The sequence below is a fragment of the Pan paniscus genome, chromosome 18 (assembly GCF_029289425.2).
Source record: "Pan paniscus chromosome 18, NHGRI_mPanPan1-v2.0_pri, whole genome shotgun sequence".
Lineage (NCBI taxonomy): Eukaryota > Metazoa > Chordata > Mammalia > Primates > Hominidae > Pan > Pan paniscus.
The window spans coordinates 94,424,545-94,552,132 of NC_073267.2; the positions used below are offsets into that span (position 1 = coordinate 94,424,545).

General features: G+C 44.5%; 1 protein-coding gene across 2 annotated transcripts; it reads left to right on the forward strand.

Moving 5' to 3' along the window:
- Positions 1–25,153: 25,153 nt before the first annotated feature.
- USP10 (ubiquitin specific peptidase 10) lies at positions 25,154–105,258 on the forward strand. 2 transcript variants are annotated; one of them, XM_034940842.3, is made up of 14 exons: positions 25,154–25,318; positions 59,032–59,100; positions 65,830–65,890; positions 70,149–71,189; positions 84,153–84,244; positions 84,800–84,909; positions 85,328–85,383; positions 85,609–85,712; positions 88,426–88,525; positions 89,657–89,834; positions 93,510–93,675; positions 97,835–97,979; positions 100,470–100,535; positions 104,231–105,258. In XM_034940842.3, the coding sequence occupies exons 1-14, from the start codon at positions 25,283–25,285 to the stop codon at positions 104,416–104,418; spliced, it is 2,412 nt and encodes an 803-aa protein (XP_034796733.3). In that variant the 5' UTR covers positions 25,154–25,282; the 3' UTR covers positions 104,419–105,258. The 2 variants fall into 2 exon arrangements, with proteins under 2 accessions (XP_034796733.3, XP_057156116.2); XM_057300133.2 differs by lacking the exon at positions 100,470–100,535 and having other exon boundaries at positions 25,184–25,318.
- Positions 105,259–127,588: the final 22,330 nt, after the last annotated feature.

Here is a 127,588-nt window from a genome sequence, read left to right on the forward strand (position 1 = left end):
CTATCTATCTATCTGTATATAAACACGCACACAATTGATCCTTGAATAATATGGGTATGAACTGCGTGGTCCACTTTTACACAAATTTTCTTTTGTTTCTGTCGCCCCTGAGACAGCAAAACCAACCCCTCCTCTTCCTTCTTCTCCTCAGTCTATGCAACATGAAGGCAACGAAGATGAAGACCTTCATGATGATCCATTTCTACTTAATGAATAATAAATATATTTTCTCTTTCTTTTTTTTAAGAGATAGAGTCAGGCTGGAGTGCAGTGGTGTAATCACAGCTCGCTGTGGCTGCAAACTCCTAGGCTCAAGTGATCCTCCCACCTCAGCCTCCCGAGTACCTGGGACTACAGGCACACACCATCACACCTGGCTAATTTCAACACATTTTTGTAGAGATGGGGTCTCACTATGTTGCCCAGACTGGTCTCAGACTCCTGGACTCAAGCGATCCTCCCACCCTGGCCTTCCAAAGCGTTGGGATTACAGGCATGAGCCACCGTGCCTTATGATTTACTTAATAATCTTTCTTTTCTCTGGGTCACTTTATTGTAAGAATACAGTATATAATACATGTCACATATAAAACGTGTTAATCAACTGTTTATGTTATTGGTTAGACTTCTGGTCAACAGTAGGCTATTAGTAGTCAAGTTTTGGGGGAGCCAAAAGTTATACTAAAATTTTTGACTGTGCAGGGGGTCAGTGCCCCAACCCCTGCATCGTTCAAGAGTTGTCCACGTGCACACGCATGCGCACACACACACACAAACACACAGGCATGCACACACACACGCACACACATGCAAACACAGGCATGCACACACACACACGCATGCACACACGCACACATGCACACACAATTTATTGGTCTGTTTCTCTGGAGAAATCTGACTAGTACAACTTCCACAGAACAGACTCAGGGAACACACAACAGGAACTGGACCGAACCCTAGAAGACAGCAGTGAGGGCAGCTCCTCCCAAGAGGCAGGGCTTCGCCTCACACACCTGCTCACCCACTTTACATGGAGAGAGAAGTGAGTTGAGATTAGAACATATATATACATGTACATATACATATGTACATGCATATGCATACACACAAAATACACACACATATAATACACATACATGCACATGTATGTATGCATACATATATACATACACATGCACATATGCATATACATACACATATGCATGCACATGCACGTATATAAATGCATGCACACATACACATATCCATATCCATACACATATCCATACACATACACATATGCAGGCACATATACATAAATCCATGCACACATACACATATGCATACAGATACACGTAAATATGTACATAGATCCATGGGCAGGGCCAATGGCTTTTCTGCTTGGTCAGAAACCTGGAAGAAAAACAGTGTCTAGGACAGGGAGGACTGGAGAAGAGACATGTGGATGGGCTCACTCACATGGGCCCGGAGTGTGAAGATCTTTGAATCCGTGTTAATGTTCACTGGAGAACATTCACCATGCAAGAAGCACTCAGCGACTAAGTAAGCAGGATGATTTTGCCCATAGATGTCAGCCAGCCTCTGAAATTACCACCCCACTGCTGGTACAGTGGGCACATGAACAGAATAGCCGAGGTAGCAGGGATGGGGGCTGTGCCCGGGCTCAGCAGCACACGCACCACGGCTCACCTAACTGCTCCCACCCCCAACACAGAGCAATGCTGAGCTGCCCATATGGCACCATTCCTCGAGACCCACCTGCCACTCGGTGGCCAGTTGGTTCCACTGGGCCCCTTCTACCCTGTAAGGCTCAGCAGATCATGTTGCCCCGAACTGACACTGTTCCAGGTATAGGTTTGCCCTTGCCCATAGTCTCTGCAGAACCTCTAGCTGATGGCTTTCACAGCGTTTAATTCACTGACGTGGGATCCTGCGTAACAACACCTTGGGCCAAGAGACCCACTTTACAGAAGAGAAGGTATGGCCGGGTGCTGCTGGCTCACACCTACAATCCCAGCACTCCGGGAGGCTGAGGCAGGAGGATCCCTTGAGCCCAGTCTGGGCTGAGTTCAAGACCAGCCTGGGCAACATGGTGAAACCCTGTCTATACAGGAAAAAAAAAAAAAAAAAGCAGCAGCAGAAGAGGAGGAGGAGATAAGAAGGTGATCATATAACCCTGGGATTCCCAGTCCCATCACTCTACCGCCTAGAAGCTGCCAGTGTGATAAGGTGATAGAAAGATCTTTTGAAAGCACAGTAAACGTGGCAGCCTAGAGACATTCCAACTTGTACAACAGATCAAAGCCCCGTCTCTAAACTATCTATCTATATATAAACACACACACAACTGAACTTTAAACAATGTGGTTGTGAACTGTGTGGTCTACTTTTACACGAATTTTCTTTTGTTTCTGAGACTTTGGGGCACCACCTCCTGAAATGTAACATACCCCCTAAATCAACGACCAACATAGCATGTGGTGTTCCTAAAATGGAGAAAGCATTAGTCCAGGAACAAAGGGATGGCCGGAGGTGTGGCCCTGCTGAGTGTGTTCTCGATGACCATGTAGGAGGTGTGCCTCCCACTCCTGCCACCTTCGCTCTGGAGGTCTAAAGATGCAGTTTCTCTGAAGAGTTCATGTTTCCACCAAGAGATGCAGAGAGGTCCCATTCAACTTGAAGCTCTGCTTCCTCCTGGTCAGTTCTGGCTCCTCATGGAAGCAGTCTGCAGGCTGGGATGCAGCAGCAGGAGGCAGCAGGGCTGCTATTACACACAGAACGGGGGGGGCTCTCTCAGACCTCCTCTGCTTAGCTTCCATAGAGATCGCAACAGCAGCAGCCACAGCCTGCAAAAGGCATGATGGCCAGGGGTTCAGACCCTCCAAGGATGAGAATCTGAGTCACCCCCCAGTTCCAGGTTACCCTGCTGGGACCAACAGAGGGCCTGGGTCAGGGTGAGGGGACCCTAGTAGAGGATGGAGAAGAATATCAGCTGTGGCCCCCAGACAGCTGGGTTGGTTCCACGAACTTTCTTTCCTCTAGTAAATTTCCCAGCCGGAATCCTGGAGGGACTGTGTATTTGTTTCCCGGGGCTGCCATAACAAAGCATGACAGACTGGGAAGCTTAAACAACGGAAACCTATTTTCTCATATTTCTGGAGCCTGGATGTGTGAGATCAAGGTCGGCGTGGTTGGTTTCTCTCCTTGGCTTGCAGATGGCCGTCTTCTCCCCGTGTCCTCACGTGGTCTTCCCTCTGTGTGTGTCTGTGTCCTAATCGCCTCTTCTTGTAAGGACACCGGTTGTATTGGATTAGGGCTCATGTGACCTCATTCTCATTTAATCACCTCCTTAAAGACCCTATGTTCAAATGCAGGCACGTTTCTGAGGTCCTGGGAGTTAGAACTTCATTTGAAATGTGCAGGGAACAAAAAATTCAGCTCATAACAAGCTGTTTCCATGTAGGTTGAACTTAGTGTATTAAACAAGTTATCTAACAGTGCAAGGGGTGGACAGTACAGAACCCAGGGGCATCGTCCCTGCCCCCACCCTTCAAGACTGCAGTGCATGGCCAGGCACGGTGGCTTATGCCTGTAATCCTGGCACTTTGGGAGGCTGAAGTGGGCGGATCATTTAGGTCAGAAGTTCGAGACCAGCCTGGCCAACATGGTGAAACCCCGTCTCTACTAAAAATACAAAAATTAGCCGGGCATGGCGGCTCATGCCTGTAGTCCGAGCAACTCGGGAGGCTGAGGCACAAGCATCGCTTGAACCCAGGAGGCAGAGGTTGCAGTGAACCGAGATTGCGCCACTGCACTCCGGCCTGGGCAACAGAGCGAGATTGGCTCCAGGAAAAAACAAAAAACAAAAAGACTGCAGTGCTCATTCTCCCAGCTGCCGGGAACATTGCCCCTGACAGTTTGTGGCTGAGTCTCTCACTGGGCATTTCCCTTGGCCAAAGGAACTGCCTTACCCAGGGATGCCCTCCTCCCAGGGAAAGCTCCCATGCCATGTCTGGCCAACACGGGAGTTCAGAGCTCAGCCTCCTTTCTCCAATATGTGACACCTCTGAGGGCCATCCCAGGTTCAGGGCTGTCCATAAAACCTCAGTTTACCTTCTCCCTCTGCTCAATCCTGTTCCCCGCAGCCCTGGCAGGTGTTGATTCTCAGAGCACATTCCCCAACAAATTCCCTGCGTGCAATCTCATAGTCTGTTTTTGGGAGATACAATTGCTATGGGTCTGAAAGTTTGTGTCCTCCCCCAAATTCCTAGGTTGAAATCCTAACCCCCGAGGTGATGGTGTAAAGAGGTGGAGCCTTTGCCAGGTGATTAGGGCATGAGACTGGAGCCCTCATCATGGGATTAGTGCCCTTATAAGAAAGGCCTGAGGGCCGGGCACAGTGGCTCAAGCCTGTAATCCCAGCACTTTGGGAGGCCGAGGTGGGAGGATGGCTTGAGCCCAGGAGTTTGAGACCAACTTGGGCAATATAGCAAGACCCCATTTCTAAAAAAAAAAATTAATTAAAAAATTTTTTTAATTAGTTGGGTGTGGCTGGGTGCGGTAGCTCACGCCTGTAATCCCAGCACTTTGGGAGGCCGAGGCAGGCAGATCACCTGAGGTCAGGAGTTTGAGACCAGCCTGGCCAACATGGTGAAACCCCATCTCTACTAAAAATACAAAAATTAGCCAGGTATGGTGGCAGGTGCCTATAATCCCAGCTACTCAGGAGCCTGAGGCAGGAGGATCACTTGAACCTGGGAGGCAGAGGTTGCAGTGAGCTTTCGCCACTGCACTCCAGCCTGGGCAACAAGAGGGAAATTCTGACTCAAAAAAAAAAAAAAGAAAAAAATTAGTTGGGTGTGGTGGCACATGCCCGCAGTCCCAGTAGTCCCAGCTACTCGGGAGCCAGAGACTGGAGGATTGCTTGAGTCTGGGAGGCCAGGGCTGCAGTGAGCCGTGTGTGTGCCCCTGCACTCCAGCCTGGGCAACAGAGCAAGACTTTCTCACTTTCTCTCTCTTTCTCTCTCTCTCTCTCTCTCTGTATATATATGCCTGAGAGAGACCCCTTAACCTCCCACCATGTGAGGACATAGAAAGATGGAGCCATCTATAAACCAGAAAGCCCTCACCTGAATTTCCTGGAGCCTTGATCTTGGACTTCCAGCCTCCAGAGCTGTCAGTAATAAATTTCTGTTGTTTATAAGCTACTCAGCTTATGGCGTTTTGTTGCAGACACCAGTCTAGGGCAAATCCTTGTGCACTGAAGTCACTAGGGTCAAATTCTCACTATTGGCTGTGCACAAAAGCCAGCACACACGCATAAACCGAGACTCATGTGCAGGGCTTTATCCCAACTTTAGCCATCACCAGGCGGGAAAAGGAAAATCCCAGGCTGTTACCAGGGAAAGGCAAATGAAACCACAATAAGAGACCACGTCACAGGGACTAGGAGGGCTAGAACCAAAGATAGATAATAGGAAGTGTTGGTGAGGATGTGGAGAAATTGGAACCCGTCTGCTCTGTTCATCAGAATGTAATGGGAACAGTGGTGCGGCTGCTGGAGGGGAGACAGTCTCGCAGCTCCTCAAAAAGGCCAACAATGCGTTACCCTACCACCCAGTTATTCCATTCCTAGGGATATGCTCAAGGGAAATGAAAATGCATGTCCACAAAAAAACTGTACACAAATGTTCATAACAGCATTATTCACAGTAGACAAAAGTGGGAGAAAACAAAATGTCCATCAATTTGATGAATAGACAACAAAAATATGGTCTCTCCATACAATAAAATATTATTGCATCATGAGAAGGAAGGAAGTTCTGATACACGCTACAAACCAGGAACCTTGGAAGTATCATACTAAGCGAAAGAAGCCAGACACAAAAGAACACATATTGTGTGACTCCAGTTGTATGAAATGTCCAGAACAGGTAAATCCATAGAGACAGAAAGTAGATTTGTGGCTGCCAGGGGCTGGGAGATGGAAGAATGGGGAGTGACTGTTAATGGGTGCAGAGTTTTATGGGGAGATGATGAAAATGTTTTGGAATTAGATAGTACTGATGGTTGAACAACGCTGTGAATATACTAAAAGCTACTGAATATATACTCTAAAAGGCTGAGCATGCAGTCTTTATGGTATGCGAATTATAACTCAATAAATTTGGAAGCTCAGAGAATGTGCAGGACATTGTTTTGCTGACAGAGCATCATTTTCTCCAACATCTTGAGGCAGGATTCACACTTTTACTGGTGGAATTTCATTTACTCTGTGGACCCAAGCTCAGGCAATCAAAGCACTAAATCCTCCTAGCAGGAAAAATGGTCTAGACCTGGACATAACTCAGGTCAGTCCAAATGAGCCTTTGTTTTGGGTCATCTGTTTGTATAGTTGGTGAAAGAAATGCTGTTTCCGCTGGGGATGCCACAAAAAGGATGTTGTTAGACTGCTTCTAGCACTATCTAATCACCATGCGAGAAGAGTTGGCCTAAGAATGGAGCTAACCCAAAAGAAAGCAAGGATGTAAGAAGGAGAAAGTAACACGGAGTCCCATTGACATCATTTGAACCCTGGATCCAGCCATGCCTGAAACCCTACACTTTTAGGTCCAACAGATGATAACATTTTTTTCCTTACCCTAGAGATGCACTTCTGTCATTTGCAACCAAAAGTCCAATCTAGACTATTTCATTTAAATGTTTTTGAAGCATATTGTCAGACTCCCAGAACAGTTAAACCAACTCATACTTCCACCAGAGCATGCATGTCCCCACAGGTGAAGCAGACATTGAGTCCTGTAGCTCTATTATAGGTTCCAAACAGACTTCCACAAAGGGTCCTCCATCTCAGAATCCTCAATTTGTTTTGTTTTGTTTTGAGATAGGGTCACCTCTGTCACCCAGGCTGGAGTGCAGTGGCACGATCATAGCTCACTACTACCTCAAGCTCCTAGGCTCAAGTGATCCTCCTACCTCAGGCTCCTCAGTAGCTGAGCCCACAGGCATGAATTGCCACACCTGGCAATTTTTGTACTTTTTGCGGAAGTGGAGTCTCACCATGTTGCCCATGGCTGGTCTCAATCCTCAATTTTAGAACTGGACAAGAGTGCAAGGAATCATGTATATGATGGTTAATTTCACTTGTCAACTTGACTGAATCAAGGTGCCGAAATGTCTGGACACAGCTTCCTCTGGTGTGTCTGTGAGGGCATTTCTGGACAAGAGGAACACCTGAGTCAGTGGACTCTGGAAAGCAGACTGTCCTCCTAATTTGGGTGGACCTCATCCAATCAGTGGGAGGCCTAAATAGAACAAAAGGGAGAATTCTCTCTCCCCACCTGTCTTTGAGGTGGGACATTGGTCTTCTCTCGCACTTGGACTGTAACTTACATCATCTGCTCTCCTGGTTTTCGAGCCTTTAGACTGGAACAGGAACTACACCACCTGATTTCCTGGCTCTCCAGCTTGCAGAGGGCAGGTCCTGGAACTTCTCAGCCTCTGTAATCATGTGAGCCAATTCCTTACAGTCAATCTCTCTCTCTCTTTTTTTTTTTTTTTTTGAGACAGAGTCTTGCTCTGTCGCCCAGACTGGCGTACAGTGGTACCGTCACATCGGCTCAGTACAGCCTCATCCTTGTGATGTCAAGTGATCCTCCCACCTCAGCCTTCCGAGTAGCTGGGACTATAGGCGTGCACCACCACACCTGGCTAATTTTTAAACATTTTTTTTTTGTAAAGATGGAGGACTCACTGTGTTGCCTAGGCTGGTCTCAAACTCCTGGGCTCAAGCAATCCTCCTTTCCTTGGTCTCCCAATGTGCTGGGATTATAGGCATGAGCCCCCGCCTTTCTATACATTTATCTCCTAATTGTTCTGTTTCTCTGGAGAACCCTGACTAATATAATGTGATAACTTGAACACAGAGAAGACCTTGTGCATAAAGATGTTCGTTAATATTTATAAGAGCAAACAATTTGAAATAATTTATATGCATGAAACTTGTACAGAACAGAATATGGTACAATTGCTTAAAATAATGTTTATGAGGGCTTTTTCATTTTAATCAAATGGAAAAATTATTGCACTTGTGCCATAGAAAGGCCAGAATACAAAAATCAGATATCCTGTAATAATAATAATAATAACACTTTCATTTCCTGAGCAGGAACAAAGTGCCAGACACTGCCTTGGGTATATTATGTGCATCATTGAACTAAATGACATTCTCACCATTACATTCAAAATATCAAGAAAAAAGATTTGGAACTTATATGTTATACCAAAATGCCAACAGTGTTTGTCTTTTAAAATAAATCGGTTTTTTTTTTCCCTTCTTTCCACCTTGTTTTACCCTCTTTACCACACTGAGTGTGTATTGCTTCTATATTTGGACAGAATTAAAACAAACTGAATTTTTTAAAGTAAGATGGAGCCTCAGTCCCATGCCTCAACCCTTCCTCCAATTTGTACAAGATCATGGTACTCATGGTAGCAGCCGATGACAGGTGGTAGGATGCCCCTCCCCTTTTCCGAGGAGGCTGTCATCCCTAGAATCTTCCCATGAAGTTAAATTTAAAATTATTGTATAACTAATGTATCAGTAGTGCTACCAGCAGCAACATGATCTTATATGCAAATCAGTTTTATTTAATCACAGCACAAGCCCAGCATAGTAATTACCTATCAAGTGGTAATTACACTTTTATTATTTTTTTAAACTTTCATTAAAAGAAAGCATTTTAAATGGGAAAGAAACAATCCATGTCACAAGCCAGTTAGTCAAAAAATGTTTGTCTGTTTGGAGGTCCCAGAATGAACATCGTAATATCCACCCCTGATTAAACACTTACCATGTAGCAGGCATCTCGAAAAGCACTTCGCATTTCATATCTCAATATGTATTCCTCACTACCGTGCTGGGAGGTGCGTCTTGTTATCACAAAATTACTGATAAAGAAACAGAGACTCAGAGAAATTTCAATAGCTTGTCAAGCTTAATAGAATTTAAGGCGAGGAGCATTTAACACAGAAGCCAGGGGAGGTTGGCAGCAGTGACTCATGCCTGCAATCACAGCACCTTGGGAGGCTGAGGCAGGAGGATCGCTTGAGCCCAGGAGTTCAACACCAGCCTGGGCAACATAATGACACCTCATATCCAATAAATAAATAAAAATAAATAAATAAATAAATAAAATATTAGCTGGTTGTGGTGGCATATGCCTGTAGTCTCAGCTATGGGGAGGAGGCTGAGGTGGGAGGATTGCTTGACCCCAGGAGGTTAAGGCTGCAGTGAGCCACGATCACACCACTGCACTCCAGCCAGGGGGACACAAGAGACCCTGTCTCAAAATTATAGATAGATAGATAGATAGATAGATAGATAGATAGATAGATAGATAGATAGATAATCAATCTGACTTTGTGATGAAGCGATGCAATATAGGATGTATAAAAGGGAAGAATGATCTGATAGTCATCTGTGGGGTGCCTCAGAGGCTCTTTGACTTGCGTATTTAAAGTTCCTAAAGGAAGCCAGGGGATTTTACCCACTGTGCTGCTCTGCCAGGAGGGGTGTGGACTTCACCTCCCTGCTATGCTTTCCACAAAGGCACGCAGATGGAAATGAAGGAGGAGAGAAAGGCATGCCCGCAGTGCCCACAGAAGAGCAGTCCTTCCCCTGGCTGGGGGTCATTTGCGTGTCTCTCTGTCTCCTGTCAGGCTGAGAGCAGTGAGAGATGAGGTTCTCCGTGGAGTTAGGCACTCCTCCTAGACTGCCCCTTTCTACCCAATCCAACAAATCAGAAATATACCATTGGGATAACATTTCCTGTCTCTCACCATTCATATCATTTGGCAGATTCCGTGACCTTAATATCTTTCCATGCCTTCTCCTGTTACTGGTCTCCACTGCAGCATCCTGTTCTGGATGGCTTCATTGGGAAGTCTATGCATTTTCTCTAGCTTCAGGCATAGCTGTATCCAGGAGTTCACAAAGTATCTCCAGCCTGGATTCAGGGTTTCAGGTACAGGCTCTTAACTAGCTACGAACTTTCCCATCTTTTTGTGCTTCTCTAACCTCACCATCTTCCCACCCTTAGTTCCGTCTGGTTTACATCCCAACGGATGTAAACAGAGAGCTCTTTCTAAAATGAAAATCTGATCACCATTCCTGTGCCAAAGCTGTCAGTGGAAAGATGGCAGTTGAACTTTCTGCCTTGGCATGATCTGCCATCAGCCTAGCTCCTCAATCTCACTATCCTCCATTTCCCCCATGTGCCATATAAAGAAAATTTATACCAAACTTGGGATACTGGATGCCCTTTGGATGTCATACCAAATTATTGCATTGTCTTCAAGTCAGCCCAGCGGTCATCTGACTCTCAAAGGCAGAGCTTCTCAAACTTGAGTGTACGTCAGGACCCCTGGAGGATACGCTAAACCCGGAGTGCTGGCCTGCTCCTGGTGTATCCGATTCAGTGGGCCTGAAGTCAGCCCCAGTATTTACCTTTCTCAAAGCTCTTGGGGGCTAATGCTGCCCGTCCAGGGACCACACTTTAAGAACCACAGCTCTGAGATCTTCTGGGGCAAGGGTTAGAAAGCTTCCTGAAAAGGGTCAGATGGTCAAGATTTTAGACTATGAGGGCAAGACGGTTTCTGTTGCAGTGACTCAACTCTGCTATGGTAGTGAAAAAGCAGCTATGGGCAATATATAAACAGATGGGTATGCCTGTGTTCTAACCTGATTTATAATAACAGGTAGAGGGCCAGATTTGGCCCACAGGCCATAGTACTTTGCTGCTCTAGAGAAATGTAATTTTTTTTTTTTTTTTTTTGAGACAGAGTCTTGCTCTGTTGCCTAGTCTGGAGTACAGTGGCGCGATCTCGGCTCACTGCAACCCCTGCCTCCTGGGTTCAAACGACTTTCCTGCCTCAGCCTCCCTAGTAGCTGAGATTACAGGGGCCCACTACCACGCCCGGCTAATTTTTGTATTCTTAGTAGAGGTGGGGTTTTGCCATATTGGCCAGGCTGGTCTCAAACTCCTAACCTCAGGTGATCTGCCCACTTTGGCCTCCCAAAGTGCTGGGATCACAGGCATGAGGCATCATGCCCAGCCAAGAAATGTAATTTTTTAAACTTACTATTTACTTTTAGGGCCTAGACTCTGCAAAGTTAGATGTTAGCTCATAGAATATTTTTTGTTCCATACAGATGGAAAGTATTTCCATCTGAAAGAAAAGATAATTTCCAATGTTGTCATTTTATTGCCTTGTAGGGCGTTAACCTTCTTGTGTTATACTTCACAATTTTATTCCAGCATTCTTTCTTTCATTAACTGTACAGACCACCTCTGACTTACAAGAGTTTGACTTAACAAATTTTTGAATTTACGATAGATTTATTGGGGCATTAAATTCATTTTTGACTTAAGATATTTTCAACTTACCATTGGCTTTTTGGAACATAACCTTATTGTAAGTCAAGGAGCATCTGTGTATACTTCAGTCTCTTGTATCTTCCTTTGGACCAACTTGACTGCCCTGGTGGGGCTCTCATTAATGAGGTAAGTGAATCTCTGTCATGTGTTCACTATATATTGGCATGAAATTTTTTTGTTTTGAGTCAGGGTCTCACTCTGTTGCCCAGGCTGGAGTGCGATGGTGTGATCATGGCTCATTGTAGCCTCAACCTTCCAGGCTCAAGGGATCCTCCTACCTCTGCCGCCCCAGTAGCTGGGACCACAGGTGCATACCACCATACCCGGCTAACTTTTAAATTTTTTGTAGATAAAAGGTTTTGCTATGTTGCTCAGTCTGGTCTTGAACTCCTGGGCTCAAGCAATTCTCCTACCTCGGCTTCTCAAAATGCTGGGATTACAGGCGTGAGCCACAGTGACCTGGCTGCAACCACCATTTATTATCTGTCACAATATTGTGGGTTGGCTAGGCTCAGCTGGGCAGTTCTTTTCTCTGGAGACAGCTGGGGTTGCCATCATCTGGGGTCGTGACCAGGCTGAGCACCTTAGTTCTCCTCTACATGGCCTCTCCATGCAGCTGAGGGCTGGGTTCCACGAGGGAATATCCTGAGCACACAAGACAAAGGCCCAGCCCTGGAGTTGACACAGCATCACCTCCACTGCACGCTATTGGTCAAAGCAAGTCACAGGGCTGGCTCAGCTTCTAGGGGACAGAAAATAGACTCCACCTCTCAATGCCAAGAGTGTCAGAGAACAGGCAGCCACTTCTAATCTCTCAGAGACAGATCAGGGCTGTTAAACTCAGGAAGAAATCTTCAAGGTGACCTTGAGTGGATTGGGATCATAATCCCAAAAGACACAATCCAGAATGCCATAATCCCAAATGTTGAAATCCCAGAAGATCAAAATCTTGAAAATATCATTCTGAAAAAAATCATAAAACATTAGGCCAGGCGCGGTGGCTCCTGACTGTAATCCCAGCACTTTGGGAGGCCGAGGTTGGCAGATCACCTGAAGTCAGGAGTTCGAGACCAGCCTGACCAATATGATGAAACCCCGTCTCTACTAAAAATACAAAAAACTAGGCTGGGCATGGTGGCAGGTGCCTGTAATTTCAGCTACTAGGGAGGCTGAGGTGGGAAAATAACTTGAACCCGGGAGGCAGAGGTTGCAGTGTGGCAAGATTGCACCACTGCACTTCAGCCTGGGTGACAGAGAGAGACTCTGTCTACAAAAAAAAAAAAAAAAAAAAAAAAAAAAAAAAATTGTAGGATATCACACTTAGTAGGATGTTGCTAGAATCCAGGAAAGATTCAAGGTGTCTCTCACTAGCTGGGTAATCTCTTCAATCTGGAAAACCTAGTTTGTCATGGGGTGGGAAAAGGGAATCTCTACTCAGGAGAAAACATAAAGATGGTTTTTGAGGGCATGAAGCCCATTCGCCTCCTTGTCCAGAGACTTTAGCTACCATTCAAATGTTCTTTGGGGCCTCAGCTCATGATTAATTAATCAAGTATTGGTTGAGCTCTCGTCACATGTCAGGGATCATGCCTTGTGTTGAGGCTTACAATGGAAAGCAAGAACTACAAGAGCAAGATCATGATCGTTAGAGCAGAACCAGGAAACCCTGTGGCTTTGACTCACCAGCATGCAATGGGACCAAAAAAAAAAAAAAAATTCATCTCCTGTCCAATTTCATCAGCATTAAGTGGCCTCCTTTCTGAAGAGGGACAGCTGTTGGAAAACCCTTGTGTGGTAAGATGTAAAATGCTCACCATCCACCAAGTCATTGCTTATTTACTTACTTAATATAATAAAATCGGGGAAAGATCTGTTAAGAAATAAACACTTCACGGCAGTGCTGTCAATGATGGTGAGATGCTGGAAACAAGCTACCTGTCTAACAGTATGTGCTGAGAGCAAGCGTGTGTATATGTGCATTGATATGGTTTAGCTGTGTCCCCACCCAAATCTCATCTTGAATTGTAGCTCCCATAATCCGCATGTGTCGTGGGAGGGATGCAGTGGGAGGTGATTGAATCATGGGGGTGGGTTTTTCCTGTGCTGTTCTCATCATAGTGAATAAGTTTCCCGAGATCTGATGGTTTTATAAGGGGCAGTTCCCCTGCACATGCTCTCTTGCCTGCCACCATGTAAGATGTGCCTTTGCTTCTCCTTCACCTTCCGCCATGCTTATGAGGCCTCCCTAGCCATGTGGAACTGTGAGTCCATTAAACCTGTTTTTTTTTCTTCCTTCCTTCCTTTCTTTTTTTTGAGACGGCATCTCACTCTGTTGCCAAGGCTGGAGTGCAGTGGCACGATCTTGGCTTACTGCAACCTCTGCCTCCCGGGTTCAAGCGATTCTCCTGCCTCAGTCTCCCGAGTAGCTGGGATTACAGGTGTGTGCCACCATGATGCCTGGCTAATTTTTGTGTTTTTAGTAGAGACAGAGTTTCGCCATTTTGGCCAGGCTGGTCTCGAACTCCTGACCTCAGGTGATCCTCCCACCTCAGCCTCCCAAAGTGCTGGGATTAGAGGCATGAGCCATCACACCCAGTCTAAACCTCTTTTTCTTAATAAAGTACCCAGTCTTAGGTATTTCTTCATAGCAGTATGAAAATGGACTAAAACATGCATACAGAATCTGAATACGTCCACATTTATATACATACTGTGTACATTCTTAGTTGACCGGTGGAGATTCTAGTAACATCCTACTAAGTGCAATATCCTACTGTTTCACCCTTATCCCTCTCTTCACACGGCAGCCAGAGAGATCTTGTTCAAACCTACGTCTGCTCCTGTCCCTCCTCGTTCCTTAGTTTACAGGCTAATCCATGTTCCCCCCATGTGCCTTCCCTCCCTCCTAGGGCAGGTTGCTGAGCTGAGTTTGATGTTGGTGTTTAATGATAAACAGGTTTCAGATAACACGTCTGCACAGAGGGAGCCATAATTCAGGGCTCAGACGGACCACCTGAAGTCTGATTCAGCTCTGGAGGAAAAATTGTCTGTGCTGGTTTTATGGCATGACGTAGAGACAGAGCCAAACAGGAAAGAAGGCACGTGACAATGGAGACAGATGGAAGCAGTGACTCGACAACACAGGAATTTTGTTCAACTTACCCTCATATCTTTGGCATCTAATATTTCCATACAGTAGGAGCTCACCACACTTTTTAATTTTTATTTATGTATTTTTATGAGATGGCCTCTCGCCCCGTTACCCAGGCTGGAGTGTAGTGGCGTGATCTCAGCTCACTGCAACCTCCACCTCCTGGGTTCAAGTGATTCTCATGCCTCAGCCTCCTGAGTAGCTGGGATTACAGGCATGCACCACTATACCCAGCTAATTTTTTGTATTTTTAGTAGAGACAGGGTTTCACCATGTTGGTCAGGCTGGTCTTGAACTCCTGATCTCAAGTGATCTGCCCACTTCAGCCTCCCAAAGTGCTGGGATTACAGGCATGGGTCCCCGCTCCTGGCCCATTCACCACGCTTTTGTCAAATAAATAAATACACGAGAAAATGAATGAGTGATGCATATAAAGGGTTTAATCTGAGTGCTTGACACACGGTGCTCAGTAAATGGTTCACAATATTATGTGACCAGACCACTGCCCAATTCTCCAGCGCCATCTCTGCCAAGACTCCCTCACTCTCCCAGGAAACTCAGCTGCGAATCCACCCTGGCACCTTGGAGGTGCTGGGTGAACTATCCCGGTTTTTCCTGGATCACCCTTCTCTCAATTCCTCCTGGATCACCCTTCTCTCCATTCCTCTATGCCACACCCTTTGAAGGGACCCTTGGTATCAGCTTCCTGGGGTAGCTTTGCTGATGCTTCTCCATGTACCTCAGTTTACCCTACCATAGCTGATGCACACCGTCTCATTTAATCCTGACAATGACCTGTGTGAAAGGCATCATTACCCCCATATTACAAATGAAGTAAAAGGTTTCCAGGAGCAGCCTTGCCCACAGCTTCCTGCCGCTAAGCGGGAGAGCTGGGAACTGAGCTTGGACCCTCGGACTCCACAGTCTATTTTGTAGATTCCCATCATATTCATGTTAACAACAAGCTTTAAAAAATCAAACAATCAGTGTTTGTGCTAGAATGCTGGAGTCACAGATTATTTTTTTCTTCAAAATTGTATAATTCTGTTAAAATAATCAATCTTGCCTTTAGAGTAGAAAAATATACTTTTTTTGTAGGCTAAAGAAGATTGAAAGAATGCTTTTGTTCTCTGGGTGGTCTGGCAAAGAAGAAAAAACCTACATCACATGAAAATTGATGAAACATAAGAAATTCTTGGATGAGTGAGAAAAGGAAGGGTTTGTAAGGGTGACTGGATCAAGAAAAATGAAGGAGCATTAAATAATAATGTCACCACTTCAACTCATTGATAATAAGAACACATTGCAGCTAACGTATCATTTCACATGACTGAAGTTGCCGCCACCTTCATCATCTCTGTTGATCTCAGGGTCTACTCAACGAAGCATGCAGGACAAACAGGGCTTTCTTCCTTATGTAGGAACCAAGTTACAGAAAATTAGTGATTTCTCCAAGGTCTTAGAGTGACTTGGCGGGGCTGAATTAAGACTGGAACCCAGGCCAGGCATAGTGACTCATGCCTGTAATCCCAGCACTTTGGGAGGCCTAGGTAGGTGGATCACTTGAGCCCAGGAGTTCAAGACCAGCGGCGCAACATAGGGAGACCCTGTCTCCACAAAAAGTAAACAAAATTAACTGGGTGTGGTTCTGTGTACCTGTAGTCTCAGTTGCTCTGGAGGTTGAGGCACGAGAATTGCTTGAGCCCAGGAGGCGGAGATTGCAGTGAGCTGAGATGGTGCCACTGCACTCCAGCCTGGGTGACAGAGTGAGACCCTATCTAAAAAAACAAAAAAGGAAGAATGGAATCTAGATCAATAAAGTGTCTTTTATTTTTTTCTTATTCCCTTTCTTTAGCAGTTATTTCTCCTGGCCAAAGTCTTTGAAGATGGTGGTGCCTAAATTTGGCCCACTGTCTGGGGAGGGGCAGAGACACGGGAAATGGGTATAATGTTTAAGTGAGGAACTGCATTATATAGATCCTCACTTAAGAAGAGACGTCAGCTATGTGAGTTCTGCCACCAAAAATAAAAGAGTAAAAGAATTAGAAGAAAAAAAAAGCGGGTATTCTAGTCCATTCAACATGCTATCAACGAGCAAAGAGATCCGAGTGAGGCTCAGATGAGAGGCAGGGCTCTGTGCTCCCTCCACGGGTCCTCCCTCCCTCCTAGGGCAGATTGCTGAGCTGACTTTGATGTTGGTGTTTAACGATAAACAGATTTCAGATAACACGGCCCGCAGAGCAAGCTGTAATTCAGGGCTCCAATGGACCACCTGAAATTTGATCCAGCTTTGGAGGAAAAATTGTCTGTGTTGGTTTTATTACATGACAGAGACAGAGCCAAACAGAAAAGAAGGCAGGTGATGACTGAGGCAGAGACTGGAGCCATGACGCTACCAGCTGAGGATCACCAAGGGTGGCCCGCTGCACCAGAAGCTGGGAGACGGGCCTGCAGCACCGTCCTCCCTGGAGCCTCCAGAGGGAGCATGGCCCTGCCAACACCTGGGTTTTGGACTGTGACCTCCAGAGCTGTGAGAATACATTTGTGTTGCTTTAAGCCTTCCAGTTTGTGGTTGTTACAGCAGCCACAGGAAACAGTGACTAGGTTGGTTCTTTTCTGGGACATACGGGACTTCTCTTATGTGCAGTTGTGTCCCAAGGACTCCTGATGACCTTGCTGAAACTTTTAGAAAACTGCCCTACAGGCCGGGCGCGGTGGCTCACGCCTGTAATCCCAGCACTTTGGGAGGCCAAGGTGGGTGGATCACGAGGTCAGGAGATCGAGACCATCCTGGCTAACACGGCGAAACCCCGTCTCTACTAAAAATGCAAAAAATTAGCCAGGCATGGTGGCGGGCACCTGTAGTCCCAGCTACTTGGGAGGCTGAGCCAGGAGAATGGCGCGAACCTGGGAGGCGGAGCTTGCAGTGAGCAGAGAGTGCCACTGCACTCCAGCCTGGGCGACAGAGAGAGACTCCGCCTCAAAAAAAAAAAAGAAAAGAAAAAGAAAAAAAAGAAGAAAACTGCCCTACAGTGAAACCCTCTTCCTCCCAGCCCTCTGCCTTCCTGCTCTCCTCTGCAGGGGCCAGCCCCACACTCTGCTGGCCAATCTCCCATCTCTGCCCACCCTTCCTCTTTCCCTCCTAGGCCTTTTCCTTCTCCACCTCTTGGTCCCTGTTTCTCAGAGGACCGGGACTAACAAAGACATCCATATATCAGGTTCAACAGCTACCAAGATTTTGCAACGTTTGCTTCGTCACTTCCTTTTTCCTTCCTGTTTTGTCCTCTGATACTTTAAAGCAAATCCCATACCTCACGTCATTTCATTCTCTACATATTTCAGAGCCCACTTCTTAAAACCAGGAGTATTTTCTTATATAAACCACAATGTCATGACCATACCTAACACATGTATTGGTAAATAGTTTCTTGGTATTTTCCAGGCCTCATCTACATTCTCTAAATTGTCTCAAAAATGTCTTTTCATAGTACTTGATTTGACTCAGTTTTGAACTCTGCATTTGGCAAATCTTTTTTATCCCAATCTGCCCCACTTATAAGTGACATGATGTTAGGCAAGTCACTTGACTTTTTTCCATTTCCCCCACCTTAAAACGGGGAAATCAATAGTATCTGCCTTACTGGGTTTTCCAAGAATTAAATCAGGTCATTCCTTTCTTCATTCATTCAACAAATGTTTTGTAAGCAGCTGCCCAAAATGCCTGGAACTGTTCTAGGTCCTGCAAAAATATCAGAACACAAGACCAAGTACCTGGCTTCATGGAGCTTATATTTTTTATTTTATTATTATTATTATAATTATTATTATTATTTTGAGACAGTTGCTCTGTTACCCATACTGGAGTGGAGTGGTATGATCTCGGCTCACTGCAACCTTCACCCCCCAGGTTCAAGCAATCCTCCTGCCTCAGCCTCCTGAGTAGCTGGGATTACAGGTATCTGCCACCATGTTCAGTGGATTTTTGTATTTTTTAGTAGAGATGGACGGTGTTTTGCCATGTTAGCCAGGCCAGTCTCGAACTCCTGGGCTTAAGTGAGCCACCTGCCTTAGCCTCCCAAAGTACTGGGATTACAGGCATGAGCCACTGCGCCAGGCCTGATTCTAGTGGAAGAAAAAGACAATAAACACACAAAATAAATATGCCATAGAATGTCAGCTAGTTTCCCCAAATGTGAGCTACAAGTTTCCCCAAATTCTGATTTTTGTTTGAAAGAAAGTTTGTGAGTGCTGTGGGAAAATAACCCGGATAGCAGGAGGGCACAGGGTGGGGCACCCATTATGGGCAAAGGAGTGAGGAGGGTCCTTTAGGCAGAGATGACCACTAACAGAAACCTGAGTGAATGAAGGGTTGAGCCTCCCTGGGGAAAGAAAGTTCCAGGCAGACAGAGGGCAGATTTAAAGTGGGCGCTTGCTGACATGGGAGAGCTGGAGTTCTCAAACTTCTTGGTCGCTGATCTCTTTACATTCTTAAAAATTATTGTTGGCTGACCTCCTGTTGGCAAAGCTAAGAATTAAATGAGAAAAAAAAAAAAAAGAGCCAGTGCGGTGGCTCACGCCTGTAATTCCAGCACTTTGGGAGGCCGAGGTGGGAGGATCACGAGGTCAGGAGTTCGAGACCAGCCTGACCAACATGGTGAAACCCTATCTCTACTAAAAATACAAAAACTAGCCGGGCATGGTGGCTCATGCACCTGTAATCCCAGCTATTCAGGAGGCCGAGGCAGGAGAATCGCTTGAATACAGGAGACAGAGGTTGTATCTGTTGTGGTTTACCATATTAGAAGTAAAAACTAAAACATTACAAAATAATAACAATTTATTTAAAATATAATACTTTCATTAAATGTTAACATAAATAACATCATTTTAGTGAAAAACAACTATACTCCAAAACAAAACATTTTGGTGAGAGGAGTGGCATTATTTTGTATTTTTACAAATTTTTAAAAAGTCTGGGCCAGGAGCAGTGGCTCACACCTGTAATCCCAGCACTGTGGGAGACTGAGGAGAAAGGATTGCTTGAGCTCAGGAGTTTGAGACCAGCCTGGGATTACAAGCATTAGCCATTGTGTCTGGCCCCACTGTCCTATCTTGTACTTTGAATGGATCTTTTACTCATGTGCAATTTTATAACATCAGTCATTTGGAAAACATTGATTCACTGAGTTATGCAGATCTTCCAAATGTTGACGCATTCTATTCTATCTTTTTTTTAAATTACAGACATAAAGATGGCAACAATAGACACTAGGGACTACTAGAGGGGGAAGGGAGGGAGTGGGGAAAGGGGTGAACAACTAACAGTTGGGTACTATGCTCAGTACCTGGGTGGCGAGATCATTCCTACCCCAAATCTCAGCATCATGCAATATACCCAGGTAACAAACCTGCACGTGTACCTCCTGAATCTAAAAGTTGAAAAAAAGTTACATTTATTACTATCACCACCAGTCTTATCAGAAAAGTCTTTAAGAATTGGGTAGCTGTCCATCTCACAATGGTGGATGTGTCTCCAAATTCTAATTTTTGTTTGAAAGAAAGCTTGAATTTTATAACTGGCAATAAATGCTGTCAAATGCACTGAGCCCTTCCTGTGCAAACCTCACTTTCCCTTCTAAGAACTCTGGGAGTAATAATGACAATTTTCACCATTTATTAAGCCCTTGCTGTATGCCGGACATTTTGCTAAGCAATTTGCCTCTGTTATCTTATTCTCCTTTTCACGATATCCCTGGGAGGTATTATTTCTCCCATTTTGCAGATGAGGAAACTGAGGTCCAGAGACACAAGTTACTTGCTTAAGGCCACACAGTTAGTGGCACTCCTATATACTTTCAGAGTTCCAGAAAAGAACTCTTGGGAAACACCTACTCATCAAGATCTAGCTCAAATGTTACCTCCTTGGGGAAGCCTTATGCCCAAACTGGACAATGAGAAAACTCACTTACCATTTGTTGAATGGTAGTTTAAAAGCACCAGGCACCGGGCATGGTGGCTCATGCCTGTAATCTCAGCATTTTGGGAGGCCGAGGCGGGTGGATCACCTGAGGTCAGGAGTTTGAGACCAGCCTGGCCAACAGAGTGAAACGCTGTTTCTACTAAAAATACAAAAATTAGCTGGGCATGGTGGTGCATGCCTGTAATCTCAGCTACTTGGGAGGCTGAGGCAGGAGAATCGTTTGAACCCTGGAGGCGGAGGTTGCAGCGAGCTGAGATCATGCCACTGTACTCCAGCCTGGGCGACAGAGTGAAATTCCGTCTCAAAAAAATAAAAAAATAAATAAATAAATAAAAATTAAAAAATAAAAGCACCAGGCAGCACGCTCCATGTGCTAGCTCCATTACTTCATCTCCTCCTAGCAACAGGCTTATAGAACAGGTGGTGTTGCTTCCCCTGTCATAGTTTCCTATTGTTGCTGGAACAAATCACAAAATTTACCGGCTTAAATCAACACAAGTTTTTTGTTTTAAAGTTCTGTAGCTCAGAAGACTCATGGGGCTAAATCAAGGTGTAAGCAAGGCTATGTTCCTTCTGGCAGCACTAGCAGAAAATGTTTACCCTTTTCCAGCTCCTAGAGGCCACCCACATTCCTTGGCTCGTGGCACCAGCAGCACAGCATTTTCAAATCTCTCCCTCTCTCTTTCTGCTTCTATTTTCACATCTCCTTGTGACCTGACTCTCTTGCCCCTCCTTCTTTCCCTCATAAGGACCCTTGTGATTACATGGGACCCACCAGTCATGTCATAATTAGGTTATTTCCCAGGATAATCCATCTCAAAGCCCTTAACATTACCACATCTGCAATGTTCCTTTTACCATGTAAAGTAATATATTCACAGGTTCTGAGGTTGGGGCATGGACATCTTTGAGGGGAGGGGCATTATTCTGCCCATCACACCACCTTCTACAAAAGATTCACAGAAAATGTAGGTAACTTGCCCAGGTTCACACAGCTAGTGAGTGGGGGATTCCAGATTTGAACTTGGGCCTGTCTTGACTCCAGGCCTAGGCCACTGTCCCGACTTATGGGAGATACCAGGTGTATTAGTCTGTTGTCATGCTGCTAATAAAGACATACATACCCAAGCTAGGTAATTTATAAAGCAAAGAGGTTTAATTGACTCACAGTTCCACATGGCAAGGGAGGCCTCACAATCATGGCAGAAGGCAAATGAGGAGCAAAGTCACGCTTAACATGGCGGCAGGCAAGAGAGCTTGTGCAGGGGAACTTTCATTTGTAAAACCATTAGAGGCTGGGCGTGATGGCTCACGCCTGTATTCCCAGCACTTTGGGAGGCTGACGTGGGCAGATCACTTGAGGTCAGGAGTTCAAGACCAGCCTGGCCATCATGGTGAAACCCCATCTCTACTAAAAATACAAAAATTAGCCGGGCGTGGTGTCACATGCCTGTAGTCCCAGCTACTCCAGAAGCTGAGGCAGGAGAATCACTTGAACCCAGGAGGCGGAGGTTACGGTGAGCTGAGATCCTGCCACTGCATTCCAGCCTGGGCGACAGAGCAAGACTGTCTCAAAAACAAAAACAAAAACAAAAACAAAAAAACAACCAAACAAACCAAAAAAACCACACACACACACACACAAACATTAGATCTTGTGAGACTTATTCACTACCATGAGAACAGTATGGGGAAAACCATGCCAATGATTCAATTATCACCATGTGGCCCCACTCTTGACACATGGGGATTATTACAATCCAAGATGAGATTTGGGTGGGGACACAGCCAAAGTATATCACCAGGGTCTGCTAAACACTGAAGGCCATAGTGCTTGTTCATATCTTCCTTTTAACATCTATTTACTTGTACTGAAGATATGTGTTAATATCTATGTGAATTATTTGAAAATGAAGACTGGGATCTTTTTTATTTTTTATTTATTTATTTATTTATTTTTGAGACAAACTCTCACTTTTGTCCCCCAGGCTGGAGTGAGATGGTGTGATCTCAGCTCACTGCAACCTCCGCCTCCCGGGTTCAAGCAATTTTCCTGCCTAGGCCCCCCAGGTAGCTGGGATTACAGGTGCCTGCCACCATGCCCAGCTAATTTTTGTATTTTTAGTAGAGACAGGGTTTCACCATGTTGGCCTGGCTAGTCTCGAACTCTTGACCTCAGGTGATACACCCGCCTCAGCCTCCCAAAGTGCTGGGATTACAGGCGTCAGCCACTGTGCCTGGCCTGGGATCTTTTGTTTATCACTTTTATTTGTTGTTCAAGCAACTGTATGATAAAAATCAGACAAACAACTATATATATATATATATATATTTTATTTTTATTTTTATTTTTATTTTTTTTTTGAGACAGAGTTTCACTCTTGTTGTCCAGGCTGGAGTGCAATGGTGCCATCTTGGCTCACTGCAACCTCTGCCTCCCAGGTTCAAGCGATTCTTCTGCCTCAGCCTCCTGAGTAGCTGGGATTACAGGCGCCTGCCACCACGCCCGACTAATTTTTGTATTTTTAGTAGAGACGGGGTTTCACCATGTTGATCAGGCTGGTCTTGAACTCCCGACCTCGGGTGATCCACCCACCTCAGCCTTCCAAAGTGCTGAGATTACAGGTGTGAGCCACCGCACCGAGCCAGAGAGACAACCATAAATCACTAGTGAGTTTTCACGTCCCCCAGTTTCTATCCAAGTGCAGATATCGCTTTTCCATGGTTAAAATTATAGCACAGACACTATATTGTATTGTTTTCCCCAATTTTTGTTATAAAAATTTTCAAACATAGAGAAAAGCTGAAATATATAGCACTACTTAGAGCCAACAATAGTAAACATTTTGCCATATTTGCTGTCTCTCCCTGAATGTTTATGTGTGTACATGATTTTATCTTTTGTTGAACCATTAAACAATAGTTTACAGGCATTATGGCCTTCAATCCTCAACTCTTCAGAATGCATCTCCTCACAATAAGGACATTCTCTCAATGAGCACAGTATAATTATTACACTATAAAATTACCAATAATTCACGAAGATCACCCATATCCAATCCATATTCAAATGTCTCCAATTGTCAACAAATAGTAAAACCAGCTTAAAAGACATATCAGGATCCAAGCAAGATGACACATTGTATTTGGTTATGTGTTTCTAGCTCTTCTATTTTGGAACAACCCCTCCCTACCACTTATATTTTTCTTTTCTTTTCTTTCTTTCTTTCTTTCTTTTTTTTTTTTTTTTTGAGACAGAGACTCGCTCTGTCGCCCAGGCTGGAGTGCAGTGGCGCGATCTCGGCTCACTGCAACCTCCGTCTCCGGGGTTCAAGTGATCCTCCCACCTCAGCCTCCTGAGTAGCTGGGACGCCTGGTGTGCCACACTACATCCCACCAATTTTTGTATTTTTAGTAGAGTTGGGGTTTCATCATATTAGCCAGGCTGGTCTCCAACTCCTGACTTGAAGTGATCCGCCCGCCTCGGCCTCCCAATGTGTGGGATTCCGGGCGTGAGCCGCTGCGCCTGGCCCACTTATATTTTTCATGGCATCCCATTTATGAAGAGACAAGGCTCCCTATTTCATGTAACGTGGGAATGGATCTTCCTGTTAATCTCCTCTGCTCAGTGTAGGGTCTAGCAAGAGCAGACTCTCTGTAGGTGTTTGTTGAATAAATGAAACCAATAGTAATGGTTATTAATAACAATCCCAGTGGCCAATTTTTATTGACTATTCTCTTGGCCAGTGTGCTCACGTTAATCTAATTTGAACCTCACAGAAATCTTACGCGTTATGACATATTTGTCTTATTCACAGGTGAGGAAACCAAGGCTTAGGGAAGGAAAGTCGCTTGTCTGAAATTACAGCTAGAAAAGGGGCCAAAACCCAAGGGTGGACCCACTGGCTGGAAAACAGTGCAGTTAGGCAGGGGCCCCTGTTTCTTAATAGTGAATGAACCAACGACCCCCAAGGCTGGTTTGCCCGTGCACACGCACACACGTGTGCAACACGTAGCACTTGCTGAGTGTTTGCTACTTGCCAGGCTTCATGTCAAGCACTTTACGCGTGCTTTTATGCCCTACGTTTTGTTTTTGTCTGTTTTGCTTTTTTCCCCTAATGTCTAGCCAAAGGCGTGGCCCAGGCGCCCAGGCAGGACTTGGGGAGTGAATGAAGAGTGAACAAATGAATGAATGCGCGGCAACGGGATCTTCATAAACCAGACCCTCCTCGGGGATCTAATGCGAACACTCCCGAGGCCCGGGCCCAGGTACGCTGAGGGCTGCTCGTGGGCCCCAGGCCGACCTCAGCCCGCGGCTCCCGGGCTCCGGGGGCCCAGGTGGCCCCCAGTAGGTGAGGAGCCGGGCCCGCCGGCGCCTTGGCGTTGCCACCTGTACCTGCCTGCCCTCTCCCCTTCCGGATCCACAGCCAGGCCTCGGCGGGCTCCTGGTGTGCAGCCGCCCGGCCGCTTCCGCCCGAGGGTCGCGGGGCTCAGAGTCCGGCAGGCTCCAGGCGGGGCAGGGGATGTCCGCGGCCCGGCAGGCGCACGCCCACCTGTCGGCCGCGCAGGCGCATCAGCGGGCCGGCCTCCCCGCGCCCCGCGGCGCGCGGCCAGTGCGCAGGCGCGGCGGCCGATGCGAGTGTGTATGTGCGGGCGAGAAGATGGCGGCGGCGGGGGAAGCAGCGTGAGCAGCCGGAGGATCGCAGAGTCCCAATGAAACGGGCAGCCATGGCCCTCCACAGCCCGCAGGTAGCCGCCGGTCTGCGCCTTCGGCCGGAAGGGGCCCGAGCCCGGGGCGGGCGGACGCCGCGGCGGGCGGGCGTCCGCGCCCTGCCCGGAGCGAGCGTGTGGGAGTGGGGGAGGGCGCCGGGACACGCTGCCCGGGCCTAGGCCGGAGCCACCCGCCGCCTCCGCGCCCGCCGCGCCTTCTTCCCCTGAGCCACCCGGACCCCCTAGTCCCGGGGAGGTCGAGGGGCGGGGGCTCCGGGCCCCGCTTGGGGAGGGCGTGGAGGGCGCCGAAGGGGTTAACCTCCCTGGGGCTGGACCGCGGGGCGAGCCCGGGGTGTGGAGTGGGGCCCTCCCCGCCGCGCCGGCCGGGGGAGGCGGCCCGGGGGCTCCGGGAGTCCCCTGGAGCGGCAGGGGCCCCAGAGCAGCTCAGGTTGCTGCCTCTGCCTGGAGCGGGCCTCAGAGATTTGGGGGTGCCCTGTTGCCCCTTTGCCCCAAGAGCTTCCTTTCTCAGCTTGATTGATGATGCGGGGGTTGCCGATTTTCTGTTTTTTAGATAGAAGTCGCAGAGTAGCGGCCTTGGGCTGCTGTTGCAAAGAAAACTCGAAATAAGTCGCAAGGACCGTACTTTCACTTGCATTTGAGTGACATCCCTTGCAGGAATCCATCCCAGCCAGGCTGACAACTAACGCACCCTGCCTGAACAGTAGCTAAAGCTTAGGGGCCCTTTACAATAATCCCGTGGTGGAAAGAAAGAGCTCTTTTTGGGAGATGTGCGTGTAGAGTTAAGCTCTTATTCCCCTCTCCCACCCCTTCTCTCACACCTTTTCCCCCCTCCGCCATTATAATTATTCTGGACAAAAATCGGCATGATGTATTATTTGTCAGCCTTGCTTTAGACTGCTAATTTGTTGACATCTGGTCCCTATAAATTGTTGCACACTTTTAAACCATCTCATTGTGTATTTGTATTAAATATGGGGAAATGAAACAAAGTAGCCATTCGGGAAACTGATTGCGAGTAAAATCATAACCCTTCATAAGCAATTGGGTTTTGTTGCCCTTCTGCAGATGAAGTCAATCTGACTAGACCTCTTTTGAAACATGATTTTCGGAACTATTGTAATGAATGCGTGTTGTGGAATCTAAAATGCGAAAACTTTTTAAAAAATTAGATCTTACGACAAGCTTCAATTTTGTTAAATTAGCTGTAGTTTAGTTTGCATCAGAATTTCCCCCTTTAACGTTTTGTTCCCTTATACATTTACTTTTGTAAGTAGTGTAGGTCTTTGCGCCAAAAAAGGGATCAGTAGTTGAATAATTTTTACAAATGTATAGCACAAAGATTTTAAGAGATTTGGTGTATTTAGCTTTGTTTAGACCTTTCTATTAAAAAAAAGATTTGATATTTGCTTTTTTCTCAACTTAAATCCTAATTAACTAGCTTATTAGAATTGGTATGAACAAGTATAAGGCTCATAATGAATTAATGTGTAATATTCCTTGTGATTTTGACATGAAGAAAGCATCTTTAGGCTTAGCTCACTTCCTTTATTTAATAAGCATCAATCACAATTCAAGGTTGATTGAAATGTTAATTAATGGGGATGGATAATATGTAAACTTAATTGTAATTTCGTTTGCATTCATTGTCCCAGTATTTACGTTTTATACAACAGTCTAAAGCGTTATACACATCTTTAGAAAATTGGAGTAGCAAAAGTTGGCGGAACGTAAATGTTAGCAACACTTTGGGTTTATTCTTTTAAAGTATGATTTAAATGCTTTTAAGTTTTAGCATGGAGAAAGTAGCAAAGGAAATAGTTTGATTTCTCATAATTTTCTTCTTCTTCTTTTTTTTTTTTTTTTTTTTGAGTTGAAATTTGGCTCTTGTTGCCCAGGCTGGAGTGCTGTGGTTATTAACCTATAAACTTTTTTATTTATTTTGAGATGGAGTTTTGCTCTTTTTTTTTTTTTTTTTTTTGAGACGGAAGTCTTGCTCTGTCGCCCAGGCTGGAGTGCAGTGGCATGATCTTGGACCACTGCAACCTCTGCCTCCCAGGTTCAAGCGATTCTCCTGCCTCAGCCTCCCAAGTAGCTGGGATTACAGGCGCCCACCACCATGCCTGGCTAATTTTTTGTATTTTTATTAAAGACGGGTTTCACCATGTTGATCAGGCTGGTCTCAAACTCCTGACCTCAGGTGATCCACCCGCCTCGGCCTCTCAGAGTGCTGGGATTATAGGCGTGAGCCACTACTGCGTCTGGCCGTTTTCTCATAATTTTCATTTTAAAAGAATAGTAATGGAAACAAGTAATGGAATCATGTATGACAGGATTTAGTTACTGGTTCCTGCTTCAGTCATTCTGAGCGTTTTAATAAATTTGTTTTATTTGGTTGGCTACTGTCCTAAGAGTCTTGCAGCCTTAATGGCCATTCATTCATTCAGCAAATACTGATTGTTTATCAGATATTAAGCGCCATGATATGTATATTACTTGTTTATGTTGGGAATAACAACTGCAAATTGAAGGTCTTATCTTAAAATTGACTTGTTAAAGTTAAATTTGTCACTGAGAATAATGGGAGGTGGAAAACGTTACAGTTTAAAAATGTTTACAGGCCAGCGCGGTGGCTCGTGCCTGTAATCCCAGCACTTTGGGAGGCTCAGGTGGGTGGATCACTTGAGGTCCGGAGTTCGAGATCAGCCTGACCAATATAGTGAGTCCCTGTCTCTACTAAAAATTCAAAAATTAGCCGAGTGTGGTGAAGCTCGCCTGTAGTCCCAGCTACTTGGGAGGCTGAGGCAGGAGAATCGCTTGAACCCGGGAGGCGGAGGTTGCAGTGAGCCAAGATCATGCCACTGCACTCCAGCCTGGGTGACAGAGCAAGACTCCCGTCTCAAAAAAAAAAAAAAAAAAAACACGAAACTCCATCTCAAAATAAATAAAAAAGTTTATAGGTTAATAACCCTATTTCCAAATATTAGAAAGTGTTGGTTGATCCCTGTTACCTGTATTGAAGTGTAATAGTGAAGAATTTGGAAACATTTTGAGACCGGTAACTCAACATTTTAGCAAAGACAAATAAATGAACTTTAACAGTTGAAGTGTAGGTCTAAGTGAATATCCTTGTCACTGAGGGGACCGGTTAAATTATTTGGGGTAATTAATTTGAAGCTATTAGTTTTGCCTTACACCGAAAAAATATTTGTGATTATTGATGTCATTTATAGTGAAATCTCCACAATAATGCTTCCTACACCCAATTTGAATGTCATGCAGTTGGCTTCTGTCCTTGTCTCTGCATAGACTCACCCCAGTCTCTTTTTTACCTTGTAATAGCAGATCCTCCACATTTTACATGATGGAAAGTCTTGGATTCCCCCTCTAGCATATGGCTGAATGTTACTGTATTGCTAAATATCTGTTTCTAGCCAACAGCTGGATTAGTGTTAATTCTTGAAAGAAATACATTTTTATTAGAATCTCAAGTAATGAGCAGCTGAAGTAAATACAATTGTTTGAAATGTTGAAGGGGCATTTGGAGATAACAGTTTTCCTTTGCATAGTGACAGCAAGCTATTTAAGCATGTCCTAAGAGTAGATGTTTTAAGTTTGTGAGCCAGTGGTCGCCTTAGTGGTTTGTACAGATAGCCTGAGCAGCCGCCCCGTACTAGGACCTCACCTTCATGCTCTTGAGCCCATTTCATTGAGAGCACAGCGCACTGAAATTCCAGTGAATACTAAGCAGGCCTACCACATTCTAAATTCCTCACTAAAGCAAAAGTTAGGACATGTATTCCAGTGTTCTGTTACGTGGAACTGATAGGATTTAAGCAGTGATTCACATAGGAAAACTTAAAGGAGAAAAGGATTACAAAGCTTAATGATTGCTGTTTAATGCCAAGCCTAAGCGGCACGTTGCATTGTGCTGTGCTCAGAATATAACATTCAAGTAATTGAGAAAAGTGGTATCATCTCCAATTGAATTAGTTACATCAGGGTTTTTGTTTCGGTTTTTTGTTTGTTTGTTTGTTTTTAAAGATATAATTTCAGACATGTAGGTACTTCCTGTTAATGGTTCCTGGTATTCAGGTGGCACATTAAACGTGGTTGCTGAGGACACTTATTGCTGGTACTATACCAAAATATGAAACGTAGTGGGAAGAGCTTGCTTTTGAATTTGTAATTAGGCTGTTACTTTTCTATTTACTGCCACACATGCAAGAATCACCATCGCACAAAACAGATAAATCTGTTTGCAATGGAATTTGCTGGCCTTGGGCCATTGGATTACTGTCATTTGTCACTTTAGTGCCACTTCAGCAGTGTAGATGTTCATTTCCAGAGACTTATATGTGCTTGGACTGCAGTTTTCCTGTTTATTGAAGTGTTCTCCCAAAAGGTCTTTCTTTGACCATTTCTGTCAATACAGGCTGGATGAAGAATTAGTGTAGGAAAATAAAGGTAGCCCATGGGGTATGTGTATAGTATTTGTTTCAAGGATCAGAAAATGTAGAATTTATCATAAACCTCGATGTAGAATCTTCAGATCCTAGATTTTTTTCTGAACTGGCTATTTTCTGGCTATTTGAAAGCTCCTGGGCCATGATCCCATTTTCATCAGATGACTTGAGAACCCAGAAACTCTACCAGCACTGCCATTCTGTCCCGTCTTGAAACATCATGCCCTGGTTGCCCTCTCCTGGAATAGGGCTGGTAAGGTGTTGAGATAGAAATGTGGTTTGGGGCTGTTACAGCCTGAATTCCTCGACTTTCCCTTTTGGGCTCACACGAGAATTGTTAGGAGAATGTGCATGTGGAGTGCGGGCCCAGCACCTGCTACCGTCTGCGCTGTAATGGTGGCTGCTCCTAAGAGTCCTCAGTCTCCTCCCTGTTGGGCTTGTGTCTACAGCCTTATCGGTTGTCATTCTTCGGATCCATTCTCAGTTTATTTTTCTGGTATTAGCTGGAGGGACATCTCCTTAAGCCTGTACTCTATGGCTCAGGAGTCTCAAAACCAGTCCATTTTGAAGTGAGAGTATCCCTAATAAAAAGGTGAGTGTCCCCACTCCTGTGCTTTGTTTTTTTTTTTTTTTTTTTTTGAGACGGAGTCTCACTCTGTCACCCAGGCTGGAGTGCAGTGGCGGTATCTTGTCTCACTGCAACTTCTGCCTCCCGGGTTCAAGTGATTCTCCTGCCTCAGCCTCCTGAGTAGCTGGGAATACAGGCACCCGCCACCATGCCCAGCTAATTGTTTATATTTTTAGTAGAGACTGGGTTTCACCGTGTTAGCCAGGATGGTCTCGATCTCCTGACCTCATGATCCGCCCACCTCGGCCTCCCAAAGTGCTGGGATTATAGGCGTGAGCCACCACACCCAGCCACTCCTGTGCCTTTTGAACCTGATTTTTACATCTAGCTGACTCCTCCCTCCGTCCCTTTCTCTCTTTCTTGCTGATCTGATGGTGCTAGATTTTTGTTTTCCCATTTGTCTTTGTTTTATGAAGATGTGCTCCTTTCCATTTGTGTATGTTGAGTACAGACATATCATGCCCTTGCTTGCTTTTTTTTTTTTTTTTTTTGAGACAGTCTTGCTCTGTTGCCCAGGCTGGAATGCAGTGGTGCGATCTTGGTTCACTGCAGCCTCTACCTCCCAGATTCAAGCGATTCTCCTGCCTCAGTCTCTCAAGTAGCTGGGATTACAGTTGCCTGCTACCACGCCCAGCTAATTTTTTTGTATTTTTAGTAGAAACGGGGTTTCACCATGTTAGTCAGGCTGGTCTCAAACTCCTCACCTCAGGTGATCCAGCTGCCTCAGCCTCCCAAAGTGCTGGGATTACAGGCATAAGCCACTGCAACTGGCCCAATTTTTGTATTTTTAGTAGACACGGGTTTCACCATGTTTCAGGCTGGTCTCAAACTCCTCACCTCAGGTGATCCAGCTGCCTCAGCCTCCCAAAGTGCTGGGATTACAGGCATAAGCCACTGCAACTGGCCCAATTTTTGTATTTTTAGTAGACACGGGTTTCACCATGTTAGGCTGGTCTTGATCTCCTAACCTCAGGTGATCCACCTGCCTTGGCCTCTCAGAATGCTGGGATTACAGGTGTGAGCCACCACGTCTGGCTAATTTTTTTGTATTTTTAGTAGAGATGGGGTTTCACCATGGTGGTCAGGCGGATGTGGAACTCCTGACCTTAGGTGATCCACCTACCTTGGCCTCCCAAAGTGCTGGGATTACAGGCATGAGCCACTGCCCCCAGCATCCCTACTCATTCTTTGAAAAAAACAATTTGTTGTGTTTTGTAGAGACAGGGATTTGCTGTGTTTCCCAGGCTGGTCTTGAACTCCTGGCCTCAAGGGATCCCTTCTGCCTCAGCTTCCTAAAGTACTGGGATTACAGGTGTGAGCCACCGCGTCTAGCCTCCCTATTCATTTTGCAAGTATCAGTCTTTTTACTTTTGATAGGACATGTTGAAGTTTTGGTTAAAAATAGAAGAGGATTTGAAAATGAAGTTCAATTCTAGAGGTTTTCGAGATTCCTGCCCAATATAAAAAACTTCTGATACATTAAAACAATTTTTTTATATTTCATTTTTTAGAGCAGTTTTAGGTTCACAGCAAAATTGAGAGAAAAGTACAAAGAGTTCCTATATACCCCTTCTCTTGATATTTTAAGTAATAATTTCCCTTACATGGCTGCAAAGACTATATATATATATTTATATGTATTTATTTGTATATATATTTATATTTATATATATTTATATTTATATATATTTTTATATATATATTTTTTGAGACGAAGTCTTCTTCTGTCACCCAGGCTGGAGTGCAGTGGCGCGATCTTGGCTCACTGCTAGCTCCGCCTCCCGGGTTCACGCCATTCTCCTGCCTCAGCCTCCCGAGTAGCTGGGACTACAGGCGCGCGCCACCATGCCCAGCTAATTTTTTGTATTTTTAGTAGAGACGGGGTTTCACGGTGTTAGCCAGGATGATCTCCATCTCCTGACCTCGGGATCTGCCCACCTTGGCCTCCCAGATTGCTGGGATTACAGGCGTGAGCCACCGTGCCGGGCCAAGACTATATATATATTTATTCAAGACCTGAAGTAGAATTTCTGGGTAGATCTGATCATTGGAGAAGGAGGAACATATTTATTACGAGATACTAAGCATTGTAGTAGTCATCATTTGAAGCCTATACACTCTATAAACTGCATAGTTTAGAAAGTGCCTTAGCTTGTTTGAGCCTTTACAGCAACTCTGTCCTGTATTATTATAACCATTTTACAGATGAGTAAGATAAGACCCAGAGAGGTTGTGGCTTGAGGTCAAATGGCTGCTGGCCATCAGGACCTTTTAAAAGCAGGTGTTTTGACTTCTGAATCCTTTGCTTTTTCTACTTTGCCAGACTGGTTTTCTGGAAGAGACTGATGAAGGCATAATCTTTCACACTGTGACTTCCCCTTAGTAGTTCCTCCATAAACATTTACAGAATGAATGAATGAAATGTGCGTTTAAAAACTTTAATGTTACTAATTACAAAATTTGTTACTATAATATGTTACTATTCACTAAAGTTTGTGTGGGGTACATTTTAATAAAGTCGTTTATTTTATTTTCTAATATAAAGACATGCTATTTTTAAGACACAAAAACAGCACAGACATATTTAAAGTGAAAAGTAGAAGTCATTCCCTTCCTCTCTGATCCTTAATCGTCAGTTTGGTGTGTGTCTTCTATGCTTTTTTCCACTGGAGTATTTTGTTGTTGTTCCGTTGTTTCATAATATGGTCTGTTGTATCTAGTCACTGAACTTTATTGAGCAAACCTTGTTTTCAAAATTACTGAAAACATCCACTGAAGTCTGTTTTCTTAGGTTTACCTAATTTTGCCAGGGAATGAAGCAGATATTCTGGAGATTAAAGTGGCTTATCAGGATCCAGTGTGCAGGGGATTGTGGAAGTGCTGTCACAACTTATAACATGTTGTCCAAACAATTTTTTTTTTCTTAAGAAATATTTTGGGCCAGGTGCAGTGAGTGACTCACGCCTGTAATCCCAGCACTTTGGGAGGCTGAGGCAGGCAAATCACTCAAGCTCAGGAGTTTGGGACCAGCCTGGGCAACATAGCAAAACTCTTTCTCTACAAAAATACAAAAATTCGTTGGGCATGGTGGTGCTCTCCTGTAGTCCCAGCTACTTGGGAGGTTGAGATGGGAGGATCGCTTGAACCTGGGAGGTGGAGATTGTAGTGAGTCGAGATTGCGCCACTGCACTTCAGCTTGGGTGACAGAGCGAGACTCTTACGTCAAAAAAGAAAAGATAAGAAATATTTTGAAGACTTCCACCCCCTTAGTAGTAGTCATGCTGTCCGGTATTCATATTGTAAAAAGAGGTCTGGCTGGGCGTGGTGGCTCACGTGTGTAATCTCAGCACTTTGGGAGGCCGAGGTGGGTGGATCACCTGAGGTCAGGAGTTTGAGACCATCCTGGCCAACATGGTAAAACCCCATCTCTGCTAAAAATACAAAAATTAGCCTAGTGTGGTGGCAGGCACCTTTAATCCCAGCTGCTCGGAGGGCTGAGGCAGGAGAATAGCTTGAACCCGTGGGGGCAGAGGTTGCTGTGAGCCAAGATCACGCCACTTCACTCCAGCCTGGACGAAAGAGTGAAACTCCATCTCAAAAAACAAAAAAGGAGGTCTGATTCACATTCAGATTCTTGTCCATCCATTGCCTTTGCACTAGATTTATGAGAGGACAAACTTTTTATTAGTTGGAGATTGGTAAGTCACCTGCCCTAGGGAATAATGAGAAACTGGGTAATTAACCTGAATTTTTCTCCATCTTCTTCAAAATCATGTTTTTGTCTTCTGTCACTTTGTTTCATCAGAGTACTGCAATGGCAAAAAACAAAGCACTTCCCAACTCAGGTCCCACTCCTGAGAGATAACCACATTTAACTACTTCTGACTTGTAATAAAATGCAAAAAATCAGGGCTTCCAAGTGTGGTTTGCTATTTTGTTTAGAATTAATTTGCAGAATACTAGACACTTTTTTCAGAACCACATATGAAGGACTTTATATCTTTTGTGATTGTTCACAGATTTTGGTGGCCGGACGTTAGGAGTATAGAGCTGAAGAGAGAATTCCTGTGCTTTAGAGGTTCGCTGGGTAGTGAGGGAGAGAAGCAGGCTAATGGCTGGGTGCATCCAGTTTTAGGGTGGTAATTCCTGTAACACAAGTGTGAACAACATAGTCATGAACATTCATTCATTCGTTTGTTCATTCATTCAGCAAATAGTTACGGAGTGGCTGCTGTGTACCAGGCACTGAGGAGGGAGTGATGAGCGAAAACAGGCATTGTTTCTCTCGCGGAGGAGTTTATGGGTCCATTGACGAAGACAGCTTGCTAATCAGATAATCACAGTTACGTACATGTCACTCCAAACTGAGAGATGTTTCCCAAAGGAAGGGAACACAGTCTGAAGTCAGAGAACGGTTCCCGTGGAAGTGACGCGTTTACAGCATGAGACAGTGGGGACAGCATGTGTGGTGGACCTTTGGCTGGAGGGAATTTGGAGCACTTTGGAGAACTCAGTAAGGACTTGTGTGTCTTGGGCACAGAGCTGGAGGGGAGGGACAGACGCACCATCCAACCTTGCAGCCTTTGTTAGATGTCACTGTCTTTATTCTGAGAAAAGTGTGGAAGAAGAGGTGGTACAACATTTGACCATGGCACCTCATAATCACATTGCCTTTTGGGATCATACTCTGCCCAGTGAAGAATAGACTCACGGGGTCGCAGTGGTCATAAGGAGATCATTTAGGGCAGGGTCCTTGGACTTTCGACTCGGAGGGTCCCGTGGAGGTGGAGAGAAGTTGCGTGACTCAGGAGTTAGGTATAAAGTGTTTCAAAAAAGGAGGAGAGTGGGACTGAATGTTGGGCAGAGCTGGGAAGACGTCTCTTCTAGAACGGCGACATTTGAGCTGGAGTTTTCCAGGCAGAGAAGCACACGGACAAGGGCGTGTGGAGGAGACTGTGCAGAGGAACTGTCTCAAAGCCTGCAGCCTGTTTGGGAAACAGATAAATTTGTGGCTGAAATGGTGTGTAGGGTGAAGTGGTTAGCCGGGAGTCTGGAGAGGAGAGATAAAGAATTTGATAATCCAAGCTCAGGACTGAGTTAAGTTGGTAGCAACACTCTGTGTTAAGGTTGCTGGTTGAGGCCGGGTGCGAGGCTCACGCCTGTAATCCCAGCACTTTGGGAGACCGAAGTAGACGGATCACTTGAGGTAAGGAGTTTGAGACCAGTCTGGCCAACATGCTGAAACCCCATCTCTACTAAAAATACAAAAATTAGCCGGGCATGGTGGCGCATGTCTGTAATCCCAGCTACTTGAGAGGCTTAGGCAGGAGAATCGCTTGAACCCGGGAGGCAGAGGTTGCAGTGAGCCAGACTGTGCCACTGCACTCTAGCCTGGGCAACAGAGCAAGACTCCATCTCGGGAAAAAAAAAAAAAAGATTGCTGGGTTGAGTTGATTGTGCAGGGGTCTTACTTAGATGCTTCGAAAGTTGTCAGGGATTTGATTCTTTAGGCTCTCCTCCATAGCTGGGACTCTACTCTCTGCTCATTTTGGCATCTTAAGCCTCATAACTTTGAGGGGAAAGAAGTAGGGCATTTCTTTTGGGGACTTCTGAGACAGATTAATGTGAGGCAGGTAGCCCTTCAGTGTCCTCAGTGATAATTGGATAGAGTAGTTAGGGAAGGTCATTTAGGGACATATTCCCTTTATTTTGAGGGGGAGGCACCTTTAAAAACAAGCATCTGTCCCTTGATTATATTCGTAGAAAATATTAAGAAAAACTTAGGTGACTTGTTACCTTATTTTAAATGTTTCCTGTAATACTTTTGGTAGTAAACTTTAGAAATTTGGAATCATTGGATTTAACAGCGTTTTTAGGTTTGTGATCCTCGAGTGCCCTCTTCTAATACCAGAATCACCTGGCACCCTGGGTGCCACCAAGAGACACTGAGTAAGGATCCCTGTGAGCAGGTCCCCAGGCCGTCTCAGCCAGGCTCAGGCTGCAGATCGTCTGCATGGGTTTGTGTACAGCTTTTTTTGTTTTAACTTGTTGAGCACTTTCCCATGAATAGCAATAATGAAATTGTATTTTGGACAAAGTGTTACATCTCCAGTCTAGGTTAGGTGTGAACAACAACAAAAATATGAATTGTGCCCCTCACTCTGAGTGTGATCCTCACTTATTTTAGCGCCGAGTGGAATTGTGGAACAGTTGTGAGCAGATGAGAAACCTGACATTTTGCCACTTTGAAGAGCTGTCATGTCGTGTCTTCAGAACGAGATTTCAGTTTGGTTTGGCATTCATGAAGTCCATGATTATGCCTTTTAAACAAGCATCTACCCAACACTTGCTCTGTGCCAGGGCCCGTGTTGGGATTTATACGTTGCAAAAAACATGTTTTTAAAAATGTAAGTACACATGTGTTCCCCAGAACCTGAAGAGCTGCTCTGGCTGTTGCTCTGCACCCCACATCTTGAAATAGGACCCTTGTGGACAGCATGGGATCAGCACACTCCCCCACAGCTCAGTGTAACTGTGAGCATCTGATGTCCCAGAGAACTGGAACTTTATAATTCATCCTGAAGCCTGGTTGTCAACATCTCTGAGGATGTGTGCGTAGCATTAAGCCAATTTACCATCGGGAATTCCTGCTCTCTTTTGCTGCTGTTGCTCATGGATTCGTCAGGTGAGGAAATTCTAGTCTCTAGTTTTTCCCAAACTGGTGCTGAAATAATTACGCTTGGTTCTCTGTTGCTTCTTACCTCTTTGCTCTTCTTTGCCACAACAATGTATTCTAAGTTAGGTGCCAGCAGCAGAAACTTTTCTTCCATCTATAACTAGAGTTTTAGGTGTGAGAAAGGGCTAGCTTTTTTTTTTTTTTTTTTTTTTTTTTGTCTGAGGTGGAGTCTTGTTCTGTCACCCAGGCAGTGGCAAGATCTCAGCTCACTGCAACCTCTGCCTCCGGGGCTCCAGTGATTCTCTGGCCTCAGCCTCCTGAGTAGCTGGGATTACAGGTGCGTGCCACCATGGCTGGCTGATCTTTGTATTTTTAGCAGAGACGGGGTTTCAGCATTTTGGCCAGGCTGGTCTTGAACTCTTGACCTCAAGTGATCCGCCTGCCTCAGCCTCCCAATGTACTGGGATTACAGGCGTTTGCCACCGCGCCCGGTGGCTTTTGCTTTTTAAGGTGGACAGAAACACCTTGCAGCTGTGCTTCGTTGTCCTTGCTGCTTTTGGGTGGAAACATAGACTTAAGTTAGCATATTCATCAGTTGATCTCTTTTCTGTGAGAAGGGAAAGAAATCGCAGTATTTTGTGTGTATGGCAGGCTTTGAGGGACCTTATACTTTGATTCTGTAGATGCCCTGTCCTTCCTCAGGAGGCAGTCAGCTGTGTACAGAGGCCCGTGTGGTCCTGTCCTGAGAGTAGCGGAAGGACGACGTGGCTCTGCCTGGGGAGACTGTGCCTTATGCAGAGGCCAACACCACATGGATGAGCAGGAAGCAGCCGCCGGCCTGGCTGCTCTTTCGGGTCAGGAAGGCTTTCTTGAGTCTGCTGTGGTCTGGCTGCCCCAGTGTCTCCACTGCCTAGCACAGTGGGCACTCAGGTGTTTGTCTGTTGGATCGGTTAATTGGCAGGGACCAGTTGAAGCAAACAGAGAACAGCTGGTTGTCATTCACTGTTTTCAGGACTGCTTATGGTTGTTTTTGGTGTTTCTATAATAGTTCTAGGCATGAAGTTCAGGACCACAGCATGCAAGACCCCGAGGGGCAGATTTGCCGTCTATAGAAATAGTAATGAGAGCTGATGAAGAAGAGGTGGCTGCTTCCCACAGTATCACCTTGATTGTCATTTCTGCACTTAGAATGCATGAGTGACCCCTAAGCTGCTCTTCAGGTTCTTCAGTGCTCTCTTTACCTCTGTTGTGTAGTTTCTTGAATCCAGATGACTGACCCGCACGTCACATATAAGTTATTTGGTTTTATTCCTTGGTCTCTTTCTCAGGAGGTGTAGTCTGGAGATGATAGGACACTTAGCAATGCAGAGAGAATGCCTTCACCAGAGTTACCACAAGTGCTTGGCTGTTGGGGCTCCGTGTACTAAAGCTCTTCCAGGACTGTTAGTGGGCATGCCAGTGATCTATCTTCGCAGGCCTGCTTACAGCAAATGCAGCTGTCCCCCAAATGCAAGAACCATGGAGCAGCCAGCCTTTCCAGTACAGGGCCCAATTATGTGTCACCAGTGAACATGGAAAGAGCTTTTTGGTTGGTTTGCCACAGTTAGTTGCCACAGTTAGTTTATCTTTCCCCCACCTTTGTGACCTTAGATATCTCAGCCAAAGCCACCATTCACCCACTAGTTATTTATTGAACTCAGTTATGTGCCAGGCATTGTTGGTACAGAAATGGAGGGGAACGCATTGTCTGTCCCCGAGACCCTCTGTCTGTAGACAGGCTCGCCCCCTTTGTCCCTGTGGTTTGCTCCCCTACTTTCAGTGAGTCTCTTTGCCTGGGCCATCTTCTTAGGCCCACTTTACCCACCTTTAAAATTGCGCCCTCCTTCATACTTGTCACCCTGTCTCCTTGCTCCCTCTCCAGAGCACTTCACACCTAATACCCTACATACCCGCTATCCTGACATGTGTATCTGGTTCACTCTCGTCCTCCCCCAATGTAAGCTCCTTGAGGCCCCATTGTAAGCTCCTTGAGGGCAGGGGTTTTTGTTTGCTTTGTTCACTGCTGGGGCCCCTAGTCCTAGAATGTGGTGAGTGCTCAGTAAATATTTATTAACAAACACATTCATGAAAGACATACCACAGTGGACATATTCAGAAGCCCACAGTCAGGTGTGGGAAAGAAGCTAGGGAATCAACTGTTAGGATCCAGAATTAGAGAGACCATCACAGGAGAGTCCCCGGGGACACCTTGGCTCATGTTTGTGAGGAAAATATTTCACAAAGATGAGCCTTTGGAACTGAGTTCTATAGTTTGCAGAGTCAGCCAGGCCAGCAGGGTCCCAAGAGAAGGGCGCCCAAAGCAGAAAGACCTGGCGTGTGCCGTGTCCCTGAAGTGCATTTGGGACGTGGAGAGTTGTCGGGGCTGCAGCACTGGGGGTTGGCTGGGAAGATGGATGGGTGCGTCTTGTAGGCTCTGCTAGAGCCTTTTAGCCTGAAAAGTTCTGGGAGACTAGAAAGGCTTTTCCTGGGCACCAGAATAGTAAGGTTCAGTTGAGAGACAGCTCTGTGGTGGCCACATGCAGTTTGGAGGGTGAGGGGTGAGCACAGAGGCGGAGGTAGATTGTTGCAGAGACCCAGTTGAGAAGCGTGGAGGGCTTGAACAGTGCCTAGAGGAGGGGCAGGCCTTAGGGTGGTGGGAGGTGGTTGGTTGGCGGGAGCCAGCTCGTTGTGGTGTGTTCATGGTATAGTAGTTTCTTCCTTAAAATGTGGAATGATACTTGTTTAGTAAAATGTTTTTCCCACTTCTTCCTCTTTTTTAAAGATGGGGTCTGGCTTTGGCATCCAGGCTGGAGTGAATGGCACAATCGTAGCTCACTCCCTGCACCATCTAACTCCTAGGCTCAGGCCATCCTCCCTCCTTAGCCTCCCAAAATGCTGGGGCTACAGACGTGCGCCACCATGCATGGCTTTGCATTTCTTATATTGTTGAATGTTTTTCCATTAAATATTTTCCTTTGCGATTGTTGTTTTTTTTTTTAGATCTCAAGAGCCTTAACTTAATCTTCAGCATTGTTTTTTAAGGACTGCAGCGTATTCACAAGTTATAGTTTATGCATACTAAAAATGGTAATGTTTGGCAGGTTTTTTTGGTCCAATTTTTAGTTGTTAGTTGTGAATTTATCTTATTTCCTAGAGCAAATTAAGCACATTATTGTAAACTGGAAGATGAACGTCCTTAATTCATTGATTATTTTTGGGGTGAAGGGAGAGAGATATTTTGCTAAGGGATATTAAGAAGATACTTAGTGGATATTTAAAACATGAATTTTTAAAAATTTTAAAAGTAATATCAAAAACAAGTTCTACATATGAAATGTTTGAAAAATATTTAAAAAGGTCTGTTTATTATTATTATTATTATTATTATTATTATTATTATTTTTTGAGATGGAGTCTTGCTCTGTCGCCCAGGCTGGAGTGCAGTTCGCAGTCTCGGCTCACTGCAACCTCTGCCTCTCGTGCTAAAGCGATTCTCCTGCTTCAGCCTCCTGAGTAGCTGGGACTACAGGCATGCACCACCATGCCTAGCTACTTTTTATATTTTTTAGTAGAGATGGGGTTTCACCATATTGGCCGGTCTGGTCTCGACCTCCTGACCTCAAGTGATCTTCCCGCCTAGGCCTCCCAAAGTGCTTGAATTACAGGCGTGAGGCACCACTCCCGGCCCATTTATAAAATATCAATAAGCTGACTTATGTTTGGTGAAGGCCAACTATTTCAGCTATTGCTGTAGATATCCAGGAAGATAACCAAAGCATCCTTACCTTTGTGTATAATGGATAGCTAAGGCATAAGAAACAACTGGGCACGTTACAAGATGTGTAATTAAGTGCTGAATTATGTGGTGCATGTGGCAGGTTCTTTTGTAGTAATTCAGAGAATGAAGATGGGTAATGAGCTAGTCTTGAGAAGGAATAGGATCTCCGCCTCCCAAAGTGCTGGGATTATAGGCACGAGCCAGTGAGTCCACCTGGGTGACCTTACTACTTTATATGAATCCTCCGGTCACTGCTGCCCAACTAGCCTTTTATCTCCCTTTTTGCTTACCCCATTTATGTGTTAGGGTGCCCTCCCTTTTTTTAAAAAAAACAAACAAGTAGAGCTCAGCTTTCTAACTGGCTTACACCATAAACTAGAGATTTAGTGGCTCATGTAACTAGAAATTCCAGAGGCAGGTCAGGCTTCAAAGTTGGTTTAATTCAGCCGTTTAGTTACAGTTTTGAGGACCTGGCTTCTTTTCATTTTTTCACTTTTCATTTCTTCATCTTTTCATTCTGCCTGTCAGTATTATCCCAGGGCTAGTTTCCCCCACGATGGCGGAATGGCCACAGCAGTTTCAGGCTTCACATTTGGGCACAGCCTCCGTCACACCAGCCTGACCAAGAGAGTGAGTGTGCATCCCCGAATTTTAGGCAGTGTCCTGAGCTTCGTGCCCTTTGGGTCGTCCCTCAACCAGAGCACTGTGGCGAGGAGGGTGGTATGCCAAGCAGGGCTCCCATCTGGCCTGGGGGTGGGGGTGTGTTGACTTCTGAACTGGGTGACCACTGTCCCACAGGGTAAGAAGGGGAGCTGGCCAGTTCGCTACTGTCCCACATGAGCGTAATGTCTCTCCCCCCTCTCCTTTTCCAGATATGCCAGTTCCTCCTGGACTCCTCAGACTGGAAGATTGTCCTTTCTCCTTGGCAAATCATCTGTACTATCTGATTGCATCTTACAGTCTTCTTTAAATATTATTGTTCCTTAACTGTTAATGTGTCTGTGCCTTGAGGTCAGCCTCAGGTTCCAATCCTGTTCCATTTTGTTTGTGGAATCTCAGGCAAGGTTGGTTTCTCTGAACTTTTAAAGTTTTTTCATCTTCATTCAGCAAATCTTTATTAGATTCTCAGTATTGTGCTTCAGTGGACGAAATACAGACTGACACAAGGAGATAACAGTTCATTCACAGAGACATAGGTAAATGAGAATTACTATGAAATATGAACAGTGCTTTGGCAGAAATAGGGTTTAGAAACACTTCCTGAGGAGGTGATGCCTGCGTTGAGCTTTGAAGGACAAGTAGGACTTCTTCAGAGCATGGGGGAAGAGGGAACTGCCTGCACAAAGGCTGATCAGCAGAATAATGAATAAATGCAGAGTTACTGGGATCTTAGGTGCACGACCTTCGGCAAGGTTGGTAGGCAAAGACGCCCATTACACCAAGTTGTAGAGTGAAGATTCTACCTTTATATACACCTTACAATTACATGGGGAGTGACCGCATGTCCTGGTCTAAACTTATCCCAGCATAATTCATCATAATGATCCTTTCACTCTGAGATATGCCTCTAATTTGGATGATAAATGGTTACGCAACTTAAAATAGAAGTCCAGAGCCATAGGGACAGTCAACTGTGATAGCAGTGTGCTTGCTTCATAGTAGAGCCTTGGGATTACATGAGATAGAACATAGCAGTGCTTCTCAAACTTAAAAGTCTGTTGAGAATCAGCTGCGGGTCTTGTGAATGTGCACATTTAGATTCAGTACACTTGGGGTGGGCCCTGTGCGCTGTCTGAGCTCCTAGGTCATTCCTAGGCTGCTGGCCTGGTGACCTCACTTTGAGTAGCAGGTAGTATTGGGCTTCGGGAGCTTCAGAGGGTCTGTGAAGTTCTGAAATCATAGGCAGAAATGTGTGTACATGCATTCTTTAGGGGGTGGGCCTAATTCCCTTACATCAGTTTCTCAGGAGGTCTGCTGCCACCCAAAAAAGATTAGGAATCCTCCCTTTTAGAAATTTTGTGCAGATTAAATGAAATATGTTGATTAAATGCCTTTAACATTGTCTAGAGCATAATGGACATTCAGTATACACTAGCTGTATGTCCTCCTTCCCTGACCCCAGTTCTTTGAAGGCAGGACACATTGCGTAGACATTTTAAACTGCTTTTTAATGTCCTTTTTATGTCATTGGTGCTCAATAAGTGTCGATTTAGCTTGGTGACAAGCTGTTTGGTGACTGTGAGCCATTCTGTCAGCATTTGTTAGTCTCTTAGGTGCCAAGCATTTTACTAGGTAGATAGGAGGAGGCCACTACCTATGTTATTGCAGATACCCAGGCATAGGTGGAGTCATCAGGGCCTGTGCTGGATAGTAACTGTAGAACTGAAGAGGAGATGCATCACTTCTTAGTAATCTTCCTGAGTTATGTGTGTTCAGGAAAGTGCTTCTACTGCCTTTGATTCATTGAGGTCCCAGTCTCTGGTTCTCAGGTGTATGTGATTTCAGTACGGATTAATTTACTGTAATGCTTAATTTAATTCATTCAGTTGCTATTCTTGCCAAATGCAGTTTTTCTGAACATTTTGATATTTTGTTGAGATGGTCCCAGAAATTTGGGATTCGTGATCACGTTAGGGTATTTGTGATGGAAAGGGTATATAATTTATGGTATTTTCAAAGTTCCTTACCTAAGAGATTGGAAGAACAGTGATGAGAGAGAGATTGGAAGATTACTTGTCTTATAGAGTTGTAGATGCTTCAGAGAACTTGACTACATTGCGAAGGGAAAATCTTGGATTGGAAGGTTATTTTTGAGAAAGTGGAGTGTTGGTAGTGAAAGTTAGATTTTAGTGAATTAAAAGCAAATGAGAGATGAGTTTAATTACAAAAGAAATGTCTTTTGTTCAGAAGACATTTCTGAAGAGTTGCTTGTGAGTTAATTTATTTTATTGAGACAGGATTGTACTCTGTGACCCAAGATAGAGTGCAGTGGTGCAATCATGGCTCACTGCAGCCTCAAAGTTATTGGCTCAAGGGATCCTCCCACCTCAGCCTCCTGAGGAGCTGGTACTGCAAGTGTGGGCCACTGTGTTTGGCAGGAGTTTAATTTTTCTGTCATATTACTTCTAATTTAGTTGCATTATAGTTTTTCTTCTGGCCGGGTGCGGTGGCTCACGCCTGTAATCCCAGCACTTTGGGAGGCCAAGGCTGGTGGATCACCTGTCAGGAGTTCAAGACCATCCTGGCCAACATGGTGAAACCCTGTCTCTACTGAAAATACAAAAATTAGCCCAGGCATCGTGACACATGCCTGTAATACCAGCTACTCGGAGGCTGAGGCAGGAGAATTGCTTGAACCCAGGAGTCGGAGGTTGCAGTGAACTGAGATCGCGCCACTGCACTCCAGGTTGGGCAACAGAGCGAGACTGTCTGACAAAAAAACAAAAAAAAAGTTTTTCTTCTTTTAGTTTTGTTGTTGTTGTTGTTGTTGAGAAGGAGTCTTTCTCTGTCACCCAGGCTGGAGTGCAGTGGTGCAATCTCAGCTCACTGCAACCTCCACCTCCTGGGTTCAAACGATTCTCCTGCCTTAGCCTCCCGAGTAGCTGAGATTACAGGCGCCCGCCACCGCACCCAGCTAATTTTTGTATTTTAGTAGAGACAGGGTTTCACTATGTAGGTCAAGCTGGTCTCGAACTCCTGACCTCAAATGATCCCCCCGTCTCGGCCTCCCAAAGTGCTGGGATTACAGGCATGAGCCACCGCGCCCGGCCAGTTTAGTTGTTGTTGTTGTTTTTGCCTTTATTAACTTGTTAATGATCAGTAAACCCTTAAAAGCACTAAAAGAGTTCCCATTTTAAAGACATCTGGATGTTGTTCATCAGCTTTATATAGTGAGTAATTATCTCAAATTATTTTATAATTTCTTTTTTAACTGGGAGGCATAACTGAGTGGAGAAGTAGCTCCCCTCATCCTCCTGTTTTCTGCTTAGTTTCTCCCACCTCCTCAGTTGCCTGTAGTGATGGAGCTTTTTCTTGGATCACGGGAATGCCCCTACACAGTGATTCTAAACTCCAACTGTAAGTCAGAATCACACAGGAAGTGTTTAAAATGCTAAATGAGGCCTGGACTCCACCCTAGACCACTGAAGCCAGAATTGTTGCAGGTGTGGCCTGAGGATGCTCTGATTCTAAGGTGTGGCCAGGTTCGAGGACTGTTGTCTTAGGCCTTTGTCCAATATGGTTTATGCTGCTCCCCTGCTAGGTGAGTACCACCACGGATTGGTTACCTGCTTTTATGTGGAAAATAGAATATAGGAAGCCGATTGGGTGGAAAACATCTCTTCTAGTGTATGTGGGTCCCATAAGGGGGACTTTGAAGTCTGGAGTTAACAGTTTTCTAATAAAAGATTTCAGACCATATCCAGGAACTTAAATACATAATTAAAGAGTGGAATGCAAATTATTAGGATTTTTGCTGGTAAAGCAAGCTATAGTTGCATAATTTAAATCTTTGGAGGGCATGTTTGGACAGATCATTAGGTGAAGGTTAAATTGAGACAGCAAACAGTGGATTCCTTCCTTAGCTAGTATACCTCTTTTTGCATTCTTTTATTTTCAACAGATAGTAATTTTGCAGCTTTTTACTTCTTCAACCAAACCTTCTAAGTAACTTTGCTTTCCATTAACAACAAAGCCGCTCATTAAGGTGGAAGTTCTGTGCTTGATCTTAACACCGGAAGGAGAGGAGTCTATTTACCAGCTAATGTAAGTACTTCTCATTAGACAGTCCTAGATTTTCTAGGAGATTTGAAGAGTCTGCTGACAGTGGCCAGCAAATCAGAGGAAAATCATTTCTGTAGCTAGGTTTTTTCATGGATGTCCTTTAAAAGGAAGCTCTGCTGTAGCGATGTGCGTTCCTTCCTGGCAGGTGGCCTTCAGTAGCTGGCCTTTTGTTGGTCCGGTTCCAGCATATTTTATTAAGTGAAAAATCCTGTAGAACAGATGGCACTTACAAGTGTCTGCCCATGTAGCACTCTGTTTAATGAAATACTATAGTTTTGCTTCATTGTTTTTGGTAGTAATTGTCTTTGTGTGGAGTTTGAGTACATGGTCCGAGAAGCTCGGCAGTAATAAAGGTTGAGCCAGGCAAGAATCATCTGAAGTGACTGAGTAATGATGGGACAGAGGCTTCAGAGTGGTGCACAGTTAAATTGAAAACAGATGCAGAATAAAAAGATGATGCACAATTTTTTTTTTTTTTTTTTTTGAGATGGAGCCTCGCTGTGTTGCCCAGGCTGGAGTGCAGTGGTGCGATCTTGCCTCACTGCAAGCTCCACCTCCTGGGTTCACGCCATTCTCCTGCCTCAGCCTCCTGAGTAGTTAGGACTACAGGTGCCCGCCACCACACCCAGCTAATTTTTTGTATTTTTTAATAGAGATGGGGTTTCACCGTATTAGTGGGTATGGTCTTGATCTCCTGACCTCATGATCTGCCCACCTCGACGTCCCAAAGTGCTGGGATTACAGGCCTGGGCCACCGCGCCCGGCCAATGATGCACAATTTTTTTTTTTTTTTGGGAAGGAGTCTCGCTCTTTTGCCCAGGCTGGAGTGCAATGGCGCGATCTCAGCTCACGGCAACCTCCGCCTGCCGTATTCAAGCTATTTTCCTGCCTCAGCCTCTCGAGTAGCCGGGAGTACAGGTGCCCGCCACCATGCCTGACTAATTTTTGTATTTTTAGTAAAGACTAATTTTTGTATTTTTAGTAAAGACTAATTTTTGTCACCACTGGCCAGGCTGGTCTTGAACTCCTGACCTCAGATGATCCACCTGCCTGGGCCTCCCAAAGTGCTGGGATTACAGGTGTGAGCCACCATGCCTGGCAATGATGCACAATTTTTAAGATGATGTTGTGTAGCACTGGGAGGTCTTTGGACCAAGGAATGTGAAACTAAAAATCCCAAAGTGTGGATGCCTACAAATAGAGTGTACTGAGGAATTCTTCTTCCGTAGATGAGAGATTAACAAATAGAGTGTACTGAGGAATTCTTCTTCTGTAAATGAAAGATTACAACTGTGGCCATTGGTCTTCAAGAGCTTTGATTATGGTACTGCTTCATCTGCTTTACATAGATTGTGCATAACAATTTTTAAAAAGTCAACCTTATTGAAGTATAATTTAATACAATAAATGTGCCCATTTTAAGTTTGCAGTTCGAGGTTTTTTGTCTTTGTTTTTCAGACAAGGTCTTGCTCTGTCTCCCAGGCTGGAGTGCAGTGGTGTGATCATAGCTCACTGCAGCCTTGACCTCCTGGGTTCAAGCCATCCTCCTGCCTCAGCCCTCCCAAGTAACTGGGACTACAGGCATGTGCCACCAAGTCTGGCTTTGTTTTGTTTTGTTTTGTTTTAGAGATTGAGTCTTGCTCTGTTGCCAGGCTGGAGTGCAGTGGCGTGATCACAGCTCACTGCAACCTCCGCCTCCCGGGTTCAAGCAATTCTCCTGCCTCAGCCTCTCGAGTAGCTGGGACTACAGGCACACGCCGCCACACCTGGCTAATTTTTTGTGTTTTCGTAGAGACAGGGTTTCACCATGTTGCCCAGGCTGATCTTGAACTCCTCTCAAGTGATCCTCTCACCTTGGCCTCCCAAAGTGCTGGAATTACAGGCTGGGAGCCATCACGCCCAGCCCAGTGTGAGTTTTGACAGATGTATACACCAAAGTAGTAACTACTACCACACTCCAGATATAGAACATTTCCATTGCTCAGAGAGTTTCTTCATGCCCCTTTGCCATGAATCCCCACCTTGTCCAGGCAGCTAGTGGTCTGCTTCTGTCACTATAGGCTAAGAAAGTTTGCCTTTTCTAGAATTACATTGGCGCAGAATTACACAAACTGTACTCTTTTGTTTGGTTACCTTCACCTGACCCAACTATTTAGATTTAGCCATTTTGAGTGTTGAGTTCCAGCCTTTTCAGTACTGGGTAGTATTCCTTTGTGGATGTCCCACAGTTTGCTTGTCTCTTTCCTCTTGATAGACATTTTTGTTGTTCCCACTGTTTGAATCTGCTGTTCACATTCATGTACAAGTGTCTGTGTGGACATAGGTTTTCATTTCTTGTGCGTAAAATGTGGTAAGCGTATATTCTATTCTGTAAGAAACTGCAAGGCTTTTTCAAAGCGGCCATGCCGTTTTCTATCTGCACCAGCAGTGTATGAGAATGCTTCTTCTCTGTCCTCACCAACATTTGATATTGTCAGTCTTCTTTTTTTGAGACAGAGTCTCACTCTGTCTTCCAGGCTGGAGTGCAGTGGTGTGATCTTGGCTCACTGAAACCTTCACCTCCCAGGTTTAAGCAGTTCTCCTGCCTTAGCCTCCCGAGTAGCTGGGATTACGGGCAGACTCCCCCACGCCCAGCTAATTTTTGTATTTTTAGTAGAGATGGAGTTTCACCATGTTGGCCAGTCTCGAACTCCCTAACCTCAAGTGATTCGTCCGCCTCGGCCTCCCAAAGTGCTGGGATTACAGGTGTGAGCCACTGCGTCCGGCTCAGTCGTCTTAATTTTATAGTACATCAATTTAAAAGATAATTTTTTGTCCCTAGGAACATGAGTTCCTGTCATTGACAGCAAAGTGAAACTGAGTACAAATAGGTGGTTCTTAGTGAAATGTGCCCAGAAAGACAGTTTGAGCAGAAAGGAGGGACCAAGAAATACAGGATGCATGCCTGCTTCACACTGGAAACCGGTGGTCTTATTTGAGGGTCAAAGATGGGGGGTGGGGAATAAAGTCGATTTTAAAAGGATTGACCGGCTCCGATACCTTCTGATCACATCCCAGGTTTTTTTTTTTTTTTGGCCTTTTTTCCCCCTTATACACTTAAGATTTTGAAAAGTGGTTTCTCTTTAGCTTGGGAAATGGATCACATGGTAATTGTTAATGATTTTTCTTTAGGTCAAAATAGGTGTTCCTTTAAAGTGTTCTGTGAAGCTTAATTCACTTACGTTGAATAAGTCTTATATTTTAAAATAGAAGTTTAAGTGTTATACTTTAAAAATAAGTGTTATTTCTTGATTATATTTATTTGAAGATTATATTTGAGAATGAAAGGTGTACTCCTAGGTGGAATATCTCTGGTGATAATAAAAACATGAGAATAAAAACCATTCAGAGTGATCAAGTTAAGACTGTCAGCCCACTGACGCCTGGGAAGTCACAATGATTGCTATGTAGTTTGGAGAAATTATTCCTTATCCTTAGATAAGCTTTTTATTTGTGTGGGTTTTTTCATCTTCCTCTTCCTGAATTCATTTGTTCAACAAAGCTAGTTTGAGCACCTACTCTATGCCAAGTCTACTGCATTAACTTCTGGCTAGACAAAGATGGATCTAACTCGATTCTTGTACTTTAAAGAAATCAGCTTTATGGAGGTACAACGTATGTGCGGTTAATTTCACCCATTTAAAGTGTATATTTCCATGAATTTTAACAGATGTATACATTTGTGTAATCACCTCCACAATCAAGACACCAGTTCTGTCATTCCCCAGAATGACGTTGAGCCCCCTTGCAGCCTCTTCTTTTGTTCGTCCTTGGCCCCAGCAAAGATAGAACTGCTTCTGTTACAGTTTCTTTTTTATTGGTTTCATCTTCCATTTCTTTTTTTCTTAAGGTCAGCACCAAGGTGATTGTAATGAATATGAAAGTAGGTGGAATCTTGAACTTCTGCTAGGGCTATCCCAGATAAAGTTGACTGAATTTACTCCCTAATTTATCTGCTCTGTTTCATACAATAGCAATTTTACACAGCAAGTTATTCAATAATGAGGGCTATCTATATTACCTTGCTATTTAGTACTAGTTAAGAGCAAAGCGAGTTAAAATTTAACGGCCATTTTGTAATACAGTTCTAATATAGACACAGGACTGGAAAGTTGGTAAAAGTGGGTTTCTGTTAAGTGAATCATGTTTTCTAATTTGGAGATTCAATCTGAATTCAATCTAAAATTTCTGAAGGAAATTTTAGCTCGGAATCTCCATGAAAGCACTTAATATACAGCCAACCTGTTAAAAACCATACTTTGAAAGGTAAAATGATTACTTTTTGATAGCACTTTAATAGTAGAAATAGAATATACAAACAGGGAAGTAGACACTCAATTGCAGTACTTTGACATTTGAGTTTCAAGGAGAGAGGCTGCCTGTGAGAGTGACTTTGTGATAGTTTGTCTACTTTGTTCCCTTCTCAGGACCTCTTTGCCCCAAGAAAGTAAAGCAAAATTTTGCTATAGCCCTATTAGTGAGGGAACAAAACTTCTCTTCCTCCTTCTTCCTTTGTCTGCTTCTGCCATTTGTAACACTTAGTGCAGCTTGCAGTTGGCTTGCACTGTAATAAAACTGTAAATGTTACCATGCCCTGACCCCTGTGTGTGTTGTGTTCAAAGTTTTACTCTCGTAGTCTCGCATAGTTGAGTGTGGATTGTTGATGCTCAGTGCATGTTGTTAAATTGGCGAACTTCCTGCGGTGCATTCACTAGTTGATGATAGTGTCATCTCCAGATGTCCTCAGAACCACCCACACCACCTTCTGAAGTTGAAAGCACACAATGATTGTTCAGTAGATATCAGCTAGCACCCATAACTTACTGGGCTTTGATTCATAAAGCCTAGTAAAGAAATTAAAATTTTTATTTTGATATAAGTACTGACCTTTTTAAAAACTTTATTGAGATATAATTCACATGCTGTGGAGTTTGTGTATTTGAATAAATATGCATTTCAGTGGTTTTTAGCGTATTCACAGAGTTTTGCAGCTAACACCGTAGTCCATTTTAGAACATTTCATCATCCCCAAAAGAAAGCTCATGTTCATTAGCAGTCACCGCCTCCCGCTCCCCCATTCTCCTCTCCTCCCAGCCCTTGGCAACCGTGATCTTTCTGTGTCTGGTAATTTGCCTATTCTTGGCATTTCGTATGAATGGAAGAAACAATTTATGGCTCTTTGTGTGTGGCTTTAACTTAGTATAATGTTTTCAAAGTCATCCTGTTGTAGCATGCATTAGTCTGATGACATTTTCTTTTTCTTTTTCTCTTTCTTTTCTTTTTTCTTTTTTGAGACAGAGTTTTGCTCTTGTTACCCGGGCTGGAGTGCAGATGGCACGATTTCCGCTCACTGCAACCTCTGCCTGCTGGGTTCAAGCAATTCTCCTGCCTCAGCCTCCTGAGGAGCTGAGATTAGAGTCGCCTGCCACCATGCCCGGCTAATTTTTTTGCGTGTTTTTAGTAGAGACAGGGTTTCACCATGTTGGCAGTCTGTTCTCTGACTCCTGACCTCAGGTGATCCACCCGCCTCGGCCCCCCAGAGTGCTGGGATTACAGGTGTGAGCCACCGTGCCCGGCCTGTCTGACGACATTTTCAAACCCGTGTTTCTTAATCCTTTTTAGATCCAAGAGATCGTTTTGGAGATGGGAAGAATTTTAGAAGTTGTCTGGTCCAACATACCTTCATTTTGTAGATGAGATTAAGGCTTTAATCACGCCAAACAGTCTATTGCTCTTTTCATGTTTCCCCAGATTCAGCTTATTTGGATCAGGAGAAGAGGGAGAATACTTTATACTTCTCAGCTTCTTGTGTATTTGACTGTGACCTGGTTATACCATTTGCCACTGTGAGGCTTAGCTGTGCATCTGTGAATGGGAGATTGTTCTTAGAGATTGGTCATAGTTGTCCACCTGCCTCGGAAACTGCAGGTACAAATGCAGCAGCAAAGTATTTACATTCTTCCTTCAGGGCCGATCTCCTATTTCTATCAGTCCTTTTGAAGGCAGAGAATGTTAATTTGGAACAACCTGCATATTTATTCAAATTCCCGGAGAGATGAAACTTTCAGAATGCTGTGCTGCAGCGCCCCCTAGTGCCGCGCTGTACTGATAGTCCCCAGTGTCTCCTGAAGCCGAAAGTGGTGTTTCCCGCAGTTCCGGCGGGAGAGCTGTAGCCAGCAGGTTGTGCAAGTGAACATTAGACATCTTTTCTCCTTCTCGCCTTCCTTGGGCTGAGATGGAGGAATGTGTCCTTATTTCTGAGGGCAAGGTCTTTGTTTTTCCTTTAGCAGGAACACTGGTTTTCCCACTTCGTCTAAACCTTTGCCCAGGGTTTCTAAACTCAGGCCCCCTGAGGGCCGTGGTGGCCTCCACACACCTCCAGAAGGTAAACTGAGCCAGCTTAGCCAACAGGCTGTGCTTCAGGGAGGAAGGTGTGTTTTGTTCCCATCCCTGCTGTGGTGTGGGCTTGCCCCCCTTTTCTCGAAGTGTTTCTTGTATATTTTTTTTCCACATCCTCTTGAGAAAGGATCAGAAAGTAAAGATGTGAACAGTGAGAGTTTTGAAAGCCCGGGATGGAGGCCGGATGGGATATGAGGGGAAGTGGTGGAGGGGAATAAATAGCTGCTCTAGTTCACAGTCTTACTTCCCCTAAAAAGGGGAAGAAATGCCTAAAGCCCTTGTAGTTTGCTCCCCCGAATCGCAGGCATTTCTGTGCCGTCCTGCCCCTGGGCATTTCCTATGCAACCACAGGACGCGGGAAAGGAGCGTTTGTTACTGCTTTCTGATACCTCCTTTTGACCCCAGTGTTCTGACTCTGGCAGAGTTGCTGAAACCTTAGGGGGCTTCCCAGTCTTTCCTGATGGTATTTGGTGTAGCTGTGGGAAGGGCAGAGTTAGCCGCAGCAGTGTCACAGTTTCTGTAGTGTGGCATGGCTGACAGGGCCTCCAGGTACCTGCTTTTATTTTAGTTTTATGACAGCCACCAATATGTCCTAGGCTCTGCACTTTCTTTGAAATTACAAGAAACGATGAACTTACTCCTGCTTTTTAGTCTCCCGTGTGAACTGAATTGTTCTGTATTTTATCTTGCTCTGTTATGGGCAAAACTAATTCATGTCATCAGTGGCATTTGCCTCTTCACTAGGTTGTAAATCCTGTGAAGTCAGACACAGAGTTATTTTCATCTTTATTTTACCCAAACACCTACAATTTTCCCCCCTCATGTGACAGCCTTTGAAATAAGTTAATCTTCCAGAGGAGAGAAAACACTAAACAGTCAAACATAAGGAGAGGGTAAAGGTTTTCCTCATAACCTCACAATTTTCAGTGTTAGCTTTAAGAAAACAAACAAACAAAAAAACCTCTTTATTTGCAAATAGTTTCAAACTTGAAAAGTTGCGGAAAGAACAATAGTACAAAGAATCCCCAGATGGTCCTTTACCCAGATCCACCTGTTGTTAAGATTAAATCCATTTGCTTAATCATTTGTGTGTGCTGGAGTTCTCTGTCTGCAAATACACACTCATACAGATACACATACAGACACACAGACATGGGCCAACAAATGCAAATATACAGACATACAATCTTTTTCCAAACCCTTTGAGATTTCAGGGAAGATTACATACACTCTAGCCACTTAATCCTAAATTCTGGAATGTGTATTTCCTAAGAATAGGCATATTCTCTTAAATAACCACAGTAATACGTTACCACTTTCACAAATTTACATTGATGCAGTACTTTTTTCTAACCTGTCCATATTCTAATTTTGGGAGTTGACCATATAATGTCCTTTCTAGAATTTTCCCTTCCAGCACAGGATCCAGTCTAGGGTCAGGAAATGTATTTAGTTATCATGTCTATAGCTTTTTGTAGTCTGGAAGTTTCCCACAGCCTTTCAGGATATTGACTTTTTTTGAACAGCAGTTTCTCCTCCCCTCTTTTGATAACATTCCTCATTTTACCAAACACCTAAAATAACTTTTGATTGGAAGTTAGGAAGGCTTTTGGAGAAGGAGATGGTGAAACCAGAACATTTTAATAGCAGTTGGCTGTCCTGAATTTCTGTGATAAACTTTTTGGTGTCACAAACATGCCTTGCTTCAACATTTAGTCAGATATCATTTTAGTTAAATAATTGTCACTCACTGGTATTTGCTATAAATATATTGAATAAATTGAATAAATAATTGAATAATTGAATAAATAATTGAAATATATTGAATAAATATTTGGCCTTTTTTTACTTTTTTTTTTTTATCGCTGTGGCCCAGGCTGGAGTGCAGTGGCGCGATCTCGGCTCACTGCAACCTCTGCCTCCCCGGTTCAAGCGATTCCCCTGCCTCAGCCTCCCGAGTAGCTGGGACTACAAGCATGTGCCACCACGCCCGGCTAATTTTTGTATTTTTAATAGAGACGGGGTTTCACCGTGTTAGCCAGGATGGTCTCAATCTCCTGACCTCGTGATCCGCCTGCCTCGGCCTCCCAAAGTGCTGGGATTACAGGTGTGAGCCACCGTGCCCGGCCTCCTTTTGTAGTTTTATCAAAATTATAATTTATGTCCGTCCACTCACTGGTATTTGCTATTGAAGAAGTATTTGGCCATTTTCCCTTTTGTAGTTTTATCAGCATATCAAAAAATTACCTTTTTTCCTTCCAATAAAGTTGTCATATTCTGTTTTATAAGCAGCACCTCTTCTTTTTTCTTTTTTTTGAGACGGAGTCTTCCTCTGTCATTCAGGCTGGAGTGTAGTGGCACCATCTTGGCTCACTGCAGCCTCCGCCTTCCAGGTTCACGTAATTCTTCTGCATCAGCCTCCCAAGTAGCTGGGATTACAGGCACCCACCACCATGCCTGGCTAATTTTTGTATTTTTAGTGGAGGTGGATTTCACCATTTTGGCTGGGCTGGTCTTGAACTCCTGAAGTCAAGTGATCTGCTCGCCTCGGCTTCTGGAAGTGACGAGATTACAAGCGTGAGCCACCGTGTCTGGCCAAGCAACACTTTGTCTTTTGGAATAGTGTTGATAATAAATGCTTCTTCATTGTAGTGCTTTGAATGATGCATATGATTTTGTTAAATACAAAAAATGATGTCTTAACCTTCACATTTGTATGGATTATTTTATTACATCATTCATAATCCATGTTTGAATGGTTACCATGCCAGCTTACTTTGCCAAGAAAGAAATATTTATCGTTTTTCAAAATGTGCATTGCAATTCTAAGAAATTCCATTTTATTCTTAGGATTCCCCTAGTTTGTGATATCGATGACTTGTCTTTTACTGACATTTGATGGTTAACTCCCCAAATAGAGGATTCCTTTATATGTGGTTGTTGGGTTGTATCAGAATTCCTGCTTGAGTATAAGTTATATTTGTATTGACACATAGGAAAAAGATACATGTAGTTTATCTGCCATGAGCATATGGGGAATACTCATTGTATGGGAGATGGAAATTCTAATCAAGTTCCCCGGGAGGCTGAGTGCCTTGCAGAGATGCTCTTAAACCCTTGGCACTGACTTCTTAGCCCGTTCCTTTATTTCAGTTACAAAATCGAAAGGACCGGTTTTAAATATTGCTGAAGTGTAACTGCTCACTTTTAAAAGCTCATGCATTTAAGGATTAAAATGTGATTCACGTGTATTTTGATGGAGTTGTTTATTGAGCTATGTGAGCCAGTGTTAAGGAAATTAAGTTGGAGTTCAAAACAGCCGTGGCTAGTGATTTGTCAAGTGTTAAATGATAGTTCAGTGTTGCATAGCTGGTAATCAGCAGTTACTTACTGTGTATTTTTTTGCGTGACATGTTTTCATCAAGTCCTAAGCTGTTGTCAGTGAGATCTTGAAACTAACATGCTTATGAAATTATGTCTGTGCAAAATGGGTGCATTTGAAGAGTTGTAAGGTGATTTCTGTTGTGTTTACTTTTTATGATTAATGTTTTGAAGAAAGTATGTAGTCCCCTCCCAAGAAAACCCTCCAAAAAACGTGCTAGGAAATCCCCTCCACTCCTGTCTGCGTCCACTCAGCGTCCACTCAGTGCTACTGTCCCAAAGGTGAAGGGCCACATTTTTTCTTGTTGATCTTTCCAGTGTCTCTTTATGCAGACACAAATATCTATATTATTAACAAACACAAATATGTTATTATATAGCAACACAGATACTCTATTTTCCTACCTTTTTTACACCGAGAGTGCTTTCTTCTTTTAATAGTATTTTGAAGATCTCTCGCTGTCTGTACCTAAAGTTCTTCCTCATTTTCCCCTAGTTAATTTTGTAATTTGATTGAAGGTACATATCTGTGGAGAAATTATTGACATGAAGTTATAATAAAAACGCTTAAAATCTATAACGTTTTCTCAGATACTTTAAAAATAATTAAGTAAAACTAATAAATTTGAAAATAATAGGAGAAAAAAAATTCAGTGAACCGTTTCTGAGCGTTCCAGCTCATGACTTGAGGGTGTTTGCCGCTGACTCATGCTGAAGCCACTTGGTGTCTGCGTTTGAAACAGGAAGTGTGTGTTAGTGGCTTGGAATCTTGTTTTCTCCTCCTCTCCTCCTCTGCTGCCAAGATTTTTATCAAATCATTTGGATTTGTAGTGTTCTTACTGGATTGACTAGCTCTGAAAACTTTAGGCTGTATGTGAACTGAAATAAGAAAGTGTGCTTAGAAGTATGATTTAAATAAACATGTTTATTTTCCATTGTCTAGGAAGAAAACCTTCCTAAAGAAAATACCTGATAATCCTGCAGAACATTCTGGTTTCTTATCCTTAGGTATCTTCCCCACATTCTGAAGTCAAAGGCCTTTCTTGTTAGTCATAAGATAAAATGGATAACTTTTAATATATAGCATTTCTACCTTTTTTTTTTTTTTTGATACGGAATCTCTCTCTGTCAGCAGGCTGGAGTGCAGTGGCTCAGTCTCGACTTGCTGCAACCTCCACCTCCCGGGTTCAAGCGATTCTCCTGCATCAGCCTCCTGAGTAGCTGGGACTACAGGTGCATGCCACCATGCCCGGCTAATTTTTTGTATTTTTAGTAGAGACGGGGTTTCACCGTGTTAGCCAGGATGGTCTCGATCTCCTGACCTCATGATCCGCCCACCTCGGCCTCCCAAAGTGCTGGGATTACAGGTGTGAGCCACCGCTCCCGGCCTCTACTTTTTTTTTTTTTTTAACTGCTCGTTGCAGAGCAGGGCTATACCCCATAGGCAATGTGCACAGAGTACCCACGTTTCTACTATTGATATTAAACAAAACAGCATGATTTTAGTTTATTTGTTCTTAATATTTGCATTAAACTTCACAGCTGCCGTGCGTTTCTTGTATTTTACTTCTTTATCATTCTTGTATTTCTCGAATTCATTTTCTGGAATTCTTAAGCAGTTTCCTTTCCTCCCCCCAAGAAAAAGGTGTATGTGACAGAAAGTGTTCTTTCTCTTTTGCACTTGAAAAGTAATTTATAGAATTCTATGAAAAAATACTCTGGCATTCTAGGAACAAAATCCGTTTTTCTCGAAACTTTCAAAATGTTGCCCCATTGCCTTCCATAGCTTTGTTTATTTTGCTATTAAGACGTTCTGTTGAGTTTTTTAATTTAGTGATTTAAAATTAGTAATTAATTTCCGCGAACACTTTCATGATCTCTGATAGCTCTTTTTTTGTGTGTGATAGTCTGTGCTAATTTTTTCTGCTTCCTTTTAGCCTATAGAATTTTCCCTTCCATTGCTTTGAGGGTTTCTTAGTGAAATTCATATCATCTTTTCCCAGTGTTGGTGATGAGAGGAAGGTGTAACCTTCTATATTCTTCACTGAAAAGTGACGGTATTTCAGAAGATCATTTCTGAACCATTTTGAGGCTCTGTTTATTTTCACTGTTACCGTCAATACATAATTTCTTTGTTGACTTTTGCAAGTATGTGTAAATATTATATGAAAACTTTTTTGTTCTTAATGTATATTTATAGTTTTGGTAGATGTTGTCAAAGAGCTCTCCAGAAACGTTTTCCCTGTGCATTCTTACCAGTAGGGTATTATATTTAGTGGCCATTTATTCACATTTACAATAATAATGAGTATTATTCATTTATGTAATATTTAGTTACTGGTTATTTTTGAATCACTTGGCTTGTAAATTTCCCTGGAAGCTACTAGACTGTTTAGTTCCATTAGAACAGAGGAACCACACTCTGCTTACCATTTTTATACCCAGTACTGATCATACGTGGGCATTTGTAGGTTCTAAATAATTATTGATTAAATGAATGAATCATTGCTTCTCCGTTGTGGAAATCACTGATTCTTCTCAATGACTTCTTCTTCTTTTTTTTTTTTTTTCTTTTTGAGATGGAGTCTGGCTCTGTCGCCCAGGCTGGGGTGCGGTGGCGCAATCTGAGCTCACTGCAACCTCCGCCTCCCGGGTTCAAGCAATTCTCCTGGCTCAGCCTCCCGAGCAGCCGGGACTACAGGTACACGCCACCACGCCTGGCTAATTTTTGTATTTTTAGTAAAGATGGGGGTTTCACCATGTTGGCCAGGCTGGTCTCGAATTCCTGACCTTAAGTGATTCGCCCATGTCAGCCTCCCAGAGTGCTGGGATTATACGCGTGAGCTACTGCGCCAGGCCTCAATGACTTGTTTCTTGAAGCTCCATGGAGAATATGAACTGGTAGGCACTTGCCAGACTCACATCCATGCAGTTTAACCACTTCGTTTTCCAGAAAATCACATTCTGAATTGTGTGAAATCAGGCTTGCAACAAGGGCTGTGTCTGTCTGATAATATGTGTATCTATGTATCCTATGGAAACGCATTTTTAAACTAAAAAGTTATATAGATGTTTTTAAAGATCATTAATCAGGATCATTAACATTTTCCTTTTTTGGATTTCCTTGTCTTCCCATTTGAACCACGTTTTCTGCTTTTCTTTAGTATGTTTGGCAGAGAAAGCGGAAATGGAGGTAGTGGCATGAGTCAGCAGAAAGGTAAATGGAACAACTGGCAGTATTTGTGAACCAATAAAAATCTCCTGCAAGCAGGACTCGACAAGTTTGGCATACAAAATTGATTTGTTTCAAAATAAGCTTTATCAGTTTCATAGTATTCTTTGACAATTTGTAGGAAAGGTTCGATAGTATTTCTTTTATATAAACAACCTAGAACTCTTGAGTTGCAGATCCTCTGTTTAATTGAGAAAGGATCTTGGGGGTTATGGCCCAAATGTTGCATTGGATTGTTAAAATATGTAGCATTTTTTCTGAAAGTACATAATTTGTATATTTTATGTGATCAGTGACTCTCTTATTTTTTTCAGTATATTTTTGGAGATTTTAGCCCTGATGAATTCAATCAATTCTTTGTGACTCCTCGATCTTCAGTTGAGGTAAGACAAAACTGTGTTTTAGTGAGTACGTGGGTAGATACAATTAATAGTTATGTTTCTATTTTAATTTGTTTTTTTAAATAAAGAATTCCAATGTAGAGAAAAGTATGGAGACTAATATGAGAAATGCCTCAACCCACGAACTAGATTTGACTGACATTTGATTTGACATTTTGCCGTATTTACTTTATTAGGCTTTGAAAAGCAAATAAAACATTACAGATGCAATTGAAGCCTCCTTTGGACCTCTCTCCCATCTCTCCCCAGAAGTAACTACTCTGCTGAAATTGGGAAATATTGGTCCTGACTGGTTTTCACCTTTTATCATATACGTGTATATCACCATAGTCAATCGTAGTGTTTTATGTGCTTTAAAGTGTCACGTAAATGGTATACTATATTCATTTTGTCGTTTATTTTAAGCTAATGTTGTGTTCTTTAGGCTGAGAAATTTGTCCTTGTTCTTTGATTTCCAGTGCTCAGTACCAGTGACTGAACACACTGCAATTTACTTACATATTTTCCTGTCGAGGGCCATTTAGGTCTCTAGTTCAGCCGTTAAAAATATTGCACTCAATGTATTTTATCATGTCTCCTCGTGCCCCTCTGTGGGCTCCTCCGGGACAGACCTGGGAATGGAATTACTGGGTTCTGTGGACTGAGCCCCTTTAGTTTCACTAGAGACTGCTCGTTTGCTATCTAGGATTTTAACAGTCTTCATTCCCATCAGCAGTGCATGGGAGTTTTCTTGCTCGTATTAAAAAAAAAACCTTGCTAACTGTTGGTGTTGGCATATTTAAAATTTTTGTGAATCTGATGTGTAGTAAATGGACTCTCATTGTTTTAATTTACATCTCCCCAATTACAAACATCTGGGTACTATTTCATTCTCTTCACATGTCTGCTGGCAATACGGATGTCCTCTGCTGTGAATTACTTGGTTTATATCCCTTGTCCATATTTTTAAATCAAGTAGCTTGTCTTTTTCTTACTGATTTTAGGATTAATCTTTGGTTTTACAGGCATCTGTTCCTAGCATGAGGGCTTTAAGCTTCACATGTTAGGTGAACCCTTTTTGGGGTTGGATTTTTTTGTTGTTGTTGTTGGATAAGAGGAGTACACTTTTAACTTTAATGTCAACTGAATCGATTTTTTTTTCCTTATAGTTTGTGGATTTTTAGTTTTAAAAATATCTTTAGGAAATTCTTCCCATCCTTTAGATAACGAAGACATTTGTCTTGTTTTCTTCTAAAAGTTTTCAGATTTTGTTTTCACGCTTCAGTGTGTAATAAGCTGAAATTGAGGCACTGAATTTTGTATATGTGTGAGGTGGCATCGAACTCCCTGCCCCTGTGGCCCTGGCAGGTGCCTCCTCACCATTCATTGGGAACTCAGCCCTTAGCTGTCCTGTCAGCCCCGTTGGGCAGCGCATCTCCCCTGGTTCCGAGTGTGCTATTCTGTGGGCCTATTGCTTATCTCTCTATAAGCACCACACGTTTTATTTTATTTTTTTATTTCTATTTTTTCTTTTCTTTTCTTTTTTTCGAGACAGGGTCTCACTCTGCCCAGGCTGGAGTGCAGAGTGCAATCACAATTCACTGCAACTTTGACCCCCCGCCCCGCCTCAGGGGGGGTTCTCACGCTTCAGCCCCTGAATAGCTGGGATTACAGGTGTGTGCTGCCAGGCCTGGGTAATTTGTGTGTGTGTGTGTGTGTGTGTGTGTGTGTGTGTGTGTGTGTGTGTGTTTAAGGGGATTTTGTATTTTTTCCCACATCACACCGATGTAACCATACGTTTTAGTTGCTACAGGTTTTCTCAAGTGTGTACACATGTGGATGGGTGGGTCCCTGTTTGCAAGTGAGTAGACAAAAACTTGAGTTTTCATGTGATAGGAAAGTGAAAAGTGCACCGTATTTCAAGTCTGAAGGCCTGGAGTCACTTCAGTTCTGCCACTTCCACAGGCTCGCAGGGTTTGGGCACGTTGTTTCCTTTTGGGCCTCCCATTTCTTTTCTCTCTCTTGTTTTTTAAATTGAAAAAATGCAGAATGCTTATTCACGTCACAGAAATGTTGGGAAATCAGCTAATGTGTGGTCCGATAACTAGTGAGTAACAGATGTTAGTAGAAATGGATGAAAAGGGTACAGATGGTAAGTTATGCCAAACCTTTTATTCACAGAAGACGTGACTGTGTCTCATGAAAATGAGCTCGAGCTTCAGAACTCGTAGTGTGTCTGGGCTTATTTGAGCTTTTCTGTTTTTCTTATTTTTGAGCATACGGTGAAGTTTGGAAGGGGTATAAAAAGAGTTTATCAAAATCACAGTAACCTGCAAAAGGGAAAATGCAGGGTAATTAACATAATTGGATGGAGTTGTTTTCCCCAATCTTCAGGAATCTGAATTATAATAGCACATGATTACACAGGAACTCACTTTCATGGGGCGGCATGTGGTTGGGCCTGTGGGTGTGTGAGTGGCGAGGGCGTGTCACTTGGACCTGTGGGTGTGTGAGTGGCGAGGGGAAGGCGTGTCACTTCCACAGTACAGTTTGGCCTTTTATCTCTCAGGTAACATAATTGCCGCTCAAACGTGCAGTGTTTCTACCATGTGGCTGTGGCATGAGTTACAATCTAGTCGAGTTTTTCATATGCTTTTTCTCGGTTGTTAGAAGCTTGATAAAACATTGTTTTCTCTACTTGGGGCCATGAATTGAAAAACCAAAATTAAGAAATGTGGGATGTTAAGATGAAAGAGCATTCTGCCTTCCTGCAGAAGCGCCTCCTGCCAGCAGAGGGTTGCTTTGTCTTTTAGTTTGCTTGCTTGGCAGCTTGCCACTGGCAAGATAAGGTGGCTAGTAATTTAGTGGCATAAGGAGAAACGAATTCAGGTGAAAGGTAGCTGGCATCTTTCTAGAGTTGTGCTCCAGTGATTTAAAAATGATTTTCTCCAGTGGAAAAAATGCAGTCACCTTATTTAATAAGCATGTTTAAACCTCAGTCGTAATCCTGTTATTTATGTTTAGAAAGAAAGAGGAAATGCTCACCATTCTTTACAGTTTCCAGAATCTCAGCTTTGGAAGTAGCAGACATCTCAACCATGACTGAGTCAATAAGCCCCCGATGACATAGTGTTGGCAGTGGGCAGTGTGTGTGGTGTGGGTGTGTGTGGGTACTCATGGAGAGTAGAGAGTAGAGACAGTTCTTAATTTGGTGTGTTTTCTTTTTTGAGAGGGAGTCTCGCTCTGTCGCCCAGGCTGGACTGCAGTGGCGCGATCTCGGCTCACTGCAAGCTCCGCCCCCGGGTTCACACCATTCTCCTGCCTCAGCCTCCCGAGCAGCTGGGACTACAGGCGTCCGCCCCCTCGTCCGGCTAATTTTTTGTAGTTTTAGTAGAGGCGGGGTTTCACTGGGTTAGCCAGGATGGTCTCGATCTCCTGACCTCGTGGTCTGCCCGCCTCGGCTTCCCAAAGTGCTGGGATTACAGGCGTGAGCCACCACGCCCGGCCTAATTTGGTATCTTAATGGGATTTTAAAGGAGGGCTTTGTGGTTCAGGAGAGTCTTTGAGACGGAAAGCAGAACACACAGGTAGCCCAGAGGGAGACTTCAGAACATGACCTTCCTATAGCCACGGGCCCAGGTATCCTTTTCACAAGGCCGCAGCACTGTTTTCAGACTGTGCGTTTAGCATAACTATTAATAGATGACAGTTTTTTCCCTTGCTCACTTTGCATTTGTCTAGGGAATTTTATGTCTTTGATTTTTGAACTTTGTATTCTTCCAAATAGTTAAATAGTTAATGAGTGAACTTTGAACCATCCTGGCACTTTTATTCTGTTGTGTATTTAGATATCCAGTTACCACAGACTAAGTGCATCTGATGTGTGAGGGAGGTTTGCTGAATGAAAGGTGCTGTGTGCCTGTGGAGTAAAACACACACATTTCCACAGTGCCACAACCCATCTGGCATTCCTGCAGGTGCGCTCTTTTATCAGCTTAGCAAATCAAAGTAAGTGTGTTGAGCATGCTTACCAAAGGTGGCAGTGTCATCTGGGAGTTTGATGGTGGTCGTCTCACCAGATCCCTGCTGTGCCTCTTACTGGCAGTGTCACCTGCTGGCACTGTCACCTGGCTTCCTCATCTGAAGCTGGCAGTGTCGCCTGGCTTCCTCTTCTGTCAGAGGGCCACAGTAACAGGACCTCCTCCCCAGAGTTGTTGAGGAGGAGCAGGATGTGTGCCTGGCACACCCTGAGTGCCCAGTCAGTGCCACCTGGTGTCACTGGTCCAGCCTCTCCAGCCTCTCCACCCTCAGTCAGCGCCACCTGGCATTACTGGCCCCGCCTTTCCACTTGGCTTGTCCTCAGCGTCATCTGTGTATTTTTCCCGATTGCTGGGGTTTTCTTCTGCATGTTGTGGGAGTGGCTGGGAGTTGAGTGAGTGTTCACACCCCGTGGTTGAATGTTGAGGAAGGGGACAGCCGGAAGATGGTGAGCAGGGTTCTAACAGCTCTCTGCCTTGTACTGGCTTTTGAAGTGGATGGGTGAAGAGATCCCTTCTCCGAATTGTGCGTCTTCCCAGCCTGCTGCACTCTCTCGGGTCTGGAGGTTTCCTTCAGCATTCTGTCTTCCCCGAGCAGAACAGAATACTGGGAAGTGTGAAGAGAATATTGATATAATAGTGATGAAACTGTTTTGACTCAGAAAAAGATGATTTCTTGATGTTACAATAAATTTTGTGTAAAAATAGAGTGATTCAAAACACTTTTCATGCCTCAAAATAACACAGCTTTCTGTCACCAGGGGGCATCCTAGTGTCATTAACAGAAAAAGAGGGCATTCTATGTATCAGTTTCTAAACTGTCTTCTGTGACCACAGAGGGTTTTGAACGAGATGGAGGCTTCCTGAGACACACATGGCCGCTGTGTCCACTGCCCTTATAGACCCACCTCTCTGCTCCAGGTGCCTGCCAGCATCAATGCTGGTGTGTGGAATGGTCTTTGCCTTGCGGGTGCCAAGGCTAGTGTAGCCCGTCTCAGCATACAGAATGCTTTCTTCTGGGTGTCAACGTGATGAGTACTAGGTTGCCCCCTGGTGGTGGAGATAAGTGCAGCTGTCAACTCCTGAAGGTGTTGGCTTCTTTTGAATTGCCCTGTGTTTTCCTGTTTGTCATAATTCTCTGGGAAGAGAACTTACTGCGTTACTAGCAGAGAGAAGCTTTTACTGCTGTGATTATTGAATTGGTGTGCTGAGATCTCACTGGAGAACTCAGCTGAGGAAGCCAATCAAGCAGCAGCTCTCATACAGTATTGGGCATGAGACTTACCTGGGAGCCTCTGAACTTTGGCCCTAGGGCCATTCCTGCACTGGCCATTGTACTGCAGTGAACAGACTTTGGGAAGTGCTGCACCAGAATGTCTTTTTGTTCTTTTGTTCTGCCCTCAGGTAGCAGTTTGTCTCTCTGCTTGCCTTACCCCTTTTCTTCCTAAACCTTTTTTTTTTTTTTTTTGAGACAGAGTCTTGTGCTGTTGCCCAGGCTGGAGTGCAGTGGCACTATCTCGGCTCACTGCAAGCTCCGCCTCCCGGGTTCACGCCATTCTCCTGCCTCAGCCTCCTGAGTAGCTGGGACTACAGGCACCCACGCCCATGCCCGGCTAATTTTTTGTATTTTTTAGTAGAGACAGGGTTTGTTTTTGTTTTGTTTTGTTTTGTTTTTTGAGACAAAGTCTTGCTCTATTGCCCAGGCTGGAGTGCAGTGGCGCGATCTCGGCTCACTGCAACCTCCATCCCCCAGGTTCAAACGATTCTCCTGCCTTAGCCTCCCAAGTAGCTGGGATTACAGGTGCCTGCCACCACGCCCAGCTGATTTTTTGTATTTTTAGTAGAGATGGGGTTTCACCATGTTGGCCAGACTGGTCTAGAACTCCTGACCTCAAGTGATTCACCCACCTCAGCCTCCCTAATTGCTGGGATTACAGGCATGAGCCACCATGCCCGGCCCCTTCCTAAACTTTCTTACACCCAATGTGTCCATTGGAAGCATTTCCAACTCTTAAATAAATGTTATGGAATAGCTAGGAAGAAGAAAAATTTAAGTTATTTTTGAGATAACCTTTCAGCTTTTTACAAAGAGGTCAGACAGTTCCCATTCTGCTTTCTGTCTGCCAAACAAGGAATGTGACTTCTAGCTGTTAATGTAGTTAATTAAGGCACTGTGTTAAAAAGGGAGCCGCAGTCACCAGGCTTTTTGTTTATAGTGTGCTTTCCTCTGCTCTCCGACCATGGACCTGGTCCCAGCCTCTACTGGCTGTGTTGCAATGTAGTGATCGTGAATAAGAGGTGCAGTCAGGAAGAGTCATCTTTGCTAGTGCACAAACAAAAGTGTCTGTGGTCTGGATGGTCAGTCACTGACATCCTGTGGAAAGAAGGATGTATCATAAGCATTTTATTGTAGCCGATTTACATGTCCATTGGAGTTCATTTTTATTCCTTTTGGCTTCATTTTCGGATCTGTTTAATAGTGATAAATATTTGAAAGCATTTCTATTGTGTTTTTTTCGTTAAATGAAGATGATTTAGATTGCACTGACTCTTCATGTATGTTATTCTGCTAGAAGTAACGGTATGCAAAGTTGTATGGATTAAGAGTTTTAATGAATTGTTGCCTTAATTAAATGGTAAGTGTTGGTTTTAACATTTTGTTGAATTAAAATTTGTTTTCTGATTCCTTGTGCAGCTTCCTCCATACAGTGGAACAGTTCTGTGTGGCACACAGGCTGTGGATAAACTACCCGATGGTAAGCTAGTTCTCTCCTTATTTCCCTGAAGGGAATTTGGCCATACGTTCTGGGTGGGCAGGCTACCTGTAAACATTGTTTCCCATTTGAATAAACATTTCTTTGCAGCTTGAAGTTTTTGCTGTAAACTGCAATGTATTTAATCGCTGAATCACTTTGACTAGTGAATTGGTTTTAAAGCGTATCCTGTGCTTCGGAGTGCCAGCCATGTAATACTTAGTTTAGGAAATGGTTGTTGAGTTCTTTTTTTCCTAACAGCTCTGAGTGCAACAGGTATGTTACTGTTCATCAGCACATGCTGGAGTTGAAGCGAACTTTGGGTCTTGTTGCTAAGCAGCCTGCTGGCTCCAGCGCCAGCTAGCTTCTGAGCCTGTGTTCTTTGTAAACTAAGGGGCAGCTGGCATCTATTGTTCTTGCAGTTCACATTCATGTCCTGGTCTGTCGCTGACTCTTGGGAACTCAGGTCACCTCTTCACCTCCTGGTCTGTTACTTTTTTGGGTCTCCATCACAGCCACTAAGCTGATTGCCAGAGATGGTGCTTATGGAGATGCAGTGATTTTGTATTGCTTAAGTACCCAGCGTTGGAATACCAACAAGGTTGTTTAATTATTGATTGCAGGCTGCCCTTGCACAATTCAAACTTGTCTAGATCATTTTTCAATCTGAATCACTGTAAAGGCCCTTACTGGCCTCCAGGAAACTGCTGCCAAACTTTTTCTTTGAGAGTTAGAGGTTTGGATTCCCTGTTCAGTTAGCATGGTCAGACTTATGAAAGGGGTTTTAATTACAATTTAGCCTTCAATAGAAACCTTGAAAAGACTAACCAAACGTTTTATCTCCAGTAACATCAGGGAGTGATTGTATCTAAAATTTTAGATTTATAAGAAATGGGAGACCATAAGGGAAAGAGCAGATCTAACAATAGCTTAGGACAAGTAATAAAATGAATGAAGCTTGAGGGACCGGGAAGCCGGGCTGCTCAGCCTCCTGAGCCACCTTTTAATTGGCTGCTGTCAACCTCTCAGGCTTCTGAGTCAGTGGGACTTCCTCTGTCACTGTGTGCTTTGCACGTAGTGAGCATGCTGCTCATGTTGAACCAGTGCTTACAAATGCACCATGATTTTCCCATGCGCATCACTTCTTTGAGTTCACCCTCCTCCCTGTGCATTGGGCACCACCAGCTCCCCCAGCCTCTGGAGTTCTGCTTCCCCCTCCCTCCTTCCAGCCTGCCTGCCCTTTTCAGTGACTGCTTCTTGGCCCTTTTTCTCCATTCTTTACTCTCTTCCCTCTAAGTCCTGCCTTTTTTCTGCCAAAAACACGACTGGAATCTTGCCACCAGTTTGCACAGTTAGTGACAGGCCTGCTTTTCTCTGCAGCCTTTCTGGGTATCTTGTGTTTCCATGACATTAGTTTCTCTTCCAGGGCCTGTTCGACTGTACAGAGCCTGTGGGCACTGTCATGGACCTGCCTCCCTTTCCAGCCTGCTCAGCTGCTGATGGCAGGATCCATTTCTCTATGTCTGTCACTGCCCCTGTAGTATCTGGAATGTTGTAAGCCCTCAGTACATTTGTTGGATGAATGGTTTAGGATGCTTTATTCTGCTCCCTCCCACCACCTCCAGCTGCAGCAAGCCCTTTGCAGAGGCACCTCATCGTGGCTTCCCTTTTACATCTCGGCCTTTTCTATTTTTGTGTTTTTTAAATTTTTTTATATTTTAATTTTTGTAGGTACATAGTAGGTGTATATATGTATGGGGTACATGAGATATTTTCATACAGGCATACAACAAGTAATAATCGCATCAAGGTGAATGGTTGTCCTTCACCTCAAGCACTGCCTGTTTTAGATGTTCCTAAAGCTTGAGATACCACTCCTTCACCCTGCCCTTAGCAATTCAGTGATCCATCAAGTTCCACTGACCTCTCTAGTTTCTGATAGAAGTTGATCACTGTTTCCTCCATCCAGAAGAATCCTTTTTCTAAAGCTAGTCACAGCCTTCTCTCCCTTCCCTCCATGTTTTCATTCTCAGTTGTTTGTATTTGTCTCCCTAATAAATGTGAACTCTCTGAGCAGGGCCCTTGTGTTACTAATCTCTGTATATTTCCCTCCCTCGCCCCCTGCCTTGTAGTCCAGGCCTCTCTACTGCATGTACTGCAGTGAGCAGCCTTGGAGAAATGCTGTGTTAGGATTCATGGTTTTATGAGCCTCTGCCTGCATTACCTGAGTATCGAGTTTCCATCTTCCTAATGTATTGATTGGGTTGTTGAAGCCAAGCGTGCAGGCCGTCCTGCACTTCGTCTGCCTGGCAGATTGGGCTCTGAGCTCTCTGCCATGCGGTGCAAGGCACGTGCGTCCATTGTGAGTGTTCCTCCATAAGAAGAGGAACTGTGCTGGCTAGGAATCTGCCTTCTAGTGAGATGATCAAACATGGTATTGAGTAAATGTTTGATACTAACTATAACATACTGAAATGGTTCTGTTCACGTTACATCACATTCTAGAATGTTTTATGTTCTGATAAGATTGAGAATTGAGATGTGGACAGCACATCTGTGTCTTAGAAATAATCAGTCTTGCATAAGCTGAATGACACAACACGTTCTAGTTTCGAATGTGATTTCACAGCCTTCAAAGGGCAGGCTCCACATGGAGCCTTCTGCCCCAGGCACACCCGTTTCAATCCGGGGAGCCTTGACGGCCCCAGAACATCAGGGAATAGGGGATGTCTGGAACCAAAATGAACAGCCAGCCCCTACATATGATAATAAATTCATTTCCCCTTGATAATTCTTTTCAAAGTAAGGAAACAAAAAATAAATAGTAGCCAAAGGAATTAGATGGTCGTGACTTTATGCATAAACTTGCTGTTAGGTGTAATCGTCATCAGTGTTCTTTTCTAGGAACTTTCTGTTGTTGGGGCAGGATTGTGCTGCCACCACCCCTCACCCTCCACAGTGGGGGGGCTGTGATTCTAAAGCATACGAAGATTCGGGAGGCTGTGAAGCTCCAGCCTCCTGCACACTCACTTGCACGTAACTGGCCCCTCTCAGCGTCTGTATTTTTTCTTCTACAAAAAGACTTCTAGGGGTCCTTTCAAGGTAAAATATATTCATTTCTCCACAGTAGAACACCGTTCTTTGGGTATTAGTTTCTTTTCTTGAGATAGATGCCTTGAAAAAAAAAATTGGCCCCTTAATGCTAGCCTGGAAGAAATCTTCATGCATTAAAGATGAAATATAAGGCATGTGTCCTTCCCTTAACTTCAAAATGTGTAACTTTTTATCAAATATAAGGTGACATTGATGCTTGATTTCTGTTGAAAGACACAACTGATTCTAAAACTTAACCTGATTTCAGAGATGTAAACTATAAAAATACATCTGTCTTAGCATGAATGAATTATGTGGATTGTGGTTAACTGGGAAGGAAGTATTGAAGGCTTCCCAAGAGATATTTAAAAGTTCACAATTCCAACTTTTTCTTTTGGTATTTTTGGAAGGCTTTACCACCCATGGAGTTAATCCAGTGTGAATTTATTTAGAGGACGTTTGCATGTGTTCATGTCAGGGCCATTTTTCAGACTTAATTGAAGGTTACCAGCGGAGGAGACCAAGAGATAGAGAATTCAGAAGAGTGCTCTGAAGTGCGCTTTTATATATAGGATTCTTTGTTGTTGTTGTTGTTGTTGTTGTTGAATCTTTTTTTGACATCTTTTTTTTTGTTGTTTTTAAATTTATGCTTTCTTATTTCTCCTATCCAGTATGTATAGGATTCTTTGCGTAGTTCATGTTTTTGGAATTAATCAAATGACGTTAACTAGAGAAGCTGATTTAACCATGTTTTAAGTCCCTAAGTTAGTTGTCATGATCTTTTAAAATTTAAGTTGTCCAAAATACATATTCCTTTATCTCAGGCATAAGGCAGCTATAAGAAAGTCAGATTCCATTGGGGGGTATTTTTAAACTGGCAAAATATTACTTGCTTTTTATTACAAATTTATTTTAATTTCTACCTTCTGAAAGCCTTCCTTAGCTAGAAAGATAAGTACAGGCTTCTGCTTTTCATGTCCCCAAATTAAATAATAATTTTATAGTTGTTTCATTTTCCGCAAATTGTTCAGCGTAAGTAAAGGATGTAATAGATTTGTTGATTAGGAAGAGAATTTAAGGTTTTTATTTTCAAAGAGAAAGTGAGTAATTACTGGTACTTAGAGTTTGTAGAACTGTGTTCTTAACTAATAGTTTTCTTTCTAAACAGGACAAGAATATCAGAGAATTGAGTTTGGTGTCGGTGAAGTCATTGGACCCAGTGACACTTCGCCGAGAACCCCCAGCTACAGTATTTCAAGCACACTGAACCCTCAGGCCCCTGAATTTATTCTCGGTTGTACAGCTTCCAAAATAACCCCTGATGGTATCACTAAAGAAGCAAGCTATGGCTCCATCGACTGCCAGTACCCAGGCTCTGCCCTCGCTTTGGATGGAAGTTCTAATGTGGAGGCGGAAGTTTTGGAAAATGATGGTGTCTCAGGTGGTCTTGGACAAAGGGAGCGTAAAAAGAAGAAAAAGCGGCCACCTGGATATTACAGCTATTTGAAAGATGGTGGCGATGATAGTATCTCCACAGAAGCCCTGGTCAATGGCCATGCCAATTCAGCAGTCCCGAACAGTGTCAGTGCAGAGGATGCAGAATTTATGGGTGACATGCCCCCGTCAGTTACGCCCAGGACTTGTAACAGCCCCCAGAACTCCACGGACTCTGTCAGTGACATTGTGCCTGACAGTCCTTTCCCCGGAGCACTCGGCAGTGACACCAGGACTGCAGGGCAGCCGGAGGGGGGCCCCGGGGCTGATTTTGGTCAGTCCTGCTTCCCTGCAGAGGCTGGCAGAGACACCCTGTCAAGGACAGCTGGGGCTCAGCCCTGCGTTGGTACCGATACTACTGAAAACCTTGGAGTTGCTAATGGTCAAATACTTGAATCCTCGGGTGAGGGCACAGCTACCAACGGGGTGGAGTTGCACACCACGGAAAGCATAGACTTGGACCCAACCAAACCCGAGAGTGCATCACCTCCTGCTGACGGCACGGGCTCTGCATCAGGCATCCTTCCTGTCAGCCAGCCCAAGTCCTGGGCCAGTCTCTTTCACGATTCTAAGCCCTCTTCCTCCTCGCCGGTGGCCTATGTGGAAACTAAGTATTCCCCTCCCGCCATATCTCCCCTGGTTTCTGAAAAGCAGGTTGAAGTCAAAGAAGGGCTTGTTCCGGTTTCAGAGGATCCTGTAGCCATAAAGATTGCAGGTATAGTTGAAAAGATACAGATCTAGAGTGAAGATGGGAGCAGACCTCACCAACTGGGCTTATAGACTGTGGTGGTACCCATAACAATGGCAGATTACCTGTGTGTTAATAGCGATGTCTGAAGAATGCCTATGTCTTAAATGTTCTCTAAAAGTAAGACAATATAGAAACAAATGGGAGGAGAGGGTTGTCGTAACTTTATGTTAAGTGAAAGATCCATGTCTGTTAGCAGTTCTTTTCTGTTGACAAGTTACATTTCCATTTCTTGCCTTTTGTTCAAGTAATTCTGCTCCATGGTGTGAATGTATAATGGACTTTTTCTGTGATATACCTTTGGTATGATAATCCTGATTTGTACTCACTGTGTGCTCCTTTTTTTATTTCTTAAGATACAAGAAATCATTTTGTGAAATAACATGTTTTTTTTTTTTTGGATTGAGTAAATGGATTTTATTCAGAATTTTGATACACCAAGGTCAGCTCTTGAAAGGAAGAGAAAAATGTTAAGGGTTCAGCCCAAAGTTAATGTTTTATTTTAGAGTGCTAAGGCTCCAAAGTAGAAACAATTCACAATAAAAATAGAAAGCTGCATAATTCACAGATTGTTTTGAAAAAGTTACAGTAGGAAGTCAGAAATGCAGCAGGGTATGAAAGAGGTATGTGTCCTCACATAGCCACGTGTTGCTTAACGGTGGATATGTGTTCCGGGATGTGCGTGTTAACATCAGAGAGTACTACACAAATACAGGTGGTAGGGCCTTAGGCTGGTGGTGCAGCCTCTTACTCCCGGGCTGCAAACCTGTCCAGCGTGTTACTACTGAATACTGTAGGCAGTTGTAACACAGTGCTAAGTATTTGTGTGCCTGAACACATTTAGACATAGAAAAAATATAGTACAGATATGGTATAAAGGATGAAAAGTGCTTCACCTGTATAGAGCACTCACCATGAATGGAGCTTGCAAGACTGGAGTGGCTCTGGATGGGTCAGTGATGAGTGCTGAGTGAATGTGAAGGCCCAGGACAGTACTGAGCAAAGCCGAGTTTTATAAACAGTCAACACTTAGGCTGTACTACGTTGATTTACAAATTTTTCCTCAATAAGAAATTAACCTTAACTTACTGTAACTTTTTTACGTTTTATTTTACTTTTAAATTAAAAATTCTAAACTTTTTGACTCTTTCGTAAGAACACTTAGCTTAAAACACACACTACAGCTATACAAAAATATTTTCTTCCTTTACTTTCCTATAAGCTCTTTTATATTAAAAATTGTTTTTAACTTTTTAAACGTAAAAACTAAGACACAAACATTAGCCTGGGCCTGCATAGGGTCAGGAGCATCACGACGCCACTAGGCAGCAGGACATTTCAGTTCCACTAGAATCTTGTGGGACCATCATATGTGTGGCTCATTGTTGACCGAAATGTTACGCCGCGCGTGACTGTACATACCTAAGAAGCAGAAGCTGTGTCGTCAGGTTGGATTCCACCAAGCCTGGTGACCAGATCTTCAGATTCTCACCCTAGTAGCCAAGTTAAAATCAGCTGTTTGGTTTAGGCTTTCTGTAATACTTTCTGATGTCACCTTTTGGAACACCTGACACCCTTCATTACCAGGATGTAGCAGCAAGCTGCCAAATGCACACCCTTCTATGGATGGTCAGAATTGTGTAAAAAATAAAACACATTCTTTGGGTGGCAATAGGATGATAGCAAGCAATGTATATGTATTTTTAAGAGTATTTTATTCCTTATACAAAATACGTTATCTCAGGTACTCTTGTTGTTCTGAAGTTCTCTTAAATGAGGAAATGATAGGCCAGACATCGTTATTTTGGGCTTCATATATATTTTTTAAAGCCAGGTGATTTTTTTTTTTTTTTTTTTTTTTTTTGAGATGCAGTCTCATTCTGTTGCTCAGGCTGTAGTGCAGGAGGCACGATCTTGGCTCACTACAACCTCCGCCTCCTGGGTTCAAGTGATTCTCCTGCCTCGGCCTCCCAAGTAGCTGGGATTACAGGCACATGCCACAACGTCTGGCTATCTTTTTTTGTATTTTTAGTTGAAATGGGGTTTCACCATGCTGGCCAGGCTGGCCTCAAACTCCTGACCTCAAGTGATCTGCTCGCTTCAGCCTCCCAAAGTGTTGGGATTCCAGGCGTGGGCCACCGCACTCAGGCCAGGCGATTTCTTGAACACAGCTTTCAGAATGTATTTATTGCAAGGACTGATACTGTAGATGAATGACAAGGTCAGGAGATCGAGACCATCCTGGCTAACACGGTGAAACCCTGTCTCTACTAAAAAAAACCTAAAAATTAGCCAGGCGTGGTGGCGGGCGCCTGTAGTCCCAGCTACTCAGGAGGCTGAGGCAGGAGAATGGCGTGAACCTGGGAGGCGGAGCTTGCAGTGAGCCGAGATGGCGCCAGTGCACTCCAGCCTGGGCGACAGAGCGAGACTCCATCTCAAAAAAAAAAAAAAAAAAAGATAGATTGTGTAAGCCTTTATATAGATTACTAAGTTAAAAGTTTATTTTTAACCTATAATGAGAAATGCACGGTGGGGTGCTGTTAAAAATGTGCATTCTAAGTTCGAAGTCATGAGAATTTTATTTTAGTTTCTTTATTTTTGAGACGGGGTCTCACTCTGTCGCCCAGGCTGGAATGCAGTGGCGCAATCTCGGCTCACTGCAACCTTCTCCTCCTGGGTTCAGGCAGTTCTCCTGCCTCAGCCTCCCTAGTAGCTGGGACTACAGGTGCCTGGCACCATGCCCAGCTAATTTTTGTATTTTTAGTAGAGACCGAGTTTCACCATGTTGGCCAGGCTGGTCTTGAACTCCTGACCTCAAGTGATCCTCCTGCCTCAGCCTCTCAAAGTGCTGAGATTACAGGCGTGAGCCACTGCGCCCAGCTGAGAATATTATAGTTTCGTTTCTAAAATTGCTCCACAAAGGAAAACCTCCCATCCTAGGGAGATTTTCTCTATCTTTATTTAAAATAAGCAAGAAAAGCTTCATTTAAAATGTTTTAGAACATTCTACTTAGTCATATGACTTTAAATATAGTTTGATAAATAGTTTGTTATGTTCTGTATATGTTAAAGTCTAATTGAAGTAGCTTTGTCAAACACTGAAAGTAAGGGCCTCTTAATGACTGGTAGTAGAGGAAAGCCTTGCCACACACAGTCCACGTAATTATTTTTGTGTGGACATAGTGTAAACCCCTACCAAACAGATTATTTTTTTAATCCTATTTGGTTAGGTCAGTTATGAAGATGTTTTAATTTTCTGAGCAAAAGTGTAGTTTCTTTAAAAATATATAATTCTTTTCAGCCTGTTTGTTGAGGCTTCGATAGACAGAACGTAGTTGTTGACAGTTTCAGGAGTCTCGTGAGATAGTACAGCAATACAGTCACATTGAATAACCCTTGGGATCATATAGGGCTTAGGGAGAATGGCATTGTTTGAAATTTTTTTTGTTGTTTTATTCTCCTACTTAGGGATTTACTTTATAAAAGTGGTAAAATATACTCAGTTTGTTACAAGTCAGATCCACTACCACAAATTCCCTTTAGTGGGCACACTTTTAAGTGTAGGCCCACTTATTTTAAGCAGCGTTTAACTGAGTGAAAGTCTAGTTTCATTAAAAGATCTGTTGATGTGGGTTATAATAGAGTTTGACTTGCATTAGTATCTAACTGTTTCTACTGAGACAGTGGTATTTGTGTTATTAACTTTTGGGAAAGAGGGAGTAGGGAATGATTTAGACATTAAATGTATTCCTTTCTGCCAGGCATGATAGTGTGGAGATTGAGGCTTGAGGCTCGATCACTTGAGCCTGGCAGTTCGAGGCCAGCCTGGGCAACATACTGAGACCCCATCTTAAAAAAAAAAAAAAAAAAATTATACACACACAAAATGCTTAGAATAATTTGTGTATTTTTTATCTCAAGTTTGTTTCAAATACATTTCTGGACTATTTCCCCTATTGTTAAGTCTGCTTAATAAATGCCAACTAGTTTTTATGCCATCAGAAGTGAAATTAAGAAGGCAGATGGACTAAAAGAATCACGTATAAGGGATTTTGAAGTGAAATACATTAAACTCTTGATTACTCTTAAACTATCCACTTTAACGGGTTCTACTTGGACCTTCTTGGTGGCAAGGCCATCTCCTCGGTGTAGGTTATGTGTCAACATTTTGTTCCATTGGCTGTTTTTCATGTGTAAACTGTTATTTGAAAGGAGAAGGACACGCCAGGGGAGAGCGTGTGAACTGAACACTCAGTGACTTCCTTTGGCCCCAAGGGAAGGATGAATCTAAACACAAAAGCCCTGTCTTGCCGAGGCTTGGAGAGGGATCTGTGTTTCAGTGACTGGTCTGAGAGGAGATGGTTGCCATTTTTCAGTAGGAGTCAACAAAAGGAAACTTAATACAGCCCGGCACAGTGGCTCACGCCTGTAATCCCAGCACTTTCGGAGGTTGAGGTGGGCCAATCACTTGAGGCCAGGAGTTCAAGTCCAGCCTGGCCAACATAGGGAAATCCCATCTTTACTAAAAATAAAAAAATTAGATGGGCGTGGTGGCTCATGGCTGTAATCCTAGCTACTGAGGAGGCTGTGTCAGGAGAATAGCTTGAACCGGGGAGGTGGAGGTTCAGTGAGCCCAGATCGTGCCACTGCACTCCAGCCTGGGCCACAGAGTGAGACTGTCTCAAAAAAAAAAAAAAAACCCAAAACTTAATAGCTTGTGTTTGAAAGTAGTTGCAAAACGCTACACCCTTGTTAAGAGTGAGTATGGCAGACACGTGGGGAGCGCCTTTGCTGCTGCTTCCCTCATTAGCACAGATACTTTGGAGTTGACGAACATGTGACGTTTGAAATTGAACGTATGCTTTCAGTGAACATTGTACTTTTCCTGGGTCTTTACTAAGGAACATTCCTCATATACTAGACGAAATTGTATCAGATGCTTTCACATCACAAATAGAGCCATTTTGTATTTGATGTTTTGCTTTCAAAATTATGCAACAGTATATTTTGTTTTAACAGAATATAAATAATGCTGGGTAAGAAGAGTGGCCAACTGCCCGATAAGTTAAAATTCCAGTGAGAGAGAACTAGGAAAACTGAGCTCTTGAACAGCTCTGAAAACATTGCGTTGAGGTATCTAGCAATGTCATTTATTATGAATTGTTAGTCAAAACCTGTTTATATGATTTTTCACAGTGGTTTTATACCTAAAAGGCATTGGATCAAGAAACAAAGTTATTACAATTTGGGTCTTCTCTAATGAATTACCCTGTCTGTGTTTATTTAAGTGTAAATGAACATACAGTTATGTGCTGCTTTAATGATGTTTCAGTCAACAACAGACCGCATGTACGACAGTGGTCCCATAAGATTATAATGGAGCTAAACAATTTCTAGTGAGCAGTGAGTTGTGTTACAGTTGCCTACGGTATTCAGTACACAACATGCTGTACGTGTTTGTAGCTTAGGAGCAATAGGCTCTAGCATATGGCCCAGGTGTGTAGTTGGCTATACCATCTAGGCATGTGATCCCACAATGACAAAATTGCCTAATGCCACATTTCTCAGAACATATCCCCATCATTAAGCATGGCTGTGTATCCTAAAACTGATCTTTATTTTGGCAGTTTATAAATCATGCATATATTTCCCCCCCCTCCTTGGGGGAAATGGTTTCTCAGATATTTTGCACTTCCTCTTCAAACTCTGAAGTACACAGGCAGTGGTCATGCGGCGTGATCTAAGTTAAAAAGGCATGGCACCCGTTTACTGGGATCCACCCTTGTGGATTGAGAGTTTAGTCCACATCTGATTCGATGTTTGTAGCCTCACATTTATTATACATCTTTCCACTTCAGAAACATAAGTTGATCTATAGTCAATGGGTAGTGGTACATTTTGGTCACTTTGCTGTCCTCCACCTGGTTAGATAACCAAGATAGTGTGTGTTCTTCCAAATTGATGGTAATGAGGAAAAGAAAAGCACTTGGAGAATGTTCTGGACAGTTAGAAAGATGACAGAAAAGCAGGTCAACAACACCAGAATGTCAATTACAGGCCAGTTATTGAGCCCTAAGAATCAGAGTTCTGTACCTTGCATTTTCAGGGATTTTCAATGTTAATATGACCCCTAAGTCCTAATTTTAGGAAAACAGAATTTGATGTGTAAAATATGTGTAAGAATAATCATAGCTTATGATGACATGAAAGTTTACGATGCTGGTATTGCCTTTGAGTTGATAAACGATTTCATTGGGCTGATTTGTGGCAGCCCTTGTGAGCTACCATCTACCATGTATGTCTTAAAATTTGAAAAAAGGCTATTAAGCAACTCCATTTTTCTATATGTCAGCAGATTTCATAAGAGTGAAATTTCAGTTCAGCCTTTTAATGTGAGTTATTACAAAAGTGAACTACAGGTTTCGATTTTGTGTCTTTTATGAGTCATTCTGGCATTTTGTGCTTTTTCACACACATTGTTCTAGGCAGCCCCACCAACTCCTGTGACAAAGATGGACTGGGGGAGGCCACCTTCCTAAAGTTGCTGTCTGAACAGTTAAGTAGTAAATTATAGCAACCATGATGAATTGAAAAGGCTTCTGGGGAAAGTTTGTTATTAGAGCCAACTTCTATTGTATGCCCTAAAAGAAGGTAAAATAGATACACCAATGGCAATGACTTTGGAATGCAGGTCAAGTTTCAACCTAGAAATTCCCTGCCCTCTATCCTTGGTGGCCCGCCTTCCTCATTTTTATTCTTTTAGCCTCCATAATTAGAGTGCGTATTGGACTTTAGGCTAGGAATAACATTGTAAATGAAAATGTTGATGTTGAAAGAGGAATTTAAATAGAGCGAAGAGTGATATTAGAAATTTGGAAGTGATATTAGTTCTGGCTTGTCCGTAAGACCTGACTTTTGAATGATAACAATAGGATTCATTCACTTGAACATAATTCGGTCTGGTCTTAGGAGGAATTAGAACTGCTTTTGCACCCCTGTTTTTTTCACTGCGAGGGAGAAGAGGAGCTCACGAACTTCATAAAGCGTTAGTGTCTCCTCCAGTTGATGGTTATCGAGATGAGTCAGGATGGAAGGCGTAGTGTACGTGTGACATGTTACAAAACTGGACCTTAAATGTTTCTTGAGTGTTTGGATCTTAAGAGAAAATCTTTGACAATAAGTATTTAATCTTCATTTGTTACAATCATTCCTCTTAAAATGGAGCTTTATTTTTTAAAAACGTATTTTTTTTCTCTTAAGAAACAGGGTCTTGCTCATTCATTCAGGCTGGAGTGCTGTGGCATGATCATAGCTCACTGCAGCCTTGATCTCTCAGGTGCAGGTGGTCTTCCTGCCCCAGCTTCCTGAGTAGTTGGGACTATAGGCAGCCACCACCATGTACAGCTAATTTTTTTATTTTTCATAGCAACAGAGTCTCACTGTGTGGCCCAGGCTGATCTTGGAACTCCAGGACTCAAGTGATCTTCCTGCCACAGCCTCCCAAAGTGTTGCCTGCAATAGAACTTTATTAATACATCTTTAATATGTTTAAAACTTGTCAAGATTTTAAGGAAGTTGGGCATCCTCTTGGGATGCTGAAAGTTGTTGGTTTTCTCAAACTCTCACATAAATTCATTTGCTTTTCCCTTCTCCTTCCACCTCTATTAGCTCTTTATTTTCTAGGGGGGATTCTGATGTCTGTATTGAGCTGGCCGTCATGCCGGGAGTGGTCTGCTTATGTATTTATATGCGTGCTCATCTTTGCTATAGCTGAGCGTGGTGCAGCTCCTTACCTGTTCCAGGTGCGGAGTGATCTGCCGCACAGTGAATGAAGTGGCAGAGCCAGGGTGCGAACCCCCGTCTTCCTGGTTTGTGTGCCTGGGCCCTTGCCCTTTACTGTGCGTCTTCTCAGGAGCTGTCATTTAGACTTTCTGGACCAGGAGCTAAATGACGTTTAAAGTCTCTTGAGTCATTTCTAACAAATATGAATGGAGTCATTTGCCGTAACCAACAACTTTAATCTCCAGATGTTTAATTGATCCTGTATTACTGTCTAATGAGAACTTACTGTATACCACGCACTGTCTAGTTGGAGTAATGATTGGCCTTGCCTTCAGGGTAGTCTGAGGCATAAGATCAGAGAGGAACAGATGGCAGCTGTTTGTAGAGAGAAGTGATCATTGGCAGAGGGGTGTTGAGGGGAGAAAGCAAGGAGGGGAGGCCTCATGCAGCTAGTAGGGATGCCAGTAACAGGCTGAGGACACAGAAGGCCACCAAGTCCTGTTACCTTAGATGGGGCGGACTTTGTTGAGCAGTTGAAGTGTGAGAGTCTTGTCTTTAAGGAGCCTCCTGTCCAGAGAAGGAGGCACACAGCACTAATATCAGGTAGGTAGTGATGAGGTCAGCTACTGTGGAGACAGTGTGGAGAATCTTGAGTGCCTTCTGTCGGTCTTACTCTGAGATTAGGATTTAGGATCATTATAAGAGACTAATAACAGAATGATATGGTATTTTAGTTTATGAAAGACTTGCCACTAGATAAAATTTTTCTATAGTAACAGAATAATCATTAAGAAAAATCTAGGTTGTTCAGTGTCTCTTCTGTATTTTCGAAGTCTGAAAAGGTTTATTCTGCGTTTAATGACGTCGTACCAGAATGGCCTTTCAAAGACTGTCAAAGGCCTGAAGGAAAGCTGGTGGAGTACATTTCCTAGTACACGTCCCAAGGGCCCGTTTGTTCTGCTGTTGCAGAGGTTGTGCTCGTTCGCTTTTGTAGGTTCCTTGCAGTTATTGAACAAACCACTGGGTGGTGCTAAAAGACTTGATTTTAATACTGTGGAAGAAAAACAGTGAAACTGCTTTTTAACCTGCCTGCGCCTCAAAATAAGCAAACTGGAAGCTGGTATCGATTTAAGGGAATGGCTGATGTAGAAACTAAAGGTTTCTGTCTGACTAGTTCACGCTGTCTCACAAATAAATGCTGAGAAAAAAGTCGGTTTATAGTTGATTTATGTATCCTCTGATTGCATAGAGATTGAATGGTCAAGCCTCCAGGCCATGCAGATTATTCTGGGCCCCTAACTCAGTGAAGAACATGAAAGGAGGCCAGGCACAGTGGCTCACACCTGTAATCCCAGCACTTTGGGAGTCCAAGGCAGGCGGATTGCTTGAGGCCAGGAGTTCGAGACCAGCCTGGCCAATGTGGCAAAACCCTGTCTCTAGACTTTGTCTCAAAAAAAAAAAAAAGGAGCTGTGTTTTCAGACAGAGCTTAGTGCAGCCAGTTCTTGATGGCTGTGCACTGCTTTCCTTTTAAGAGTGGAGTTAGCCTTGTCATAAAGCATGTTTTTGAGTCTGTTCGAACGGGTCAACAACGAAGGGAATTCAGGCAGATCTTGTATGCCTGGCCCTGGTGGCTGCTTTCATTTCCTTCCAGTATCAGTGCTAAACAGGAATGAACATCTTCAAGCCCTGTCTCACCCACCTCTGGCATCTTCGCCCTAACTCTGCCCTAGAAGACCTTTCCTTCCGTATCGTCAAGAAAACTGAAGTTGCTGTTTCACTCCTTCTCCCACCCAGAAACTTTGCTGCATCTTCCTGGATCCCTGGCTCCTTGCACCCATGATCCTGTCTCCTTCCTCAGCCCGGCTTCTGGCTGAGCAGCCTGCACTTGCTGTCTTCACTCCTACACGCTGCCCCCACTCCTACACGCTGCCCCTGCGTGCTTCTCACTTCTCTACCCTTCCAGCCCTGCACTCTGGGGACCTGTGCATATGTTTGTGTGATTATCAATCTGTTGAACCTGGGAGGTCGAGGCTGCAGTGAGCCATAATCATGCCACTGCACTCCAGCCTGGGTAATAGAGCAAGATCCTGTCTCTAAAATAATAATTATGATTGGGTATGGTGGCACACATCTGTAGTCCCAGCTACTCGGGAGGCTGTGGCACAAGAATTGCTTGAGACCCAGAGGCGGAGGTTGGAGTGAGCTAGGATGATGCCACTGCATTCCAGCCTGGGCGGCAGAGTGAGACTGTCTCAAAAAAAAAAAAAAATCAGTCACTTGCTGGTCTTTTAATATACATATACTATTTACTGGTGTCATCTGGGTATCTTTTACTAACATCTCTAAAACTGAGCTCATTACCACACTAAACAAAAAATAACCTGCTCATCTGTTGTATTCCTCCTCTAGTTGGATAGCACTGCTGCCCGAGTCAGTGAGAACCTTCTAGTATCTCTGTTCTTCCTCAGCTTCCATTTGGTGGCTTCAACCCCTGACCTTCCCAGAGTTTCTGCAGCCCTTGGATTGGGCTAAGCATCCTTCCCCCACCCCCCACCCCCCCATCCCCCAACACCCCTTCAGCTTAGCCTATACAGTGTGTGTTTGGAGCCAGGGACATCACAGTTCATCCCTTCACTGGTCTGCGAGCTTGCCTAGGGCAGGACCACCTCGCATTCATCTCTGTGCCTTCCTTACCCGGTGCCTAGACAGGGCTCAGCAGGGGTTTACCCGCCTTCAGCGAAAGGCAGCGTGTTATTTAACAAAGGTTTCAGCCACACGCCATGGCTCATGCCTGTAATCCAAGCACTTTGGGAGGCCAAGGCAGGTGGATCACTTGAACTCAGGAGTTCAAGACCAGCCTGGCCAACATGGTGAAATCCTGTCTCTCCTAAAAATACAAAAATTAGCCGGGCGTGGTGGTGCACATCTGTAATCCCAGCTACATGGGAGGCTGAGGCAGGAAAATCACTTGAACCCAGGACACAGAGGTTGTAGTGAGCCAAGATCGCACCACTGCACTCCAGCCTGGGTGACAGAGCAAGACTTGTCTCAAAAAAACAAAGGTTTCTATGTTAGAAAGATAGCAGGTTTTGAGTCTTAAGGTTAGGTTTTAAAAAAAAAAGTCATTTGATATAAAAATACTGTGGCAAAGACTTGTTGGAATCATGCTGGAGTTTTTATTTGAGACACTATGCCTTTACGTCATTGATGGTTATTTGAAAATGCACCTTTTTAACACTGCAATGACATTAGTTGCTGTTCTGTGGCACACACTAGAAATGATAGACTGTTGTGATGATATGATTTAAAGACAAATGTAAAAATCCACTGTCAATAGACTTTAAGCCTGTGGGGAAAAGTAAGTATCTGAAACCTTGGAATAAAACGGATTTTTAAGTGAAGCCCCTTATATATTGAGGAAAGGGCTCAACCTCTTGAGTCAGGTAGAGCCAGGTTCACAGGTCATTTCAGCTGTTATGTGACCTCAGTTTTCTCATCTGTAAAATGGGGTTGGTAACTATCTCTGACAGTAGGGTTATGATAATTATGAATAATATACACAAAGCTTCTAGCACAGTGTCCCTCGCATGACAGGTGCTGTCTCTGCTGGGTGTCATCACATGCAGGCTTGGGGTTCAGTTCGTAACTGATCCATTATTCATTTATTTCCAGGCCCAGTTCTGTATTCCATATTAAGAGAGAGAGGAGCTTTGCAAACTTAGTCTAATTGAACAGATTCCACAGAATCTGTAATGTTTTACTTCCTACAGAAGAAGAGCTATGCAGAAATTATTCCCTACGCTTCTTCAGTTAGAAGGAAGAGGACATTTATTCATAGAAAGGAGGGAATGAGAGGGGGGTGTGTGTGTGTGTGTGTGTTTTGAATTTTGTAAATTAATTTCTTCATTTGATTAGTGCCGAAGTCTGGGATCTGCCAGTACAATGTAGTTTAGAAAAGAAAAGCTTATTTTTGAGCGATGCCTTAGATGGATGCTACTATCAAATGTATGTATGCCATTTTGGTTTTTCTTTCCTATATACAATTTGTTCATTTATTATACTTTATTTTTAAATGAATTTTTGATTTTTGTTGGTACATAGTAGGTGTATCTATCTGTGGGTTATCTGATTAGTATACAATTTAAAAGTAAAGGAGACAGTGTGGATTGGCTGCAGATTATGGAGTTGAGGCCCTGCCTATGCTACCTGGCTGCTGTGTGATCACAGGTAAGTTAGTCAGTCTTTGGGAGCCTCATTTTCCTTATTGGTGAAAGGGTCAAAGTGGTGGTACTCCTAGATTACTAAGGATTCAGTCCAGCCAATTAACATTTGTAAATTGTAAAGAACGTGCTAAGTGTAGAAGGGTTTATAAATTGTAGCCATCGCCATTAGAAGATTCATAGTGGGACAGAGGGAGACCTTGTCTTGTTTTCAAGCATTTCTGATGGTTAATTCTATAAAGATGGCATTCACAGCTGTTTTAATACAGAAAAAGAGTGATGTCCACTCAGGGTGAACCTGAGGCTGAGCAGCGTGTTTGTAAATGGAATAAGGGAATTACAGTGTATAAAACAGTTGCTAAATTGGATTTCTAGTGGACAGTTTAATTCGTAGGAGACCGCTGTCTCTGAAAGGAGTATTTTTACTCACTGAACAGCCATTGAACGCACACAGTGATGTGTAGGGTCAGCATTAGATGCTGGGGATGCAGAGAGGAACGAGATGTGGGTTCTGCAAGATATCTTTCTATCTAGTGTCTGAGGCGCCTTGCTGCTGATGAGACACACCTGGCTAATGGTGTTTAAGGAAGAAAGGCTGTATCTCTCAAATCTATTCTCTAATAATGATACTGTGTTAACATTTTTTTGTTTCTCATTAAAATAGGTAGTTCTTGTGTTCCCTAATTCTGTTCCCCCAGGAAGATTAAATGTTGCTATTTGAGGGAAAAGATTAGTTTCAAAAATGTTCTAATTAAATAATGTACTTGATGTTGAACTGAATGAAGCCTTAACAGTATGCATTTTCTTTGGCTGTGTGTTTTACTGAAGGGATTTTAAATGCTGTCCCAGAGTAGAGCGTATGAGATGATTTGAATGTTCTTCACTGGATGTCATTAATTTCTGAAATATGCTTCTTCACTCTTTCAGAGTTGCTGGAGAATGTAACCCTAATCCATAAACCAGTGTCGTTGCAACCTCGTGGGCTGATCAATAAAGGGAACTGGTGCTACATTAATGCTGTATCCTTCCTGGACGCCGTCCGCAAGGCCAGCTTGTTGCAGCTGTCCCTCCTTTGGGTGCATGTGACTTAGTTCAGCTTCCATGGGCCATCTAGCCCTCCATTTGAATCCCTAAGTCTGGTTTATTACTTGGTCTGCCTACCTTGCTTATAAACAGGGTTATTCCTGACCCCAGTCCGTCTCCCTCTGAAAGAGAGGATATGTTGGCACGTGAATGAGGGCTGCAGACAAGCTGACTCTCATTAGAATGGTCACAAATAATAGGGCAGAGCAACCACTTACAACTGGAACTTTGGTTTTAACTGATTGAACTGTCTTGGTTAGGTCAAGTTCTTGAATACAAACGACTGACTGCTTCGTAGATCCTTATATGGACATCACAGGACACTTACCCTAGTAACTATTTGGTTTATTCCTTTTCGTGGTGACATATCTAAGTAGTTCAACGTCCTTAGCTTCCTTGTGTTTTTATAAACATTCTTGTGCTTCGTATGCCTTTAGGAAATGTGGTGTGTCTGTTCATTTCCTTTACGCTTCCTTACTGCCACTACGTAGACACTGCAGGCATTGGTTGCTTGCCCGCCGATGTACCACCTGATGAAGTTCATTCCTCTGTATTCCAAAGTGCAAAGGCCTTGTACGTCAACACCCATGATAGACAGCTTGTAAGTAAGGTGGTGAAAGATGTGTTAAGTGATGGGGTTTTTCCCGTCTGATAATTAGAATTGAAATAGTTTAGTAAAGCTCTTGATTTCCTGCAAATGAGTCCTATAATTCTGTCTTTTTAAAAAAATAGACTGTTGGCGATTTTATATGGAAGTTAACTAGAAATGGAATTGGAGCATTGATGATCTGTGTTCTTTAGATTCAGTAGAAAATATTTTAGCGTTTACCAGCATATATCACTTGAAATAGACCAAAAATGCATATAGAAAAGACTTGAGTTCACTAGCTGTTACAGCATTGGTTACCTAAAATGTACTATACTCGTATAGCTGATATTCTACTTAGCCATCAAAGCTCTTTAGTAAAAATATACATTGTTTAAAACTGCACTATTTAACATTTTTTCCCCATGTTTAGTGTTCGGCTAATGAATGAGTTCACTAATATGCCAGTACCTCCAAAACCCCGACAAGGTTAGTAAAAATGAGTTTTGTTGATGCTATTACATATTGGGAGTTATGGAGACAGGTGACTTAAATTTGGTAAATTCAGTCTTGTTGGGAAGATAATGTCTTTACACCTATGCCAGTCTCAACATTCAGCCAGGTGGGAGGTGGGGGAGTTTTGATGATGTTGCTTTTTTCATCATTTATGAGTTCATTGTAGTTAGGAAAACCTGTGTCCTCTTTCCATTGCAGCTCTTGGAGATAAAATCATGAGGGATATTCGCCCTGGAGCTGCCTTTGAGCCCACATATATTTACAGACTCCTGACAGTTAACAAGTCAAGCCTGTCTGAAAAGGTTTGAGACTTCTCTGTTGTCACTAGTATCAAGTGTTGCCTTTTGTTCCAGTGTTTGTGTGGTAACTGTTGCTTATTGATATTTGCCCTCTGTCTATAGCGCTATAAGTAGATGTAGGTTTATAAGAGTCCATTGCTTGGATGATATGGTGCACCAAGCACTGCTCTCAGTACTTTACATATATTAACTTAGTTGACTCTGAATAAAGTATGATTATGTTCTCCTTGTTACGGTTAAGAGAAGTGAAGCCACTGTCTGAGGTCATGTAGCTAATGTACATGGCAGAACCCAGCTTTCAAGTCAGTTCTCTTAACCACTGCACTATATGCCACTGGGGTAGAATGGAGTGCACTGGGCCTGGAATGATGGCAGTATTCAGAAGAGCTTATGTCTTCAACATACTTACAGGCTTTAGTAGCTATTTGATGTACTTGATTCCTTTACCTAAATTTTTTTAAATCACATACTTTGTTACTAAAGGCATGAGACCAAGGGGCCAGGGAGCCCTTATAAAAGGCCCTGGGGCTGTTGAGAGTGACTTGGGCCGCCCTTAGCACCGTTAACTGGAGCATTTCTTTCCTCCCAGATTGAGTTTGTGATGAATCAGTACAAGCAGTTGAAATGATGCTTAGGGAAATGTATTCAGAGAGAAAAATAGTTGAGAAAATGCCATTTAAGTCAAGTTTACTTGAAGCTTCATTGCTTTGAAGAAGAGCGAATGTCAAGGGCATCGTAGCAGGATACCACCAGGGGTAGCATAGGGTCTTAAGCTTTTTAAATGCTTATAATGCAGCTTTTGGTATTGGCTTGGAATTTGCACTTCCCAAGTAATGGGAACATGGTGTTAGGGATGCAGAAATGGAATGAAGTGCGCCCTCTGCTCTCAGTGAGGGAATGAGTTAATGAATAGTCAACAAGAGAAGCACAAAGATACAGAGATGCCTTAGAACCCAGAGGGGCCCACCTAGCACAGGTGGAGGCAAAATAAAGTGGGTGCTCAGGAACCCCTCTTGGATCGTGCACAGAGATAATGCTATGAACAAAAGCATCTTCTAAAGGTTACATTAATAGGGGATGTGTTGGGCTCCCCAGGACCACCCTGAGGTTGGGTGATTCACTGGAAGAACTCAGAAAATGCAGAAGCTGGTATACCCGTGGCTATGGTTGATGACAGCAAAAGCATGCGGAGCAGAGTCAGGAAGGGAAAGGACAGGTGAGGCAGGGCCTAAAGGAAACTTCCAGACTCCTCTCCCAGTGGGGCCACAAGGCTACACGTAACTACTCCAGCACCAGACTGTGACCACACGTGAAATGCCGCCAACCAGGGAAGGTCATTACAGACTCCGTGTCCAGAGTTTTTACTGAGGGCTGGTCCCATAGGTACCATCTGCCTGGCTTGAACCAAAAGTCCAAACTCCCAAAACAGAAGCAAAGTGTTCAGCAGAAAGCACATTGCTTGCACAAACGGTTTAGGCAGAATCCCGTATCAGTTATTGGACTGATGGGAACCTTTCTGAAATCCAAATTCCCAGACACCAGCCAAGGGGCAACCTTGCAAGCAGGCCTTTCCAAGGAGAGCCACCCAGGCCTGCTATGAAGAGTCTTGAGCACACTTTGGCTGTGCCAGTTTTTGCCCTTTTTTGCACACCTGCAGAGCATGCACTCACGTGAACAGCTGCTGTCCACGTCTACTATTTGGAGAGGGCAAGTAAACTTTGCAGTTTACCTGGATGCTTCAAACAGAACAATTTGCAGGGCCTTGGAATAGGCAGTTGTGCTGTGAAGAATGAAATATGAACTGATGATAAGTAACAGAATCAAACACTCGTGATGTGGGATTATTAAACTCTTGGGTGACTCGTCTGTGAATGATTTTGCTGATGTATGTGTAACACAGCTAACGCTCTAAATCAGTGGAGTTTTTCCACATGTAGTTTGAGTTCTTTCCCATGTAGTTGTCCATCATCAAAGACAGACAGAAGCAGACATAGGGCTGCTTAGCTCATTGCTCGAGTGGTAACCCTTGCAGTTGAACAGTGAACTGGCCCTAGACATCTAGTTCTTCGTCTTCTATTTTGTTTACCCAAGACAGAAACTTTTTTTTAAATAACTTTTTTGTGATAAAGGTAATGTGGCCAGGTGTGGTGGCTCATGCCTGTAATCCCAGCACTTTGGGAAGCCAAGGCAGGCAGGTCACCTGAGGTCAGGAGTTTGAGACCAGCCTGGCCGACATGGTGAAACCCCGTCTCTACTAAAAATACAAGGATTAGCCAGGCATGGTGGCACACGCCTGTAGTCCCAGCTACTCGGGAGACTGAGGCAGGAGAATCGCTTGAACCTGGGAGCTGGAGGTTGCACTGAGCCGAGATTGCGCCACTGCACTCCAGCCTGGGTGACGGAGTGAGACTTTGTCTCAAAAAAAAAAAAAAGTATATTTATTGAAGAAAATTTCAAAAATACAGAAAATATAAATAATAAAAATCCCCATTAGTCCACCCATTTAGAGATATGTGTTTAATTTGTTTCTCCTTTTCCTCCTAGTCTTGGGATTTCAGCTATGCAAGGGAAACCCATGTCATCATGTCATTGTTTGGAAATACTTTACATCTTCCATTTCAGAGGAGGCATGGTTGGACTTTGCAAGTACTGTATGTCCTGCAGGCCTTTGACAGTGATCAGTTCACAGTAACGTGATTATATTTGACCTTTTCAGGGTCGACAAGAAGATGCTGAGGAATACTTAGGCTTCATTCTAAATGGACTTCATGAGGAAATGTTGAACCTAAAGAAGCTTCTCTCACCAAGTAGTGAAAGTAGGTTATGGTCCACTTGCCACAGAGTTGTGCAAGAGTTCGCTGTAAACAGGTGTTGCATACTCATATGTTACGTTGCTTCTCTTCCCCTCAGTCGTTTTCCTTTCAAATAGCATGTATTCCCTACGGATAACTTACACCATTGAGAAGGTTATATTTAGGTAAATTACAGTTTATCCCGAACCTCTGCCATTTTCCTTTAACTTTTAATTAGGAAAATGATCAAGCATATAAAAAAGCTAAAAGAATCGTTTGATGAATACCTTTATAATTGCCGAGTGTACAGTTTTAAACATATTTTCTGATGCTATACACACACTGTATATATATATATATGTCTTATCTATCCATCCATACATACATACATATGCATACATTTTCCCTGAATGATTCAAAGTTAAGTTGTAGCTAACAGTTTAGTTCATCTCAGGTGCTAAAGCATCCCCTGCGGATCCGCTCCTGCGTAACCACAGTCCCTTATCTAACTGAGTAAACCAACTGTAATGACATGGTAATACCGACTTTGCAGAGCATCTTCAAATTTCGCCAGTTGTCCCAGGGATGTCATTTCTAGTGTTTACGTAAACAAGGATCCAGTGGTGGTGCACCTGTTGTGATTGGTTGCCATGGATCCAGTGGCGTTGTGCCTGTTCCGATTGGTTGCCGTGGATCAAGTGGCGTTGTGATGGGTTGCGGTGGATCCAGTGGCATTGCACCTGTTGCGATTGGTTGCCGTGGATCCAGTGACATTGCACCTGTTGTGATTGGTTGCCGTGGATGCAGTGACGTTGCGCCTGTTGTGATTGGTTGCCGTGGATCCAGTGATGTTGCGCCTGTTGCGATTGGTTGCCGTGGATCCAGTGACGTTGTGCCTGTTGCGATTGGTTGCCGTGGATCCAGTGACGTTGTGCCTGTTGCGATTGGTTGCCGTGGATCCAGTGACGCTGTGCTTGTTGCGATTGGTTGCCGTGGATTCAGTGACGTTGCTCCTGTTGCGATTGGTTGCCGTGGCTCTTAATGTAGACCACACCCTGATTTCATTTTTAAAACTGCAATCGACAGATCTGTGCCTTTTTATTTTCTGCTGTTCTTGTCGTAAATAGTAGTGTAAGCAGATGCTCTCCTTTTCAGAACTTACGATTTCCAATGGCCCCAAAAACCACTCGGTCAATGAAGAAGAGCAGGAAGAACAAGGTGAAGGAAGCGAGGATGAATGGGAACAAGTGGGCCCCCGGAACAAGACTTCCGTCACCCGCCAGGCGGATTTTGTTCAGACTCCAATCACCGGCATTTTTGGTGGACACATCAGGTTTGTGCTTTTCTAGAATAACTTAATATTTGCCTTTTCTAGGGTTTTGCCATGTTGGTGAAGGGGGAAGGTGTGAGGCTTGTATTGAGACTTCTTGGACGTAATGGTTTGCATCTTGCTCCCCTGCCTGCTCTTCTCTTGCACTTCCTGATGCCTCCCTTGTCAGCCCCCGTGGCTTATTCTCTCCCTGCTGGCACATGTCTGCAGGGGACAAGGAGCTCCTCACTTCTACTCTGTCAAGTTCAGCTGCTCACTGCTAGGGAGTAAGAGAAAAGCCAGCTAATTGGCCATACGCGGTGGTTCATGCCTGTAATCCCAGGACTTTGGGAGGCCAAGGCGGGTGGATCACCTGAGGTCAGAAGTTCGAGACCAGCTTGATCAACATGGTGAAACCCCGTCTCTACTAAAAATACGAAAATCATCCAGGTGTGGTGACAGGTACCTGTAATCCCAGCTATTCCGGAGGCTGAGGCAGGAGAATCGCTTGAACCCAGGAGGCAGAGGTTGCAGTGGCCCAGATAGCGCCATTGCACTCCAGCATGGGTGACAGAGTGAGACTCTGTCTCAAGAAAAAAAAAAGAAAAAGATACAGGAGAATGTCATCATGACTTAGGGGTAGGCAAAGGTTTCATAAGATAGGTCATAAACAATAACCATAAGAGAGAGAGAGAGAAAACAAAAATATATATATATATATATTATATATATATTAGACTTCATCTGCATTTAAAACTTGCAACATAAAACCACCTCCGGGAGGCAGAGGTTGCAGTGAGCCAAGATTACACCACTGCACTCCAGCCTGGGTGACAAAGCGAGACTGTCTTCAAAAAAAAAAACCAGCTAATCAAACCATGTGTTTTGGTAAGAGAAGACAGTGTATCTGGAGGAATTTTATTTATGTTAATAAATTGTGTATATTTAAAGTATACACAAGATGTTATGAAATAGAGATAGTAAAATAGTTGCTACAGTGACACAGATAAACATATTCCCCATCACAGTCACCCTTGTGTGTGTGTGTGTGCACATGGCAAGAGCAGCTGCAGTTTTACTCATTTCGCAAAAGTCCCAAATACAGTGCACTATGAGTAGCTCTTGTCCGATGTTCCACATCAGATCTCTAGACCTGTTCGCCTGTGTGGCTGCCCTTGGTGTCCTTCGGCCGACATCTCCCATTCCCACTCCCCACCCCAGGAACCACTCTTTTCCCTATCTCTGTAGTTTCGTCTTTTTTTTTTTTATAAAGATTCCATGTATAAGTGAGACCATGCAATATTTTTCTTTCTGTGTCTGACTTATTTAACTTAGTATAATGTTCCCCAGGTTCATTCCTGTTGTGGCAAATGGCAGGGTCTTTATTACAGCTGAATAGTGTTCCCTTGTCTATATATACACACCACAGTTTCTTTATCCATTGGCCCATCCACAGGCAGTTGTTTCCCTGTCTTGGCTGTTGTGAACTGATTGGAAGCAGGTGAGCTAGAAAGTGAAGAGAGTGTGAAGGGAGGTCTTTTTTACACAGACAGACCCGTGACTGGGCTGGAGGCCCTGGGCACCTGGCTGTGTGCCAGTTCCCTTAAGCAGCTTTTTGCTCATTCACAAAGTCCTTTGGAAAGGTTTTTCTTTATTTACCTGAGAGCTTTTCAGTACCACTGTGATGTGGAATTCAGCAAAACTTGTACCATCTCCAAGAAGGTTTACCCATCGAAAGTACTGAAGAGGCCTCATTGGAGCCTAATTTCCTTTCTGAGGCCTTGCGGCATAACCCCCAGGCTGGTATTTCAGTGACACTCTTAGTCCGTTGTTGTCCCAAATGCTGCGTACCTGAAAGAAAGAGCACCCCTTTTGAGGCATCAAGACTTGATTCAGTCTCAGTTCTGAGACTGAATCAACAACTTTCAACAGGTGAATAATAAGAACCTCAGAAACCTGCGCTGACGCCCTCAGAAGCTGGTTTCCCGTCCTCTGTGGAAGTGGATTTAGAAGCCAGTTGAGCAGTCATGTGACCTTGAACAAGTCATTTCTGTGTTCTGCACTGTGAGCTCTATTCCACTGGCCCCTTTCTATTCTGGTGCTCTGTGGAGTGTCCACGGCAGCTGGGTGGTCAGTTGTCACCTGGGAAACAGCCAGCCCCGACCACTGTCTGTGGTTCCTTGGGACACGTCGTGTTGGGAGGGAGACGCTGGGGTCCAGGTTGGCGCGCAGCAGCGAGGGAAGGCTGTGCCCTTTGCTCCTTCAGCCCAGCAGCCTGGTTTAGGATTGTGAGAACACTCCCTCGGGATGGGAGAGAAAGATGAAGGGACAGCTCAAATGGAGGCGTCGGGAACATGGTTTTTGTGCAGAGGCCAGGTATCAGAATTTCAAGGCCACAGAGGGTCAGCATACTCAAAGATCCCAAATTTATCTAAGGGTAACCAGTGGAAAATACCAGCGTCCATTTGGAGGACTTGCTGGCTCAGATTGAACGACTCTGTCACGGCTGCTAGCCACATCCTCTGAGGGGTCTCTGTGTTGAAATTGGTTGTTGATGTTTCTTTTTGAAAAACGGTAAAGCAAAGATAGGGAATTCTTACAACGTAGAAACTTCTTTTCAGCCACTGTTAAGCATGATTCTTTATTCACACCAATTGAAAGATTTACTTCTAAAACTCAGCCTCTTCAGATGTTTCTCGGTTTCCCCAGGAAGACTTCCCCGCCTTTCTTCCCCGGTGCCACCTTTGCTAAAACACAGGACCACTGAATCAAGAGGGCTTCTTGATTCTCCACCAGCTCTCATGAGCGGTTTCCCCACTACTGTATCCCTCTCCAGAACCAGGGGAACTGTTGTCACTGAAGTCTTCAAACTGTAAAGGAGCATGGAGATGCGTAATTAAACCCTGGACAGAAAAGCTTTTAGCGAGCTCTTCACCGCGTCTGTTCTGGAAAGCCTGAGTACCTGTCCACACCCATTTTATTCCATTTAGAAACTAGGTCACTGAGACTGCAGAAATAGAAGCCCTTGTTGAACCCCTGGAATGTTCCCTTGCTGAGGCTAAATGAGAGATGGGCCGAACACACAATTTTTACTCAGAAAAACTTAGAAAAAGAAAAAAAAAATGAAATGAAAAACCAGCTAAGAAAACAAGGTCAAATTGGCACCCTTCTTGGAAGGGTGGCAGCCTTTTTTCCTGGAATGTTAACTTGTTTTTTATTCTACACACCCTACTCCCCTTCTTCTTTTTGTAAGACATTTTTATAGGAGGAAAATGCCATTAAAAATCCTCTATTTACCTTGGGATTTCCTCTATTTTATTAGAACAGGCTATGATACTTGGAGAAAATGGAAAGCAGCAGCGTTTTGAGGCCATGGCAGGGTGGCTGCCTTTATGAACCGGTGCAGTAAATAAGAGTGTGGAGAGGAGGTGAAAGAATTTGGAAAATGAAATATGTTTTCTTCCAGAGCACTGGCGTTGGGAACATTTATCAACTGGTAGATTTAGTTGTTAGAAATACTAAGGAGGTGCTATTCAGCAGAATTATTTTTAAATTCAGTATATTTTTGGCTTTTCTCTGTGGTCTTTTGAAAGTGATATTGAATAATCTTATTTTCAGTGTTTATTCCCTTGGTTAATCTTAAGGGAAAGTGGCAAGGAGTGGTCTCTTAATTTTTTTGTTTTTGCTTTCAATTCTTAGGTCTGTGGTTTACCAGCAGAGTTCAAAAGAATCTGCCACTTTGCAGCCATTTTTCACGTTGCAGTTGGATATCCAGTCAGACAAGATACGCACAGTCCAGGATGCACTGGAGAGCTTGGTGGCAAGAGAATCTGTCCAAGGTTATACCACAAAAACCAAACAAGAGGTATGTTCACACTTGATTTTGAACCTTTCTACTAAGGTGCTCTGGTTTGGTGGAAAGAACACAAAATTAGGAATGAGGGGAAATGGGTTTGAGTTATGCCTCTTAAATCAGTTGCTTAACCATTTTGTACTGAAAGTTTTTATGGTTTTACAACGAAATGGTTGAAACGTGATCCCAAGGGCCTCTTTTAGCTCTAAATCATATTACACAAGGTAATGATCTCCTTTTGGATTGTTTATCTTGAGCTACATTTAATTTTCTGGCCATCTAATGATGATATCACAACATCAATACTACCTCTGACAGAGGCCAAATAGCTTATTTATGTTCATGATACCGTAGGGTACAACTGTCATTAGATTAGTTAGGATGTCAGAGAGATTCCAGACACATCTGTTTTGCATTTGATTGTAGATCTTCCAGGTCATTGTAAATATAATATAGTCATTGTTCTGATGCTTGTTACTCTTTGATTTGATCTGGAAAAGGTAAGATTCTTGAGTCTTTCAGTCTTCATGAATTTAAGAGTATCACATTATAGCTTGGTGGAGTCCTTGTCAACTCAGTTGGGCGAGACGGATAGCATTCTGCCCTGTGAGAGCTTATTAGTTCCTGGCTGTCCAGATGTGCCAGCTTATGGCTATTTTGTACTCGGCAGCAGAGAGTGTCTTCTCTGTTATATATCTTAGGTTGTGGCAGTGAATTCATAAAAATGCACTGGGGAGATGAATGCAGGCTGATAATTATGGACAGTCCATAGCATTCCTGCAAAGCGATATTTGAATAATGGGCAGTGGATGGCAGCTACAAGGTAAAATAAGGTGCCCCAACGTAGAAGACCTGTCATCACATTGCATGACTGGGATGGATCTATCCTTGGCTTATCTCGTGTGCTCTGAGTCAAAAAGAGCAAAGTAGGACATAGGGACCCTTAGCACCTTGGGGGTGTCCTGCTGTGGACTGGTTCACCCAGGCTCTGGGGGGATCAGTAGAAGTTATGCCTAATCTTCTACCGTATTTGCAGACTTGCATCTCATGGGTGATTTTGTTTAAAAAATAGAAGCAGTAGGAGCCAGAGGCAGAAACTTGGTAGTTGACTTCAGTGAATGAGCTAAGAAGAGTCTGGCGGTGGACCTCGTGGAAGAGAGAGAGGGAAAAAGTGGTATTTGTGTTGGGGAGGTTGGTTGGGTGGTTCAGTTGTGCATTGGCTGTGGGTGACTGTCGGCTTGGCTCACTTCTGTGGCAGCTGCAACTCCAGAGATAGCTCCCTGGCCCTGGCTGCTGGTGCCCTCTGCTTATGCTGTTTCTTGAGCCAGCTATGGGAGTCTTTGGCCACCCATGCTGTTGGGGAGGTGGTCAGCCTTTCCATGGGCTGCCTAGGGAAGACCCTTTGTGATGTGTCTGTTTTTCTCTTTTGCTTCTGCTGCAATTACAGTTTGACTTTGCTGGGGTGGGCTGGTAGGGGTGGCGGTGTGGGGGCAGGGATTGAGGCGCAGGCAGTTGTCAGCCTGTTGTTAGACAGTAGTGAAGAAAGAATGGTTTATCCTAAATAGCAGGTTTGGATGAAGGCTTCCAGAAAGAAGGCAGGCCAGGTGTGGTGGCTCACGCCCATAGTCCCAGCACTTTGGGAGGCTGAGGCAGGAGGATTGCCTGAGCCCAACAGTTGGAGGCTGCAGTGAGCTATGATCACGCCACTGCACTCCAGCCTGTGCGATAGTGAAACCGTGTCTCTAAAACATAAGAAGAAATAAAAATAAAGGAAAGCTGGCATTTTGGTGGACTCCGGAAGATAAAAAGGATGCTGCCAGCTGTTATGGGTGCGCGGTTGTGGTGGTGTGTTACCAGATGAGGCCACGACCACTTTCAACAGCAGATGTTTCAGGAAGGTTTGGGACAGCTTGTATGGAAGTATCTATAAGGAGCAAATTACATGTTTTCTTGAATGTGTTTTTTTTAAGTTTTTAAAATGCCACCTTTAACTTTATTATGTTTTAGATCAGAAGTGTTTTTATGTGGGAACATGTGAAGGTTTTGGGGAAAATAGGATTATATGAAATATTTGCTATATAGAAAATGTCTGCCTTTGTTGAGTGATTAGAAATTAAGCCTCAGTTGGCTGGGCTAGGTGGCTCACACCTGTAATCCCAGCACTTTGGGAGGCCAAGGCGGGTGGATCACGAGGTCAGGAGATCGAGACCATCCTGGCTAACACGGTGAAACCCCGTCTCTACTAAAAATACAAAAAGTTAGCCGGGCATGGTGGCAGGCGCCTGTAATCCCAGCTACTCAGGAGGCTGAGGCAGGAGAATGGCATGAACCTGGGAGGCGGAGCTTGCAGTGAGCCGAGATAGCGCCACTGCAGTCCGGCCTGGGCGACAGAGCGAGACTCCGTCCCAAAAAAAAAAAAAAAAAATTCTCCAGTGGCTCATGCCTGTAATCCCAGCATTTTCGGAGGCTGAGGCAGGCGGATCACAAAGTCAAGAGATCGAGACCATCCTGGCCAACATGTTGAAACCCCATCTCTACTAAAAATACAAAAATTAACTGGGCACGGTGGTGTGCACATGTAGTCCCAGCCTCTCAGGAGGCGGAATCACTTGAACCCGGGAGGTGGAGGTTGCAGTGAGCTGAGATCGCACCACTGCACTCCAGCCTCGATGACAGAGCGAGACTGTCTCAAAAAAAAAAAAAAAGTATTATCCAAATGAATACGGGAAGCATCAAAGACTTTGTAAGTACAGAGAATGATAAAGGGATTGTTATTTGTAAAGATGCATCTTAGTAACAAAAAACCTGGCTTTATTTAAAAGCAGCGTTCATCAGACCTGTGAAAGTACTTCAGGAACAGATTACATTGATAAAACTCATGATTAGAATAAATAGCTTTAAAGGTTATTTAAAACATCTAATTGGCCTAGAATCCCAGCACTGTGGGAGACTGAGGCGAGCAGGTTGCTTAAGTCTAGGAGTTCAAGACCAGCTGGGCTCATGGCTGTAGTCCCAGCTGCTTGGGAGGCTGAGGTGGGAGAATCACCTGAGCCCAGGAAGTCAAGGCTGCAGTGAGTCCTCATCATGCCACTGCACTCCAGCATGGGCAACCAGAGTGAGATCCTGTCTTAAAAAAACAAACAAAAAAACCCATCTAATCATACTGGTATCAGTTTTATCAATACTATCAGAGTTATTTTTAAATGGGTCAATACTGGGCCTAGCGTGGTGGCTCACGCCTGTAATCTCAGCACTTTGGGAGGCTGAGGCAGGTGGATCACCTGAGGTCAGGAGTCCGAGACCAGCCTGGCCAACATGGTGAAACCCCTTCTTTACTAAAAATACAAAATTAGCCAGATGTGGTGGTGGGAGCCTGTAATCCCAGCTACTCAGGAGGCTGAGGCAGGAGAATCGTTTGAACCTGGGTGACGGATGATGCATTGAGCGCAGATCGTACCACTGTACTCCAGCCTGGGCGACAGAGTGAGAACTCCCTCCCCCCAAAAAAGGCGGGGGAGTCAGTACATAAATAAGGTGGTACTAAGTTAGCTTTTTAATTTTTATGCTAATTTGTCAGTAATGCCACAGAGTAAAGTTCTTAACTTTGAGTTTACGACTGGACTTCAGGGACCCAAGAGGCTCTCTGCAGTTGTGCTTATAGGAATGTATGCATTTTTCTTCTTCTTTTTTCTTTTTTTCTGAGACAAGGTCTCGCCGTGTTGCCCAGGCTGGGGTACAGTGGCGCGAACTTAGCTCACTGCAACGTCTACCTCCTGGGTTCAAGCGATTCTCTTGCCTCTGCCACCCAAGTAGCTGGGGTTACAGGCGCCCACCACCACGCCTGGCTAATTTTGTATTTTTAGTAGAGACGGGATTTCACCATGTTGGCCAGGTTGGTCTCAAACTCTTGACCTCAGGTGATCCGCCTGTCTCAGCCTCCCAAAGTGCTGGGATTAATGGGCATGAGCCACTGCATCTGGGTATGTGCATTTTCTTAAGAGGAGCATTGGTAGATCTCAGAGCTTCTGTGGGGCAGGAAAAGCCATGAAGTCCTGCCACAGGACTCTTGGGCCTCACCTCTCAGAGGACGTCTTTGAGCGGAAGGTGGATGTGGTGTCAGCTGTTGCAAGTAAGACAGGGACGGTGTGTCCTGGTGTGCTTTGTGTCTTAGGTTGAGATAAGTCGAAGAGTGACTCTGGAAAAACTCCCTCCTGTCCTCGTGCTGCACCTGAAACGATTCGTTTATGAGAAGACTGGTGGGTGCCAGAAGCTTATCAAAAATATTGAATATCCTGTGGACTTGGAAATTAGTAAAGGTAATGCATACATAAGGTCGGGAGTGTTCGTGGTGACACACTCCTGCACATCAGAAGCTCAACCCTGTAGCATTTCTTTATGGTGTCAAGAGTGAGGACATTCTCTTGCTGGACATGGACTTGTTTTAAGTTTCTTGACTTGTAATAGACCTTAATACTAAAATTCTCATGAAAATGGCCTGTTGAAAGTAGAGGCAAAAATAACTAAACTCTATAATCTTACTAGATTAGAAAAATAGCAGCTTTTGTCTATCAAAAAGAACATCACTTTTCTGTGAATATTTCAGGGATGAATGGTGCAGTTTGCCTTCCACCGAGTATTAACAGCTATGTTGACTAGCCCAGTTAAGTGGTTTTTAGTGAAGTAAGAATGATTTCTCATAGGCAGTGAGAGTCCCTTCTAACCTCTAGTTGTGGTGGCGCACAAATAAGACATGTGGCACTTACCAGCCTCAAGTCTCTGTCAGGTCACGGGCTCGGCACTTTTTGAAAGCAATTTTAAAGAGCCCCAGGTTAAAGGCATCTTGCTAAAAGCACAGCTTCAAGAAGACTTTTCTTGAAAGCTTTAGAATTTGTGAAAACGTATAGTACAACACTGAGGCTTGATTGGGACTGTGATTAGCTGGAGAGGATTCTCAGAGTATCGAGGTGTTTGGGAAGCAGAAAAGAGGACACTGGGCCTCACTCCTGGGTCTTGTAGAGGAACAAACCTGAACCGAGAGTCCTCTTCTCTCCGTCCCCTGGCACAGCAACCCCACCTCACACCTCCTTCCATATAGATGACCCAGGAACTGTGGGCGTGGCTGGCTTCTAGCCGGCTCCCTGTCTACCCTAGGGGCGCCCTATACCTTCCCGTGAAGACTCAGACACTGTCTCTCCCAGGCCTGCACACAAGAGCTGTGCTTTCTGCTGACGGGCTTGGCTGCTGTGCCGGGTTTAGTGTCCGTTGCTCCTCTCACATTTCTAGCTGCTTTATCACTCATCAGCCGATTGCTTTTTAATCCCATTTGAGGACCAGCAAGAGGAAGAAAGATGCCAGTGAGAATCATGTAACAGATCCTCCTCCCCATTTTATTCTATCCATCGGGAAACCTAGAATGCCGGCTAAGTCAAAGAAGGCATCCTCGGCCTCTGCTCCTGCATCTTCACTCGCCTCCAGATCAGCTGTCTGAGCTGACTTGGATGTTTTGCTACAGTGATTTTATTTTTATATCTTTTCTTGCTTGCTGTATTTTTATATCAGCTGCCACCTCCAATACATTATCAAAATATGACATAAATGGGGGCTGGGCGCAGTGGCTCACACCTGTAATCCCAGCACTTTGGGAGGCCGAGGCAGGCAGATCACCTGAGGTCAAGGAGTTCGAGACCAGCCTGACCAACGTGGTGAAACCCCAACTCTTCTAAAAACACAAAAATTAGCCTAGCATGGTGGTGGGTGCCTGTAATCCTAGCTACTTGGGAGGCTGAGGCAGGAGAATCGCTTGAACCTGGGAAGCAGAAGTTGCTGAGATCATGCCACTGCACTCCAGCCTGGGCAACAGAGCAAGACTCCATCTCAAAAAAATAAATCAATAACATAAATAGGGGACAAGAGGACCTCACTTAGGTCATTGGGTAAGAAGTACAGATGGCTGCCCCGAACAGCACACCTTCGACGGACTCTTGTGTCGATGTAAGTGGTACTTCTGCGCACAGTAAGAGCGGGGAGTTCCCGCCTCGTAGCAGCTGGTAGACTGGTTCCTATTTGGAGAAATCATGTTACTGTTCTGTAACTGAAGTTTTGTTTTGTTTTTTTTTGTTTGTTTGTTTTTTCTTCGAGACAGAGTCTTGCTCTGTCACCCAGGCTGGAGTGCAGTGGCGCGATCTTGGCTCGCTGCAACCTCCGCCTCCCGGGTTCAAGTGATTCTCCTGCCTCAGCCCTCCCGAGTAGCTGAGACTACAGCCGTGTGCCACCACGCCCGGGTAATTTTTTGTATTTTTAATAGAGACGTGGTTTCACTGTATTAGCCAGGATGGTCTCGATCTGCTGACCTCGTGATCGCCTGTCTCAGCCTCCCAAAGTGCTGGGATTACAGGCGTGAGCCACCGTGCCTGGCCTGTAATTGAAGTTTTATGATCTGACGCATATGTAAAATTTTAATTCTTGCCTTGGATTTTTCACAACTGTTTTTGTTTTTAAGTCAGCAGCTTTTTTCTTTTCCATTTTGTAGAGCACCTGTTTTTAAGGGGCCTCCCACGGGAGCATCACAGCCTCGGCCGTTGCTCCTGTTTCTTTAGTGAGCTGGCTGCACATTTTGTGTCCTATTACGTCACATGGCTCATTTCCTTCATGAGTCAATTTTTGTGCAACTGAAGGGATAGAGTGTTGTTTTGTTCCTGGTCTGACAGGCAGTTTACTTGCTGGGAGAATGTTGTTAGCCATTTTTTGCTGCTGTTACCCTGAACCTTTCTAAAAGTGCTTCAAGCCATTGATATTTTGTTTTCCAGAACTGCTTTCTCCAGGGGTTAAAAATAAGAATTTTAAATGCCACAGAACCTATCGGCTCTTTGCAGGTGAGTAAATTTGTACGACATTACTTCTTCATTAAAACACTGATGAAGGGGTTTACAGCTGGGCACAGATTTGCTGCAACTTAGCATAGCGACCAGATGCTGTACTCAGGTATCCCTGTGGCCTTGTGAGTCGGGGAGTCACGTGAGAGTTTTACCTGAAACTCTGCGTAGATGACGGATTATCATCTTGGCCCTGAGGACAGATAACAGAAGACCTTGCTCAAAGGGAACATTTCTGTCTTTGAGTCAGAGGAGGGAGTTTCAGGCTCCCAGGCTGGCTGTTTGAGAATATGACCTCTCCCGGCTGTGCTTGTGGCACCTGTGGGTGACAGTGCTGTGGAGTTTCCACGACACCTGGTCACCCAGCCAGGTTGGGTGAGCGCACCCCCAGCCGGTGATCCCTGCGTCCTCCCCCACAGGTATTGTTAGGGCTGCTTGAGAGGGTGGGCCCGATTGCACAAGCTCCTCGGCTGCCAGGCCCCCAGTCAGTCATGAGAAAGCTCCCAACAGGGTGAATGGCACCCCCTGTTCCCTCATGGGTGGGCCTTGAGACCTCTTCTGTCTCCCGGCTTAGGCTCCCTGCAGTATCATTTTTTCTTCCACATCATCTTCCCTTTCCGTTCTGCCTTCCCTTTTATCCTTCTTTCTCTTTTATAGCGTCATCTTTTATGCCTCTGAGTCTTTACCTCTTTGGATTGTTGCTGTTTGCTGCACTTTTGTTTGCTTCCCAGGCTGTTTTTACTACATGTTTCTAGCTTCTGTGTCTTCCCTCCTCTGGTGTGGCCTTTGGTGAACCTGTTTGTATCGTAACATAACACTGCCATTTATTGACCTTCACACATGTATTGAACCTCTTCCCAAGATATTCTTTCATTTCCTTACATGTGTCCTAGGAGATGGGAGGTGGGATCCCTATTTTATAAAAGAATAAACCAGAACTCAAGGAAGAAAACTCACCACTCTGGCCTGCAGTGGCAGAGCAGGGCTTCAAGCTCCTGTCCACCTCAGCTCACGCCCGATGTTTTAGGAAGTTTGGCGAGTGGATGAGGGCCCAGGGATGGGGGCCCAGGGGTGAGGGCCTAGCGGTGGGGGCCCAGGGGTGAGGGCCCAGGGGTGAGGGCCCAGTGGGTGAGGCCCAGAGCCACACTGCAAGGTGCCAGGCTTCCCTCTCTTCCTCTCACTATTCGTTGTTCCTTTTGACTCTCTTCTTTTCTCCCCCCGATCACAATTCCTCCTCAACTTGCTGGGCCTCAGATGGGACGGCCATGGGCACCACCTGCTTGTGGGTGTCTCCAGCCCTGTCCACCCCTGCCTGGAATGGAAGGTCTGAGTCCTCAGACTCTGCAGCCAGCCAGTATCCTGCCTGGCTCCTTGGAGTGTGGCACCCAGGTCCCAGTGGGTGGCCAGCAGTTTCTCTGCCTTCTCCCTGCACCTCTTCCCCTGGAGGCTCTTGCGGGGGACATCACTGGGCAGGGGCAGGGGCTAGGGATTGCTCATCTCCTGGTCAGGGCCCCAGTGTGAGCACACACACCCCTCCCCGACTCTGCAACCTGCCTCGCCCCGGGACCTGGGCCTGGGTTGCTCTCCCCTGCCCTCCTGAATCCTCATCCCCTAACCCATTATTTTTTTGAGATAGAGTTTTGCTCTTTCGCCCAGGCTGGAGTGCAGTGGCACAATCTCCATTCACTGCAACCTCTGCCTCCCAGGTTCAAGTGATTCTTGTGCCTCAGCCTCTCGAGTAGCTGGGATTACAGCTGTGCACCACCACATCCAGCTAATTTTTGTATTTTGAATAGAGACGAGGTTTCGCCCTTTTGGCCAGGCTGGAAGCCTATTCTGATCTTGGAAATGAGGTCACTGGACTGGTTAGAATTACCTGTAGAATGAGCAAAGGAACACTTTTTAAGAACTGCTGTGATTGTGGGGCCTGGGAGAAGCAATCTCACGCACAAGCTTTTCAGGCGGTTCTCAGCGCTCCTGTCAGGGGGGCTTGCGGGTGTGAGTGACACACGGCTCAGCCCAGGGTAGTTAACTGGGCTGCTGCTTATGAAACTAGAATGGTGACATGCAGTCCCCCTTGAAATTTTAGAATGGAGATGTCTTGTGGGAAAGACAAGTTAGTAAAAACCCCAGGCCCTGCAAATTCTACTGATGGTCGCTTTGAAGCAAAACTCTTAGCCCAGTCAGTTAGGTCTGTGAGGTGAAGATCTAGGACAGAAGTCTCAAAGTGAACTTGGGATCCAGGGGACATGCTGCTGTCACGGGTGCTTCCTGCCCTTTCACAGGATGGCTGTGACTTGTGCAGTACGGGATGAAGCTATGCCCTTGGATTGGCTGTGTCCCTGGCTCTCCGAAGTACGGGCCCCACAGTCTTGCTGTCCCTATGCTGTTCAGTCTCCTCCGGGGTCCCTGCACAGAGGATTTCTTTGTGCAGAGCCCAGGAGTCTGACTGGTGGCCTCAGTCATAAGCACTGTCCTCTAGCCAGCCAAGGTCCCTGGCCCAGAGAGGACTGAGGTCTCCTGCTGTCATTTAGCCCCTCCACGTGACAACTGCGACTAGAACCTGGTGATGTTTGGTCTTGTTTTAGTGCTGAAATTCCCTACCAGCCAAGTCTTGCACCTCTCCTGGTTCCTTTTCTTTTGTGCCACTGCTGGTGGACACAGCTTAGCAGGCTGCCCTGTCGTTCCCCCCGGAATGCTGCCGGACAGCCGCCTTCCCGAGGCTGGTGTCTGGTGCTGGCCAGGCAGGCCTGTGCCCCTCTGCTCCATAGAAGTGGAGGATGTGTTCTCTGGCTGTCTTAATGTTTTCATGACATCTTCTACAGATTTTTTTTTTTAGGCCTTTGACTAAGGCTTCTTAGTTATAGGATTTTTTTTTTAAGTAAATAACTGTGTGTGTGTGTGTGTGTGTGTGTGTGTTTTGTTCTGTTAAAACATAGAAACATGGGTAATTTTTTTTAAAGGCAAATGCGTAACTACCAGCACCATCTCCGCAGTGCCCCACCACAGCGCCACGCTCAAGCGACCGTGGTTAGCAGTCCCGGTGTCCCTCCTGCCATGTGGGCCGGCACCGGGAGATTGTGTCCCGTGTCTTTAGGATAGATGGGCCACAGAAGGCCTAAGGACCTTGTTTTCTCATTTAATATACCATAAGCATATTCCCGCATCACCATTCTTAATCTATTCCACGAAAAAATAAATCGTGTTATTTTAATATAATTTACTCATCAGTCATTTCTTCTAGTGGCCATTAAGGTTTTCCATTTTTTCACTGTTATAAATGACATCATAATCTCTGTCCAAGATTCAGATAATCTCTTCAGGACAGTCTAGAAGTAGAGTCAGCCACATCCAAGGGCATGAGCCAGGTCTGTAGGCCTGTACAGCTGATGGCTGTGTAGGAGTGTCTTTGTGAGGCGTGGGACATTTTAAATATGTGGTTAATATGCATACATGCACACATGTACCTATCTGACTTACCCTTACCTTGCGGTTATAGAAAAGTTTTTATTATGGATTGCTTGCGTGTTTGAGTTGAAATAGCATTGGTTTGTGTGATGACATCTCTCTGTCCCACCTGCTTTGGAGAGGGGTTTTACACATAAGATGCATCCCTGGAGGGAAGTCGGCAGAGACCTGTAATGATTCGTGTGCAGTGCTGTTCTCACTCTGCTGCCTGCCGGGCTCTCTTCCAGTGGTCTACCATCACGGCAACAGTGCGACGGGCGGCCATTACACTACAGACGTCTTCCAGATCGGTCTGAATGGCTGGCTGCGCATCGATGACCAGACAGTCAAGGTGATCAACCAGTACCAGGTGGTGAAACCAACTGCTGAACGCACAGCCTACCTCCTGTATTACCGCCGAGTGGACCTGCTGTAAACCCTGTGTGCGCTGTGTGTGCGCCCAGTGCCCGCTTCGTAGGACACCACCTCACACTCACTTCCCGCCTCTCTTTAGTGGCTCTTTAGAGAGAAACTCTTTCTCCCTTTGCAAAAATGGGCTAGAATGAAAAGGAGATGCCTTGGGGTTCGTGCACAACATAGCTTCTGTTGACTCTAACTTCCAAATCAAAATCATTTGGTTGAAACAGACTGTTGCTTGATTTTAGAAAATACACAAAAACCCATATTTCTGAAATAATGCTGATTCCTGAGATAAGAAAGTGGATTTGATCCCCAGTCTCATTGCTTAGTAGAATAAGTCCTGCACCAGCAACAACACTTGTAAATTTGTGAAAATGAATTTTATCTTTCCTTAAAAAAGAAATTTTTTAATCCATCACACTTTTCTTCCCTACCCTTTAGTTTTTGATAAATGATAAAAATGAGCCAGTTATCAAAGAAGAACTAGTTCTTACTTCAAAAGAAAAATAAACATAAAAAATAAGTTGCTGGTTCCGAACAGGAAAAATTTTAATAATTGTACTGAGAGAAACTGCTTACGTACACATTGCAGATCAAATATTTGGAGTTAAAATGTTAGTCTACATAGATGGGTGATTGTAACTTTATTGCCATTAAAAGATTTCAAATTGCATTCATGCTTCTGTGTACACATAATGAAAAATGGGCAAATAATGAAGATCTCTCCTTCAGTCTGCTCTGTTTAATTCTGCTGTCTGCTCTTCTCTAATGCTGCGTCCCTAATTGTACACAGTTTAGTGATATCTAGGAGTATAAAGTTGTCGCCCATCAATAAAAATCACAAAGTTGGTTTAAAGGTGTGTGTGTGTGTTTCTTTGAATGCGAATGCCTCTTCGGGTAACTGAAATTCATGGGGGCGTGAGTTTGCCTCCAGAATTAAAATCTGCCCTTCGATCAGCTCGACGTGTTTGTGGAAGCTGAACCACCACTCAGGTTATGCTTGTTTCGTATTTTCAAATGGATTAGTGATTTGGGTAAACGAAATTTTTGACTCTTCGATTGGCAGAAAGGAGGAGGTTTTCTCCCCTTCCCCACCTCACCCCTTGTTTCTATAGCCCAGCATTTTCAGTATCACCAAAATAGCTGCTGTAGGTCAAGGCTAAATGCTCTTCAATTGAGTGCCGCTGGGGCGGCTGAGCGGTGCCTCTAGACGCCACCCTCAGTAGTGGGAAGGAAGCCTTCTGAGACGGAAGACATGGAGAGAGGGATGTCACGTGCAAGGGTGTCTGTGCCCCGGCTTCTGGCCCTGTGTGGATGATTGATTGTGGTGTCCTGAGATCTACAGAGAAGGGGTTTTAACGTGGTCTGAGCCTTTCTCTCAAGTTCTTGCTCTTACCATCTGGTATTTCTGATTGTAGCCTGGTGCCATCTGGGGTTCAGAGCTTCCTGAATTTACTGTACAAGTGTTGTCCGTCTAACCTACTTACCCTTTGTAATTCTATTCTGATTTGCTTGGCTGAATTATAACTCATATTGAGAGGTGAAGCCAGCTGGACTTCCTGGGTCAAGTGGGGACTTGGAGAACTTTTCTGTCTTCTAAGAGGATTGTAAAATGCACCAATCAGCACTTTGTAGCTAAGATTGTAAAACGCACCAATCAGCACCCTGTAGCTAGCAAGAGGTTTGTAAAATGCACCAATCAGCGCTCTGTAAAAACGTACCAATTAGCGCTCTAGCTAGCAAGAGGTTTGTAAAATGCACCAATCGGTTCTTAAAACGCACCAATCAGCAGGAGTCTAAAAGTGGCCAATCACAGGGAGGACTGAAAAAAGAGCACTCTGATAGGACAAAAACAGAACATGGGAGGGGACAAATAAGGGAATAAAAGCTGGCCGTCCCAGCCAGCAGTGGCAACCTGTTCGGGTCCCCTTCCACACTGGAAGCTTTGTTCTTTTGCTCTTCACAATAAATCTTGCTGCTGCTCACTCTTTGGGTCTGTGCCTTTTTTAAGAGCTGTAACACTCACTGTGAAGGTCCACGGCTCCATTCTTGAAGTCAGCGAAACCATGAACCCACCGGAAGGAACCAACTCTGGACACAATATTATAATTAGCTTCTCATTAAAATAATGTACAGTTCCTATGGAAGCCAGATTAACTTTGGGGCAACCACCCACACCAGCAGCAATAAGTCAGCGAAAAGATAAAACGCCATCCTGAAGCACTTGGCTGAATGTGTACGTTGTGATGCTTGACCCAGCTCTGGCCCTCTGTCCTTGGTGGCTTATTCATCCTCACTCTGCCCCCAGCCTCTACGACTGGTGTTGATCATTCACCCTACGCAGTATAAAGTGACTTTGTCACTGCCGTGTCCCATGTGTATGAGATTGAGTGTCCTCTCTGGAAAGGGGCCCTCCGATCTAGGAAAACCTTTTCACTGAAGCTGGAACGAGAGGCCAGACAAAGCATGCGGTTACTAGGCCCACCAACCTGCTTCTGAATCTTAAAACCTGTCCTGTATATTCAGATAGAAGGTTTCTCTCAGATACCGTTCAGTGGTTTCTCCATCTGATCTTTCATTTGCTAAGATACATATTTTGTCAACCTCAAAATATGTTGGAAATGATTGCGCTCTAAAATTGCCTTTGAAAGTTCCCCAGTCCCTTTGAAGAGTGGCTAGAGATTCTCTCCAATGGGACGTTGCCGTATCTTGGTCTGCCGGTGACAGCTGGCAATAACGTCTGCTCTGAGGGGCGCTGCCCTGTCTGGTGTACCTGGCCTTTTAAAATCAACTCCCTGGTAGGCAGCAAAGGGCTTCTCTGTTAACCCATCTATGCTGATAGAAAGATGCAAGCTAGTGCTAACGAGACAGCCTGCAAAACCCCTGTGTTGTTTTGGGCTGTTAGAACAAAAATACCATAGTCTGAGTGGCTTAGAAAACAAACATTTATTTCTCACAGTTCTAGAGGCTAGAAGTCCAAGAGCAGATGCCAGCAGACCTGTCTGGGGAAGGCCTGCTTCTTGGCCTGGAGACAGCCACTTTCTCACTGTGTCTTCACAGGGCAGAGTGAGCCCTGGTCTGTTTCTCTTACAAGGACACTCATCCCACTGTGGGCCTCCACCTTTGTGATTTCATCTACACCTAAAAGGCCCCACTTCCTAGTATTCCACCGGGGGTTCAGGCTTCAAAGATGAATACTGGCGGGGACAAAAACGGAGCCCATAACCTCATGCCGCCTGACTCCTGAGGCTGTATTCGTGATGAACGTGCGGCTGCCCAAGTTTTGTTTTGCTCAGGCAGGATCAGCACACACCCAGCCACAGACAGGGAAGCCCAGAGCAGGGCAGAATATGGTCCCTCAAGTGAATAATTGGCCCAGGGATACAGAATTAGGTGATTCTAGCAAATCCAGACATTTTCTAGGGTCCCAGTGAATTTTGGGTCTGTCCCTGTTAGCTATTCTTGAGATTTTGCACTCAACTTGCGATGGTTAATACGGAGTGTCAACTTGATTGGATTGAAGGATGCAAAGTACTGTTTCTGGGTGTGTCTGTGAGGGTGTTGCCAAAGGAGATTAACATTTGTGTCAGTGGGCTGGGAAAGGCAGACCCACCCTTAATCTGGGTGGGCACCATCTAATCAGCTGCCAGCGTGGCCGGAATGAAAGCAGGCAGGAGAATGTGGAAAGACTAGACTAGTCTTGTGGCCTCCGTCTTTCTCCTGTGCTGGATGCTTCCTGCCCTTGAACATCGGACTCCAAGTTCTTCAGTTTTGGGACTTGGATTAGCTTCCTTGCTCCTCAGCCTGCAGACGGCGTGCTGTGGGACCCCTTCTTGTAAGTCAATGCTCCTTAATAAACTCCCCTTTATATATACATCTACCTATAGGTTCTGTCCCTCTAGACAACCCTAACGCACAACGTTTCCATTTTATGTTGCAACATTTAATGTTTTTGTAAGTTTCATAGTACGATTTCCTAACTTTAGGTTATTTACTTCGGGAACTTTGCTCATTAACCTTGGTGCTGAGGCTACAGACTTAGTGATTTTCCTTCATTATCATTTAACATGCCTTTGTAGGTGGCATTTAAATCAGTGAATGGTTACATTTTTAGTATGTTATAGGGAGATTTTCCTCGCATTTGTCAGTTGTTGACAACAAGACTTGGAAGTTCTCTTACAGGGAAGATGTCATGAAGTTTACCTGGTTGGTATGTTATTTGTCCACTAGCCAAGGAAGTGCAAGCCACTGTGTGTTTGAGGCAGGATGAAGAATGGAGGTCATTCTGGCCTCCACTGGTGTAACTATGGTTCAGCCATCCAAGTGGCTCACAGTGGCATTCTGCTTTCATTTCTCTCTCTCTCTTTTTTTTTTTTTTTTTTTTTTTGAGATGGAGTTTTGCCCTCGTTGCCCAGGCTGGAGTGCAGCGGTGCGTCTCAGGTCACCGCAACCTCCACCACCCAGGTTCAAGCGATTGTTTTGCATGTGCCACCACACCCGGCTAATTTTGTATTTTTAGTAGAGATGGGGTTTCACCATGTTGGTCAAGCTTGTCTTGAACTCCTGACCTCAGGTGATCCACCTGCCTCGGCCTCCCAACATGCTGGGATTACAGGCGTGAGCCACCGTGCCCAGCCCCTGCTTTCATTGCTTGATGTCATTGGTCATACCATCCTAGTCTAATGTGTGGGCAACGTGAGCAGGAACTTTGCAGTCAGCAAAGGCATCATCTTAGAATGTCTTTTATTTGGTGACGTTTCTGATTATTGTTGTCATAGACTGCTTATACTTGACCAGGCCAACTGGTTACAAAGTGACAAGCATAGTCCAAGTCAGTGGCTTTTGAACTATGGGAAATAACCCAATAAACCAGTGAGCTAGTATTGTACAGCCAACTCACGTTCATGAGTCAATGAGAATGAGCAAGTTGTGGCAGTGTGGACACAGCAGTCTCTTGGCTTCATTTCTCTTGGGAAGTGCTGAGTGCATCAAAAGAACTAAAAACAGCAAGAGACAGAAGACTCACCGTTTTTCTGGTACTTCTCTGGCTCAAGAAGGAAAAATATCTTGACTGAGCCTAGTGAAGACAGTATCTCTATACCAATTTCCTGAGGGTCAGTGGACTTAAAAGAGATTAGACCAAAATGTTAGTGTTTTTAAAATCCGTGTCTAGCAAGGCCAAGTGGTAATAGCCAACTCTACACGAAGTGTTTTGTGTTTCCTTTATTGTATTGTTTTTTGTTTGTTTGTTTGTTTGTTTTCTCTGAGACAGAGTCTTGCTCTTGTTGTCCAGGCTGGAGTACAATGGCATAATCTCAACTCACTGCAACCTTCACGTCCTGGGTTCAAGTGATTCTCCTACCTCAGCCTCTCGAGTAGCTGGGATTACAGGCACCTGCTACCACACCCAGATAATTTTTGTATTTTTGGTAGAGACGGGGTTTCGCCATGTTGGCCAGACTGATCTTGAACTCCTGACCTCGTGATCCATGCACCTCGGCCTCCCAAAGTGCTGGGATTACAGGCATGAGCCAACACGCCCGGCATGTTTTTCCTTTAAAATCAGTCATAGCAAAAATCACCGAGCAGACACTGTTCTGCCTTCTTCAGACATTTTCTCTGGCTTCCTAGGAATTGGGTTTTTTTGTTGTTTTTGTTTGTTTGTTTGTTTTAGTGTTATTCATCTTTTAGACTGGCCGTTCCCATCTTATTTACACCTTTTGGGGAAAAATTAACTTGCTCGAAAATGAAATGCACCCGATGGCATCTGCTGACTTTACCTCATGGTGTGATGTTCCTTTATGAACTAGTGACCAAATGCTTCATTCTCTTTTCTGATTGTTTCCCTCCCTTTCCTCATCCCCCACCTCAATAAGACATGTTACATCATTTTAATGAGCAAGTGTACATTTTTTCCAGTGGGACTTAAATTGTACGTTTGCTTCTTGGTCGTACATGCATTTTGTTTCACAGATTTAGTCGTGTCTCCTGTTGTTCTGTGGTCAGGATACGGGGTCATTTGCTAGGCACTGATTTGCTGAACACAGTAGTATTTTGTCGAGTGGCCCTCCCTTGGAAACAACTGGCAAGTAGGCAAACCTGGAAATCACTGTTCTGTGCTGTATTTTCAGTAAAGGGAATTTACACAGTGCTTGCTGCTGTGGGATTTGCAAACTATTTTATTTTGACTCTAGGATTTCACACAGTGATATGCTTAAGATATTATATATATATATATATATATATATATATATATATATTTTTGACAGAGTTCCACTCTGTAGCCCAGGCTGGAGTGCGGTGGTGTGGTCTTGGCTCACTGCAGCCTCCGCCTACCGGGTTCAAGTGATTCTCCCTCCTCAGCCTCCCTAGTAGCTGGGATTAGAGGTGCACGCCACCATACCTAGCTAATTTTTGTATTGTTAGTAGAGATAGGGTTTCACCATGTTGGCCAGGATGGTCTTGAACACCTGGCCTCAAGGGATCCACCCACCTCGAATTCCCAAAGTGCTGGGATCACAGGTGTGAGCCACCGCGGACGGCCTATAAAAACTTTTATCACTTTCATTTTCTCATAGACTCCCGTTTAAGTTCTTGCTCTGTTTTGGGGGAAAGTGTTTATTGTTTGATTTTCTAATAACGAAAACATTAGAGTAGCTTCATTTATGCTGCCTGTTTCAAGCCAATACACTGCTCACTGCTCAGTTGTGTTTGTGTATTTGAACAGTCCCCTGATAGGAACTTTCTGAGGGGTGCCTGTGTTGTTGGCACATTTGAGAACTAGACAAAATCTAACTCTGTGTCTTTTTTCTTTCTTTCTCCCCTATTATTTGGTTTTGTTTTTTTAACAACCCCTCTGGAGTGTGTTTTGGTTCATGGGATCAGGCCACATGCCCTGGTTTTCGAGGTATAGCCTTGGCTTTCTTGGGTTGGGTCTAATAGACCTGACCTTGGACTTCCCACGTGTCCTTCAAAGAAAGCAATTATTTTTGCCTATTTTCTGAGTATGATGGTATTCTCCATTTGATTTAACAAAAAAATTCTTCCTCTGCTTTAAAAGACTGAAAGCCTCCCTGTAAGGTGCTGATTGACTTCCAGATCTGACGACCCCGTCTCTGCCTCATTCTTCCTGTTTCCATCAGAAGGCACAGGTCTGGGACTCAGCGCAGCTGACCTGTCTGTCCCTCTCTGCACAGGTAACCACTTATTTATTGCTGCTTAAAGTAGAGCTTCTGATACCCGTGGGGCTGGCAAGAGACCCTGACATTCTTGTCTTATTTTATCACACACAGTTTGCTCCTGGGCTCTGCAGAGAGAAGTCAGTGCCTCAATTTTCCATTGAAATATGCGCCCTTGGCATCCTGGCAGGTGAGCGGTGCCCCCTTAGGGCTAATACAGTGACATAAAATGTGTCATATTTTTGGCTGTGTGGTGGCTCATGCCTGTGATCCCCACACTTTGGGTGGCTGAGGCAGGCTGACTGCCTGAACTCAGGAGTTGGAGACCAGCCTGGCCAACATGGTGAAACCCCATCTCTACTAAAAATACAAAAATTAGCCAGGCATGGTGGCACGCACCTGTAGTCCCAGCTACTTGGGAGACTGAGGCAGGAAAATCACTTGAACCCGGGAGGCAGAGGTTGCAGTGATCTGAGATTGCGCCACTGCACTCCAGCCTGGGCGACCGAGTGACACTTGGTCTCAAAAAAAAAATTAATTGTCATATTTTTCAAAAAGTATATTAGCTTTGCAATGAGTAAAGTTCACTCTCTAGGAAGATGTCCCTGTTTCCTGTGGCTACAAACGCTCCCTGCCACACTGGGAGGCCACACCTCACAGCGCCAGAGTGCAATCTTCAGTGGGGTCCTCTGCTGTGACCGAAAGAAGGGTGCAGCCGGGCCTGCTTCCAAGGCTAGGGTCTGAGACCTGGAGTGTATCCATGGATATCAGATGTTGAGCTACAGGGGACCAGCAGCCCATAGCAGCACCCTCGGTGGCTACCTTAGGGTGTTCCTGTGGGCCTCCCCCACCAGCACCTCCCTCCAGCTTTCCTGCCTCCATCCCCTCTCCAGGACACTTCCTCCTCTGGCTAAAGGTTTGGCACCTTTCATTTGAGAGAGATTAACAGCAAACACACAGGGCTTTCTGCGGGCCAGGGCTGCTGCTGAGCTTTTGCCAGGCATTTGGTCCTCTGCCAAGCCCATGCATAGTTTCTGTCTACATTGTGCAGTTGGGGACTTGGCACCTGCCCAGCACCTATGCTTGGGGCCCCTCCTCTGTGCTGCAGGCAGGTGTTCACACCCTTTCATACCCGGTGTCCGCTCCCTGCAGCCCACCCTGCTTGACGAGGTCATCACTGGTGCTTAGGAGTAAACTGGAATGGCAGACAGAGCCCAGTGGATATTGCAGAGGAACAGAAGGAAAAAGATGTGCATGACGCCTCAGTGCTTGCAGCATTAAAGCAAAAAAAAAAAAAAAAAAAAAAAAAAAGAGCAAAGTAGCACAATGATTAAATAGTCGGGTGCCTGCATTCCATCCTCACCTGCTGTGAACCAGCCATATGACCTTGGACAGGTGGCCCGGTGCCTCCTCTGGGTAGTGGCTGGGAGTGGCACTGTCACCTAGGCCCTGTCACCTAGGCCCAGGGGCAGGAGTAAGCAAGGTAGCAGGTGTGATCCGTTAGCACAGCTGATGCTCAGTCACAGTGGCCCTGGCACTCCTCAGAGGGCCCCTGCCATGCCTGGGGGAGGAGGGGCTGCAGTCCGTGCCCAGTGAATGTATCACCTGCCTGACATCACAGCGTCCACTCTGGCAGATGCGACACCACGCCCAGTGAGGTCTGAACAGGGACCCTCAGCAGTGGGCCCACAGGTGCACGTGAGTGATGACCATAGCTGCCCGCTGGTTGTGCCCTCCTGGGCAGGAAGCACACCAGGGAGCCCTGGCAGAGCAGGCCCTTAGGGAGCACCCAGGAGGGCCTGGGGCTGGGGCCTCGATTCTGGGCAGCCAACCTTCGGGACCTTGGTCACGTGCCTACCTGGACCTGTGCCCCTGCCTGCCCCATCCCTCGTTAGAATCCCAGCCCTCCTGGCTGTTCTGGGTACTCTGATCAAGCCAGACAGTGCTAGTTCAGCACTGAGAGAGTGTGTCCTGTCTGGTCAGGGACCACCAGGGTAGACAGACGTTCACTCCTAAGTTCCCACTGAAAAACAGCACGAGGGTATATTGGGCAACCAGGTGAAGACTGTTCCAGAGCCAGTTATCCCAGAGGAGCTAGGAAGCCTTTCCGTCTGCTGTCTTCCTTTTACTCAGACACGTCCTCCAGAGCTGGCTGCATGTGCATTCCCTCTGCTTTCCTGGAAGTCCCCTCCTTACCATCTACAATGGGACTTTTAAAAATACTCACAGTCACTAGTGCACAAGAAGAACCATTCAAAGCCGGCATCCAACCTCAGATTTGGAGCAACCTAAGATTTGTTTGCAAAGGAATAGAACGATAAAGCTTCAACCCACCCACATTTATAACTGAGAAGAAAACACACACTTCATTTGGTAAATACAGCAAACAACTGAAAGTACGCTTTGACTCTGTATTGAGGCCAGTTAGGGGATGGAAAGGGTGAGGCTAAGCAGGTAAAGGAAATGGAAGAGAAGGTCAGGAGAAGGAAAATGTGAGCTAGGCAGGCGGCTCACGCCTGTAATCCCAACACTCTGGGAGCCCAAGGCAGGAGGATCATTTGAGTCCAGGAGTTTGACACCAGCCTGGGTGAAATAATGAGACTTTGTCTCTACTAAAAAAAAAAAAAAAAAAAAAAAAAAAGTTAATAACAGTAATAAAAGGAAAATGTAGAGGGGAGAAGCAACTGAGAAGAGAGGGGAGAGTGAGAAGCAATGAGCAGGGAGGTGGAGGGCGTGGGGGTGGCTTTGTTTTGGCCTCATCTTTCCTGGGAGACAGCCCTGTGGCGATGGCCAGGCCACAATGCTAGGCTGCTCTTGGTCATTACCAGCCCCTGAAATCAGCGTCCTCAACCCTAGCCCTGTCATCTCTGCTGGGAGTGGGTCTCTATTTCTTTTCTGCAATTTACATTTAAAGCAGAGTTTACCCTGGAATTCTGAAGGTTTCGGTGTTGAGATATGGTTTGCATTTTAGAAATTCATTTTGGAAACGTGAAGATGTCTTCTATGCGGCTTGAAAGCCCGTCTGACGTTCACAAGCTGTATGGCTCAGGTCTTCAGTGCCTGAAGGTTACACAGCAAACCATCTTGACTTTGACTTCGGAGTCTTTTCCTCCTGAAGCCAGATCTGTTTCAGCATTCTGGTCTCGTTAATTCTCATGGTGACAGTATATTAATATGAGCCAAAGAGAAAATAAAATTCACTGAAAGAAAATAAGGCCGAGCCTCATTATGCCTGTAATCCCAGCACCTTGGGAGGCCGAGGCGGGTGGATCATCTGAGGTCAGGAGTTCAAGACCAGCCTGGCCAACATGGTGAAACCCCCGTCTCTACAAAAAATACAAAAATTAGCCAGGAGTGGTGGCACGCGCCTGTAATCCCAGCTACTCTGGTGGCTGAGGCAGGAAAATCTCTTGAACCTGGGAGGCTGAGGTTGCAGTGAGCTGAGATTGCGCCACTGCACTCCAGCCTGGGGGACAGAGTGAGACTCCATCTCAAAAAAAAAAAAAGAGAGAAAATGAGAATAAATAAGCAGCCATTCCACCTCTTGGGTCAAAGCTTCCAAATTTGCTTTTTCTCCAAGGAGTGGCAGCCACAGCAAAACATCTTCTGTGGCGTCTGGCCAGGGCGTTACTCCAGCCCAGTTTTGCCCTGGACTAGATTGAGTCAGGTCGTGCATGGAACACAAGCACAAACCACGGTCAGCTCCGCGAGACTGACCCACTGGCCCACTGAGCAGATGAGCCCCTGGGTCTCTGGACGCTGCCCAGTTGTTGACATCCTGAGGCAGGTTTGCGGCTGATGGAGCAACAGGGACGGGCTGGGCCCGGCACCTTTTTCACGGAAATGATGAGCTCTGGACAGCAGTGATGCCAGGGCCCATAAAGCCTCAGGCGCCCGTCATTGCTGCTGCCTGCGTGTGCTCGCTCACCGCGACGGCGGCGGCTGGAGGAAGCTGTGCAAGAGCCAAGTGTCTACCATGAGTCTGCATGTTCATATGGTTCAGATTTGCCTTGGAATCCCCGCAAGCCAAACCCTTTCATTTCACTTAGTAAAAGGGATGCATTGACTCAGATGTTCTGTCCTATTTAAATGAGAGGGGCGCGGGAGGTGATGGAACACAAAACCGTGAGCCATGGCTTTGCTGGGGAATGCTGTGGATCTGGGGTGTGATAGAGAGAGAGTGTGTGTGCGTGTGTGTGTGTGTGTGTGTGTATGGCAAAGTGCACAAATCGCACGTGTACACCTCAGTGGCTTTTTACACATTTAGACGTGTGTAAGTGTATAGAGCATTTCCACACCCCAGAGGCCCCAAGCTCACTCCCTCCCGCTCTCCCCATCCCTGACTCTAACCTGATGCCTGTTGTCGTACATCAGCTTCTCAACCTCGGCACTATTGATTGCCATTTGGGGCCAATAATTCTAGGGGGTGGTGGCTGTGGTGGGCACTGTAGGATGTTTCCTGTGTCCCTGGCCCTGACCTACTAGATACTAGATGCACCCACCCCCTCCATCGTGACAACCAAACATGTCTCCAGACATTGCTAAATACACCCTGGGGACGCAGTCACCCTGGCTGAGAACCACGGTGTGGGTCACTGTGACTTCTGCGCTTCCTCTCCATGGCATCGCACGGTGCCATGTGTCCTGCCCTCCGTGTTCTTCTCTCCACGCTGCTTCTCTGAAATCCCTCCAGCGGTGGCGGGTGCCAGGAGTCAGTTTTGCTTTCTCACTGTGGAGTAATGTTGCATTTTATGCATGTGCCACGATGTGCTTGTCTATTCCACTGCGGATGGCATCTCTTGTTGCAGTTGGGGCTGTTAAGAGCGTTCTCAGTGTGCCTTGTGGAGGGCTCATGTCCTTTCTCTTGGGTGCATCCTCCTGAGTAGGACTGCAGGGTCCCAGGCAGGCGCCTGTTAGCAGGAGTGGCCACCATTGCACAGTGCTCCCAATTCCACTCCCACAGGCCACCTGAGAGTCAGGGAGCTTCTGTCACAGTTTTAAATGCTGCAGGATTAATGCAAACTTTCTGATGTGCTTCAAGTTGCTTTGTGTTGAAATGGACTAGAGGGGATTTAAGCTCACAGACATATATCCAGAGCATGCGCACTTTGATAATGTTATCTTCACTAATAAATTATTGTCAAAACAGCAGGTACTTGCAGTTCTGAACTAGATAAAGCCCTTTCCTTTCCGTCTACTCACTGAGTCATCAGGTGCCTGGCTGATAGCTGACGCTAAGTCTTCACAATTAACCAAGTCTCTGGGCGCCCCTCAGGCTTTAACATGAGGACACATGGCAGATTAATCACGAAGCCCCACCTCTCATTTCAGCTGCCCTGAACGGCAATTCCCAAAATGCAGGGGGAAAAAAAGACTGGAAGGAAATGTCGTGGTCTAAAATATCACCAAAAGTTGTCTTTGTTTTATTTATTTATTTATTTTATTATTTATTTATTTTGTTTGAGACAGAGTCTCACTCTCCCAGGCTGGAGTGCAATGGCCCGATATCGGCTCACTGCAACCTCCGCCTCTCAGGTTCAAATGATTCTGCTGCCTCAGCCTCCCGAGTAGCTGGGATTGCAGGTGTCCGCCACCACGCCCGGCTAATTTTTGTAATTTTAGTAGAGACAGGGTTTCACCATGTTGGCCAGACTGGTCTCAAACTCGTGACCTCAAGTGATCTGCCTGCTTCGGCCTCCCAAAGTGCTGGGATTACAAGTGTGAGCTTGGCCTCCAAGGGTTGTCTTTGTGGGATTGTTTGCCTTCCATCTGTTTGTCTGTGTATTCCCAGTTTTCTGCAATGGACAGTTTTTACGTTTCAAACGGGAAACTCTTTTCTCCTTCCGTGTCTCCATGCAAGCCCAGAGACGCCAGCATCATGTCTCTCTCCCATCCTCCACTTCTCTGACGACCAAAGGTCCTGGGTTCTCTGAGGCCTGCGCCTGGGCCTTGTTAGAACCCAGCAGGCTTATCTTGATTCCAGTAATTGAGAGGCACATTTGCCAAGTTTATATACCCTCTTGAAACTCAAGTACTGGTTTGCGGATTAATGCGAGATTCAGTTGCATGCATTTGAAATGCAAGCGTCTAATTCCGCGTGTAAAATACAGGGCCACAGACCTCTTGGGCATTGCACACCATTCCATTCAGATGAGCGCAGCAAAAGCAAACTGTAACCCCTAGGATTAAATTCTCCTTTAAATACTCATGGGTTTCCAGCTTCGGGGGAAAATATGTCTGGGAAAAATATCTTGGGGTTTCATCAAACACTTGGAAAATAATCTGAAAACATTTTTCCAAACCCTCCACGCCTCCAGCCTGAATCCTAATTGATAGTTAATAACTACATCTACAGAAGCCTTCTCACTCTATCACGATTACTGGAAGGCTAAAGAGACATCTGTCTGGAGTACTGAGAGTGAAGCAAGGATCTCAGGATCACCAAGGATCTTGTCTGACCAAGGTCTTTACCACACAAACAAGCTTTTTTTCACCCCCGGAAATACTTGCCCCGAGTCCACTGTCAACCATTACCAGAATCAGATCTCGGACCAATCGCAAGTGTATTTATGTATTCATTCATCAAACACTTATTGAGCCCCAACTCTGTGCCAGGCATTGCCTGTACTTGCAGGGAGATCAAAAATGAAAGGAGGTGAGCATTTTGACAGCTCTTGTCTTAGAGAGTTTGCAGCCAGTGGGAGAAAGCAAGACATCGGTAACTGGGAAAAGGCAGGGGTGCTCCGAGTCACAGAACAGAGCCCGTGGCTGGCAGAGCCCAGAGGAGGGTCTGGCTGGACAGTAGATGTTGAATTCTATTTTTTTCAAAATCATTTTTTTCTATTCCAGATCCTTTGCTTTTCCACATCAATTTTTACTATCTACAAAAAGTCATGCTGGAATTTTGACTAGAATTGTGTTAAACCTCCACATCAATTTGGGGATAATTTACAGCATAGTTATATTTGAGTCCTCCAATCCATAAACACAGTATATCTCTGTTTTTAGGCCTTTGATTTCTTTTGTCAGCATTTTGATAAAGCATACAGATCATCCTTAAGTTTCGTCAGATTTATATCTGAGTATTTCATTTTTGGAGAGCTGTTGTAAATGGGTTTAACATTTTTATCATTTATCTAGTTTTCATTGCTAATATATAGAAATATGATTTTTTTTTGTCTGTTGGCCTTATGTCCTGAGATCTTGTTAAACTCATTATTTCAATAAGCTTTTTTGTTTGTTCATTTGGACAGCGTCTTGCTTGAGCCTCGGAGTTTGAGGCCACAGTGAGTGGTGCCGTTGCACTCCAGCCTGGGTAAGAGAGTGTGACTCTGTCTCTAAAAAAACAAGTAAAACATAAAATAAATTTATAAAAATAAAAAAAAATCGATCAATGTAATCCATCATATTAACAATCTGTCACCCAGGCTGGAGTGCAGTGGTGCAATCACAGCTGGCTGCAGCCTCGACTTTCTGGGTTCAAGCAGTCCTCCCACCTCAGCCTCCTGAGTAGGTGAGACCACAGGCATGCACCACCATGCTCAGCTAATTTTTTTTTTTTTTGCAGAGATGGGGGTCTCACCATGTTGCCCAGGCTGGTCTTGAACTCCTGAGCTCAAGTAATCCGCCACCTTGGCATCCCAAAGTGCTGGGATTACAGGTGTGAGCCACCACACTCGGCCCAGCCTAAGCTTTTTAAATAATTTCCTTAAGATTTTCTACACAGAGAATTATGTTATATGCAAATATGGACAGTTTTATTCTTTCCTTTCAGGTCCATGTGCCTTGGATTTCTTTTTTCTTGTTGTAGTTCATTGGCTGGGCCTCCAGATAAGATGTGGACTGGGAATGGTAAGAGTTTATAAATCGTCTTTTCATGACCTCAAGGGAAGCATTCTCTTTGCCCATGAAGTCAGTCCGATGCTAGCTGTGGAGTTTTTATGGATACCCTTTATAAGATTATGGAAGCCGGGCACGGTGATTCAGGCCTGTAATCCCAGCACTTTGGGAGGCCAAGGCAGGTGGATCACCTGAGGTCAGGAGTTCAAGACCAGCCTGGCCAATATGGTAAGACCCTGTGTCTGCTAAATTACAAAAAATTAGCCGGGTGTGGTGGCAGGCGCCTGTAATCCCAGCTACTCAGGAGGCTGAGGCAGGAGAATTGCTTGAACCTGGGAGGCAGAGGTTGCAGTGAGCTGAGATCATGTCATTGCACTCCAGCCTGGGCAACAAGAGTGAAACTCTGTCTCAAGAAAAAAAGATTAAGGAAGTGGCCTTCTGCTCTTGTTCTACCCTGGTTTTCTGAGAGTTTTTTTTTTTTATCATGAATGGATGTTGAACTTTTTTCAGATGTTTTTTCTGCGTCAGTTGGTATGATCATGTGGTTTTTCTTATTTAGTCTGCTAATATGATGGATTAATTGATAGTTTCTTTATTGTTATAGATTTATTTTTAAACTTTTGTTTAGAGACAGAGCCTCACTCTGTCGCTCAGGCTGGAGTGCAGTGGCACCACTCACTGCAGCCTCGAGCACCTGGGCTCAAGGAATCCTCCAGCCTCAGCCCCCCAAGTACCTGGCACTACAGGTACATGCCAAGCTCACTTTTAAATTTTTTTTGTAGAGATGGGGTCTTGCTGTGTTGCCCAGGCTGGTCTCACACTCCTGGCCACAAGTGATCCTCCCACATCAGCTTCCCAAAATGCTGGGATTACAGGTGTGAGCTACTGCACGCAACTTTGATTGATTTTTAAAAAATGTTCCAGCAGCCTTGCCTTCCCCAAATAAACCCCACTTGGTCATGGGCTTGTATGACCTATGACCAAAATATTAGCAAATATATATATTATTGAATACAACTTGCTAGTAGATTGGTGAAGATTTTCATGTCTATGTTCCTGATGGACATTGGTCTGCATGCATTTCTTTTCTTGGACTGTCTTTGTGTGGTTTTGGTATCAGGGTAATGCTGTCCTCATAAGATGAATGGGGAAGTATCCTCTTCTATTTTATTATCTGGGAGACATTGTGTAGATTTGGTTGTTTCTTCTTTAGATGTTTGGTGGAATTTGCCAGGGAAAGCATCTGGGCCTGAAGATGCTCTTTGGGAAGGTTTCCTGCTGCGTTGAGGTTTAGGCTGGGAGGGAAGAGCCTGGGAGCTCCGAAGGCTGGGAGGTACCCGAGTTCTGCTGCCTTCCCCAATCTGTCTGCTGCGTGTACTCTCCAGAGGCCCTCGATGGCAGCTCCCGCACTCTCTTCAGGGTTTCGGTTGCATTCAGTGGCAGATGCAGGGTGAGCAGGACAGGACAGGCTTATCCATTCTGTGGAGCCAAACCTCCATAGTTTTTATTTTCTTTTCTTTTTTTTTTTTTTTTTTTTGAGACGGAGTCTCGCTCTGTCGCCCAGGCCGGAGTGCAGTGGCGCGATCTCGGCTCACTGCAAGCTCCGCCTCCCGGGTTCACGCCATTCTCCTGCCTCAGCCTCCCGAGTAGCTGGGACTACAGGCGGCCGCTACCACGCCCGGCTAATTTTTTGTATTTTTAGTAGAGACGGGGTTTCACCGTGTTAGCCAGGATGGTCTCGATCTCCTGACCTCGTGATCCGCCCGCCTCGGCCTCCCAAAGTGCTGGGATTACAGGCGTGAGCCACCGCGCCCGGCCCATAGTTTTTATTTTCATAACACCAACCTGTGTGGGAGCCAGTGGCTGAGAGCGTTGCAGGGCTCAGCACATCCTGACATCACAGGGACCCGGGAAGGCAGCCGACCTCCATGCAGGAACTTCCTCCTTTACAGTGTCACAGGAGTCCCCTCCAAGGCCTCAGCTCTCCGGGGCACATGCGTGCTCCTCACCTTCCATTTCCATTTCGCGTGTTTCGCTGGCGTCCGTGCTGCTCTCCGTTGGAAATGCGGGAGCCGCCCCTAGCCATGTTACACGTGGAGAAGCTGCGGTGCCGGGAGGAAGAGGGCGGCGTTAGGTGGGCAGAGCTGAGAGTCACTCCTGGACTCCTGCGCTTGGGGCACCACGCACTGATCTGAGTGGAACCCCAGCCAGCCCGAACAATGCTGGGAGGGCACTGGGGCTCTCAGTCAGCAGGGCGCCACTCATCCAGGGAGTCAAAGTGCTTGGGTGAAGCGCGCACAGCCAAGAATCTATATTCTAAATATTAATATTTAATATTAATAATAACAATAACAAGAGCTCCTATGGATTAAACGCTTGCACACTGACCATTAAGCACTTAGCATTTATGAAGCACTTCCTACGACCTCTCCTTCATCTCGCTGCGGCCCTGCGAGGCCGATAGTGTTTACTATTCTCATTTACAGAGGAGGGAGGTGAGTCCTGGAGGAGGGAACAGACTCCCGGGGACACACAGCAAGGATTCCAGCCTGGGCCCATATTGGTAGCGCTTCCTCACGGTGACAGATCCAGCCACTGCGCCAGCAGACGCCCTTCACGGAAACCTCACGTAAAGGCTGAGTTAGTGCTGTCTCAGACGACTGCAACGGCGTGGTAGGAAACGTCAGTAAAGAACGGTTTCCTTGAAAAATCTGCACATTTATAGTGTGTTGTTTTGATTAGGAATTCTGGGAAGGCAGAGACGTCCTTCTGCGTGGACAGCTGCCATCTCTCCCGCTCCGCAACGCTGGCTCCTCCTGAAGATGGAGCAGGGTTGCGTCACTCATGGGAACTTTCTAACCTTCTCTTCAGCTGACCTCCTCTGTGCCTTGGGAAGCCAGACTGACTCAGAGAGTTCCGAGTCCCCACCCCTTCCTTAGTGCTGGAAAGGAGGTGGAAACTCCTCAACTTCCTGTCATTAGGATTCATCTCAGAAATCTGCCACACAGGGCTACCCCGGGACCCTATCCAGGCAGGGGGGTGCGTCAGAAGCACTTCACCCCTGCAGGTGCAGGCATGCTTACTCTCTTATTGGAGACACTGCCTTGCCTTGTCACCCAGGCTGGAGTGCAGTGGCACTATCAGAGCTCATCGCAGCCTCCATCTCCCAGGCTCAAGTGATCCTCCCACTACAGCCTCCCAAGTAGCTGGGATTACAGGCGTGCACCACCACACCCAGCTGATTTTTGTCTTTTTGGTAGAGATGGGGTTTCACCATGTTGGCCAGGCTGGTCTCGAACTCCTGACCTCAAGTGATCCGCCCGCCTTGGCCTACCCAAAGTGCTGGGATTCCAGGTGTGAGCCACCACACCTGGCCAATTTCTGTACCCATTAAAAACTCAAGAAATCTTTGCCTAACCCAAGCTCACAAATGTTCTTCTGTGTTTTCTACTAGAAGTTTTATAGTGTTAGCCTTTACATTTAGGTATCTGATTTGACTGAGTTAACTTTTGTGTGGGAGGAGGTAGAGATCGAAGGTAATTTTTTGCGTATGAATGATATCCGGTTCTTCCACGTGTTGAAAATACTCTCCTGTCCCCATTGAATTTGCCTCTGCGCCTTGCGAAAAAATTGACCATGTGGGTCTATTTCTAGACTCTGTATTCTTTTTGTTTTGTTTTGTTTTTGAGACAGTCTTGTTCCGTCACCGAGGCTGGAGTGCAATGGTATGATCTCAGTTCACTGCAACATCCGCTTCCTGAGTTCAAGAAATTCTCCTGCCTCAACCTCCCAAATAGCTGGGATTACAGGCACTCGCCACCACGCCCAGCTAATTTTTTTTTTTTTTTTTTTTTTTTTTTTTTTTTGTATTTTTAGTAGAGACGAGATTTTGCCATGTTGGCCAGCCTGGTCTTGAACTCCTGACCTCAGGTGATCCACTCACCCCAGCCTCCCAAAGTGCTGGGATTACAGTCATGAGTCACCGTGCCCAGCCTCTTTTTTCTTTTTTTTTTTTTGAGATGGAGCCTCACTCTGTCGCCCCAGCTGGAGTGCAGTTGTGTGATCTCGGCTCACTTCAACCTCCACCTCCCGGGTTCAATCTATTCTTCTGCCTCAGCCTCTGGAGTAGCTGGTACTACAGGTTTGTGCCACCACGCCCAGATAATTTTTGTATTTTTAGTAGAGACAGGGTTTCACCATGTTGGCCAGGCTGGTCTCAAACTCCCGACCTCAGGTGATCCACCTGCCTTGGCCTCCCAAAGTGCTGGGATTACAGACTTGAGCCACCGCGCCCGGCCTAACAGCTTTACAGTATGTAAAGAAAAAACTGATAGAACTGAAAGGAGAAATACACAAATCCAAATGACAGTTGGATATTTCAACACTCCTTTCTCACTAATTGATGAAATAAGAAGACAGAAAACCAGTAAGATTATAGAAAGCTTAAACAAACTTACCAACTAACTGACCTAATTAACATTTATACAATAGTCCACCCAGTATTCTAGAATATACATTCTTTTCAAATGTATAAAATAATCACTTGGACCATAATCTGAACCAAAAACTGTATCTCAACAAATTTTAAGAGATCAAAATATTATAAAATATTTTCTTGGCCAGGTGCGGTGGCTCATGCCTTAATCCCAGCACTTTGGGAGGCCGAGGCTGGTGGATCACCTGAGGTCAGGAGTTTGAGACCAGCCTGGCCAACATGGTGAAACCCTATCTCTACTAAAAATACAAAAATTATCTGGGCGTGGTGGCACAAACCTGTAGTACCAGCTACTAGGGAGGCTGAGGCAGGAGAATTGATCATGCCTGGAATCCCAGTACATTGGGGGGCCTGGGAGGGAGGATCACCTGAGGGTGGGTGTTCGAGACCAGCCTAGCCAACATGGTAAAATCCCATCTCTACTAAAAATACAAAAATTAGCAGGGCATGGTGGCAGGCACCTGTAGTCCCACATACGTGGCAGGCCGAGGCAGAAGAATCTCTTGAACCCAGGAGGCAGAGGTTGCAATGAGCTGAGATCATGCCACTGCACTCCAGCCTGGGCAACAGAGCGAGACTCTGTCTCAAAAACAAAACAAAACAAAATAATTAGATTATAACCCTAGGAGGATTCAGGAACTCTCTTAGCTAGCTTTGTAACTTTTCTGTAAAACCTAAAATTATTCCAAGTTTAAAAGTTTACCAAAATCAGTCAACATAATTCATGATATAAACAGACTAAAGAAGAGCCATGTAATCATTTCAATAGATTCAGCTTTTGACAAAATTCAGCATCCATTCATGAGATAAGCTCGCCACAAACTAGAGAGGGAAGGAAACTGCTTCAACCTAACAAAGGACATTTATTTTAAAAAATCCACAGCTAACATCATAATTGATGGTGAGAGACTGCACGCTCCCACCCATGTCTGGAGCAAGGTAAGGACGTCCACTCCACCACTACTACTCAATGCTGTAATGGAGCCTCCAGCTAGTGTAATAGGCAAGAAAAAGAAATAAAAGGCATTCGGATGGGAAAGAGAGAAGTAGGACTCTCCTTATTTGCAGGCAACATGAAAACCTAGGTAGAAAACCTTGTGGAATCTCCAAAAATCTCCCTGAACTAAGAAGTGAGTGTAGGCTGGGCATGGTGGCTCACATCTGTAATCCCAGCACTTTGGGAGGCCAAGGTGGGAGGATTGCTTGAGGCCAGGAATTCGAGACTACACTGGCCAACACAGCAAGACCCCGTCTCTATTTTTTTTAATTTAAAAATGTTTTAAAAAGTGAATGTACTAAGCTTGCCAGATAAAAGATCAATACACAATAATCAATTGTGTTTGCATATGCCAAAAAAGAACAATTGTAAAATAGGATTTTAACAATACCATTTACAATAGTACAAAAATATGAAATCCTTGGGCTCAAATCTGACGAATCAGCGTAAGACCTGTACATTGAAAACTACAAACATACCTGAATGAAAGGAAAGACCCAAATAAACGGATAAATACACTGTATTCAACAAGCCAGGATTTGAGGGTCTCCCCAGAGTGATCTGTAGAGTCAATGCAATCCCAATCAAAATCCCAGCAGCTTTTTTTTTTTTTCTGGTAGAAATTAAGTGGATTCTAAAATACGTATGGAAATATGAAAAAATAAAACACAGTCGAAACAACTTTAAAGCATGACCGAAGTTAGAAGATTTACAGTCCTCTTCAAAATTGTTATAAAACTTAGCAACACCGTATGGTACTTGTATTGAGGTCGATAAATAGATCAATAATATAGAATGCTGGCCAGGCACGAGGCGGGCGGATCACAAGATCAGGAGATCGAGACCATCCTAGCTATCATGGTGAAACTCCGTCTCTACTAAAAATACAAAAAATTAGCCGGGCGTGGTGGTGGGCACCTGTAGTCCCAGCTACTCGGGAGGCTGAGGCAGGAGAATGGTGCGAACCCGGGAGGTGGAGCTTGCAGTGAGCCGAGATTGCACCACTGCACTCCAGCCTGGGCGACAGAGCAAGACTCCGTATCAAAAAAAAAAAAAAAGCTGTGTTATTTGGCATATATACATTTAGGAATTTTCTATATCCTTGATGAGTTGGCCTTTTTGTAATTATGACAAACCCATCTTTATCCCTGGAAATATTCCTTTGTCTAATATTAATATCACCACTCCAGCTTTCATTTGGTGAGTATAAGCATGTTGCATGGTATACATTTTTCCATCTCTTTACTTTTAACCTATTTATGTCTTTGTAGTTAAAGTTGGTTTCTTGTAGACAGCATACCGTTGGGCCTTGCTTTTTCATACAATCTGACAACCTTACGTTATGTTGGAATGTTTAGAACATTTACATTTAACATAAATCAATATAGTTGGGTTAAAACCTGCTATCATGCTATTTGATTTTCAATTTGTCTTATCTCTTCTTTGTTCCTTTCTCCCCATTTTCTTGTCTTCTTTTAGATTAGTTGCATTGCCTGTCTGATTCCAATTTATCTATATTATTTGCTTGCAGATATGTAAAAAGTTGAAGTTTCATTAGGGATATACATAAAATAGATGATTTTTCTAAAATAATGAGGCCAATCATGAGATGACTCATGAAGGAAAAGATCAATTGAAAAATGCATGTTTGGAAAAAAATTGCATGTTTGGACTTACCTTCAGTTATCATTAGGAAACAGAATAAAACCTAGACCAGAAGTTAAGTATTTTTTTTTTCCTAAGCTCACAATTGTAGTTTCTATGATTTGAATCATCAGAAGAACAAACTTGATAATCCTGGAAATTTAGGAGACATGAGGTCATGGAAGGTCGTGGAAGGTCCTGAAGTTGAGTGTTCCGTCAGGAACGGTGTGTTCACCTTCCTTATCCTCCTGCTAAGCCCTCTCTCTAAAGTTGTGTATTCTGCTCCAAAACTTCCCTTGCCAGAGGATACTTTTCATGAATAAATGCTCTCCAGTTCTTGTCATTGCTAAGTACAGTTCTTGGGTTACTTTGCATGTCTCTCCAATATCAATTTGATGGAGTATCTTCGAGGAACTGACAACGTGCCAAACACTATGTGCAGGGATTTGCCTACATTCAATCATTTAATCCTCCCAACAACACTGTGAGACTGACAAGATTCTTAGCTCCCCTCCATGGCTGATGAAGTGGCATCTCAGTGAACTGAAGGAAGTTGCTGGAATTCTAACCTGTGCTGTCCAATTACCAGGCTTATGATCTTGGTCCCTAAGCTATTTTTGGGAGGGCCTGCCAGTGCTTGGATTTCCTGTTTCTGTCTCTTTCCCTGCTGGCTGAAGTTAACAATCAGTATTTCACAGGGCCCTCTGAAATTTCCTTCCCCTTCAAATATCAGCCTTATGCTGGTACTGGGGATACCCAGGGAGTGGGACGTGGTCTCCAGCTTATAGATGCTCGAAGTAAAAGAGGAGATGGAACAATTGTCACAGTTAGCTATTGCCACGGTGATGCTGAGTAACAAACCACCCGTAACTCTGTGGCTTTATTCTTGCTCTCTGTCTGCAAATCATCTGGGAAAACGGGGTGGGGTGGGGTCACCTGATCTATGCTGGGCTCAAGCTACAGGATGGATCCAATTCTACTGGACACTTTGTTCTGTGACCCGTGGATTGCCTGGGGCATTTTCTCCTTGTGG

Coding starts and splice junctions, on each gene's coding strand:
- USP10 (XM_034940842.3), top strand. CDS start 25,283: ATGAAACGGGCAGCCATGGCCCTCCACAGCCCGCAG. Junction 59,101..65,829: donor CTCCTCGATCTTCAGTTGAG/GTAAGACAAAAC, acceptor TTCCTTGTGCAG/CTTCCTCCATACAGTGGAAC. Junction 84,245..84,799: donor ACTGGTGCTACATTAATGCT/GTATCCTTCCTG, acceptor GCCACTACGTAG/ACACTGCAGGCATTGGTTGC.